The following is a 144,179-nucleotide window of genomic DNA, read 5'->3' as shown; positions in this document are numbered from 1 at the left end:
CAACTCACGAGGCTGAGAAGCGGCTGCAGAGATCTGAGCTGAGTACCAAGCTCATTTTGCATTGTCACTTGCAGCTTTATATGCCTCAAGCCCAGAAAGGTAGGCAGTAAGATTAGTGCTATTAATGTGAACTGTGGGTCTTTAGGGCAATGTTGATGAATTATTGCTTTAAAATGTTCAGATAGCTTTACAGGAAGTAACACAGGATGAAATACACTTAACATTGTGCAAGGACTCATTTTGCAACATGCTGCATAAATCTTCAGAGATTTCCAGGTAAATAGCTCATCTTAGGAAAAACAAAAGTCTTTGGTCTAGTCCTCTCCCCCCCTTGGGGAAAAATTTGCTAAGACTGTTGCCGTTGTCCTGGGCCTCTCCTCTCCCTCCCTCCTTCCTTCCCACTAAAAAACTTAAAATGTACCTCTTCTGCCTCTCCCAAGTGATTCCTCTCCCCAACCCCTGGCTGACACCCTCCCACCCACCCATTACCTCCAAAAGTGGACCATGGACCCTCTGCAGTTCTTAACGATCCCGGCTGACTTAGGCTGTTACCTATGTAACACTTCCAGAATTATGTAGGTGATAATCCTGGAGGAGTAATTTTTACACTAAACAGTATGCTTCCCATTTTATGTTTTTTAGTGGGGAGGGAGGAGGAGGCGAGGGTTGGTGGTGATCTTCTTAGGAAATTTTTAGATTGCCAAGTTGTGGCACACCTGTAAGGGGAGGGGGTTAGATACATGTGGTGATAGGGGGTGGGCATTAGGCTGGGAGTTCCGCAACTTGGGTTTTATTTTTCTAAGTAGCAAGTTATCCAGCCACATGTGGTCAGATAACTTTAGGCCTGTTCTGAAGCAGGCCTAAATGGATCCAGGTAACCTAGCTGGATATACCCGAAATTCAGCTAGGTTAGCCAGATAACTCAACCCCTCTCCGGAACACCCTCAAAATGCTCCTTTTTTATATTTTAATTAATGCTGGTTAACTACTTATCCGGATATAGTTTAGACAGATAAGTGGTTGAATATGACACATTTGCCATTTAGAGGAATACATTTTGAGTTATTCCTCTAAATGGCTTTTGAATACAGACTTCATACTTTTTTCAATGAAAAAATGTGTGCTCGAGTCCCAACTCCATTCAGTCTCCACCCCCACAAAGGCTCGTGTATCCTTAGCTAAATTATGGCTTAGCCAAAAGAATGGGTGGAGATGCCCCTGTATACAGAAAGAGAAAAAATATTAGATTAAATTCATTGCATATGCCCAGCAATCAGTGAGACTGTGAAAAGACATGAACTCTAAAGTAACTTTAATGATCTGTAAATTCAGGCTGTTTTGTTCGGAGTTTGATATTATCCTGCAGTAGGATGGGTCATTATCGAACACTATCTCCTGAATATGCTTTCCTGAGTCCTAATGTATTTTTTACTGTGAAGTGAGTGAACATGCAAAATTAATTTTTAACCACTTGCTCATGAAGGCCAAAGATTTCATTTCTACAGTTTTACTATTATCTGTACATCTTATCATATTCCTTACCCTTGCTGTTTATAGTTATAACATCTGACCAGATTTCATCTTTTTTTTATCTCAAGAAATCATGGTTAAACACAGAGGATTCTTAGATATGAACATAAGAACATAAGAAATTGCCATGCTGGGTCAGACCAAGGGTCCATCAAGCCCAGCTTCCTGTTTCCAACAGAGGCCAAACCAGGCCACAAGAACCTGGCAATTACCCAAACACTAAGAAGATCCCATGCTACTGATGCAATTAATAGCAGTGGTTATTCCCTAAGTAAACTTGGATGAAGATGTGAGGGTGAAGTTTGAGATAGGAAAGGAATGATTAAAATCAATAAGCCTTGGGATCCTTATTTGTCATTTCCTATGTTTCTGGTTAACATATGTATCACCTCACTTCCTACACTTCATAGGGCAAGAGAGAACTTCTGGGTGTTACTGGATAATGAGAAGCACCCAAAAGGGCTCTATTGGGTTCCTCTGACAGAGGAAAAACATTATTTAAGTTCCCTTAAGGCAGTTGTGATTCTCCAATTATTCCGATTACATCTGCTGTGCAGCCTCACTGTAGGCTGTCGAGGACACTTTCCCCTACTAGCAGATGCCTCTGGTGAGCCCCACTATGAACTGTTCTCACTGTCTTAAGAACATAAGAACATAAGAACATAAGAATATGCCATACTGGGTCAGACCAAGGGTCCATCAAGCCAAGCATCCTGTTTCCAACAGTGGCCAATCCAGGCCATAAGAACCTAGCAAGTACCCAAAAACTAAGTCTATTCCATGTTACCGTTGCTAATAATAGCGGTGGTTATTATATAAGTCAACTTAATTAATAGCAGGTAATGGACTTCTCATCCAAGAACTTATCCAATCCTTTTTTAAACACAGCTATACTAACTGCACTAACCACATCCTCTGGCAACAAATTCCAGAGTTTAATTGTGTGTTGAGTGAAAAAGATCTTTCTCCGATTAGTTTTAAATGTGCCACATGCTAACTTCATGGAGTACCCCCTAGTCTTCCTATTATCTGAAAGAGTAAAAAACCGATTCACATCTACCCATTCTAGACCTCGCATGATTTTAAACACCTCTATCATATCCCCCCTCAGCCGTCTCTTCTCCAAGCTGAAAAGTCCTAACCTCTTTAGTCTTTCCTCATAGGGGAGCTGTTCCATTCCCTTTATCATTTTGGTAGCCCTTCTCTGTACCTTCTCCATCGCAATTATATATTTTTTGAGATGCGGCGACCAGAATTGTACACAATATTCAAGGGGGTAGATCTTAAAAAAATACGCGATCGCGTACTTTTGTTCACGCACCAGGCGCGAACAAAAGTACGCTGGATTTTATAAGATACGCGCGTAGCCGCGCGTTTCTTATAAAATCCGGGGTCGGCGCGCGCAAGGGGGTGCACATTTGTGCAACCTGCGCGTGCTGAGCCAAGCGCGCTGCCTGTTCCCTCCGAGGCCGCTCCGATTTTGGAGCGGCCTCGGAGGGAAATTTCCTTCGCCCTCCCTTCCCCTACCTAACCCACCCCCCAGGCCCTATCTAAACCCACCCCCTACCTTTGTCGGCAAAGTTACGCCTGCTGAAAGCAGGCGTAACTTTGCGCGCGCCGGCTGGCAGCCCCGCTCCGTGTTCCGGTCACGGGGGCTGGTCCGGAGGCCTCGACCTGTGTTTTGCCGATTCAAAATGGACCCGACGTCTCAATCATAAATTCAGACGTCGGGTCCATTTTGAATCGGCAAAACACTCCTATGTCAATATCCATCTAAATGCCCCTGAGGAAGCTTTAATAAGCGAAACATCTGCCGTGTTGGGCGTTTTTGTATACCACACATTGAGAGAATGCCAGCTACTTCGTGCCTTCACGTCATTAATGGAGTGAAATATATAAGTCCTTTTGACTAATTTTTAAAGAAAAAGCAAAACACATAAAAAAATATTTTCATATAAAAATAATTAAAGAGTTTTTCAAGTGATGGTGAATGATTAGAGGTCCGGTTGGATTCGGGATTGAATCACAATGTCTGGCTTGCTGACACCGTCACTATAGGCAATATTTTGAATTAAAGTTCAGTTCCCCTTTTTTGTTTACAGGTAATTGAAGTCTCCCATTATTATCGCACTACCAATTTGGTTAGCTTCCCTAATTTCTCTTAGCATTTCACTGTCAGTCTCACCATTTTGACCAGGTGGATGGAAGTATACTCCTATCACTATAGCCTTCCCCGACACACAAGGGATTTCTACCCATAAAGATTCAATTGTGCATTTAGTCTCAAGCAGGTTGTTTATCCTGTTGGACTCTATGACATCCCGGAAATAAAGCACCATACCACCTCCCAGGTGCTCCTCTCTATCATTGAGATATAATTTGTACCCTGGTATAGCACTGTCCCATTGGTTGTCCTCCTTAACCATGTCTCTGATATGCCAATTAAGTCTATGTCATCATTCACTGCTATACATTCTAATTCTCCCATCTTACTTCTTAGACTTCTGGCATTAGCATACAAACATATCAAAGTTTGTTTTTTGTTTGTATTTTCATTCTGCTTTTTAATTGATAGGGATAAGTTCGAATTTTTTAGCTCAAGAGAGTTTTTAGTTACAGGAACTTGGACTACTTTTCTTATTGCAACCTCACTGTCGGGCTTCCCTAATTCTAATGCATCATTAGTATCCTTTGAAGATACCTCTCTCCGAACCATGTGCTGCTGAGTGACTGTCGGCTTTCCCCTTTGTTCTAGTTTAAAAGCTGCTCTATCTCCTTTTTAAAGGTTAGCGCCAGCAGTCTGGTTCCACCCTGGTTAAGGTGGAGCCCATCCTTCGGAAGAGATTCCCCCTTCCCCAAAATGTTCCCCAGTTCCTAACAAAACTGAATCCCTCTTCCTTGCACCATCGTCTCATCCACGCATTGAGACTCCGGAGCTCTGCCTGCCTCTGGTGACCTGTACGTGGAACAGGGAGCATTTCAGAGAATGCTACCCTGGAGGTTCTGGATTTACGTTTTCTACCTAAGAGCCTAAATTTGGCTTCCAGAACCTCCCTCCCACATTTTCCTATATCGTTGGTGCCCACATGTACCACGACAGCCGGCTCTTCCCCAGCACTGTCTAAAATCCCATCTAGGTGATGCGTGAGTCCGCCACCTACGCACTAGGTAGGCATGTTACCAGGCGATCCTCACACCCACCAGCCACCCAGCTGTCTACATTCCTAATAATCGAATCACCAACTATGACGGCCAACCTAACCCTTCCCTCCTGGGCAGTAGGCCTTGGGGAGATATCCTCGGTACGAAAGGATAGTGCATCACCTGGAGAGCAGGTCCTTGCTACAGGATCCTTTCCTGCTACACCAGGTTGATGTTCTCCAATCATGAGACCTTCTTCCTCCAGGGCAGCACCAGGGCTGCCAGTCTGAAGTTGGGACATGGCTACTATGTCCCTGAAGGTCTCATCTATATACCTCTCTATCTGCCTCAGCTCCTCCAGGTCTGCCACTCTAGCCTCCAGAGATCGGACTCGTTCTCTGAGAGCCAGGAGCTCTTTGTATCGCATGCACATGTACAACTTCTCTCCGGTGGGTAAAAATTAATACATGTGACACTCAATGCCTCAAGCCTCGATGTCTCAAGCCTCAGCCTGTCCTGCAGCCTCCACTCCACCAGGGGACTCATGAACGTAGTCTCCAGGCTGGCCAAGCTCTTCTCCTGCCTGCACTACAACTAGACTCCAGTCCTACATAAATCTGTCTGTCTCTTGACTTAGTGCTTCTGCATTGATTATCTCTTGGCTCCCTGCCTTAGCCACCTTTGCCTTGCAGCCTTCTCAGGCCTATTGCTTTGCCTCATTTTCTCTGAACCTTCTGACCTCAGCTTTGTCTTGCTTCTTCTCATGGCCTCTGGACCTTTTGACACTTGCCTTGTGCACTTTGGACCTTCTTGCCTTGTCTTCTGGCCTATATAGGCCTAACCTTGCTCTGTGGTCCAAGGGCCTTCCTGTTCCTGTCTTAGCCTTGAGGCTTATCTAGGCCTTATCTTGTCTTGTCCTCGCGGCCTTCCTGTAACGGTGCCTTTTGGCCTTTATATTCCATGATCTGTGTTGTCCTTGTCTTTCCCTGTTTTTTCCTCTCTTAGTCTGTTCCGGAGTTCCAGTCTTACCTGGACTCTGTTCTGGAGTTCTAGATCCAGTCTTACTTGCACACTGTTCCGGAGTTCCAGCCTTGCCTTCACACTGTTCATGAGTTCCAATCTTACCTGCACTCTGTTCCTGAGTTCCAGTTCCAGCCTTACTTGCACACTTCTGGAGTTCCAGCCTTGCCTTCACAATGTTCATGAATTCTAGTCTTACCTGCACTCTGTTCCTGAGTTCCAGTTCCAGTCTTACTTGCACACTGTTTCGAAGTTCCAGCCTTACCTGTACACTGTTCATGAGTTACATTCTTACCTGCACTCTGTTCCAGAATTACAGTTCTACCTAAACGTCATTCCAATCCAAGCCTTGGCTCCAGGATAACTTGCACTCTATACCAAACTGTCCAAGCTTTGTTCCAGCCTCACCAGACAGTCAAAGCTTTGTTCCAGCTTTACCAGAAAGTCCAAACCTTGCTTCAGCCTTACTAGACTGCACTAGCTTTGCTCCAGCCTCATGTCATCCCACGCCACTCTGGACATGGAGTCCCCCATGCTTCACCTGAACCAGAGCCACAACACCAATATTCTTGAAATAATGCCAAACCACACCAGAACTGATTATTCCAAACATATAATTTGGTTGATAATGATAAGTTGACAAACCCCCCCCCCCACAATTTATTCTGGTGGTATTCATAGAAAACAGTAACAATCATATGCATAGATCAATGCATGCAAGGATGCCCTTGATTGTAAACAACCACTTCAGGCTTTTCCAGGGATCTCTTCTTGACCTCTTGGATTCTCCTTAGTACCTGAATTATCTAGAATACAAGCTGTGTGACTCTTCTTTTCAGAAATGCCAAGTAGCAACTTCCCCTCCTCCTTCTCTCTTCCTTTGACTGAAGTACCCAGGAAGTACTGGGTAAAGCATTCTTGAAAAGATACTGCATCTTTCTCTCTCTTCCACACCTGATCAGAGGAAAGAATCCTGGGTGACCTTTTCTCTTGGTTAAGAACATAAGAACATAAGAAATTGCCATACTGGGTCAGATGAAGGGTCTATCAAGCCCAGCATCCTGTTTCCAACAGTGACTAATCCAAGCTACAAGTACCTGGCAAGTACCCAAACACTAAGTAGATCCCATGCTACTGATGCTAATAATAGCAGTGGCTATTTTCTAAGACAACTTGATTAATAGCAGGTAATGGACTTCTCCTCCAAGAACTTATCCTAAACTCAGCTACACTAACTGCACTAACCACTAGGGATGTGCATTCATTTTTCACGAATTAGACAATGTCAACGATATTGTCTAATTCATCACGGTTTGGTAGCGCCGATATACGAAGCAATTTTTGCCGAAATTTTGGCAAAATTTGTATTTTGTGTTAGTGTGCAGTAATACTAATTAGTGCGCACTGTTTCTCTAGCTAACAAACTTCTCATTAATTGATACTTTTTAATTTTGAAGTAGCATTTTTTTAGTGCACACTACCATTAGTTACAGCGCACTACTACGTTTCTCTAGCTAACAAACTTTCTCTAGCTAACAAACTTCTCATGAATTGATACTTTTTAATTTTGAAGTAGCATTTTTTTAGTGCACACTACCATTAGTTACAGCGCACTACTACAGCGCACTACTACCCCCCTCATCCCCGCCCCCCCTTCTTCCCTGCTCCCCTTCCTTCCTCCACCCTTGCCCTTCCTTCCACTCTCCCCTCTTCCTCTTCCCCTCTCATCCCAACCTTCCCCAACGTCCTTCTACCTTTCCACTACCGCCCATATACTTTGTTGCCTTGTGAATAGTTGCCTTGTGAATAGTTAATTAACCTATTCTCTTTTACTCTTCTTAAGAGTTTATCATATAACCACCAGTCTCAAGTTGAATTAAATGTTATAATGTTTATATATTCTAATTTATTGTAAAGCTAAATAATGTCTACGTTTTCTATCCTAAATCATTGTAAAGCCTGTTGCTACGTTAAGTTACATTGTGAACCGGGGTGATGTTTTTAATGTGCCCCGGTATATAAAAAACTATTAAATAAATAAATAAATAAATAAATAAATACGTACTTAGGGCCAGATTTAATAACATGCGCGTGGGCATAGATTTGTTCGCACAACCCGTCGCGAACAAATCTACGCCCGATTTTATAACATGTGCGTGCTGCTGTGTGCATGTTATAAAATCTAGGGTCAGCATGCGCAGGGGGGTACACAATTGTGCAATCTGCGCGCACCAAGCCGAGCAGCCTGCCTCCGTTCCCTCCAAGGCCGCCCCCCCCCCCCCCCGATAAACTCGGCGGCCATTTTCATTACTGGCGGTCGTTTTCATTACTGGCAGACAGGCAGGTTATGAAAACTGAGGCCGAGTTTACCGGCGTCGGACTTCATAACCGACAGCCGTGGCAGATTGCCTTAGCGAGGAGGTGCTAAGGTCATGCAAGCAACCCTTGTGCCTCTTTTCTAGCATGATCTCCTAATTTACATATTGCATAGTGCCCCCCCTTGTGGACACCATGAGTACGTTAAGAAAGCGAGTGATGAAAAGTCAGCGCTCGCTTTCCGCAAACGTTATTACATCGGCTCCCAAAACACCTCCTAAAACCACACCCATTGAATGAATACTGATTGAGTTTTCCCTCCCTTTAAAGAAAAGCCTACAGCCCAGCCCAGCACAGGGCAGAACAGAGATCATTATCCACTCTCCCTCTCCTTGGAATGGCTTCTGGACCTCTTTCTATCCTCCCCAAGAACATTCTGAGGCTCCACTTTTATATTTCTAAACCATGGGGGTGTACCTAAAATAACTCTTTATTTACATTTGTTTTTTTATTTAGTTATGTAAACCGTTTTGATTAAACACTGTTTGTAAAGACGGTATACAAACACTTTTAAATAAATAAATAAATAAATAAATCTCCACCTCCTATTTTTCTTCTCTTAACATGCGTGCCTCCTCTTGGGGACACATGGTCATATGGTAAAGAACAACAGGTTGTAGGTGATACCTTTTTATTGAACTTAATACATTTGTGACTAGCTTTCTACTGCTTATGAATGTCAGTGATATTAGATACACTCCTCGGTATCTTTCTCTCTCTTCCCTTCAACTTTACAGGCATTTCAATGCCACTTTTTCGGTTCGGTTACACTATGTTAGTAGTTTTACAAATCTACAATTCAGCATAATTTAGTTGAATTACCTAGCATCAGTAGACTGATCCATTGAGGATGGGGATTGATTTATAGTGGTAATGTAACTAAAACAGCAGAAATATGGTAATAGCTGGTCATAGACCAATACATGGGGCATAATTCATAAACACAATATTTATCATTGTTAGGGAATAAAAGGATATACAAGGACACTGTACTTGATATATCTTATTGCTTTGTTTTGTAAACCATTTTAGTATGTTATGATATAAACTGCTCTGGGTCCCTTGGGAAAAGGGCTGTATACAATTGTTAATGTACTGTAATGAAACATACAGAATGCTCTAGCGCAAGAGGTCTCAGATTCTCCACAGAGGTAAACTCAGGAGGAACATCAGAAAATATTTATTCATGGAGAATATGCTGGATGTATGGAACTGTCCCCAAGGAAGGTAGTGGAGACCAAAAAAAACAGTAATAGCATTCCAAAAAAAGCAGGAGATAAGCACAAAAGATTCTCATTGGTTCTGCTGTCATATTTTATATTTCTACATTCCAGGAATTAAGCCTCCATCATCAGGTCAATGCAAAATGAAATTTCCTGACTTTACAAGCAACTTGCAGGTTGTATTTCAAAGGTGGTAAGGTGGTGTTTATTTTTGAAGCTGTAAAAAATTAATACAGTAAAAGGATTGGGGGAGTGGTGGGTTATCTGTTTACAAAGGAGTGAGAAAACTGACAGAAAGAAATAGTAGAATTTAAAGCTATGGAAGAACTATGTCTGTTAATGGTTGAGAAAACACTTTGCCCTTTATTTAGCACTGTGTGCCAGCATTGTCTAACAATCTATCACTTGTATAAATATTAGGGATGCACTGTTTGCGATTCATTTAGTGCATTTTAATTTTTTTAGTGTGCACTAAGAGGGTAATCTTCAAGGCATTTCCACAAGCAAAATGATGCTTTACCAGATGAAATGGCGTTATAAAATTACCTGCATGATCACAATTACCAGTAGTACCATGTCATGTTTTTATCATCATCATCATTATCACTGCCATGTTACTGCAATAATGGTCATAGTAGCCCTCATTACTTATCGGCTTGCATGAACCTTGGAACAATAAGAGAAAGCTTTCCAAAAAAAATAAATAAATAAACTGCTTCATCCAGTGAGGTTGCTAGACTGTCATGAAAGGTTTTACTCAATAGCATTATTCACAAAGGATGAATGTTATTCAGGTCCTGTAGTAGATTTCAGGTGCAACTTTCTTCCTGACATGAGTTGTTTCTACCAACCTTACTCCTCAACTAATATACAGCTTGATAGGGATCTCTGGGGCAAGGGTAAAAATAGATCCAGCAATAGAGGAATGTGATGTGTGATGCTGGCAAGAGCAATGAAAGTTAGAGGAGACAGTCTTGCATAAGGGGGGAGGGGGGAGTCATACAATAGACTGATTATAGTTTATTGTGAGTATAATTTAAAACAGTTTTTTTCAAGGTCATAGGTCTTTATGTTCACCTATATGTTTTTTTATTCTGAACATCAAATACAATTCTGACTCACTATAAATACAGAGGAGTCTAACAAATAAACTGAAATTAAACTTACTTAAGCATCAATTAGTAACTTACATAGGTATTTTCCATTCTGAAAAAGGAGCCTATATCTCAACTTCTTTAGATTGTGTTGTTGTTTCTCAACACATTTCTCCCAACTGACTTTCAGTACCTGCAGCTCTATTTTGGTGGGTGAGACATGAATAATATTAGTCAATATTTCCTCACAGAAATATTGTATTGATTGTTCATGAGAGATTTTCTCTGCAGCAGTTTGTAAGGTTGTCATCAGCATCTACTGTTTCCTTGTCAAGATCTGTGAAAGGTCTTCTGACTCCACAAAACTTTGATTCTTGTTTCATCATGATGATTTTACAAGGGGGTTGGTTTGGGTTAAAATTAACTGCTGCCAGGCATACAATTCTGCATACATTTATTTCTGCAAAAACGCAGCTAACAGAATATCAAAACTTATTGCAATTTTCCAGGGAAAGTTATAAGTGGAAAAAACTTTCTACTTATGACTGGCCATGGAAAGTTGCAATAACTTTTCATATTCTGTTAGTTGGTGTTTTTGTAGACCTATTTGATATAGTCTTTAGCTTATGGGATCTTTTTTGCAAGTGCAGTTGTGTATACTCCAGATCCACTTTGTATTATTCTTTATTTGCACCAAGTCTGTGTTGGAGCTTGCATCGGCCTCGAGCTCGGGACACTCAAGGCTTGGCAATCCTGTTGTGCTGAAGATGGAAGTGAGCGCAACCTAGGGCTCTCCAGGATAGGACAGTAGAATGTGTACCCTTGCAGTGAAGACAGTCCAAGTCTCTAATCCTCCGCCGACCTGCATGCCCATGAAACCACCAATGTAATGGTGGTCTCTGAATGGTCCTCTGACCATTCCAAGCCCTTTTGGACCTGCCACAGGGTGTAGCAGAGGCTGCAGGCTGGACAGAGGTCACGGAAGAAAAAGTTCATAAGCATTGGAGCTTGGAGTGAAGACCGGCACATGGAGTGAAGACCGGCACTTGGAGTGAAGACCGGAACTTGGAGTGAAGACTCTGATGTGGAGCTTGGGATGAAGACAGGAAACAAGAGGGATGAGCAAGACCCTCAGGCACCCTACACAGCATGTGGGGCTGGTCGTGGACCATGAGTAGATCGGGACAGCTCAGGCAGACTCATAGCACAGGTTAGTGGAAACCCCTCAGATCCTCCAGAGTCAGAACTGGGGAATCAGATAAAAGCTTGAAGTATGGAAACTCGGAGTAAAAGCAGGAAATCTCCAGAGGCACAGGTCCCACCTCCTGGTGCATTAGGACCGGGAACATGACGGAACTTGGGACATCAGGACATGAAGCAAGGAACATCAGGACATCAAGGAACATCAGGAACTTGGAAACATCATGGAACATCAGGAACATTAAGGAGACCACAGAGATACAAAGATACAGGATACACGGAAGTCCATGGACGAAATCAGGATGCCAGGAAGGAGCTGGAACAAGGAGTCCTTGAGAGAAGTAGCTCAGGAGGACTAGCTCCTTCCCAAAGCCAGGACTGACTGATGGAGAAGCTCTTTTATAGGGCAGGAAGCAGGCAACTCCTTGGGAGGAGTTCAGATGGGCCATTCCTGGCTGGCCCTTTAAATCCAGGAGAAGGCCATGGGTCCTCCCCTTAGGAAGGAAGGGGCAGGACCCTGGACAGCGACCATGCTGCCGCTGCAATGCTGAGCTGGAGAGGAGACTGAGCAGGCCTCAGGGCAGGCCCGACAAGGGAGTGGCAGCGTCCAAGCCACAAACAGGCTCCAGGAGCAGCTCCTTGGCCACAGGAAAGGTCACAGATGTGGCTTCCATGCCGCGGAAGTAGGTAGCAGCATTGGAAAGGAAGGCTCGGCACGGCTTCAATTTATTTGAACTCTCGGTATCTCTGTAATGTCCGCTGTCACTAGTATCCAATTTTTTTGAACTCTCGGTAACTTAGTAGTGTCCGCTGTCACTAGTATCCAATTTTAATCAGTTATCTGAGTTACCGAGAGTTTAAAAAAAATTGGATACTAGTGACAGTGGACATTACTTCCCTGTACACTAGTATTCCTTAAATGGATGCTTTAAATATCATCGAATTGGAACTTAAAAAGATGGATATATTGGAAAGGAGGGTGAGGTTTTTAATAACCATTGCTGAAATTACATTAACATGCAATTGTTTCAGTTATAAGTCTCAATTCTATTTACAGATCAAAGGCATCCCAATGGGGTCCTCGATGGAGCCGAGTGTTGCATGCTTGTATGTAGCAAATTTTGAACAAAGATTTGTTTATTGTTCTAGATAGTTTCAACAAATTGTAAGTTGGAAGATATATATATAGGATCATCTCACTCATTAGACGACAAAAAAGCCAGCCCCAAGCTCGATATAAGAGCCTACCCTGACTCTTAAAACAGTTGTTATCATTATCCTAAGCACTTCGTTCCTTAGTCTTTTTCTTTCCAGCAATCTTTGCTTCCAAGTTTACCTCCCTTGTTGAATGTAACTTTGTTCTTCCTGTTACCTACGGTTTCGTTACAGTTCTCCCTTTTTGATGTAAACCGACCTGATATGGTCCCTACCATGAAGGTCGGTATAGAAAAGTGTTAAATAAATAAATAAATAAATATTGATGACCTGTTTTTTATCTGGCAAGGTTCTGAAATTGAATTGGAATGTTTTTTGGTGATGTTGAATACGAGCGATAAGAACTTGAAATTTACTCTATCTAGGGATACCCAATTGGTCACCTTTCTAGACACTCGGGTGTACATTCATCAAGAAAAATGAATGACAACAGCTTACAGAAAGGCAACCGATAGGTACACCTTATTAATTACAATAGCTTTCATCCCAAACGACTCAAGGAAAATATCCCTGTGGGACAATTTTTATGCTACAGACGTTATGTACCTCCACAATTGATTTTAAGGTTCAAGCTCAGCAACTGAGTAACAGATTTATAGCCAGAGGTTACACCAAGTCTACTGTTAAAAAATCATATAAAAGGGCATTATATGCCAACAGAGACAATCTCTTATTACAAAATAAAAGGGAAATTCCATCCAGGACAATTTGTACTATATTCCATTCCTCAAGGGTAACTTCTGTTAAAGATATCATCTTAAAACATTGGTATATTTTATCCCCTTTGAATTTTTTTATTCAACAGCTGATCTTTGCTATTAAAAGACGTTAGTCTTTATGGAATAAACTAAAAGGGCAGAGAGAAACTTTGGAAAATGACCAGGGCCGTGGACAGATCCTTTCCGGATATTGTTCCTTGTGCCCACATGTTTTGAGATGTATAGTATTTCAACATCCTAATTTGAATCAGCCATATATATTACCCGAGTTGTTCACATGTAATACCAGTGGCGTGATATATGTTATAAAATGCCCGTGTGACATGCTATACATTGGACAGACAAGTAGACCAGTTAGATTGCATATTATTGAACATCGTAGTCAGGTAAAAGCTTTGAAGGAACATGCTCTGCTAGTGGATCACTGGGTCAAATTTAAACATTCATTGGAAGATATAAAATTCTTTCTTATTAAAAAAATTACACTTGAGGAATGGTGGGGATTTATCTGCTACATTAAGAAAAATTGAACAGCGTTTCATTTTTAATTGGTCTACATCTTCCCCAAAAGGGCTCAATAGGCCTATTGAGTGTAATACTTTTTTGTGAGATTGAAGGGTACGTGCCTGTCAGAGCAGTGCCAGTGGGTTGAAGATTGGTTGATTTATCGCTGCCGACTGGAGTAGGGGAGGAACACATGAGTAATCCTGGTTTAAATTAACAGGCAATCTATTGAGATATTGGGTTCAGATGTAAATGGATACGATAAAATTTATTGATTGGTTCGGTGATATAAGGATAAGGTAGGAACCGATACGTGGTACGCATTATGGATGATGATGTGCGTCAGTTCCGGGTAAACGTCAGTACAAGCGGTGCAATGGTGAAGGAAATAGATATCATAATTTCGTGTTCTTGTGTGTTTGTAGATATTGAATTTAAAGTCCTGAAGAAGTAGACATGTAAGGATGTTATGAATTGCTGTGGAAAGCTATTTGAATACTCAGTTATTTGAATGATGGATTATACTTGAATAATGGATTATTTGGTGAGATCACAGTGTGTGTATATTGGTGAGTTTTGGTCTATGTAGACAGCTTGTTGCGGCGATTTAAGGCATAGGGTGAATTATATTAGTGATTTAATATGTTTTGATTATAGAAAACTATTGGAAGAAATTGATATTTGAAGAAAGTGATGTTTCCGGGTTAGTACCTGAGGAAGCCCTCATGAAAGAGGGTGAAACAAAGATATCTTTGTTGGACTTGACTCATGATTGAAGATTATTTCAAGTATCTGTATTGGAATCAAGATTAATAAGCAGATGAATAATAATACATATTGCAATATTGAAAATTTAGTAAAGTATTAATTAGAAATATTTATAACCATAACTTGGTTGTGATTTTATATGGTATGAATGATGAACGTATGGGCATGTATGAGTTAGATAGATTTTAATTGTCTAGTTAGTTTGTGATACTTTGTGTTTGAATAAAAAATACATAATGAAATTGTAAGATATATAGTTCTTCTGTGTGTGATGCTTATATGATAGATAAAGAAGATCTTTTGAATATTACCCTTTGTGTTGTGATACCGATTTTTTTTAAGTGACAGGCCTCAGTGTAAATGGTTAGAAGATGGCATGCCATAGTTTTTAAATGACAGGCCTCCTTGGTAATTGGAACATGGCATGCCATTGCAGTAAGTGACAGGCCTCATTGGTAATGGTTACAACATGCATTTGCATTCTGCATTCTGCAGCTGTAACTGACAGACCTCATTGGCAAGGGTTGGAACATGGCATGCCGCAGCTGCAAGTGACAGGCCTGAGTGTTAATGGTTGGAAGATGGCATGCCGTAGCTTTTAAAAGACAGCCCTTATTAGTACTGTTTGCAACATGGCATGGCATAGCTGTAAATGACAGACCTCATTGTTAATGGTTGGAACATGGCATGCCATGGCCATGACAATCCTCAGTGCTTAGAGTTGGAGGAAGCCAGGATGATAAAGGATACATTATTTTTAAGTGTTGTTTTTTGTACAAGATTCAGAAGATCTCAGTGGAGTCATGCCCCTGTGGTGTTTATTAAATACTACACAGAGGCCTGATTTCTCTGACCACCCCTGCAATCTTCACCTCAATAACTGTTTGGGGTGAAGCAGGCAGGGAAAGTCAGTGGAGTCATGCCTCAGTGGTGGCATCTTGGGAAAGGAAGCAATAGAGCGTAATGGAGCCTCTGAGGCAGTTTTTGTTAAAAGGAGGCAGAGGAACTCAGCAGATTCATGCCTTTGAAGTAGCATTTGTAAAAAGGAGGCAGAGGATCTCAGTGGAGTCATGCCTTAGTGGTGTTTGGCAAACACTACCCCTGAGGCCTGATTCCACTAATCTCCCCTACCTGCTTCACCTCAACAACTGTTTGGAGATGAAACAGGCAGGCAGGGAAGGTCAGTAGAATCAGGCCTCAGGGAAGGTTGTTCCCAAATACCACCACTCTGACATGACTGCACTAAATTATCCTGCCTGCTTCAAAACAAGCAGTTGTAGAGGAGAAGCAGGGAAGGGAAGAAACAGTTGTTGAGATGAAGCGGGCAGGTGGGATCAGTGGAATCAGACCTTAGGGGTGGTGTTGGCCAAATACCACATCTGAGGCATGGCTCCATTGACCTGCCTGCTTTACCCCAAATAGCACTTGAGGAGAAGCAGGCAAGGAATGACAGGGGAGCCTCAGTGGGGTGTAAATACTACCCCTGAGGCCTGATTCAAATGACCTCCCCTCCCTGCTTCTCCTCAACAACTTTCTGGAGACGATGCAGGCAGGGGAAGCCAGTGGAATCCGGGCTAGAGATGGAGTGTTTACACCTCCACTGAGGTATGAATCCCTTGTCTCCCCTTGGCTGCTTCTCCTCAACTGTTTGTGGTGAAGCATGCAGGGGAAGACAGTGGAGTTATTCCTCAGTGGTGCGTTTGGAAAACACCACACCTGAGGCCTGATTCCATTGACCTCCCCTGCCTGCTTCATCTCCAAACAGCTGTGGAGACGAAGCAGGCAGGGGAGGTCAATGGAATCAGGCCTCAGGAGTGGTGTTTGCCAAATACTACCATAGAGGCACTGGGATTCATCCACAGGAGTGGCGTTTACACCTCCAATGATGTATGACTTCCCTGTCTTCCCTTGCCTGCTTTTCTTCAATAACTGTTAGGGGTGAAGCAGGCAGGGGAAGTCAATGGAGTCAGTGGAGAACGTCAAAGGCAGGTAATGCAGCCTAGAGACAGCAGCCAGCAGGTGGCTTAGTATTATCCTGGACTGGTCCCATTACAGGAACCCAAGTACCAGGGAACAAGGATTGACTGAAGGTGCTTGAGCAGAGAAAGGCCGGAACCGTATGAGTCTAAGTCCAGAACCTTCTAATTGGCAGCAATTAGAAGGTGTAGTGTTACACCTGTCAGTCGCAGACAGCTGTGACCGCTGTTGCTCACCTCTTTCTTCACATCCCCAACTCCATTGGGAAGACTTGCGGCCTCAGCCTGCCATCGCCAGTCTTCCTACTGCTCCCAGGTCTCCCAGGGCGGCACCAATGCCGCCGACCGCCATCTTGCCTTCGGAGTCACTTAGGCGCTCGCACGCGCGCATGGGCCAGTCTTAAGCACATCATGGCGGGAACCTCGGGGGCATCCCTTCTGGATGACGTCAATCCTCCTGCACATTTAAGCTGGCTGACTCTGCCTACCTACGACTTGGCAACGAGTTCCCTCTTGCTAATTCCGCTTCGCTCACTGAAGGACCCTTTGTTCTAGCTTCTTCTTCCATGGCTTGAAACATCCTGGGTATCTGCTCCTCAGGGGCCTCTCCTTTATCTCTGGCTATCAACTCCTCGGAGGACCTATGCCTTGGACTTCTGCCTGCTCCATTCCCCGGGGCTTTCCTGGAACCATCACTACTTCAGCCGTGAGTACTCCGCTCTGTGGACCACTACCTTCTCTACTGAGGACCTCTCTGGTGTACCCCGCTCTGCGGACCATTACCACCTCTACCGAGGATCCTCTCCGGTGTACCCTGCCTATGGACCATTACCATACCTACAGATGACCTCTCCTTTGTACCCCACTTAGTGGAGCATTACCATCTCTACAGAGGACTTCATCAGTGTACCCCACTCTGCAGACCATTACCATCTATTCTGAGGTACCCTCCTTAGGTTTCTCCCATTACACTGACCAGGGGTACCTAAGTGTCTGAGAAACTTTCTCTGGACCCCCCGCTCGACAGGCAGTGCTGCTCTTTCTCTTTAATAAAGACTCTAGACTTGTACTGTGTCTGATGTCAACTGAGACCTCGCCTCCTGACGGTGAGGCTCACGGGGCTCCTCCCCTTGGGCGGTACCATCTCTCACCTTGGCCCAGGGCCCACACACCCACTATTCCTAACATGTAGCAAGCAACGTAAAACTCTGGACACAAAGGAGTTTATAGCATGGTCATCCGTGGCAATGGTCAGGGCACAGAGAAGGCAGGCATGGTCAGGCATAGCAATGGTCAAGGCATGGAGAAGGCAGGCATGGTCAGGTGTAGCAATGGTCAAGGCACAGAGAAGGCAGACATGGTCAGGCATAGCAGAGGTCAGGCTTGGAGAAGGCAGGCAATGGACGGACGTAGCAGAGGTCAGGCTTGGAGAAGGCAGGCAATGGTCTGACGTAGCAGAAGTCGGCACCAGGAGATCAGTCGAAGTACAGATGACATGAACGAAGACACAGGAACTAGAAGACACTCAGGAACAAGGAAAGAGGAAGCACAGAGGCAACGAGTATTTTATTTATTTTTATTTAAAAAATTTTCTATACCGTCGTTTAGTAATATACCATCACAACGGTTTACATTTTGGCACTGAAATAGGTTGGTTAGGTTTCTAAGTTATCCATGGTGTGCCAATATTTTATGGTTACATAGTTCAGTAATAAAATCTAAATGAGAGATGGGTTGGAGTTACTATTTATATGATTTTGGGATAATCAAACAGACACACACCTCCCCTCACCTTTCTACTGTTCAATTCAGGAAACCATGCCCATCCGAAATACTTAGTGACCAGCTCTCCAAGGAACTCATGAACCTAGACCTTTCCAATCCTGACTCAGCTCTATCTTCCTGGCATAAGATCACTGAAACAGTTGCTAACAAATGGTGCCCAATAGTCTCCAAAACAATCAATCCTACAAAAAAAGGTAATCAACCTTGGTTTACCCCTAAACTAAAACAGATGAAACAGGAGCTACGTCACAAGGAAAATATATGGCGAAAAACCCCTAACACAACTACCCTGTCTACGTACAAAGGCTTTCTACATCACTACAGGACCTCTATTCTACTAACAAAAAGGGAATTCTACACCAACAAAATTCATCATCTTCAATACGATGCCCAGGCCCAGTTTGCATATGTTACTCAAATCACGAAATCAACTTCTCCGTCTATCCCAGACGAACAAGCTCTATCTAAGGCGAATGAACTCGCTTCATTTTTTCAACAGCAGATCCTGAACACGCTCGCCCTTCTACCACCTAATACTCTACCTCTCACTTCAGACAAGAATACTCAATCACTCAAGAGAGCCAAATTCGACAGCTTAGAATCAATATCATCCAAAGAGATTGAATCCCTACTAAAAAGACAGAAACCATCTAGCCATCCAGCAGATAACATCCCTTCGAAACTCTTGCTTCTTATTCCAAACACGATCTCAGGACCTCTGACAAGCATCATAAATTGCCTTTTAACCCAAGGGACTTACCCTGACATGCTAAAAACCGCGGCACTCAAACCCCTCCTCAAGAAACACAATCTAGACCCTAATGAACCAGCCAACTTCAGACCCATCTCCAATCTCCCATTTTTAGCCAAACTAACGGAGAAGTTGGTAAACACCCAGCTTTCAGAGTACCTAGAAGATCACAATATCCTTCACCCTTCACAATATGGCTTCCGCAAGGCACGCAGCACAGAAACTCTCCTTATTTCACTTACAGATCATATTTTAATGGGTCTAGACAAAGGCCACTCCTTTTTATTAGTTCTGCTAGACATTTCGGCGGCATTTGACACCGTCAACCACGCCATCCTTCTGGATCGCCTAACAGATATTGGTATCTCCGGTTCAGCCCACAGTTGGTTCAAATCCTTCCTCTGCAACAGATCATTCAAAGTTAAAATCAATAATAAAGAATCACCATTAACAAAATCCACCCTTGGCGTACCACAAGGATCATCCCTATCTCCAACCCTTTTCAATATTTACCTCCTCCCCCTATGCCAATTGCTAACCGACCTTAATTTAATTCATTATCTGTACGCTGACGACGTACAGATTCTAATTCCCATTACAGAATCTATTTCAAAAGCGCTCACCCACTGGAATAACTGCCTTATATCTATCACCAACCTCCTCAATAGACTAAACTTGGTCCTTAATGCCTCGAAGACGGAGCTCCTCCTCATCTCTTCAAACGAAGAAAATATTCCCCTACCATCCCCACACAACGCTTTCATCACCCATAAGCATGTGAGAGACCTAGGGGTACTGCTGGATAATAGACTAAACCTAAAGAAAATGGTCAACACCACATCCAAAGACTGCTTTTATAGACTCCAGGTTCTGAAACGACTCAAACCACTTCTTTTTTTCCAAGACTTTAGGACAGTCCTCCAAGCGCTGCTATTTGCCAAAATAGACTACTGCAGTGCCCTTCTCCTTGGCCTCCCCAAATCGATGATACAAAATGCGGCAGCGAGATTACTGACCAACACCAGCCGTGGAGATCACATTTCACCCATCCTCAGAAAACTACATTGGTTACCAGTAAATTTTAGATTCCTCTACAAATCAATTACCCTAATACACAAATCCATCCATCATCAACTCCAACTCGACCTTGAAATCCCCTTCAAATTACACTCTTCCAACAGTCCAATTAGAGATATTCACAAAGGTACGTTGAATTTCCCCCCTACCAAAGCCTCACGCCTTTCCTTGACCAAAGACCAAGCTTTTTCAATGGCAGGACCAGCTATATGGAACAACATTCCTTCAAGCCTCCGATTAGAACCCTGCCTAATAACGTTCAGAAAAAAACTCAAGATGTGGTTATTTCACCAAGCATTCGATGACCCTCCAGACAATCACTAGTCATATTTTATCTCACCTGGACGTAGAGGATAGAGGTCCACTATCCTTTCGAACAAAGGACAATCACAGGTTATAGCATTTAAGCTCTAACCCAAATTCCTTTTGTATTATGTTATAATTCCTCATGCCTTTCTTTCTTCCAGCTTTTAAGCTTCCCAAGTTTTTTACTCCTTGTTAAATGTAACTTTGCCTTATTCACCTCTCTTGTTAATTACTTTTATTTATTGCTTCAGTTATACCCTTGTTCTATGTAAACCGATCCGATATGGTTATTACTATGAAGGTCGGTATAAAAAAGTGTTAAATAAATAAAATAAATAATCATATATGTGTATACAGTTTCAATTTAATATTTAATAATGGGTAACAAATAATAAAATAGACAATTTTCTGTTTGTTGGTGACTTTCTGCTGTATGTATTGTTAGTCATCGCTCACATTGTGAAATGCTTTTTTGAACCAACAGAGAACCAAGGAGGCCTGTTGCAAAGGCAAAGTTTCAAAGCAAGGCTTGAGCTTTTATATGCTGAAGAATCTGATGTCAGCATCCGGATCCATGGCCAGGTTCCTGCCACAGGCCCTTTAGAAGGTTTACTGCTTTGCAAGTGTGCACCTTGGGAGGGGTGTGGTGCTGCTGGAGGCATCTCTCAGTGAACCCCATGGAGAGGCCCAACGGATAGAGGTATTCTGGCTGGAAGTCCTGGGAAGTGGAGCAGGGCCAGAGGCGCTGGCAGGAGCCCGAGGTCAGAGCCGATGGCCCACTGCCACAAGCGACGGAGAGCTAGAGCCTGGAGGTTGCTTAGAAAGGTGAGAGGCTGCACCGCGGGGCTGCTGCGGGCAGCGAGCATAAAACTTACTAACCTCTCAGGCTATCCCTTGGGATATACTGTAGCTAGCCATATCTTGGAAGAGAACCTCCCTCCCCCTCCCCTCTCTTCTCTGCCTGCTACTACAATTTTCAGGTAATGAAGTGCTTGTGAGATGTTGTTGTGTGACATGTAATTGGATTTCTTTTTCACTGTGTCAGTTCTAGGTATAAACCATCTGCAAGTGGAGCCTCTCTCACAGAGGTGTGTATGACCAAATGTAAGGTATCAGTAAACAATGAGACTCACACTATTACTTGCAGAGAAACTCCTGAAAATCCCTTTCCCAGGGCGTATCTTACGCACGTAACCCATTGAAAATCTACCCCTTTATGTGTTTTGTACCCTTACTGAACTTACTAGCTAACTAATAAGAAAACAAAAGTTAATTCAAATTCCCTGTCTATAGTTATTTAATAAAGGAACATCTTTAAAAAATATATATTTATTTTAATATTATTCTCCATAGAGATATTATTATTGTAACTGAATTAGTAATTCTTAATAATTCCACTTTATAGATAACTAAAACCTTTGTTCAATAATATTGCTCATGAAAATCGGTAAGTCAGTGTTGTCAGTTATGCTCAGGTTTGGGATATACAGAGTTCTTTCAGTTGATGATCTTCGGTTTTCTTTGCAGCAATCACTTAACATCTCTTATAGGGTATGATATGACTTATCAGCTTAGGCCACCATTTTCTCAGTGCCTCTCATGCCTACTGCCATTCCCTGTCTAAAGCTGATTCATTTCCCACATTTCAGCTTTTTCTTAATTAAACTGATCTTCCCTGCTTCTTACCTGAGCAGCACTTTAAATATTACATTAGACTAACCAAAATCACTTTTTCCTCATTCATTCAGTCAGTCACTACTCTGTATTCTGATGTTCCTTTAGTGCGTTATATTCTTTGGAGAATCTCAGTCAGCTTTTGACTTCTGAACAACATACAGCAGTCTGCTCTCAGCTGTGCCAAACATCATTCTCACAATTCTCAACTGTAACAACTGAAAAATCTGTCACGGTATCCCTGCTTGGTGATATCTTAGGGAACTATTTTTCTAATGTATCTTTGAATGTGTATAGTTACATGTCAGCTGTTGCAACATTAACCCGTTTATTCACCAGAGGTGTAAATTGTGTGCTGTTATTTATGCGGATATTTTATAAAATCAAAAAGTATGCAGGTATATTCCAGCTCTGCCACAACCCCACCCCCCAAAATTTCTCTCTGGTATTTGCATAAATGTATGCACCTACTTTTACATTTGTTCAGCCCCCAGGCTATTTTAGTACAGCCATTTACCAACATAAAACCCAGTTTTATGCATGTAAATGTCTTTGAAAATTCACCCAACAATGCCATTGACCATTGTTACTAGTTGTTCAGTATAGGAATAGATACTTCAGCCATAGACATTATGAAGTTAGTTTTTAATTGTCTGTATTGTTTACAATGTGCATCTGCATTTTTATATCAGGTTCAATGAAGCCAATTTTTAAGGGAAATGACCTGCATTGTTTTTCTTTGAAAATCTGAAACTGTAAAGCATGTGTGTTAAACTAATCCACATGCTTTGTAGGGATGTGCTTCATTTTTGGCCCACCGCAGGAAATATCGTATTTCCTGTGGTTCGGGCCTTTGAAATTCGAGGGGACCTGAATTTCGGGTTAGTGCGCACTAACCTGAAACCGAATTTTTACCAAAATTTCGGGAAAATTCATTTGGGTTTCAGGGGTCCCTGAACCAGGACAAATTAGGAAATTTTGTTGAAATTGCCTAATTTGTCCTGAACAAATGCACATCCCTAATTCTTTGCATTATTTGTGTGCATGGTTAAGTGAGAGCAAAATAGTGTATCTACATCTGAAATCAAATGTGCATACACTGATTTACTCCCCTAAACTAAGCACAGCCCTGGGAACATCTCTTTTAACCCAGCTAAAAGAACATGTTTTGTGAAACGCAAAGCATACTTTTAGTCAGGCAAAGGAAAACAATTTTCAGCTGTCATTTTACCTAGGTAAATAATAGTGATTCAGCTAGGAAAATGTTTTAAAAAATTGTCCTCTACATATTTTGGAAACTGATAGGTCCATATTCAAAAACATTTAGTTGGATAACTCAGAAGTTATCTAAATTCTAGCTGGAAAACTTTTTATCCTGCTTAAATTTGCCTAGAAGATATGTCAGGGCATAACTGGGAAGAGCTTAGTTAGCCAGATAAATTATCCTGCTAACTCCAATATTCAGTGTTAGGCAAATAACTTATCAGGCTAACTCTGATCAGCCCATACACTTTTCCTAAAGTTAGCCGCATAAACTTATCTGGCTAACTTTAAAATAGCTGGATTTATCCAGTGGTGTGGCCATTCCATACAGGCTAAATTAACTAGATATGTTCATCAGGCTCACTAGCTGAGTCGTACATTGGCTGTATATGGATCTCTGACCTCGTCATTATAAAGTCCACACTTCCTGGCATTTCTCTCTTCTCTTTTTTGGGTTATCTTAAGAAAGAATAGTTTTGAAATTTTTGAACAATATTCATATATCAGCCCCAAAATATTTTCTCACCATTGTAAACCTGTCAGGTCTTCAGGAAAACTCTATTCCCTGACTCTGTTTCACTTATATCATACATACATTTTCTATGTTGAAGTTTGATTGAATTCATTTAATCTGAGATATTATGTTTCCCTTTGGCTTTGGCTAAAAATTAATATAAATAAAATAGAGAAAGGACACTTATTTTGTATGCATATTGGAAGTCATGGTTTATTAAAAGATGAAGTTAGTCACGTATTAAATAACCTTTGAGTACTTTGCATTGCCCTTTGAATTAAACAGTAAAGCTTTTTTATACTGTGCATGTTCTGTTCCAGTTTTTTTTTTTTTTTTTACAGATTCCCAGAGTAAATAGTGGAGACATCAAAGCCATTCTAAAGTAGTTTGTGGTTTAGGATTACAAGAATTCTGCATTTATTTGCAAATCAAGTAGAAAAACAAAATTAATTGCACATTGTGACTCCCTTTAGGGGTGTGCAGAAGTAAAATCTTTGTTTTTGTTTGTTCATTCATTTCACAGGGCACTTCCATTTGGTTCATTAATTTCAAACAATTATAAAAAAATAATTTATTCATTTTATGCATTCATTCGTTCATTCAGTTACAGTCAAAGTATATGGAAGAAGCACTGTAGCCTATTTTGGGCTCTAAAATTGGGGTTTTCTCATCAATTCTTATAAAACTGGTGGGTAGACATCATCAGGAAGGATGAAGGCATGCCAACACATCAAGACTATGTCAAAAGTGGCATGACTAACCTAAGGCACCATAAAGAGGTTAAAGGATACCAGAGTACCAGACGTTCTCCAAGGAATCATCAGAGGAACAAAGAAGCAGCAAGAGTGTGAAGAACACCCTGAGGCTAAAAAAGGGGAGGCCAGCAACAGCAGCATGAACCTTCAAGAGGCAAAGTGGCAACAAAAGAGGCATCAACATCCTAAGGCACTATGACGGGGGAACAAAGCAGAAAAAGGTGGCAGGAAAAACCCTCAGGAACCGATAATGGGACAAATCAGCACAGAGAGTGGCATCAACCCACCAAGGCACCATAACAGTTGCAAAGCAGCCTCCCAGAGTGGCAAGAACACCACAAGGTATAGAATCGAGGGTAGAACTGCAAGGCAGAGTGACAGAAAGACCCTCAAGGTGCAAAGTCTGGGTATGGAAGCAATGCTGAGTGGAAAGAACACCCCTACGCTGTAGGATAACGGGTATAGCAGCAAAGCAGAGTGGCATGGGAGATGTCTGTCTTTCTGTTGAAACACTTGCCACTTGTGAGTTTTAGTATCACTTTTGTGCCATAAACTTGCATTATATTACCTATTTGAAATTGGTGCTGAGTGGAAGAAAGACTCATTAGATGATAGATAAAGGAGTAGATATTGAAAAGTTAGATGGGTATCTAAGTTAGTAGGATTGACATATCCAGCTAATTTAGATGGGATATTCAGCAGCACAGCAATGTTGCTCAATATCCCCACAAAGATTACAACTTAGATGGATAACTCTTATCTGTCTAAGGCTTATTGCTCTCTATCACATGCGAAAAGTCCCTCCGTTCCCTCCGCTGGGGGTGGAGTCGGGGTGAAGTCGGGGTGGCGAGGGAAGGAGTCGGGGCAGCGAAGGGGCGGACTCGGCGATGTCTTCACTGGCAGCGATAAGGTTAGTAACCTAAACATCAAAATCACAGAACATATAGAAAGACATGGTTTAATGGAACAAAGTCAGCATGGCTTTACCCAGGGCAAGTCTTGCCTCACAAATCTGCTTCACTTTTTTGAAGGAGTTAATAAACATGTGGATAAAGGTGAACCGGTAGATATAGTATACTTGGATTTTCAGAAGGCGTTTGACAAAGTTCCTCATGAGAGGCTTCTAGGAAAAGTAAAAAGTCATGGGATAGGTGGCGATGTCCTTTCGTGGATTGCAAACTGGCTAAAAGACAGGAATCAGAGAGTAGGATTAAATGGGCAATTTTCTCAGTGGAAGGGAGTGGACAGTGGAGTGCCTCAGGGATCTGTATTGGGACCCTTACTGTTCAATATATTTATAAATGATCTGGAAAGAAATACGACGAGTGAGATAATCAAATTTGCAGATGACACAAAATTGTTCAGAGTAGTTAAATCACAAGCAGATTGTGATAAATTGCAGGAAGACCTTGTGAGACTGGAAAATTGGGCATCCAAATGGCAGATGAAATTTAATGTGGATAAGTGCAAGGTGATGCATATAGGGAAAAATAACCCATGCTATAATTACACAATGTTGGGTTCCATATTAGGTGCTACAACCCAAGAAAGAGATCTAGGTGTCATAGTGGACAACACATTGAAATCGTCAGTGCAGTGTGCTGCGGCAGTCAAAAAAGCAAACAGAATGTTGGGAATTATTAGAAAAGGAATGATGAATAAAACGGAAAATGTCATAATGCCTCTGTATCGCTCCATGGTGAGACCGCACCTTGAATACTGTGTACAATTCTGGTCGCCGCATCTCAAAAAAGATATAATTGCGATGGAGAAGGTACAGAGAAAGGCTACCAAAATGATAAAGGGAATGGAACAACTCCCCTATGAGGAAAGACTAAAGAGGTTAGGACTTTTCAGCTTGGAGAAGAGATGACTGAGGGGGGATATGCTAGAGGTGTTTAAATCATGAGAGGTCTAGAACGGGTAGATGTGAATCGATTATTTACTCTTTCGGATAGTAGAAAGACTAGGGGGCACTCCATGAAGTTAGCATGGGGCACATTTAAAACTAATCGGAGAAAGTTCTTTTTTACTCAACGCACAATTAAACTCTGGAATTTGTTGCCAGAGAATGTGGTTCGTGCAGTTAGTATAGCTGTGTTTAAAAAAGGATTGGTTAAGTTCTTGGAGGAGAAGTCCATTACCTGCTATTAAGTTCACTTAGAGAATAGCCACTGCCATTAGCAATGGTTACATGGAATAGACTTAGTTTTTGGGTACTTGCCAGGTTCTTGTGGCCTGGATTGGCCACTGTTGGAAACAGGATGCTGGGCTTGATGGACCCTTGGTCTGACCCAGTATGGCATTTTCTTATGTTCTTATGTTCTTATGTTAACCTTATCGTCGCCAGTAGCGCGCCGAATAGCACCATTTTTCATGGTGGTGCTATTCGGTGCGAAAGCCGGCAGCAAAGACACCGCAGTGGTGCAAAGGCTGCCAGCTTTCACAGGCCCACTGCCTGTTTTCACAGGATTCATCATTCTGCGATAGAATGAAGAATCCAGGCCTAAGTTAGACTTGCTGTTGAGTAGATCTAAGTTAGGCGGATAAGTTATCCATCTAACTGGGTCATTCATCAAGCTGTGTTAAGGCTCTAACTCGCGTTATATCATGCATATTGTATATATAACCACAATATATGTGATATTTTCCATCTTCCCGCCCAAATATCCTCCCCTATTACAATGACCTTCTTTGTATGCAATATGCATGCATGAATAATACAAACACATGCAAAGAAGGTCATTAGTAAGCAATTTGATATAAATATTTCACCACAGCTGACTGAGAAGGTGGTGAACTGCAACAAAATATCAACACCTCCTACGGAAGTGTTAGATGGGTATAGGGAGGCCTAGGAACCTAATTTGGGTCCTGAGGCTTCCACTGCATATTTAAAGTAGCTACAAAAAAAATGCTGCCATATGGGGAAGTTGAGTGGGGGTCAGTGCTGAGCACCATTTCAACCTGGGACTGCTGGTTGAGGAGGCCCAATTCCCCCCAACAATTAAAAATTAGTGGAAATATGAGTGCGGTGATCTTCCCCAAAGTGTAACCCTCCAACCCCAGTCCCCCTCGAAGGCTCAAAATCCACTTCATCCAACCCCCAAAGGCTCAAATACCCAAGCCCCTGCTCCTGGCCCTGCAAAGGGTCAAACCCTCCACCCCCAGCCCCATAGAGTGTTCCCCTTACTTTAAACATATAGAAATAGTAACATATAAATGGCAGCAGAAAAAAGACCAAACGGCCCATCCAGTCTGCCCAGCAAGCTCCTGCACTTATTTTCCCATACTTGTCTGTTTCACCAACCACCAAGTTCAAGGCCCTTGTTGGTAACTTTTGATTTGAATTTCCTGCCACTCCCTGCTGTTGATGCAGAGAGTTTTTTTGGAGCTGCATCAAAGGTAAATCATAAGACTTAATGGTTAAGGGTAGTAACCGCCACATCAAGCAAGTTACCCCGATGCTTGTTTACTCAGACTGGACAGATCAATGCCTTGTTAGATGTCGTCTGAATGTAAATCCTCTTTTCTAAATTTCCTCATGCCGTTGAAGCAGAGAGCAAAACTTAGATTGTAAGCCCTCTGGGGATAGGGAAATAACTACAGTACCTGAATGTAAACCGGTGTGATATCTCGATTGAGATCGAATGTCGGTATATAAAAATAAATAAATAAATAAATACATAAAAACTGTATATGCATTCAAAGTGAAGTATCAGGCTTAATTGGTTTAGGATAGTACTGCCGCAATAAGCAAGCTACCCCCATGCTTATTTGTTAACCCAGACTGTGTAGTTCAGTCCTTCTTGGTTGTTGTCTGAATTAAATCCTCTTTTCCCCATTTCCCCTTGCCATTGAAGCAGAGAGCAATGTTGGAGTTGCATTAACCATGTGAAGGCTTATTGAGTAAGGGTAGTAAACACCAGGTAGTAGCCATCACCATTCCAGCAAGCCACCCCCATGGCTCTTCTCTTCATACCCATCCTCTAGCCTTTATGGATCCCCAGTGTTTATCCCATGCCCCTTTGAAATCCTTCACAGCTTTAGTTTTCACCACTTCCTCTGGAAGGGCATTCCAGGCATCCACCACCCTTTCCATGAAGAAATACTTCCTGACATTGGTTCTAAGTCTTACTCCCTGGAGTTTCAAATCGTGACCCCTAGTTCTACTGATTTTTTTCCAACGAAAAAGGTTTGTTGTTGACTTTGGATCATTAAAACCTTTCAAGTATCTGAAAGTCTGTATCATATCACCCCTGCTCCTCCTCTCCTCCAGGGTATACATATTTAGGTTCTTCAATCTCTCCTCATAAGTCATTTTATGAAGACCATCCACCTTTTAGGTCACCCTTTCTGGACTGCCTCCATCCTGTCTCTGTCCCTTTGGAGAGGCGGTCTCCAGAACTGAAGACATTACTTACCAAGGCCCTGTACAAGGGGATTGTAACTTCCTTTCTTTTACTAGATATTCCTCTTTCTATGCTGCCCAGCATTCTTCTGGTTTAGCTACTGCCTTGTCACATTGTTTCGCCGACTTCAGATCGTTAGACATTATTATCCCAAGGTCTTTCTCCTGTTCCATGCAGATCAGCCCTTCACCCCCCCCCCCCCCCCCCCCATCAAATACAGTTCTTTCAGATTCCACACCCCATATGCATGACTGCACTTCTTGGCATTGAATCTCAGCTGCCATATCTTCGACCACTCTTCCAGCTTCTGTAAATCCCGTCTCATTCTCTCCACTTCTTCCGGCATGTCACCTCTGTTGCAGATCTTAGTATCATCTGCAAAAAGACAAACCTTACCTTCTATCCTGTCTGCAATGTCGTTCACAAAGATATTGAACAGGACCGGTCCAACACCGATCCTTGTGGCACTCCACTTAACACCGCTTTCTCTTCAGAGTAAGTTCCATTAACCATCACACGTTGTCTTCTGTCCGTCAGCCAGTTTGCAATCCAGGCCACCACCTTGGCACTCACTCCTAACCTTTTCATTTTATTCACAAGCCTCCTCTGCGGGACTGTATCAAAAGCTTTACTGAAATCCAACTATAGGACATCGAGCCCTCTTCCGCAATCCAATTCCCTAGTCACTCAATAAAAAAAGTCAATCAGATTTGTCTGACAGGACCTTCTCCTGGTGAATCCATGCTGCTTCTGGTCCAGCAATTCTTCTGACTGTAGATAGTTCACTATTCTTTCTTTCAGCAATGACTCCATTTCTTTTCCCACCACTTTATCCTTGATCCTGCATCAGGGACTAAAGCACGCTTGTACCTGTCCAGGTTGGTGCCATTTTCAAAATGGCACCGACCTGACCTTGCCGAGCTATGTGACTGGGGAAAAGTCCAGGCAGTGGACCCAGTATACATGGGTTTGGATTGCCGTCAAGTTATAGAACCACATGCTGTGCTCTTTGTGTCATGGTGTTCGGCCACATCACAAAAGATTGTGCCATACAGCCACTATGTGTTTTTAGGGGAGGGGCCACACTATCGTGGTGACATAAGAACATAAGAAATTGCCATGCTGGGTCAGACCAAGGGTCCATCAAGTCCAGCATCTTGTTTCCAACAGAGGCCAAACCAGGCCACAAGAACTTGGCAATTAGCCAAACACTAAGAAGATCCCATGCTACTGATGCAATTAATAGCAGTGGCTATTCACTAAGAAAACTTGATTAATAGCAGTTAATGGACTTCTCCTCCAAGAACTTATCCAAACCATTTTTGAATGAAGCTACATTAACTGCACTAACCACATCCTCTGGCAACAAATTCCAGAGCTTTATTGTGCGTTGAGTGAAAAATAATTTTCTCCGATTAGTCTTAAATGTGCTACTTGCTAACTTCATGGAATGCCCCCTAGTCCTTCTCTTATTCAAAAGTGTAAATAACCGATTCACATCTACTCATTCAAGACCTCTCATGATCTTAAAGACCTCTATCATATCCCCCCTCAGCCGTCTCTTCTCCAAGCTGAACAGCCCTAACCCCTTCAGCCTTTCCTCATAGGGGAGCTGTTCCATCCCCTTTATCATTTTGGTTGCCCTTCTCTGAACCTTCTCCATCGCAACTATATCTTTTTTGAGATGCAGCGACCAGAATTGTACACAGAATTCAAGGTGTGGTCTCACCATGGAGCGATATAGAGGCATTATGACATTTTCCGTTTTATTAACCATTCCCTTCCTAATAATTCCTAACATTCTGTTTGCTTTTTTGACTGCTGCAGCACACTGAGCACACTGAGCCGACGATTTTAAAGTATTATCCACTATGATGCCTAGATCTTTTTCCTGAGTGGTAGCTCCTAATATAGAACCTAACATCGTGTAACTACAGCAAGGTTTATTTTTCCCTATATGCAACACTTGCACTCGTCCACATTAAATTTCATCTGCCATTTGGATTCTCAATCTTCCAGTCTTGCAAGGTCCTCCTGCAATGTGTCACAATCCACTTGTGATTTAACTACTCTGAATAATTTTGTATCATCCGCATATTTGATAACCTCACTCGTCGTATTCCTTTCCAGATCATTTATATATATATATTGAAAAGCACTGGTCCAAGTACAGATCCCTGAGGCACTCCACTGTTTACCCTTTTCCAGTGAGAAAATTGACCATTTAATCCTACTCTCTGTTTCCTGTCTTTTAACCAGTTTGTAATCCATGAAAGGACATTGCCTCCTATCCCATGACTTTTTAGTTTTCTTAGAAGCCTCTCATGAGGAACTTTGTCAAACGCCTTCTGAAAATCCAAATACACTACATCTTCCGGTTCACCTTTATCCACATGTTTATTAACCCCTTCAAAAAATGAAGCAGATTTGTTAGGCAAGACTTCCCTTATTATATTGTTGGACACAGTCTCCTCTCTTTATTGATTTTCTGGTGTTGCATTATTTCTCTGGCTCATTCCTTAAACCCCAGGTCTATCTGCATGGTTGGCTAATCAGGTGTTCCAAAGTAATCAGAAGATCCTGCGCAGCCAGCTCATCTTTAATGCATTCCAAGAGTCCTTGTTGGAAAATCGTAATCAGGAAGTAATTTCTCTACTGAAATTATGATTGTCAGAGTGCAGAAGTGCACTGCATACTCTACCACAGACTGGGAGCCTTGCCTAATCTTTAGGAGTTCAGATGCCTTGGAAGCCATGCTACTGGGATCATCAAATAGTTGGCAGAATTCTTGCAGGAACCACATCAGGCTCCCCAAGAGCAGATCATCCCTTTCCCAAAGGGTTGAAACCCAAGGAGTGTGTTGCTACCCAACAAGGAGAGAATACACATCGCTTTGACTCGGTCTGTCAGAAACAAGGGTGCCTGCAATTCAAATTGCTTCTGACATTGTTTGACATTTTATTTGATCTATATCATACCTTGGAGCTGGAGGCAGGTAGAACAACAGAGTAGCAGGCCGCACAAAGGACACCAGACCTGGAGCAGGCTGGGCCGCAATGCCCTGGAGATATTCAGCCATAGTGTTGATCTGATTCTGCTACTGTTGGAGTTAGTGTGCTAATCCAACAATAGCAGAGTCCAGAGGTGATTCTGCTGAGCTCATTGCCTCAGAAAACTGTGAAGGACAGTGGGTGTGTGAGCCCTTAGTGCTGCAACGTAGTTGACGGAGCCTTGAAGGTGAAATCCCCCCCCTTGGTTGCTTAAGATAACTAAAATCAAAGGCACTCCAGGGTCATGGCAGGCAGCAGACTAACATAGTCAGAAGCAGGCCAAGGTCAGGACAGGCAGCTGGCAAGAGTGGTCAGGTTCAGGCAGCAGGAAATCATGTTCAGGTCCAAGAAATAGATCAGATCCAGGTGGCAGGCAATGGTGGTCAAGTCCAAGAAAAAGGTCATAATCCAGAGTCAGGCCAAGGGTGGACAAAGACACACTGAAGACATTGGAAAAAATGGATAGGACAAGACAGGACAAGGAAGGCTGGACAAGGCAAGGCTGGACTAGGCAGGGCCAGAAGAGGCAAAGCTGGATGAGGCAAGACTGGAAAACAAGGATGAAGCAAGGCTGGATGAAGGAAGGCAGGATAAGAATCAGGAACACAAGAACCAGGAACACTAGGCAACACACACTGCAGGACAGGAGACCTGTTGCTGAGATGAAGTAATGATGTGGGGCCCTTTCTTAAATAGGCTGTTTGGCTTGACGTCATTGAAGGGAACCTCTCAGTGTTTCCCACCACGGGGCCATTATAATGTGCACATATATGTGTGTGCGCACCTAAGGAGGTTCCGGGATAGCAGCAGCATGGCATTGGGGTGAGTACAGAGGCTTGTGGGGCCATCACATGAGCCATGTTTCTGACACCTTTTTTTTTATTTTTTTTTTTTAAAGCAAACAGTTAAGGAACTAAAACAAATAAACTTCTTGATGAACCTATTTTCCAACCATAACAATTATTATACAATGCACTGATAAACTAGGTACAGAGCTCAGTTATTACATATCTTTTGCCAGAGCAACAGTAGTTCTCTTTCTGATACTAAATTCTATGGCTGAATGGTTGAATAATGGAAATCTCACTAATACTATCAGGGTGCTAATCACAGAGTTTGGAGACAAAATTCACTGAAAAGGCATTGGTACGCATTGTGTCTAACTCTTGAAATATGAAATGTAATTGTGACCATAACCATACCATAAACAGAACAGAAAATGATAATTGTTGCAACATTCCTCTAACTGAGCTGATGATATAGTGGATAATTGTCCCAGTGAATCTGCTCAGCAGTTAATGAATGTTAAAATCAGTCATTTCCTTTCTGAAGATTACAAATGTTTAATTTATTCTGGTAGAATGCGAAAACACTGCTATGTAAACCCATGCTATATTCTGAGGTCAATATGCAAAGCACATTCAGTGCTATTTAGCCAGAAAAGCGAGAGTTATGCGGCTAAGTAGTGGCTAATGAATATGCACCCATGTTCAGTGGCCGCCGCTTAGTCGTATAAGTCCCTTATATATTTCGCATTAATAGTTTAATGTTCTTGTTCCCAGTTATGTTATCCAAGTTGTTCTCTCCCTGTTCTCTGTAAGACACCTGTTGTCATTGTTTAATATCTGTTGCAATGTAAACCGGAGTGATAAGTAACTCTGTTACCTGAACTTCGGTATAGAAAAAGTTATAAATAAATACATAAATAATAATTATATGTCTAAGATGTATTCACAAGAAAAGAAGGCGGGCACTAGGAAGATCTGGGGCGGAGCACATTAGACATATAACTTATATGACTAACTACTGATATTCAGAGTTAGATATATAAGTGTATGTCTAAGTTTACATAGCCCATAGAGCTTAGCCGGGCAGACTTATCCGGCGAAGTGCGCACATATATGTTTATATTCAGCGGCTTTGCTGTGCTGCTGAATATACATCATAGCTTAGTTGGATAAGTGATATCCAGCTTAGTTACTTAAACAGCCAGCTTTGAATATTGACCCATTTAGAATTTAGAAAATATAAGAATATCCATTTGAAGAATCTATTCAGAAATCTAGTGAGAATGTTACCTTTCAGATGAATAGGTTGAGGCATGTCTGAGGAAAAGTCACCTCTGCCTGAGGCTCAGGTCCAAACCATCAGCACCTCACATCAACAAGGGCCACCAGCGATGACTCGTATATTATGTGGAGGAGTTCCTTTCTGAGCATATGTGTAGTCACACATTCCACTCCTTCCTAGCTACAGAATGAGACCCATAGTATGAGAAATAACAGGCAGCATGCAGGGCATGGGTAGCCAGGCTGTGTTTTTTGCAGCTCTCCCTCCACTTCCCCCTCCTGAACATCCTCATTAGAATCTTTCCAGCCTCTTTCTTATCTCCAGGCTGGGTGAGATAAGGAAAGCATATATTAAGTACTGGGTAGGGATGTGCATTCACCTTTGCTCTCCCTGTCTATGCCCCTGCCCTGCTAATGCTAGCCTTGGATGACTCGCCTGCCTTTTGCCCCTGCTGCAAAACAATAGGGAAACAGGTGGTGGTGGCATATGCTCTCAAAATTTCAATTTCTTCTGCCTTGAGTTGAATTTTACTCCTGGCATCGGGAGGGTGAGGGATTTGTTTTAAAGGGTCGGGGTGGGTTTTAGGGTTGTTTTGGTGTGCCGGTTTTCCCGCCGATTTACGATTTGACGATTTTTTAACAAAAAAAACCATGACGATCAGATTTCCCTCCCCCCCCCCCCCCCCCAGCCAAAATTGATCGTTAAGACGATCGATCACACGATTCACATCCCTAGTGACAGGTCAGCAGCCTGATACCAGGCATCTTCTGCAGTGGCAACCCACCAAAGAGGAAATGGGGTAATGTTCTGTTTCACTGCCCTGGGGAAAGGGGCAGGCAGCATCAAAAGTAATAACAAGGTGCATTGGGAATATTATTGTCTTGAATGACCCTCTCCTGCAGGTAGTGAAGAAATTGCACTTTAAGCATCTGCAGCATGTGTAGCCCCAAATTACAAACTGTCCTCCAGGTCTATATTTAGTAGGTAGTTTATCACCTTATTCGCATACAGGTGCAGCTGGCTAAGGCAGAAAAGAATAAGACGCATTTAATCAATGAGATCTAAATGAGCACAAAAGCATCAGATGCTTAATTCTCTTTGATGGTACACTGGTGGGACCTGGCTGAGGCAGGGACAGGCAGTGGCTCTATCAGGGACTAGGCATTAGGGTGTAGGGGGGCTGTGCTGCACACCCAGGTAATGGGTATCCCTCAAATCTTGTACAATATTTTATCTGCCACAAGAAAGATGCTGGAGGGTTGGCAGCTAGACTAGAGAGGCAGGAGTATTCATGAAGATGCAAATATGATAAAGGTGGTGGAATATGGGGGATAACAGGGGATCCATTAATTTGCACACTTGCTGCATCTTGCAATGAAGGATGTCCTGGAACTAGAGCTCAATGGCCACTGGATTCCAGTCCTGAAAGACATAATAGAGAGGTGCAGGAAAATAGCATGACATTTTCAATGTAGACAGAAAGGTGAGCAGCTTTTCAATGAGAAGCTGAAAGAATTTTGGATACCTCATAAGTAGCTTATTCAAGACATTGGTACCCAGTGGTAGTCCAACTATATGATGGGGCAGAGGTTAGTGGAGCAGCAGTCACCCCTTCATGAGTGGGTGTGTATCACCGTCTGTGGCATCATGATTGGGTAATGATGAGACAACTGATACACTTGAAGCCCTTTAAGGATGCCACAGAAGATCTGAGTTTGGGTGAGGCCATTCTTACAGTAAATATTCTGGGGTTACGGTTAGAAAGTTTCCATGAGAAAGAAGACATGGAATCAGAGGTATTGAAGTTTGTGGACTCCTTGCAGTAGCAGGTGCAAGTGAGACTGAAATCTCTTATGGAAAACAAGACATAAATGCTTGCCACACTTGTGATTCATGAGTGAATTCATTTGTGATTCTGGTTCCAGCATCTCACATACATAAAAAAGATACTGGTATCTAGTGTGCATGAACTGGAGTGTGAGAGGCAGAGAAACAGTGAAGATTTATTACAGAAAAGAGTGATAACCCCAGAGAGTACTGTATGCACAAGCAGTCACTTAGTACGGCCATATTACCTTCACAGAACCACCTCTCCTGACACAGGTTATAGCTAAAGCAGTTGGCAAGAGAAACGCTCACTCCACGCCAGAAAAGGAGACCCCAGCAAAATTTCTGATATGCTATCTAACAAAGCCAATCAAGGACATAGACAAAATAGCAGTCCATGATCTGGCCATACTTGGCCAAGTTGGCTCAGAATTATCTTTCTAACTCACCAAGTGTGCCTAGCAAACTTGCTTTCTCAATGGCATGTGATATCATGTTGCTCTCATTATTCAAGGCTGGTGCTAGAGTTAAAAGAAAAGTTTGTCTTCTTGAAACTCAATCTGCTTTTGCTGGACTATCAAGAATTTCCATGCATGGCAAGATGACCGAAAGTATGTTGGGATGACTTAATGTCAGGATATCTTGCTTACATATCCCATAAGTATGGTGGTCTCTCTGACACTTTACTACTTGCCAAGTGCAAGATGTACCACCTTAGAGGTGTGGCTACAACTATATCTGGTTGCCATGCCACAGTTGTTCCATCTTGGGGGTTCTGGTGCTTATATGTTTGCTATTTTAATCTCAGCTTAGTTCTCCTACCCTACTTCTATCTTTATTATATTGGGCAATTTTGACCCAAAATAAAAATGTGTAAAAATAAAAAAGTTTCTCCTCCCATTCCACCTCTTTTCTGGTTTCTACTTTACTATTTTGTTCTACCCTTCTACAAATTCAGCCTAGTTCTCCCACCCTGCTGCTTTTTTATTGGTTAAATTGGGATATTTTGTCCCCAAAAGAAAAATATAAAAAAAAGAAAATAATATATTCCTTCTCCCACCCCCAAGTCTTTTGTTCTGCTCCTACCCCCACTTTACTATCTAGGCTTATATTGGCCTCTATACTGCTTATAATTCCCCACATTCCATTCCTTGGGGGTATTGATGCCCTTGTGCTGCTTATGATTTCCTGAATTCTACACCTTGAAAATTTGCATGCCTTTGTGCTGTTTACAATTATATGTACACTGCCCCTTGTGGGTTTTGATGCCTTTGTGTAGTTTGGAATGCACTCAACTGTACACCTTGGGGATTTGATGTCTTTTTGCTGTTTGTGATATCTTCACACTACGCTTTGAAGATTTTGATGCCTTTGTGCTATTTGTGCTTTACTGCATGCTACACCTTGAGGATCTTGCTGCCACTCTGCAAATCTGCCATGCCTCTGATCTAGTACCTTGGGGGGGGGGGGTGTCTTTCTATCACTCTATCATTCTCCTGATGAACCACCTTTGATGTATTGTTGCTACCCAGCTTGGCTTCCATATGCCAAACTCCTCATATTGGGGTGTTCCTGTCACTGTTAATGGCTAATTTACACATCTCATGGTGTTTTGAAGTCTTCAGGCATTCTTTCTACAACATTATCCCTCTATCAGTACCTGAGTTTTTTTTCTGCCACCTTTACTGCTTTGTACCTTCATGGTGCCTTATAATTCTTGGTGCCACTTTGCCCCTCTCATGATGTCTTTGGGAGCATGAGTGCCACTGCTAGTGCCATATTTCTCCTTTATGGTGGCTTAGGATACTCATGCCACTTCGGATTCAACATTGCCATAATCTTGGTGCTTCAGACTTCTCTTTCACCTTGATCCATTAGAATTGATTAGAAAACCCCAGTTCTGAAGCTCAGCATAGGTTCCATTGTTTCCCCTTTTATTTTAATGTGAAATGGGAGAATTGAGATACTTTCTGCCACTCTGCCATGCTGCCATATCCCAGACTCTACACCTTAAAGATGTTCATGCAGCTCTGAGGGGTTGCTTTGCACCTCTCATGGTTCCTTGGTGTGCTAATGCCACTTTCTGCTGTTTTGTCATTTTATCATTTCTGTGTGGTTTTTCCTGCCACCTTTTCTACTTCATTTCCTCTTCATTGTGCTGTAGGATATTGATGCCACTTTTGGTGCTACTTTGTCTCTCCTGTTGCTTTTGAGGGTTCATGCCACTATTATTGGTGCCCTCTTTTGAAGACTTAGGATGTTCTTCCATTCTTCCTGCTTCTTTACTCCTTTTATGGTGCCTTGGAGAACTCCTGCCACTTCTGGTGTCCCTTTGCCCCTTTGTGGTGCCTTAGGCTATTCATTTTCCTTTCTTTCACTTCAGACACGACTGCTAAAGGTAACTATGTTTTGAATAAAGAGAATCAGCTATGATTAAAGAATGTTAAATGATCCAACTGCTAGAAACAAATATCAATTTATTAGATAAAAATAATGGCAGTCAAATTTTGAACTCCCTTGGGGATTCCGTGATGTCCAGATGGTAAACACACAAAGGTACTATAATAAGGATTATAAATCAAATGAGACAGATAATCACATTGCAGCATTTGGTTGTGTTGCAGAGCATCTTATCTAAAGAACAACTGCTGCCTTATGCAGAGGGATTATTGCCTCAAAATTCAAATTAGTCACTTGGATAGATATAATATTCAAAATGCGGAAAAAGAAGAAAAGAAAATTTTTAAAATTTAATTTATCAAAATTATTTTAATGTTTGTGATTTTTTTTTTTTTGCTTTAGTGTTTTATAGCTCAAGAATGCAGAACATGATGAGTTTATACAATTAGATTTAGAGTTAACTAAAATCTGCACTCAGATACTTACTTATTTGGTTGGAGTTTGACTAAAAGTCAAACATTTGGCTTCAGAAAAAAAGTGTTTTTTTGTTTTATATTTATAGCTGAATAGCTGGGCTAACAGATGTTGGACTTTTTATGTTTATAGGCTGTGGCTGATTTATTTCATTTTACAACATCATACTGTTGCAAACTATTGTTCCTTGTAACCTGCCTCACAATCTAAACTTTTGCATCAGATGTCAAGCCAGTAGTTGTAGGGTAGATGAGCTACTCATTTATGGAATATATTTCCTTAAGGAAGGTCTTAATAATGCATAACCTTCAAATCTTTTCCATTGGAAAGGAAACTGTAGAACTGGGGTCATCTGGAAATATTTCTTCATAGAGACTGGTGGATGCCTGGAATGCCTTTCTAGAAGAGGTGGTGAGAACAAAGACAGTAAATGAATACAAAAGGGCATTGGATAAACACTGGATCCCTAAAGAATAGAAGTTGTAAATGAAGGAAAAGGTGCATGGGGGTGACCTGCATGGAGCAGCAATTACTTTCATTAGCAGAAGGCAGAGGGATTCTTACCCTTACCCAATTAGCTTTGATGCTTGTGGCACAACTGCAACATTACTCTCTGCTTTGACAGCCAGGGAAAAAGGGAATTGGATTCAGAAGACAGACAATGCTGGGCCAGAACTTTAACCAGTGGCGTAGCCACGGGTGGGCCTGGGTGGGCAGGTGCCCACCCAACTTAGACCCAGGCCCACCCAACTGGCACCGGAACTGCAAGGCTGTCGCGGGATCCCATCCCCGCGACAGCGAACAAGAGAACCCACGCCTCGCGCGCCATCACGGCACACACAGGGAAGCGCTGCTGCGGCCGTATGGCCAACCGGTCTTCCTGTTCGGGGGGAGCGGAAGCGCCGCGTGCAGCTTCCGCTTCCTCCCCCCAATGCAGGAAGATCAGCTGCCTCTCCTGCTGCCACCCGTTCTCCTGCTATCTTCGGGCGTCGGGCCGTACTGCGCGCCGATCTTCCTGCTTGGGGGGGGGGGAGGGAGGAAGCGGACGTTGTGCGCTGCGCTTCCGCTCCCCCCCCCCAGGAAGTTTGGCGTGCAGTACGGCCCGACGCCCGAAGATAGCAGGAGAACGGGTGGCAGCAGGAGAGGCAGCTGATCTTCCTGCATTGGGGGGAGAAAGCGGAAGCTGTGCACGTGCTTGAATGTGTATGTGTGGATGAGAATGGGAGTGTGTGTGGGTGAAAACTGGAGCCTGGGTGTGTATGTGGGTGAGAATGGAAGCTTGAATATGTGGGTGAATGGGAGCTTGAATGTGTGTATGTGTGGTTGAGAATGGGAGCCTGGGTTTGTGGGTGGGTGAGAATGGGAGCTTGAATGTGTGGATAAGAATGGGTGCTTGAATGTGTGTATGTGTGGGTGAGAATAGGACCTTAAATGTGTATATGTATGGATGAGAATGGGAGCTTGAATATGTGTGGGTGAGTCTGGGAGCATGGGTTTGTGGGTGAGAATGGGAGTCTGGGTTTATGTGTGTGGGTGAGAATGGGTGCCTGGATGTGCGTCTGTGTGTGCATAAGAATATAAGCCTGGGGAGGGGTGAGAAAGTGAGAACTTGTATGTGTGTCTGCAGAAAATGTGAGCTTGTGGGGGGGGGGGGGAGAGCATATGAGAGTGACAGCTTGAGTGTGTGAGAGGGAGTCTGTGAGAGAAAGCGTGTATGTGTGTGTGGAAGGGAAGAAGACAGTAATAGAAGAAAGACACTGAAAAGGAATTAGGAAATGAGCTATAAGGGAAAAAGAGACCAGGAACAACTGATTAGAAAAATTCAAAGATCAGACAACAAAGGTAAAAATATATATCTATATTTTGAGATGTTAGCAATTTAAATATAAGCAATACAACCGCTCTCTCAAAATTTATGGACAGGTAGGAGCCGTGTATAAAATCGTAATAATAAGAAGGCTAAAGTACCAAAAATCACCGTGAATTATGTTTGTATCATTAAGTAAACCTCATACTTAGGCGTAGATGTGAATGCTATGCTGCATAATTTGGCATTATTTATCAGTAAAAAAACAACTAGTAGACCTGCATGCCTACAGCCCACCCATGTTAACCTTGTGCCCACCCAAAAAATCAATTCTGGCTACGCCACTGACTTTAACAGTCGCGGTACTGGTATACAGACATTAGGAATACAGCACAAGACTGCTTCTATGGCCAAGTCCAAAAACAAAGCACATTCAAGCAGCATTGTCTAAATTATCGAGAAGGCTGCTTACCCCATAAAAATGTTGCTAACAGTAATTTTGTTATGGGTTTGACAGTTGCTTGGTAAATATTGTTACTCTTTACATAAGGCTTGGGAGTAACCTGCAAGGATGTTGCAGTTATTATTAGGGTTGGGCATTCAGAAAAATTAAATAGGAAATAAGATGAAATTTCCTATTTTGTTTCATGTCATTTTCAAAATGGAACAAGTTAAATTCCAACAAAATTATGCCAGAATCTGATTTCATTTTGAAAAATGTTAAAAAAGAAAAAGTTGCCAATCAGGTTTACCCCTAGAGCTAGGGTCTTGCCTAGGGAACAGGCCCAGACCCAAAGCAGGGGACCCAGCCTATGACCAAGCATGACCTCGGTACCTTGGCCTATACCCAAGCACAATGCTGGGGTCTCGGCCAAGGCCCTGGCTCAATTCCAAGGCCTCAGCCGAGACCCATGCAAAGGCCTAGGCCCAGGAAATTCCCAATCCCTCAATTACCAAAACTAACACTGCATCCTGGCCCGGTCCTGATGCCTGGGCCTTGGCCTGGACCCAGGCCCAACACCAGGGTCGTGAAAAATATTTCCTGATGTTGGTTTTGAGTCAACACCCCTGAAGTTTCATTTTGTGACCCGAGATCTACTGTTTGCTTTCCAATAGAAAAGGTTTAAAGTTCATGCATCATTAAAACTTTTAGGTACCTGAAGGTCTCCTGTACCTGCTCTCTTCCAGGGAATACATCTTTAGTTCCTTTAGCCTCTCCTCATACATTTTCTAATACAGACCCCACACCATTTTGGTTTCTTTTCTCTGGACCGCCTATATCCTGCCTCTATTCTTTTTGAGATACGTTCTCTAGAACTGAACACAGTACTCCAGGTGAGGCCTCCCCAAGGACCTGTACAAGGCAATTTTCACCTCCTTTTATTTACTGGTTATTCCTCTCTCTCTGCAGCCCAGCATCCTTCTGTCTTTAGCTAATGCCATGTCACATCGCTTTGCTGTCTTGAGATTGCCTAAAACTATTACCTCAAGGTCCCTCTCTTGGTCTGTGCATGTTAGTCTTTTACACCCCCCTCCCCCCAATCACACTTTACACAGGTAAGACTTATTGATAATTCAATGGCATATATTATAGCAATTTTCAAAGCACAATTACATGGGTAAGGTGTGAGTGTGCTTTTTTAAAAATATAATTGAGTCCCTACTTTTTCTTACAGAATGAAGTTTAGAAAAAAAAGCATATTGAGGAGGACAAAACTGAAATAGGAAGATATTATCGGTGAGATTGTCATAAATTAGTTGGGGTAGGGGAGGGGGCACACTTATTTTCTCCTCTCTCACACACACACACAATGCTTGCTCTCTCCTCCACATGCAATCACATACACACATACAATGTGCCAAGTGGGAACATCTACCTGAGTGCCTATCTGCTGTTCACTTGATATCACTGCTACTTGCAGTACCTATTTCCTTTCCTGCCCAAACCATCTAACTATGCCTTCTGATGTAAATGTTGCACCTGTTGCGTCGAGATGTGACCATTGGCCAAAACGAGGTTGGTGCTGCCTATGGGGGTGCCCTATAGGCCCTCAACATCGGTAGGTGGATGTAGGTGACGGAAACCCAATGGGACCTTCATCTTTACCAGCCCTCATTGCCCTCAAGTTGAGCCCTTGGGTGCAGGGGCCAGCAAGACTTAGGACTGGGTCTCCTGCAAGTTGGTCTGGAGGAGTGAGGCAAAGGCAGGTCAGATAGTCCAGTGGTCAGGGCTGGTGGCGAGAGTGGAATCCTAGGATGGGCCAGAGGTCGGGGTAGGCAGTGGTCAGCAGAATGAAGAACAGGCGGGTGGTCAGGGCAGGCAGCAGGAGAAAGCAGAGTCTAAAAATGAGCCGAGTCAATACCAGAGAAGCAAGCCAAGGGTCATGGAAGCAGGAACATATGAAGACCCTAGGAAATGCCAACATCGCTCCTCAATGCACCGTACCGGTGACCCTAGAATATCCTGGCAGTTCCTTCAATACATTGGCTCTGATTGACTCCGGAACTGGAGGGAACTTTATCCTTAATGACCTCGTCCAGCAATTACAGCTGGCTGTACAGCCCCTTCTCCCTCCACTCCTAGTTTCCTCTATCCAAGGAACTCCCCTCCCGGGGAGTATTACCACCATCACTAAGCCCTTAGCACTCCACACTGGCCTCCTGCACACTGAGGAAATCTCATTGCTCATAATGGAGAGATCCATTCATCCGATCATCCTGGGATACTCTTCAAATTGCATCATGGAGTCTGTCTTGTTTTACTTCCTGCCTGGCTACAGTCTCACGGCCCTGCATCCCACTCTTGACCACCACTGTGACTATCCCCACACAATATCAGGACTATCTAGTCGTCTTTTCCAAAGAGAAGGCTGAACTCCTCCCCGAACATCGGCCCTTTGATTGTGCCATAAACTTAGTGCCATGCGCCACTCCTCCCAGGGGGTAGGTATTAGGGATGTGAATCGTGTCCTCGATCGTCTTAACGATCGATTTCGGCTGGGAGGGGGAGGGAATCGTATTGTTGCCGTTTGGGGGGGTAAAATATCGTGAAAAATCGTGAAAATCGTTAAAAAATCGAAAAATCGAAAAATCGAAAAACCGGCACATTAAAACCCCCTAAAACCCACCCCCGACCCTTTAAATTAAATCCCCCACCCTCAAATAACTTAAATAACCTGCGGGTCCAGCGGCGGTCCGGAACGGCAGCGGTCCGGAACGGGCTCCTGCTCCTGCATCTTGTCGTCTTCGGCCGGCGCCATTTTCCAAAATGGCGCCGAAAAATGGCGGCGGCCATAGACGAAAAAGATTGGACGGCAGGAGGTCCTTCCGGACCCCCACTGGACTTTTGGCAAGTCTCGTGGGGGTCATGAGGCCCCCCACAAGCTGGCCAAAAGTTCCTGGAGGTCCAGCGGGGGTCAGGGAGTGATTTCCCGCCGCGAATCGTTTTCGTACGGAAAATGGCGCCGGCAGGAGATCGACTGCAGGAGGTCGTTCAGCGAGGCGCCGGAACCCTCGCTGAACGACCTCCTGCAGTCGATCTCCTGCCGGCGCCATTTTCCGTACGAAAACGATTCGCGACGGGAAATCGCTCCCTGACCCCCGCTGGACCTCCAGGAACTTTTGGCCAGCTTGTGGGGGGCCTCCTGACCCCCACGAGACTTGCCAAAAGTCCAGCGGGGGTCCGGAAGGACCTCCTGCCGTCCAATCTTTTTCGTCTATGGCCGCCGCCATTTTCGGCGCCATTTTGGAAAATGGCGCCGGCCGAAGACGACAAGATGCAGGAGCAGGAGCCCGTTCCGGACCGCTGCCGTTCCGGACCGCCGCTGGACCCGCAGGTTATTTAAGTTATTTGGGGGGGGTTCGGGAGGGTGGGGGATTTAATTTAAAGGGTCGGGGGTGGGTTTTAGGGGGGTTTTAGTGTGCCGGCTCACGATTCTAACGATTTATAACGATAAATCGTTAGAATCTGTATTGTATTGTGTTCCATAACGGTTTAAGACGATATTAAAATTATCGGACGATAATTTTAATCGTCCTAAAACGATTCACATCCCTGGTAGGTATACTCCTTGTTGCTTCCGGAAACTCGAGCCATGTCCAACTACATTCAAGAGAATTTAAACCGGGGCTTCATCCGTCCATCTAGTTCCCCTGCCAGTGCTGAGTTCTTTTTTGTGGCAAAGAAAGATGGCATGCCCCAACCCTGTATAGATTACCGTGGTCTCAACGCCATCATGCGACGTGACAGATATCCTCTGCCATTGATTCCTGAACTTCTAGACCGCCTACAAGGAGCCAAGGTTTTCACCAAACTGGATCTTTAGGGTGCGTACAACCTGGTAAGAATATGACCAGGTGATGAGTGGAAAACCGCATTCAACATGAGGGACGGGCACTATGAGTACTTAGTCATGCCATTTGTCTTGTGTAATGCCCCTGCGGTGTTCCAAAACCTCATGAATGAGGTCTTAAGGGAGATGTTGCACACCTCTGTCATAGTATATTTAGACAATATCCTGATTTATTCTAAGGACCTGGACACACACCGCCTACATGTTTGACAAGTACTACAAAAACTGCGAGACAATAGTCTCTATTCCAAACTGGAGAAATGCCAGTTTGAACAAGAATCCTTGCCGTTTCTGGAATACATTATGTCCTCCACAGGGTTCCACATGGATCCAGACAAAGTAGCGCCAATCAGGGATTGGCCTCGACCGATGGGGATCAAGCCCCTCCAACGCTTCCTTGGTTTTGCCAACTTTTATTACCAGTTTATACCACATTACTCCCAGATGGTGGCACCGCTCACTGTCTTACCAAGAAAGGTGCCGAAGCCAAAGATTGGTCCCAAGCGGCGAAAAATACATTCATGTAGCTGAAGAGAGCCTTTATTCGTGACGTATGTCTCCACTATCCAGACCCTCTGCCTGTGTTTGTTGTGGAAGTTGATGCCTCCGACCTTGCGGTAGGAGCGGTCCTAAGCCAAGTATCCAGTGAAGGCAAAACCTTCCCATGCTCCTACTTTTCTCGGAAGTTTTCACCTGCTGAAAAGAATTACGGTATTGGGGACAAGGAGCTGTTGGTCATTAAGCTGGCATTTGAAGAATGGTGCCAGTGGCTGGAAGGGGCCCAACATCCTGTTATTGTCTATATGGATCACAAGAACCTAGAATTTCTGTGCCGAGCTCAACGCCTCAACCCCTGACAAGCTCGGTGGTCCCTGTTTTTTAGTCGGTTCAACTTTCTCCTCTGCTACAGACCAGCCTTTAAGAACGTTTGGGCGGATGTTCTCTCCCGCACTGCAGAGACCAAAGATACCCCCAATCTGCCTCAATATATCCTAGACCCTGCCAAGGTCCTCCTTGCAGTTTCAGAGGTGGTTCTCATGGGCAAGACGGTGGTGCCTGCCCGCTTGCACAAGAGAGTGTTGTCATGGGCTCATGACTTGCTGACAGCAGGTCATCCTGGAATTCTATGGACCTTGGAACTCCTGACCGAGTACTACTGGTGGCCTCAGGTAAAGAAAGACATTCACTTATATATCAGTTCCTGTCCTACTTGCGCTCGACAAAACCCCTGCTCGGCCACCCGTGGGGGCTCCTTCAACCGTTACCCATTCCAACAGAGCCTTGGACCCATCTGTCCACTGACTTCATAGTGGATTTGCCCTGTTTAGACGAGAAAACCGTGATATGGGTCACGGTCAACAGACTTTCAAAGATGGCTCATTTTGTGCCTCTTGCCAAGTTGCCGACCACACCCGAACTCGCGCAACTCTTCACTCAGCACATCTTTCGTCTACACAGGCTCCCCCTCCATATTACTTCAGACAGAGGTTCACAGTTCACTGCCAAATACTGGAAGGCTCTCTGCAAGAGGTTCGGGGTCCAATTAGACTTCACTACGGCCTTTCACCCACAAGGCAATGGCCAGGTAGAAGTACAAACCAAACCTTAAAAGCATTCCTTCGAGCCTTCGTAGGGGACCAACAAAACGACTGGGTTGCTTTACTGCCTTGGGCAGAATTCTCCTATAACCACCATCAACACTCTGCTACCAACAGATCTCCCTTCCACTTGGTCTATGGGAAGCAACCTAGACCTCCCTTGCCCTTGCCTCTGACAGTTCTGTCCCCTGCAGTGCAACTCACAGCACGACAGTTACGTGCCCTTTGGAAATCCACTCTGGAGAAACTACAATAGACTGCCACAACCGCAAAGAGATATGCAGACAGACTATGATGTAGGGGTGTGCATTCGTTTTCGCCGTATTGGCGATCCGCAACATATATTGCCGTATTCGTAGTATTCGTGGGGAAGCGAAACATATCGCAATTCCCCACGAATACACGAATATTCGCCGAATTATACGGCCACCTAAATAAAAATTTAAACAAACCCCCCCACCCTCCTGAACCCCCCCAAGACTTACCAAAACTCCCTGGGGGTCCAGCGGAGGGTCCGAAAACCATCCCCTACACTCACACCCTCTGTGCTGGTTTCATCATGGCGCCGATAGCCTTCGTCGTGCAGGAGGTCGCTCCGGGACCCCCATTGGACCCCCAGGGACTTTTGGCCAGCTTAGGGGGGGCCTCCTGACCCCCAAAAGGCTTTCCAAAAGTCCAGCAGGGGTCCGGGAGTGACCTTCTGCACGTCGGCCATCCGATGCCAATACTCAAAATGGCGCCGATCGCCTTTGCCCTCACTATGTCACAGGTACTGACGGCCGGCCCCTGTGACATAGTGAGGGCAAAGGCGATCGGTACCATTTTGAATACTGGCAGCAGATCGCCTTTGCCCTCATCATGTCACAGGGGCCGACTGTCGGTACCTGTGACATAGTGAGGGCAAAGGCGATTGGCGTCATTTTGAGTACTGGCATTGGACGGCCGGCGTGCAGGAGGTTGCTCCCGGACCCTCGCTGGGCATTTGGCAAGTCTTGTGGGGGTCAAGAGGCCCCCCAAGCTGGCCAAAAGTCCCTGGGGATCCAACAGGTGTCCTGGAATGACCTCCTGCACTTCGGACGTCCGATGCCAGTACTCAAAATGGCGCCAATAGCCTTTGCCCATACTATGTCACAGGGGCTACCGGTGCCATTGGTCAGCCCCTGTCACATGGTAGGAGCACAAGATGGTGCCGATGACCATGTGACAGGGGCTGACCAATGGCACCGGTAGCCCCTGTGACAAAGGCTATCGGCGCCATGATGAAACCGGCACAGAGGGTGTGAGAGTGCAGGGGTGGCTCTCGGACTCCCCGCTGGACCACCAGGGTGTTTTGGTAAGTCTTGGGGGGGTCAGGAGGGTGGGGGGTTGTAGTTAATTTTAATTTTAGCCGGGGCACGAATAGAAATCGCCGTATTAACGCATCGGGGCACCATATGGCCGAATGCAATGTATCTGCTCCCTGCCGAATCTGAATCACGAATGCAACGTATGGCATCCCTCTGCACATCCCTACTACGATGTCCTGCTCCTGTATTTCTCCCTGGGGATAAGGTGTGGCTAAGCACCAAGAACATTCAACTGTGGATTCCCTCCATGTGACTAGCTCCTAGATATATTGGTCCGTTTGCCGTAGTGGAGCGAGTTGGCACAGTTTCCTATCGTCTACGCCTATCCACCCTGAAGATTCACAGTGTCTTCCATGTGTCGCACCTCAAGCCTTTGATCCTGTCGATTTTCCACGACAAACCTCCTGAGCCCACCAAACCGGCAGCTGAACAAGACATCATCTATCAAGTTGAGGAGGTATTGGATGTGCGGTTCCACCATCATAGATGGGAATACCTCCTCTCTTGGGAGGGGTATGGCCCTGAGGAAAATACTTGGGAGCCAGCCTCCAACATCCTAGATAAAACTCTTCTTCGCCAGTTCCATTTGGACTATCCTGTGAAGCCGAAACTCCTGGGAAGGGGGCGTAAGAGTGGGAGTACTGTTGTGGTCCCGGGCCATACCCCGGTCCCTCCTCCTACCTCAGGGCTGGTCCAGGATGTTGCAGCATCGCTGGGGCCTGGTCTGGCCTGCCTGGCTCCTGCCCGCAGCGTACCTCCTCAAGGGAGATGCTGCCAATGTGCTGCAGCTGGCCCTGCCCCCATAGTACGCACGCACAGGGGCTCAGTAATTAAAGGGGCCAGGGCGGAAATGTAGGGCAGCCCTGAGGATGACATCAGACGACCTCAGGATTTAAAACCCTGCAACTAGCTACACTCCTGGCCTTGCAACGAGGTTGACTCCTTGCAGTGTGCTAGTTGCTGTTCCTGCATTGCTCGTCCTTCTGACTTTGGATCATCCACTGGCTTCTGACTTCGGCTCGTCCACTGGCTTCTGACTTCGGCTAGTCTCCTGGTTCCCGCTCGCTGCCTGCCTTGACCTTGGTTATTCTTCACTTTCTGCTGTCAGCCATCTGCCCTATATCCTGGTTGGGTCCTTCTTTTTGCTCTTCATCCGGACTGCTCCGCCCAGGAGGCCTCGCCTCAGTTCAAGCAGCTCGGGTCCTCACGGGCTCCTCCTGGGGGGACCCCGGGCTTCCAGTGGTGAAGTTCCGGTTGGCCACCTGGTTCCAGCTTCTCTTCTCAGCACTCCTGGACTTCTCTTTGGATACTCGCCCTCAGGAGACCATACGTAGATCCAAGTAGCCCGTGTCCTCAAGGGTTCCTCCCGGGGGAATCTCGAGCTTCCAGTGGTGAAAATTCGGCTGATCTCCTGGCTTGGACTGCCTCCCGGCTACAACCTCCACGGTGGGCCTTCCCACGGTGTGCCATAATCAGTTCTAGCCGGCTCAAGGGTCCACAAATCCAACAGACACTATTGTACAAACACAGAATGCATTCCAGTAGGGAATTGGGTAGAATTGAAGATGATGCAGAGATTACATGATATTCCAGTAGACAGGAAAAGTGGGCCCTCTAGATGAACCTTGTGCAAGGTCTACTGTTACTCAGGAGATGTAACCTATCATTAAAGTCATCCATTGTACCTGAAGCATGGAAGTCAGCCAATGTAACCCTGATATTTAAAAAGGACTCTAGTGGTGATCCAGGAAACTATAGACCGGTGAGCCTGAATTCAGTACTGGAAAAAATTGTGGAAACTGTTATAAAGAATATAATTACAAAACATTTAGATAGAGATTGTTTAATGGGATACAGCCAGCTTGGTTTTACCCAAGGAAAGTCTTGCCTCACAAATCTACATTTTTTTGAAGAGGTGAATAAACATGTGGACAAAGGTGATTGGTAGATGTGGTGTATTTGGATTTTCAGAAGGTGTTCGACAAAGTACCTCATGAGAGGCTTCTAGGAAAACTAAAAAGTCATGGGATAGGAGGTGATGTCTTTTTGTGGATTGCAAACTGGTTAAATGACAGGAAACAAAGAGTAGGATTAAATGGTCTGTTTTCACAGTGCAAAAAGTGTAAACAGTGGAGTGCCTCAGGGATCTGTACTTGGACTGGTGCTTTTTTATACATTTGTAAATGATCTGGAAATGGGTACAACATGTGATGTGATCATATCTGTAGATAACTCAAAATTATGCAGAGTAGTTAAATTTCAAGCAGATTGTGATAAATTATAGGAGTATCATATGAGACTGGAAGATTGGACTTCCAAATGGCAGATGAAATTTAATGTGGACAAGTAAGTACAAGATGATGCATATTGGAAAAATAACCCTTGCTGTAGTTACACAATGTTAGGTTCTATTTTAGGAGTTACCACCCAAGAAAGAGATCTAGGCATCATAGTGCATAATACATTGAAATCATCAGCTCAGTGTGCTGTGGTGGTCATAAAAGCAAACAGAGTATTAGGAATTATTAAGAAGGGAATGGCAAATAAAATGGTGGATGTCATAATGCCTCTATGTCACTCCATGGTGAGACTGCACCTTGAATACTGTTTGCAATTCTGGTTACCACATCTCAAAGAAGATATAGTTGCACTGGAGAAAGTGAAGAGAAGGGTGACCAAATTGAGAAGGGGCATGGATCAGCTCCCCTATGAGGAAAGGCTAAGGGAGTTACAGTTGTTCAGTTTGGAGAAAAGATGCCTGAGGGGGAATATGATAAAGGTCTACAAAATCATGAAAGGAATAGAACAGGTTAATGTAAATCAGTTATTTATGCTCTCAGATTATAGAAAGACTAATGGGCATGCCATAAAGTTAGCAATTAGCTCATTTAAAACAAATAAAAGAAAATTATTTTTCACTCAGTGCATAAGTTGAGCACTGGAATTCATTGCCAGAGGATTTGGTTAAGGCAGTTAGTGTAAATGGGTTTAAAAAAATGTTTGGATAAGTACCTAGAGGAAGAATCCATAAACTGCTATTAATTAATAAGAAATAGTTGCTTGAGATCTGTTTAATGTTTGGGTACTTGCCAGGTACTTGTAACTTGGATTGGCCACAGTTGGAAACAGGATACTGGGCTTGATGGACTCTTGGTCTGACCCAGTATGGCATGTTCTTATGTTCTTATGTTCTATTCTTATGTGAACAGTATTTCACATGATGCCATAGAGAACTTGCTCATCCTTACTATGCTGCAAATTATAAAACATGGAACACATTGTCAATCAAAATATTATTTTTCCTTTGCTTTTTCAGCACGCTTTTTCAGCTTTCCACCAAATGTGCTGTGATTGGTGCTGTCAAAATACAGAAAAGACAAGCTGATAATGCCTGTCTCAAACAAAATTAACATAAAAAAGTATATTTTGCTACTGTATGTTAATAGTTTCCTAAAATGCTTTACTGAAGCACCCATGTTAATTTGGTGTGAGACTATTATTTTAATTTTCTATTTATGTTTCCAAAATATTCCAAAAACAAGGCTTGAAAATGAAAAGTAGAAGTGCATGATACAGAAATAAACTGGCAAGGAAATTAAATAAACAAAAAGGGAATTTAAAAAATATATCATGTCATCACCTCTCAGGTCCACAACAAAGCAAGAGATCTAAATCAGAACACACAAGAAGAAGGAAAGCAAGCAAACCAAAATACAATATTATGGTTGTTCAAACAACACACTTATTAATGTATATGCTTCATACAAACCCATTACATAGCCCTATATGTTCTTCCTCCATCATAATCTGAAACACTAATACAAATCAAATAGTTACTCCTGCTTTCGTTCCTTAAAGACATTCTTTAGCTGCTGAGGTTCAAAGGAAAAAATGTGTTCCCTGAAACTTAATAATACACTTGGCAGGAAATTGCATAAAAGAATTCTGTACCTAACAACATTACTTCATGGCCCTGACCCAAAAAAGCTTTATGCTTACTCTGGGTAGATTTACACAAATCAGAGAACACTCTTACGTTTTTACCATAAAAAGGTATATCCTTATGAAGGGAAAAAAGCCCCAACAGTTCAATCTGTTTTGGAGTCAAGAACACAAGTCACAAACAGACTTTTTCCTCCTTGAACTCACTAGCACAGCTGAAATGTCCAGACTGCTGTAGAGATCAAGTTGCCCTGTGTCCGTTTCCCGAACCCGTGGCTGTGCGCTGATTTGGAAAACGGATGCCGATAAATTCAGCGTCCGTTTTCCTAACTGGTGGACGGCCGCTGACAGCTGACCGCTCGTGGCCTCCTTAACAACGTGACCCACTAATTTAAATATTGCATGGTGCCCCCAGAAGAGGTGCCTGGGGGCGTGGTAGGAAAGTGGGCGCTGAATACTCAGCACCCACTTTCAGCGTTCTTTTTTTTGCATCGGCCCTTTAGTGAATCTTATCAACAGGCAGTAGAGCCTCAGGAGTTAAGATAAGAACTTCCAGCATATATCTGTTAAATATAACAGCTAATTTGGCTAGATATGAACTAGGAGGAATTAGTAAAAAGTGAATTCTTTTTTCTGGTGGTAGTTTCCAAAATCTTCACATTTCAAAGGGCCAGGTTATCTTAATAAGAACAATAGAAGTCATTTGAAGGTCAAAGACATTTTACTCAAACCCCACCAGTCTGATAGCATGGTCCTTAAGGGTTTCACTTTTTCCAGTAGTTTGTACTTTGTTTCCTTGGTTAAAAAAAAAAAATCAACAACATAACTGTTTGATACAACCTGTAATAAATGATTCTATCTGGGAGATCGTCAACCAGATTTCTTCTAAAGTCATCATCAGTGGTGCCACTACCATTGACGTTTCTACATGTTGAACAGCACGGGGGACAGGAACTTGGGCAAATTGACATTGCCTCGCTCACACACTTAGAAACCAATTTCACTGGCATAATTTCCCTAACAGATACTAGCTGGGAGGCTGGGGGAAAAAAGCTGTAAATCGAGCTACAAACCTTCTACATCTGCTGCAAGCACACCACTCTTTGCACGTCTGCTCAGTTGATTTATATGCAATGGAGAATTAGAACTCCTAGGGGAGAATCTGATCCCTTCCACTGCCCCAGCAGGTATAACCACAATCCATGCCACCCTATCCCCAACGGATAAACCTTTTTCAGGGTTCATGCAAGATGCTTATCTGCAGTCCTTGCGAGTGCACAGTTTTGGGTTCAGATATGGAAAGGAATACCAAGTTGTGATAGTTTTAAAGCCTCGCAACTTCTTTTTCTAGTGCATAGCTCTCATTCTTTGTTTATCTGAGGCACTCTCTCCATCTTGGTCTTTTAGCAGGAGGAAGAATAAATATAATCAGTAAACGTAGTTGATAGATTCAGTCTTTCATGGAATATGATAATTTAACAATTTGCAATGTAACATTTTAAATTACGGGTATCTACATGTGCAGTAGCAGCAGCAGGTCTTGCATATCCCAGTGTTATTGTTTCTTACACTTCAAACATATTCAGCAAACAAAGCTGTCACTTTGCCTAATTTAATTACTTAGCCTGGCATACAAGGAAACTGTTTGGCAATGATTTTGTCTGGGCCTTCTGCTATTACAGGGCTAGCACCCTCCTCTGCCATGACTCCTTGTTTAATTAATTCCAGATGCTTGCAAATTAGTCAGTCTGAGACTACAACACTACTCTGTTGTCACTGAAGCCTTTATTCATGGCAAAGAGGATCAAACTGAATATGGAAACCAGATGCCACATGCATTTTGCCTAGCTCTCTATGCAAGTCCTAGATCCCCTCTCCACAATCTCAGGTCAAGTATCATAAATGCAGTTCAAAAAATCCCCAGGCAGGGATGAATCCCCAGGCTGTACTGTGAGCATACGTCAAGCAGAAAAGGTCACATGTAAAAAGTGGTACAGATCTCAGCAGAGTGACCCCTCACACTGGTTCAACACAGGCAAGGGTCAGCAGCACTAGCCAACAGAGAACAGAGTCCAAGGCTGTAGTTCAAGGGATGCTGCCAGCCAAATACCATCCTCAAGCCGCTAGCAGGTTCAGTCCAGATTGGGGCAGATTGGGGGCATCATGAAGGTATTAGTGCCTGCATCAGGGAGGAATCAGATCCCAGCAGAAATGCTAACTTTGTTGAACCAACATTCCCTGGAGTTCCAGCCCTTGAGGTCCTTATAAATCAATGGCTCAGTTCGATTGGGTTTTGTTGTTTTTTTCATGCTTAAGTACCTGTTGGGATTTTGGTGGCTTTTTAAAGAGATGGGCCCCAATGTCATCTGGGGCCAGAAGTGGGCTGCTATCTGTCTGGGCAGCAGGCACTAATTCAGTGAGATGAGCAGTGCACAGTACTGCACAGAAACTGAAGCACAGCAGACTGCTAGTGTTTTGTGGAGCCTGTCAGCTGTCTCAGTACTACTGCACAACACAATTGCTGATGGGGGATGTGTGGAAAGTGGTATTGGATTCAGATGACAACCAACACAGGCCCTAAATTTTACAGTCTAGGAAACTGATATGCAGAGCCATAGCCTTGCAATTTGGCACCTATGACCAAGTGAAAAGCTGCGCTCTCACCCATTATGCAAAACATGACACTATGATTTAGGAGAGCCCAAGGCTGGTACAAGGGTGCCCTACACAGCCCACCGAAACGGGCGGAACAAATGGGCTGGTCACGGACTACCCTGTCCCTGTAGCGTGCCCTACACAACCTGAGAATGCTGGTCACGGACCACGCGGAGAACGGGACAAGCGCAAGAAGGGAATCCAGCTGAGATGAGATTCCAATGATGAAGCCATATGTCATCTGGAGAACCATAGGAACTGGAAGGTCAAGATGACTTGGAAACACAGGAAGCGAATCCAGATGAGATGAGACTCCAATGACGAAGCAAGGTGTCCTCTGGAGAACCAGAGGAGCTGGAGTGTCAGGAGGACTCGAAATGGTGAAGGAGGGTGAAACCTCGGAAACATCAGGAAGAGTGGAACATCAGGAAGCCTGGACTAGGAACCTCACGACACAAAGACATGGAACATCAGGAAGCCACGAACACAGGAAGCAGATGAGACATGGAGCTCCAACGAAGAATGAAGACCTGACGGAACTCTGGAAGACGAGACTTCCAGGAGCAAGTAACTCCAATGCAAGGCAAAGCTGAAGTGGAGAAGCAGCCTTTAAATAGGGATGGCACAGGAAACCAGGAGAGCTGACTTCCAGTGGGGCCAGGTGGACCTCACCTACGCTGACCCTTTAAGAAGGGGAAGAGACGTGGACCTGCCCCTTAGGAAGGGGGCAGGATCTTGGAGAGTGGCCATGCTGCTGCTGAAGACGCTGAAGACAGGAGAAGCTGGGCCTGCGCGCAGGCAGGTCCCGACATCAGCAGTGGCTCCTGCCACTGCTAGAGGACTCGAAGGGCGGCTCCAGCCACCAGGAGAGACCGGGGACTGCGGCCTCCCCAGCCGCGGAATGGCAAAGATGTTGGCGGCTCTGCCGCAAAGTCACTGAAGTCCGCGGCTCCTGCTGCGGTGAAGAGGAGTCTGAGGGGCGGCCTCCGGGCTGCGAGAGGCAAGCAGAGTCCATGGCTCCTGCTGCGGTGAACACCCGCGTCGGCGGCGTCCATCTGCAGCAAGAAATGAGCAGCATGGGAGGTGAGAGGCCTGCTTGTGGGGAATAGCTCCGCGGGCAGGATCATAACAGTACCCCCTCCTCAAAGACCCCTCCTCAAGCCTCATTTCAACAGCTAGAGGGAACAAGGTATCATTCCATACTGAACAGAGGGAGATCAAGGGTCCAAAAATGGAAGCTGGTAATTCCGGGGACTGAAATGAAACAAAAGCAAGAAACTGCAGAAACACAAGAAAAGGCAAACCACAAGATGCCACATAAGAAGGCGAAGAAAGGCAAAAAAGCCATACAAGAAGGCAAAAGGCAAAAAAGCCACACAAACGAGCAAAAAGACAAAAAACAGCACAAATGAGCAAAATGGCAAAAAACAGCACAAACGAGCAAAATGGCAAAAAACAGCACAAACATGCAAAAGGGGCAAAACAGCACAAAAAGGCAAAGGACAAAAAACAGCACAAAGAAGCAAAACAGCACAAAGAAGCAAAACAGCAAAAGAAGCAAAACAGCACCAATGAGCCAAAAAGACAAAAAACAGCACAAAAGAGCAAAAAGGCAAAAAAATAGCACAAATGAGACAAAGGCAAATAACAAAACAGCACAAAGGAGCAAAACAGCACAGACAAACGAAAACAGCACAAACAAGACAGGAAAACAGCACAAAAACACACAAGAAGCACAAGAAACCGCAAGAAACCACAAGAAACTTCAGGAAAGACCTGGGAGGGACCCAGGGTAGGACAAACCAGAACCAGCAAACCAGGTGGGGTTCAAGTGCCTCCTGCAGGTCGTAAAATCCCAAGCTGGAAAAAAGTTGGAAAAATGTCTGGAAGCAGGTGCCTCCTGCAGGTCATAGAATCCAGACAGCTGGTGCCTCCTGCAGGTCGTGAGAAAAATCCTGAACCAAAAAATTTTTTTTAGGTTTAAATACAAGTCCAGGAACAAAGACGAAGACTCTGAAGCAAAACTCCAGAGACAAGGCAAGTCCATCACAGGAACACGATCACCCAACACATGGCCTTGAATTCTGTTATGTTAGGGAACGCTAGGAGAGCGATCCCAACTTGAGAGGAATGTGTGCCCTTGGACCTTGGCACGATCCCAGACGAATCCAAGACAGCAACGAGGGTTTGCGAGGCATGTCTCAGCATGGGAGAAGACAAGTCTGACCCTCTGCCGGACCTGCATGCTTCTGGAAGCCAACAATATGTGTTGGTAGATGAACAGTCTACCTTCATTCTGTTGCCACTCTTCTAAAAGGTTGTCATAAGAGAAACTACAGGTACTTCAAAATTGTTCAAACCATAAGGTTGCAAAGGAGCTTGAACTGTAAATAGGTAAGCAAGATTCCTCCATGGTCCCTGAAGCAGACAAGCAGACAAAACACGGCCGATGTTGGGAAGGTGGCTTCGATCTCACAGAAGCGGCAGGAGTTCATTCAGAACCGATAAGTATTTACAAAAAGGGGCGAGAATGCTAAAGAAGGTCGAGCTGATCGCCAGGGGGAGGACACTTACTTGAAATGAAAAACACGGTTTATTGATGAAAAAATAAGCAAATAAAAGAGCTGAAGAATAAAGTTGGTAGCTATTAATTGAGGGAATCACAGAGTGGTTTCCTCACATATAGCAACCGCACATTACCACGAATCGGGGAGTTTCCTTGATAGTTGGTTGTTAATGTTGATAGTGGAAGTAAACAGAGGTTTGGTTGGTGATTTGAAGAGAATACTGGCAGGCTGATGTCACTGCAGGAGTAGGTGACATCAGCCTGCCAGTACTGTGACGTCAGCTTTGATCCATCTCCATCCAGTCAGATGGATTCTGGACCAGTGCATAACCCACTGGTCCAGAATCCATCTGTCTTGATTAAGGAAAATGAAATTATCAGGTAAGTAGTAATTTCTCCATTTTTCAGATTTAATGACCAGAATTGCACACAGTACTCTAGGAGCAGTCTCACTGTGGAGATATACAGAGGTATTTTTGACATTCTCAGTTTTATTCTCCATTCCTTTCCTAATAATTCCTAACATCCTGTTTGCTTTTATGTCCGCCGTTGCTCACTAAGATGAGAATTTCAAAGTATTTTCCACAATGCCACCCAGATTTTATTCCTGGGTGATAACTACTAATATGGAATATAATATTGTGTAACTAAAATTTGTATTACTTTTCCCTAAGTGTATCACTACATTTGCCCACATTAAATTTCATCTACCATTTGAATGCCCAGTCTTGCAAGGTCCTCCTGCAATTTCAAACATTCTGCCTGTGATTTAAGAACTTGGAATAATTTTGTGTTGTTTGCAAATTTGATTGTCACACTCATCATTCCATTTTCCTGGTCATTTATTTTATTTAAAAGCACCTGGCCTAGTAAAAATCACTTAGCCACTTCACTGTTTACTTTTCTCCACTGTGAAAACTGACCATTTAGTTTTACTCTCTGTTTCATATCATTTAACCTGTTTGCAATCCTCAATAGGACATTGGCGCGTATCCCATGATTTTTTAATTTTCTCAGGAGTATTTCAAGGGGCATTTTGTCAAATCAGCATTTAGGGAGGAAGGACAAATCATTGACAATGTCCATAAAGTTCACAGGAAGTTTATTGCAGTGAAATTAGGCAAAACTTGTAGTGTGTCAGCATGTAGTCAAAGATTCATATGCAAGGGTCAGCACTACATGTTTTGCCTAATTTCACTGCAATAATCTTCCTGTGAACTTTATGGACATTGTCAAAGGTTTATGTCCTTGTTCACTACCTGCTGATTGATTTCTTGATGGTTGGATTCCTCGCCTGCCCTTGCTGCTTTGTGCATTTTGCCAAATGCTATCTGAAAATGCAAATACACTACATCTACCAGGCTCACCATTATCCACATGTTTATTAACCCTTTCAAAGAAAGGTAGCAGATTGGTGAGTGAAAATTTCCCTTGTGTAAAGGCATACTTGTTGAGTCACATTAAAACATGTCTTCCTATATATTCTGAGATTTGGTTCTTTAGAACAGTTTTTATGATTTTTTTTTGTGGCACTAAGACAGACTTAGCAATCTATAGTTTCCTGGATCAACCCAGAGCCCTTTTTAAAACTTGGTGCAGGGTCAGACTTGCGTTTTGTGCTCATAGGCAGGGTTGGAGAGTGAAGGGTGGGAGATACTGGAGATTAGCACATAGAGGAATTCCTTTTCCTCCCACCACCTGCAAAGTGCTAGAATGCCATAACACTCCTTAACATCCTCTTCAGTAAACACCGAAGGAAAGAAATCATTTAGTCTTTCAACTAAGGCCTTATCTTCCCTAAGTTTACCCTTAACTCCTCAATCATCTAATGGTTCAACTGATTCCCTCACAGGCTTCCTGCTTCAAGTATATATATATATATTTTAATTATTATGAGTTTTTGCTTCTATGACTAGCTTTTTTTCAAATTCTCCTTTTTGCCTCACTCATCAATGATTATATTTTTTCCTATTTTCTTTAGATGGATATTTTTTCCATGTTTTGAAAGATCATTTGGGTTAAATATCCTCTTTCCCATCACCTTTTAATTATGCTGGCAGTTGTTTGGCCTTTCTTCTATCTTTTTTAATGCATGGAATACATTTAGTCCAGGCTTCCAGAATGGTATTTTTAAACAATGTCAACACTTGTTGTGAATTCTTAACCTTTGTAGCTGCATCTTTCATCTTTTTTTCTAAGTATTTTCCTCATTTTATCAAGCTATCCCTTTTGAAAGTTAAATGTTAGAGCAGTAGATTTACTTAATGCCTTCCCTCCAGTAATTATGTCAAATGTCATCTTGTTATGCTCTCTGTTGCCAAATGGCTCCACTACCATTATCTCTTGCACCAAATCCTGTGTTCCACTAAGAACTAGGTCTAAGGTACCCCCCTCTCGTATCAGTTCCCAGAACAGCTGCTCAATAAAACAGTCATTTATTTCATCTAGAAACTTTACTTCCATAGCATGTCCTGATGGTGACATTTACTCAGTCAATATGCTAGTAATTGAAATCTCCCATTATTATTGTGCTGCCAAATTTGCTAGCTTCCCTAATTTCTGTTAGAATTTCATCTCTCTTTTTATTTTGGAACAGGAGAAAGTAGTATGCTTCCACCAATATACTATTTTCCATCACATATAGAATTTCTGCCCATAAAGAATCTATTGTGCATTTAGTCTCCTACAGGATCTTTATCCTGTTGGACTCTATGCCATCCTTATCATAAAGTGTCCCATTGGTTATCCTCCTTCTATCAGGTCTCTGAGATGCCAATTATGTCTATCTCATTATTCAGTACTAAATATTCTAACTCTTCCATCTTCCATTTTTAGATTTATGGCATTAGCATAAATAAAGGCATTTCAAGGTACAACTGTTTTTTGTATATATACTTTCCTAGCAGTTAATATGGCTAACTTGGAATCTTATAACTCAATTTGTTCTTTACTTATAGGCACATGAGATACTTTTGTTTTTATTGGAACCTCTCTGTCATAATGCTGTAACTCCTGTTTCTTTAGTATACTTCAAAAATACCCCCTTCTGAACCATGAGTTGCTGAGCCACTGTTGGTTTTTCCCCTCTTTCTAGTATAAAGGCTGCTTTATTTCTTTTTTAAAGGTTAGCACCAGCAGCCTTGTTTCATCTTGGTTCAGGTGGAGCCCATCCTTTTGAAATAGGTTACATCTTCCCTAAAATATTGCCCAGTTCTTAACAAAGTTAAAGCCCTCTTCACTGCATCAGTGTCATACATGCATTGGGACTCCAGAGATCCACCTGCCTCTGGGATCCTGTGCATGGAACAGGAAGAATTTCAGAGCATTCTACCCTGGAATTTCTGGATTTCAACTTTCTATCTAAGAGCCTAAATTTGGCTTCCAAAATCTCCCTCCCACATTTTCTTATGTAATTGGTACTATAGGTACTATGATAGCCGGCTCCTCCCAGCACTGTCTAAAATACTATCTAGGTGATGCAAAAGGTCTGCCACATTCACACCAGGCAGGTAAGTTGCCAAGTGATCCTCATGTCCATCAACAACTCATCTATCTACATTCTAAATAATCGAATCACCAACTATGATAGCCAACCTAGCCCTTCCCTCCTGGGCACAAGCTCTTGGAGACCCATTCTTGATGAAAAAAGACAAATCTTCACTGGGAGATCAGGTCCTAGCTACAGGATCATGTTCTGCTATATCAAGATTAAGTTCTCCCTTTAGGTGATCTTTCTTCTCTAAGGCAGCACAAGAGCTGCCAAACTGAAGTTGGGACTTGGCTTCTATGTTCTGAAAGTCTCTATATATCTCTTTGTCTACATTAGCTTCTCCAGTTCTGCCACTCTAGCTTCCAGAAATCAGACTTATTCTCTGAAAGCCAGGACCAGTTTACATTAGGCAATACATAAAACCTATCATCAACTGGTAGATAATCATACATGTTGTACTTGGTCAAAAAGACTAGAAAGCCCCCCCCCCCCATCCCCAATCTTGCTACTGGGCTGCTGCCTGCATCTTAATACTATTGAGTTCTTAATTAATTTTGGTTGATAAGAGAGTAGGAATGAATAAATTATAGTCCTTAAAATATTTTAAGTATGCAATAATGTAAACACGAATCAACCAACCTCAAACCCTCTCTCACTAATTCCTGCTGAATATTTATCATACTATTACCATTCACAACTGTCATATTTATTCATTTGATTACCTATGTACCGTTTCATAGTCTTATTTTTTCACTTGCTATTCTAATGTATCAATAGGCTGAAATGTAAATATTGTGCTGTTCAATTTCTCCCAATCCATCCCAAGTTTATTTTCCTTGTTTTTTGTAACTTTCCCTCTCCCTTTTTCTGATTCACTGTATTTAAAGTTCAAGGTTCTTATTGAAAATATTATTTTTTACGTTACGTTATGTTTTACACTCCTTGTTATTTGTAAACCGGGTTGATGTGATGCCTATCATGAAACTCGGTATAACAAAAACAATAAATAAATAAATAAATAAATAAATAAATAAATAAATGTATAAGGTGCATTTAATGTTAATTTGGCAATGACCTGTAGCCGGTTCACCGTTTCATTTCTTTATCCTAGACTAAATGTACTACATGTCTGGGTTCATGTCTGGACAGGGACGAAGACTTCTCTTCCAGGTCCCTGGCATTGTCTACCACTATCACTGTGACTACTTCACACTCTATATCAAATAGTTTTAGGAGGTGCCAGATAGTGAAAAATAAGAGCAGGGAAGCCAGAATTACCACCACAGGAAAAAAACAGGAATCACAAAAGTGTCCATCCATTCCCCAGTAAGTCTACACTTGGATAAAACTCAATGAAAACACTGTAGTTGGTGTTCAAATAATAGGGATGTGCAGGCAAAAAGTTTTCGTTGAGTACTTGATACGTATTCGTGGGGGGTCAATTCCGTTTCATGCGGAAGTATGGAGAATTCAATAAGTTGTCGATCTGTAAATACGCTACTACTAAATTAACTACAACCCCCCACCCTCCTGACCCCCCCAAGACTTACCAAAACTCCCTGGTGGTCCAGCGGTGGGGTCCGGGAACTCACTCACACCCTCGGTGCTAGTTTCATCATGGCGCCGATAGCCTTTGTCACAGGGGCTACCGGTGCCATTGGTCAGCCCCTGTCACATGGTCATTGGCGCCATCTTGTGCTCCTACCATGTGACAGGGGCTGACCAATGGCACCGGTAGCCCCTGTGACATAGTATGGGCAAAGGCTATCGGAGCCATTTTGAGTCCTGGCGTCGGATGGCAGGTCGCTCCAGGACCCCCGTTGGACCCACAGGGACTTTTGGCCAGCTTGGGGGGGCCTCCTGATCCCCACAAGACTTGCCAAAAGTCCAGCGGGGGTCCGGGAGTGACCTCCTTGCACGCTGGCCGTCCGATTCCAATACTCAAAATGGCGCCGATCGCCTTTGCCCTCACTATGACGGCGATCGGCGCCATTTTGAGTATTTGCATCGGACGGCGATTTTGAATCTCAAAATGGCGCCGATCGCCTTTGCCCTCACTATGACGGCAGGACTCAAAATGGCGCTGATGGCCTTTGCCCATACTATGTCACAGGGGCTACTGGTGCCATTGGTCAGCCCCTGTCACATGGTAGGAGCACAAGATGGCACCGATGGCCATGTGACAGGGGCTGACCAATGGCACCGGTAGCCCCTGTGACAAAGGCTATCGGCGCCATGATGAAACTAGCACCGAGGGTGTGAGTGAGTTCCCGGACCCCACCACTGGACCACCAGGGAGTTTTGGTAAGTCTTGGGGAGGTCAGGAGGGTGGGGGGTTTAAATTTGTATTTAGGCCGAATAAAACAGAAATCTGTTTAATACGTGGGGAGTCGCGATGCGTTTCGCCTCCCCACGTATTTAACAGATAGCAAAAAATAAGTTGCAGATTACAAATACGTGGAAAACGGATGCAGATCTCTATCAAATAAAAGATAGTCTTAGAGGATCCAGATCAGGATGAGAAAAATAAGGATCAGCATACATCCCAAGATCAATAAAAACAAATTGTTTTTCTGACCATCCTTAATCTGCTCACTTCCCTTCTTGCTTTTGTATCTTCATCCTGATTGAAAATATCCTCACAGTGAGAGTGGGATAACGAGAGTATAGTTCCAGTTCTGGCATGAACTAGGCTGAAAGAAGTAAAATATTCCCAAGCAAAAATATCCAGAAAACAGATTCAAAAAAGTTAAACTCTTCAACTGTAATTTATCAAAAATAAAAGTCTTTTGAATTAGTGGCCCAAAAGGCTGTATCCTTCTCTTCACTCAATCTATTATCTGGTCAAATGGATCAAAAGATCTCTGATTCCAATCCTTTGGGATACCAGGGGTATGCTCTTCCCTTCAGACACTGGTCAATCAAAATCCAAAAATCTTGTCAAACTGGAAATCTCAGCTCTCCATCTATCTTGCTCTGAGATCTTAAGGAAATCTCTTGTCTTCAATTCTCTCTTTCTATTGAAACCCTGGGGAGATTTCCGTTTCTTACCAAGTTGCTTTTGAGATCCTGGAGGAATATTTAACTATGACTCTTATCTCTTCCTCTGTCATCTTCCCACTAACCCTCTGAGGCACTGGGCATGCTCCATAAGACTTTATACCTCAATAAACCAATTCCCCAGAAAGGTGGTGTTATAGCAATGGGAGGAATCAATGTCAAAACCCGTCCTACTGCCCTAGATAGAAAAATCATATAGGGATAATGTTAGTGACTGGCAAAGCCCCATCACAGACCTATAATGTGACAATAATTAATCTATTTATAAGGGCTGGGTCACTCACTTGATTGATTTTTGGTGTAAAAATGTCTATTGTCTTCTTATATGGGATAAGAATCTATAAATCAAATAATGTGTTTATAGGTGGGTGGGAGGGAAAGAAAGATACACAAAAAATTATCTACCTTTCCTTTCTTTTAGTCAGGCACACCCACTAAAAAAAGATCTATCTTTCCTTTAGTCAGAAACACACTGTTAGGGTTGTGGACCCTTGGGCCGGCTGAGACTGCAGGTGTTGAACTGTGGGGACCCACAGTGGGCGTCGCAGCTGGGAGGTGGCGCTGAAGAGAGGTTCCGAAGAAGGCTTCACCAGTGGAAACCCGCGGTCTTCCCAGGAGCAGCCCGTAGGGACCCAAGCCTCTTAGACTTAGGTGTGACCCTATGCGACCAAGGATCAAGGAGGTGGCTGAAGAGATGGTCGATGAGCGGTCAGGCCCCGGAGACCAGAAGAGTCTTCACCCTTGGAGGCCAGCGGCTCCCCTGGGAGGAGCCCATGAGAGCCCGAGCCGCTGGGACTTAGGAGAATCCTCCAGGCAAGCGAGAACTGGATATCTGAAGATGACGAGGGAGCTGAAGTCAGAGTCAATGGATGAAGCAGGGTCAGAAGCCAGAAGAAGTCTGAAGCCAAAACCAGGGGCAGAAGCTGAAGTCGGAGTCAGTGGACGAAGCAGGATCAGAAGTCAGAAGTCAGAAGTCCGAAGTCAAGACAGACAGGAGTCCTGGAACATCAACTAGCAACTCCGAAGAGCGAACCTCGTTGCAAGGCACCGAAGGAGTCACACTGCAGGGCTTATGTAGGCCTGCAGCATCTGACGTCATCGGGGGCAGTGCCTGTCATTTTCCCGCGCTGGCCCTTTAAGTCCTGAGCCCCTGAGCACGCTCGCGCCTAGGGGACGGGGCCAGACGCGAGGAATTGCCAGCGTCTCCCTCGCGGAGGGAGTGACGTGGCTGAGGCCAGGACAGGCCTTGTCGGCATCGCGGCAGCCCGGGCCGGCCTTGTGGTGAGTAGAGGACAGGCATAATGGCTTCTTCACTTTTACTATTATGTCAAAAGACAAGCATTTAGGCCCACCTGATGGCTGGAGGGGTCCATGTCTGTAACTCAGGCATTCTAGTTATCATTCATGCTGTAAGGCTTGGTATTCCCTTCCTTACTACAACACTGCATACACCAGAACATGCACTGTGTGTGCACACATTTAGCACACACTGACTTATGACACAAGCAAGCCTGGCTTCCACTCGTGCCGATAGATGCCTCAGATATGTGAATGCATATTATGGGGAGGAATTTCCATCATGTTTTGTTACAGAATATTCCTCCCTGACCTGACACAGTTTATTCATTGAGTTGGGGGGGGGGGGGGGGGGGTTTGCTATGGTACTTTGCCAGATGAGTTCATATCTGCCTGTAGTGTACACCTCCCCTGCCCCTGATAGCTCAGCCTCTCCTACCCAGTACCTGGACCAGCATTTGTACTGTTTGGAAAAGCTTCAGTTGCCAGAGAGGATGTATTCTTTTTTTTTTTTTTGGGGGGGGGGGGGGGGGGGGAATTAGATTATGTCCACTTAATTTGGGGATGCTTTGATAGAGGGAACGGGGAGAGCCAATGGTGCCCTCATGGCAGCTACTATCAGGATCTACTGATAAATGGGTTGGGGGAGGGCTCTGTGTCAGCATGTTGATGATAGCTGGGGGCAGTGGGTGGTATGAGGCCTGCCACCACCACTATTACAGGTTCTCCTTTTCAAGTCAGAGGCCTACTTCACCACTCATGTTTACAACATATCCAGTTAACTAGATATAGAGCCAGCCACACAAGACCCATTCACCTGAGGTTTACTCTGCCATATATACATGATGGCAGATTAGGCCTACAAAACATATGCAGCTACTTGCATATGGTTTGGGGGAAAAGAATAGGTTGCAATTTTCTCCAGCTGATTATAGGGAACAGGTTTGGCTACTAACTGGAGTGAAATCACTTGGCCACTACGCAGCTTCATGACAATACACCTCTGTCTACTTGAAGCCTTCTCTAACAGCCTTCTGCCATGTGACAATTGAGGATTAGCCAGGGAGTTGTGTAGGAAAGAGATTCCCCATAGCCCAAGAGCAGACAGCAATGAGGCTTGCAATTGGCTGGGAGCAGGCAGACTTCAACAGATTAGCTCCCACCCCTGTACTGGCTTGGGTTATGGATCTGAATATACCTGTTAGCTAAGGATGATCTCAAAGAGGTGGCAAAGATGTCTGTCCCGGCTGTTCAATTAAGCAGTGTTCCATTTGGGTCAAAATAATGGGGCAAGGGGCTCCTCCTCCTGTCTGTTGATGATATTTGTTCCTTCTCGCTAACTTCATCTTGAGCTGTGCCTTAGCAGTGGGCCACCTGCTCTCCGGTCCACCTTACTCCATTGCGCCGGAATATGGCCTGGGCAATTGTGTGCCGTATCTGAACTTTGGCTGCCCTGGAAGTCTTCATGGCACGGTTCCTGAATAGTATGCTGTAGTTATTGAGGACCCCAGCAATAAGCATCTCGTTGTCCTCAATGTTGAACTTTAAGGCCCTTAGATGAGGGCGCCATGCTGCCTGGCTGCCAGATTATGTGGATGCCACTTCCACTTCCTGAGAGGTGTCACTATCATCGCTCTTGCTTCTACTCCCTACTCCCAGCCCTTAACCCCTCTTCCACCTGTCCATCCAACTCCCCTTCCCTCTGCGCTCTCTGTCTATCCCTACCCTGCCTTCCTCCTTCCACTGTACTCGCCTGCCTCTCCCCTTCCCCCTCCCGCCTCCTATTCCTTCCCTCTTCCCTTTCTCTAGTCCTGTCCCTGACCTACTTTTACTCCTACCACTCCTGCCCACCTTTTCCTCCTCCTCTCCTCTTCTCACACCTCTCATGTTCCATTCTCGCAACCACCACTCCTCTTCCACATACCACAACCACCATCACTCCTCCACACCACCACCACCACCACTCCTCCACACCTCCCCCACTCTTCTTCCAACACACAAAGACAGACAAACTTGCCAAACTAACAAAAACTTTCACACACAGATAAAGATAAGAGACAAATGTAATTTTCTGCTTTGTTCCCCTCTCATGATTCCTTGGGCTGTTCATGCCACTGTTGGTGTTTCTTTGTGCCTCTTTTGGTGTACTGGGGTCTTTATGTCACCACTGTTGGTGCCCATTGCCCCTTTTTGGGGGCCTCGGGGTGTTCTTGACAATCTCAGTGCTACTTTGCTCCTCTCATGTTGCCTTGGATTATGTTTTGAGCTACTTTGCCTTATCACTGTGCCTTGGAGTATTCATGCCATTCTTGGTGCTTCTTGGAATTTTCTTCCCTCTGATACTGATATCTGGCTGTAAGTTTCACTGAAGTTGAATAGAAAACTCCAATTTTGGAGTCCAAAATAGAATATATTGCTTCCCTCATTGGCTTTAATGAAAAACAAATTATAGAAATGAACACAATTTGTTTTTCTTTTGAAATGAATGAAATTAATTATGGAAGCAAATAAAACAAATTAATGAGCTAAAATTAAATTTTGGGGTAACAATATCAAAATAAACAATAATGTTTAGAATAAAATTCATTCTCGGAGACCTCAAAGGCACCCAAATAAACTATTTCATTATATAATGTTTTAATTACAATACCAATAAGACTATAGCATACAGACATTAAAATATTTTCAATCATTTAGGGCTCTTAATACAGGAAAATAAATTTAGGTAATTGCTCTTTTTGCTTTTACTGCAATCTCCAGAGCTGATATACAGGCAGAAAGTGAGACAGAGATAATTCTTAGAATATTATATATTTGGTGCTTTCCTACCTTTCATTTTTATGCCTGTCATGGAGCAACAGTTAGGATATTGATTAGTAAGGCAGAGATGCCAACCATAACATGGCTGCCAATGATTAAGAATGCTGAGACCCTTTGGAGACAACTGTAACATGGCTGCTTCAGTTTTCAGAACACATTGCTCTAACAACCAATGGTGAAGAAGCAGGATATTTCAAGCCAGGACAGGCTGTTTGGGAGGAATTCAGTTAGTAAGAGAGAGAGAGAGAAAGAGAGAAGAGCAGACAGGCTGGCACTGCCTGAGCTGAAAGAGATCAACTACTCTCATCAGTGAGTCTCATGCTTAGGCTGGGCAGTTAGGATGAACAGAGAGTGTAAAAGGAGCTGCAGAAGGAACCTCTGAGCCCCTATAGTGCTTTACAGAAGATCTGGGATAAAGGCTCCTGTAGCAGAGATTAGAATGCTATCCAATAGTCCTTGGGAGCATTTAGTACTTTCTTGACATACACACAGGAGGATAAACTTTGGGCACCATACTCCCTCTGAGTTCTATGCTGCTATTTCACTAATGTGACATTCATTCACTATTACTTAAAAGATAGTGATTCACCTGAATCAACTGTTAGCCTATGGATTACGAATACATCTAGTTCTGTGCTGTTTATAGCTAATCTTTGACTCCCCAGCCCCAACACCATATCCTAAGGATGGAAGGGGGCTCTTCTTTTGCTCATTCTAGTTGAACCAGCACTGTGCTTCAGTATTGTCTGTCAATCTCAGAACGTCAAAAGGAACTTCATGTTAACTCCTGTAGTTAAGGAACATTATTATTAGAGATGTGAATCGTGTCCTCGATCGTCTTAACGATCGATTTCGGCTGGGAGGGGGAGGGAATCGTATTGTTGCCGTTTGGGGGGGGTAAAATATCGTGATATATCGTTAAAATCGTTAAAACCCGCTAAAACCCACCCCCGACCCTTTAAATTAAATCCCCCACCCTCCCGAACCCCCCCCAAATGACTTAAATTACCTGGTGGTCCAGCGGCGGTCCGGAACGGCAGCGGTCCGGAACGGGCTCCTGCTACTGAATCTTGTTGTCTTCGGCCGGCGCCATTTTCCAAAATGGCGCCGAAAAATGGCGGCGGCCATAGACCAACAGGATTTGACAGCAGGAGGTCCTTCCGGACCCCCGCTGGACTTTTGGCAAGTCTTGTGGGGGTCAGGAGGCCCCCCCCAAGCTGGCCAAAAGTTCCTGGAGGTCCAGCGGGGGTCAGGGAGCGATTTCCCGCCGCAAATCGTTTTCCGTACGGAAAATGGCGCCGGCAGGAGATCGACTGCAGGAGGTCGTTCAGCGAGGCGCCGGAACCCTCGCTGAACGACCTCCTGCAGTCGATCTCCTGCCGGCGCCATTTTCCGTACAGAAAACGATTCGCGGCGGGAAATCGCTCCCTGACCCCCGCTGGACCTCCAGGAACTTTTGGCCAGCTTGGGGGGGCCTCCTGACCCCCACAAGACTTGCCAAAAGTCCAGCGGGGGTCCGGAAGGACCTCCTGCCGTCGAATCCTGTTGGTCTATGGCCGCCGCCATTTTTCGGCGCCATTTTGGAAAATGGCGCCGGCCGAAGACAACAAGATTCAGTAGCAGGAGCCCGTTCCGGACCGCTGCCGTTCCGGACCCCCAGGTAATTTAAGTCATTTGGGGGGGGGGGGTTCGGGAGGGTGGGGGATTGAAGGAGGTAGGATTTGGCAAGGAAATGTTTAAGTTATTTGGGGGGGGTTCGGGAGGGTGGGGGATTTAATTTAAAGGGTCGGGGGTGGGTTTTAGCGGGTTTTAGTGTGCCGGCTCACGATTCTAACGATTTATAACGATAAATCGTTAGAATCTCTATTGTATTGTGTTCCATAACGGTTTAAGACGATATTAAAATTATCGGACGATAATTTTAATCGTCCTAAAACGATTCACATCCCTAATTATTATATCTTTTGCAGTTTGCATACTTCTCAAACATAGGTGACGTATAAAGGATTGGAGTACACACTGGACCTTTCCTCTGAAACTTATCCACTGCAAATTATGGGGCTGATTTTAAAAGCCCTACGCTCGTAAATCCAGAGGGAACGGGGGAAGGCAGCGCTGCTCGGTGCGGGCTCGGCGCGCGCAAGGTGCACAATTGTGCACGCGCATGTTATAAAATCGGGCGTACATGTGTGGACGCCGGTAGTGTGCGCACATATGTGCCCGCGCACTTGTCTTAAAATCTACCCCATGTCTTCACCAGTAGCACTTGTCTCTATTTTTCTCCAGTTGTTTGGAAGATCAGAAGAAAAACAGGAGATCAGCCTTGTGAGCTTGCATTTATTTGCAGAGACTTCAGTCTTACAGACATCGTTGACAATTGCTCTTTTGTAGCATTTCTCAGCAGCATTGAGTCATTTTAGCTTCTATCCTTGTTCAGTTCAGCAATTTGCTTGAGTGGCTGCCATTTTGGCCTATATCTACCTAGAGTCTTAGTCTTATCATTATGAGGACAATTTTGAAATAGCCTGTACAGGGCTAAAGTCTGCAGGTCCTCCCTAACTGCAGACTTTATCACAAATTCTCAAAATCGACATATGCATAAGTCCACTATGAAATTTGGCTGTTTTCCCTGCTACAGGCACAGACATACATGCACAAAGTTGTGCATGTTCCTGACGTCCAGCATTTTTGTCTTAATAGAATGGGAAAAGTTATAATATTTTACCCCTTCTGCTTTAAGTTAAGGAAACCTTTTGGAGTTCCAGATTTTTTTTTTTTTTGGGGGGGGGGGGGGGGACGTCCTAAACTATTATGTTAACTTTATAGGAGGGACTGGGCTCAGTTACTATTTTTTTAAGACATCAGAAGGGGCAGGGAGGACAGGGAGGGGAGCTCTGATGCTCAGCAGCCACTATGCTTTTTTTTTTTTTCTTGGATTACCTTACACAGCTAGTTTTGAATACCAGTACTAGCTGAGTAAGTTTAAGCTTTCTTCTACCCTGACCCTTTTTTTATCTGGTTCTGTTTTAGCTGGGTAATGACTTACCTGGCTGAGCCATTCAACAAGGGTAGATATTTAAAACTAGAGATCTGTCTAAATCCCAGATTTAGCTGGACAAACCGTTTTGAATATGGACATCAATCATTTTTTTTAATTAAAATTTAAGGGAGGGGGAGGTCTGAATATTAATTGGGGGTAGGGGAACAAAACCGAACACTGAAGGACTTAGGGAAGTGGTTCACAAATTTGTCCCAGAAGATAGCCAGCCAATCAAGGTTCTGGGGTATCTACAACAAATACATTTATGCAGGCGAAGGTGCGGGGCTTCCTCGGGGTTTCTGAGCATGTGCTGGCTGTCAGGCCGCATGCCGATTTTATTTAAAGTTTCTGCAGTTATTATGACTGCTGCTGCGCAAGGAGTATAGAGGGAAGGAGAGAGTGAGCGAGAGAGAGGGAGAGAGAGAAGGGAACAGGGAGAGGCCTTTTGTTGAGCAGGCTGGAAAAGGGGAAGTCAGAGAAGGGATTGCTTCTGGGCAGTTAGAGAGCAGACTGCTGTTGTTGCTGGGCAGAGGTTTAGTGGGGGGAGATGGGGCTGTTTGAGTTGAGGGAGAGAGAATTGCTGCCGGCCAGAGGGGAGGAAGAGAGAGTGCTGCTGCTGCTATTGGGAAGGGCTTGTTGGAGAGAGGAGGCTTCTGTTGCTGAACAGATGGGAGAGAGAGAGAGGAGCTGCTTGTGGTGGGGGAATGGGATATGCTGCTGGGCAGGGGGAAGGAGGAGGAGAGGAAAGTGCTAAGCAAGGGGTGGGTTGGAGAGAAAGGAGGGATGCGCCCGGACAAAGATTAGATGAGAAGAAAGAGGGGCAAGGAGTGGATAGAGATGAAAAGGGAGTTCAGGGCAAGCACTTGGGGGAGGGAAGAAGGGGATACAGGGCATAATGTGGGGTAGGCAGGGTACAGAGTAGAGGGAAAGAGAAAAGATGACATTGGGTAAGGGATGGAGGAGGAAGAGAAAGAGAGAGAGAGATGCTGGGCAGGAGGGGAGAGAGAGAGGTGTGTTTTCCTGAAGCAGCCACCACCAGAGGGACCGCTGTTCCTTCAATGTCAAAGGAGATGATACTGTGTCGAAGAAACCACTGGTAAGTCAGAGGGTGGGGGTTACGGAAGAGAGTGCAATGCTTGTCTTCCTGAGGCCCTACTGCTCTATGCCTAGTCCAGATGATTCCTTCCCTCCTCCCGTTCTGGCATGTGCCTTCTCCTCACTGACGCCTCCTACTTTAGCTATGCTCGCTTCTACCCGCTGGCCAGATAGTCTCCTACCTTCTCTCTGATGCTTTTACACGCCCAACCAACCATTATCTAGCATTCATCTTGAACAGATATGTCATGCCCAGCTGCTCCTCTCTTGCACAATCTTAACACTATAATGAGAACAAAGACAGACAGCAACAAACAGCAAACACACTCACATTTGAACTCAGAAAGAAATACTAAAGCGTAGGGGAAGATGACATGGAAAACAGTGAAAGCACAAGACACTGCTTTCAAAAATGAGTTACTAAAGCAGAAATCTAATCTATCTCCTCTCAGACTACTTCACATCTAAGTGTGGCGTTCACCATCTGCCCTGCAGCACTGACAAGGGGTGGTAAAATGCAGTGGAGAGAGAAAAAGAGAGAGGGAGTGAGAAAAGGTGCAGCGCTATTGTACATGCATTATTTAGTGCAGATGCTTTACTCACCATGTGCAGATGCTTATTTATTTATTTAACACATTTCAAAACCATGCTATCCCTTTTTCTAGGTGGCTTACAACACAACATTCATTAAAAAAAAAAAAAAAAAAAAAAAAGAAACATACATAGACAATACCAGGCCTTCAGAAGATGGGCAAAAGTGCCCCTTGACAGGCAGGGAACTCTCTAATTAAATAAAGGATTCAAAACAGATGAACCATACTGCTGAACAATGTTATAAAACAGAGGGGGCCAGTGAATTGTAAAATACAATTGCATATCATGTGCATTACACATTTTCATTAATGACCTCACTTATATGAATACATGTTAAAATTCTGCAGAAATAGCCCTGTTAGAGTTGTAGGGAACAACAGCATCCTCTACAGATATCTGGGGTCCCAGTCCTCTCCTCCAATACAACTTGGACAAATCTTGGGTAAGAGAAGGGGGTCCTCTATAATAGTTGCCGCTTCCATCAGCATCAGTCAGGCATTGAACATTTCTTTGAATATAAATCATCTTGAGCTACCAATGAAAAGATGTGAGTTAAATCTAAATAAATAAATAAATTGTACAGCAGGGTGAAAGTATCCAACATGCAGAAGATCGTATTTTCTGAATAAGGGCCTATTCAAATTGTGTCTGCCCTTTTTATGACTGAAGGGATATGGGTTCAAATTAAGGGCACATAAGGAAGTGTGTGCCCAAATTTGGCTCCTCATCCACAAGATGAAACTTTCCCTTGTGTCTTGCTCCATATCTAGGGCTAAATCGTTTCTTGCAAACCTTATTACAATTTCATGACCACATTCTCTGCATGTCTGTGAATTGTTTGTTATTTTTCCTTTAAAGGTTCTGTTTTGTAAACTTTTTTCTCATTGAACAGAACGGGAGAAAAGCCTTAAAGATGAATTTTAAAAGCCTGGCACGTGCACCAAAGCTGGGAGATATGCACACAAGTTGGGCTTGGGCGCGACGAGCAGTTTTTATATTGCTGCCGAGACATGCATGTAAATGCCGCTAACGCACACAAAGAAAAACATATCCAAAAAGGGGCAGGATGTGGGCATGGTCTGGGTGGGCTATGGGTGTTCTGTGATTCAAACTTGAAATCTGTGCTTACATATGTACACGCACTGGTGCACACCGGGGTCTCCTGCCGCGTAACGTTACTTCTGCTATGGATGACGTGTAAATGATAAACAAAACAAAATTGACTGGTCAGCGGGGTTTTAAGGGTCGTGGCTAACGGGGGAAGGGAGGTTATTAAACTAGGGGTGTTTGGAAGTCCTATCTCTTAACTGGGTGAACTGGGGACAAACTGGGAAAAATAGCAATGGCATTAGTTTGCACCCCTCATAAAATGTCCCCACTTATACGGTAGAAGTGGGATTTGCGCGTACATGCACACGTCTATTTAAAACTAAGCGCGCATGTACGTGTGTCCAAGCTATTTTATAACATGCGCACGTTTACGCCCATATGTTCTAAAATGGCTGTGTCCCTGGGTGCAGGCTAACAAATGTGTGGAGATGTGCGCCCGCACGCCTGTTTAAAAGTTACCGTCCCTATGATTCAGGTCAAAGTTGCAGTCCTTCCCCTTGACTTCAGATCAGGAAGTAGAAAAATAGGCTGTTTTTGGAGTCCTGCCCATGCTTTGCAGTAACATCAGCAGATGGGATACGCTCAGTAATTTCTACTCTTTTGCTTGATGTTTTTAAGGGAAATGGTAGCACCTTTGCAGCATTATTCGAAAAGAAAAATTTGAATATTTTCCTTAGAAAATATTCCTGAACATCTCTGTGTATCATTGTTTGCATACGTTGGGATTTCACAGAATGAAGCCCAACATAAACAAAAAATATTTGATGATAGCAGAGTAAAACGGATTCATTTGCAAGTTTTTTTTGCACTTTTTTTTTTAAAAACTACTTTTTTAAAATAAGTTCAAAGCCTTTGAGTACATGAAACTTCATGTGTTATTCATAGACATGATTATTTTGGATAGAACAGTTAGTAAATATGCACAGTTGGAAATGGGTGACAGAGTTCAATAGAGAATCTTTTATATATACAACAAGCTACACTGCATTGACAGTAATGATAATGATCAGAAATCTAAACAGCCCTGAGCAATGGAACTTACAAGCTTTTGCTGTGTAATTATGAGAAAAATATAGTAAAAACCTATCATTTTCCTATTAGCCTTCACATATATTTATTTATTTATTTATTTATTTATTTATTTTATTTAACAGCTTTTAATATACCGGCGTTCCTGGGGCACATCACACCGGTTCACAATCACACCGGGCACATCACACCGGTTCACAATATTTTATTTTAGAGAAATGTAGGAAGACTTCATGAATTGTATTTGCCTGTAACTAAAAAAATGTGTTAAATGCTGAACTTTCAGTCTGCATCAGTTTTAAAAGTAATACTACTTTTCTCCTGCAGTACTTGTAACTTCCTTGACCTAACTTAAAAAATCAATGCATACATAGTGCAGAATGATAGATTGGTTTGGATGGTCACAACACTTTTTCAGGCACCTCCAAACATGACCTTTCTAGTCCAATTGAAATAACTTTATAATGGAATGGGCACCTGTTATGAGTACTAAGTTAACAATTTTATCAGACTGCATATTTGATGGATGAAAAAGTATCCATTTAGATTATTATCATATTTTATTAGTGTTGTGACCAAGAATAGATATTGCAAATGATTCAGCGCAGATTGAGAGAAGCAGCTCGATATATACTGTTATTAATATCGAGCGCGAAAGTCAACAAGTGACAGCTTTAATGACGTAATTCAAATGAAAATATCTTTTCAATAGGCACAACTTTCTATTTTCTGAAATTGAAATTAATCAACTAATTTTCCCCTTTTGTCCTTTTTAAGACCATTGCTCAAGTAGTTCTCCTGCTGTCAATTTTTGTGCCTTTCCTTTTCAAATGGAAATGGCTCTTGCTTGAAGTACATGCCGTTGTAATCATGGATTATTTCTTTCAGAAGTCAGTATTGACTGGTCAGTCAAGTTAGTCTGATAGACATCTCTGTGATGTTGCTCCTTGATGAAGAATACCAGATGATGATGATGGGCCTGTACAAAAAGGCTGCCTGTGAGTAGTGCATAAAAGGATGATCAGAAGTTATAGAGTTTCAGCTGCTTCCCGAAGCTATTTAGCAATGTTGTCAACAAGGATCCCCAATTTATTTTGCAAAAGAGAGCAAACAAAGCCCATCCAGAAGGGAACCCTGGGAGAACATAAAGTTTATTATCCAAGGACCGTATTTCTAAAGGAGTTCTACCACTGAAGTATTAAGAAAGTCTCTGTAAGAGGAGTGACAAAAAGTGGTGGTCATCTGATCCATGATACCCAAGACCTACTGGGCTCATTATTTTGAATATTGAAAATGCAGAGAGTGGCATCTCCAGGAAGCTGCACATTCAAAGAGAGAAGTAAACATGACAGAAGAAGCTACCACAGATTCATAATCACAACCACTTCTGGAGAAGTTTTATGCTTGTAATTTGGGTGGGTTGTGATGTCTTGTGGGGACCCTAATGTTATATCTATTAGGGATGTGCAGAGGGACGCCATACGTTGCATTCGTAATTCGGATTCGTCGGGGAGCAGATTCGTTGCATTCAGCCGTATGGCAGCCCGATGCGTTAATACGGCGATTTCTATTCGTGTCCCAGCTAAAATTAAAATTACCTACAACCCCCACCCTCCTGACCCCCCCCCAAGACTTACCAAAACACCCTGGTGGTCCAGGAACCATCCCCTGCACTCTCACACCCTCAATGCCGGTTTCATCATGGCGCCGATAGCCTTTGTCACAGGGGCTACCGGTGCCATTGGTCGGCCCATGTCACATGGTCATCGGTGCCATCTTCTGCTCCTACCATGTGGCAGGGGCCGACCAATGGCACCGGTAGCCCCTGTGACATAGTATGGGCAAAGGCTATCGGTGCCATTTTGAGTACTGGCATCGGTCGGCCGGAGTGCAGAAGGTCACTCCGGGACCCCCATTGGACACCCAGGGACTTTTGGCCAGCTTGGGGGGGCCTCCTGACCCCCACAAGACTTGCCAAAAGTCCAGCAGGGATCCAGGAGCGACCTCCTGCATGCTGGCCATCCGATACCAGTACTCAAAATGGCGCCGATCACCTTTGCCCTCACAATGTCACAGGTACCGACGGTCGGCCCCTGTGACATAGTGAGGGCAAAGGCGATCTGCTGCCAGTATTCATAAGGTACACCCCTTTTTGGTATCATATGCCATACCAATACGATATTGGAAAATGAGGCCCTTTGTGTTTGAAATACTGTACAAATTCATCACAGCAGTAGTACAATTTGTTAGCTTTTTTACAGTTCTAAATAATAGGGATGTGAATCGTGTCCTCGATCGTCTTAACGATCGATTTCGGCTGGAAGGGGGAGGGAATCGTATTGTTGCCGTTTGGGGGGGTAAAATATCGTGAAAAATCGTGAAAAATCGTGAAAAATCTAAAAATCTAAAAATCGCAAAACCGGCACATTAAAACCCCCTAAAACCCACCCCTGACCCTTTAAATTAAATCCCCCACCCTCCCGAACCCCCCCCCCAAATGAGTTAAATAACCTGCGGGTCCAGCGGCGGTCCGGAACGGCAGCGGTCCGGAACGGGCTCCTGCTCCTGAATCTTGTTGTCTTCAGCCGGCGCCATTTTCCAAAATGGCGCCGAAAAATGGCGGCGGCCATAGACGAACACGATTGGACGGCAGGAGGTCCTTCCGGACCCCCGCTGGACTTTTGGCAAGTCTCGTGGGGGTCAGGAGGCCCCCCCCAAGCTGGCCAAAAGTTCCTGGAGGTCCAGCGGGGGTCAGGGAGCGATTTCCCGCCGCGAATCGTTTTCGTACGGAAAATGGCGCCGGCAGGAGATCGACTGCAGGAGGTCGTTCAGCGAGAGTTCCGGCGCCTCGCTGAACGACCTCCTGCAGTCGATCTCCTGCCGGCGCCATTTTCCGTACGAAAACGATTCGCGGCGGGAAATCGCTCCCTGACCCCCACTGGACCTCCAGGAACTTTTGGCCAGCTTGTGGGGGGCCTCCTGACCCCTACGAGACTTGCCAAAAGTCCAGCGGGGGTCCGGAAGGACCTCCTGCCATCCAATCGTGTTCGTCTATGGCCGCCGCCATTTTTCGGCGCCATTTTGGAAAATGGCGCCGGCTGAAGACAACAAGATTCAGGAGCAGGAGCCCGTTCCGGACCGCTGCCGTTCCGGACCGCCGCTGGACCCGCAGGTTATTTAACTCATTTGGGGGGGGTTCGGGAGGGTGGGGGATTTAATTTAAAGGGTCGGGGGTGGGTTTTAGGGGGTTTTAGTGTGCCGGCTCACGATTCTAACGATTTATAATGATAAATCGTTAGAATCTCTATTGTATTGTGTTCCATAACGGTTTAAGACGATATTAAAATTATCGGACGATAATTTTAATCGTCCTAAAACGATTCACATCCCTACTAAATAACAATTTGCTTTTGAATCCAGTAGCATGGATCTTTTTTGAGTGAAATTGTTGTTTTCACCCTTAATCATTCTTCCATATTTGGACCTAGATTCATCATTTTGCTATAAATGTCACATGAATAGTGCCTGTGATAAGAGGAAGGGAGGGAGAGAGAAATAGAGACTCTTCTATTAGTTAAGTATTTATACCACTGTAGGAGGGTCAACTAGTAACTCAAGGTGAGGTTTGGAGGGCATTTTTACATGCACAGTCAGAGGTACAAACAGCACAGTACACATAAGTGAAGATTTGATGTGATTTGGAGTGAGGAAAGGGACACAAAGATAAGATTTGTATAAGGTACTCTTGCCCTAGCTTGATGCACTCTCTACTTAGTTACTATCTGTGGTATAAATAGTTGACTAATGTGTGTGCCACCCCAGAGGTTCCCTCTCTCTCTCAAAACGGGATTTGCAATAATTATCGCAAATCCCGGTTTGGGCATAATGCCAGAAAAAAATGTGTGTTACGCTATCATATGCAAAGTTAAACACCCTTCATTTTCATAAACTTCTCCCCTTTTACTAAATTTTCAAAATTTGATATGCATCTCACAATGTGTTATTTATCGTATGTGTGATTTGGAGTGTTCTATACTTTTCAAGATTTGACACGGATTTTTGTTTCCCCAAATGTTTTCCTATTTCTTAATTCATTTTTATAGATTTTCAAGTCCATCATGTACCAAGGAAAGTGGTTACATTCTTTATTGCTGCTTACACTGAAATTTCTCAGTGAAGTTAAAGTGTCTATGACTTTTTGATTAGCCATAATCCATTGTGAACAGCACTGTCAAGATTTTTTGGATCTACATTTTCTAATTCCTTTCAAAATACATTTTTCAACTTGTCAACATCAACACGACCCTGCATCTCTAAAGTTAGTTGCTTTTTTCTTTAGATGATTGAGTATAGCAAACATAGCATTATGATCTGACCAGGGAATAGTATTAATACTAATTAAAGCTGGGCACATTTTAGACATCTTCTGGTTACTAAATACCAGATCTAAATTATACCCAGCTCTCTGGGTAGCCCTAGAGATAACTTGCTCTAAATCCAGAGCTCCCATAGTCGAGAAATGTTTCACAAACTATGGAGAGGGGAAGTTTGTCAATCTTCAGGTTAAAATCAACAGCTACCAGAGTTTGTGAAATATTAAGAACTCCACATGCAAAAAATTTCATCAGAGGGAGCATTTTTTTTATTTTAATTTATTTTTTTATTTTTATAATTGTGATACAGAGAGACAAAAAAAGCCACTATATAGAATCAGGTAATCAAAAACAGTCATCATATGGCTATATAGTTACAGCAGCAATATACTTCAGTATAAGAGTACTTGACACATTCTCCTAATCACTTCGATTTCAATGAAGAAGCAGAAAGAATGCATGCATACACATAGATAACAAGACACCCAATGATCCTACAACACCACTTAACATCCAAAAAAACCAAATAACGAAAACCAAATATACAAACATAAAATTAATAGAACATCATCAATGTACAATAATCAGTGTCACTGAGTAACAAATCCCCATATTTGTAAGTGCAATGTAATAGAATCAGTTAATAAATTAAAAAAAGCATGCAAGCTTGTTTATAATCTCTGAACTAAGTACGATGCATAAAAATCACATCTAAGCATTCTACATGCATCAAGTCTGGCATAAGATTTAACCATAAGGGTCTAGTGGAGGGTTCTGGTTGGATCCAAAATTGAAAGATACAAAAAAAGGCCACCAACATGGCCACAAGAACAAACCTCATATATCCTTTAGAAATGTGCAGTGAAAATAAGGAGGATCCCATAAAAATAAATCGACTATCATACGTGAGCTGAGTCCCTGTAATTTTATGAATTAAAGAAAAAATATTTTCCAAAAAGGGAAATATCTTAGGGTAGATTTTAAAACATACACATGTGCGTCCATGTGTGTGCGGTTCCCAGTGTGAGCACATGGTTGTGCCGATTTTATAACATGCACACGGGTGGCGCACCCAAGGGGGGGTGAATTTTTGCAAAGTCTGTGCGGTGACGCAATTGGGCCTTCCCCAGTTCCCTAACCCACTGCCTAACCTTCCTTTCCCTTCTCTTTCCCTTTCCTCCCAACCCCCGAAACCTAACTAACCTTGCCTGTATTTTTTTATTTTACTACCTGCTGGTCCTTGGGAGCAGAAGTAATTTATGTGTGTTGTCCGGCTGTTGGCATGCGCTTTCCTGGGACAGCAGCTAATGGCCACTGTACCGGCCAGCCTCCATCCCGCCCAGAACACTTCCCGTCCTGCCCCTTTCTCATGGTCCAGCACTTGTGCATGTATTGCCACTTACGCGTGTGGCCGGGCTTTTTTGAAAATGCACGCAGCGCGCTCAGGGCCCGGCCACACACATAAGTGGTGATTTTTACGCACGTGGCCAATTTAAAATTCGGCCACTATGGAATAACAGTAATTTGTAAAGTAAGGATCCTCTGTCTATCTTACAGAGAGGGCAGAGGTCCAAGGAAGAGATTCCAAATTTAAATGCCTTAACATCATCTTTATAACTATGATGAAGAAGGTTGAAGTTCATCTCTTGATATTTTGCATCCAAAGATATCTTAGTGCACTGATGAATGCATTGTTCCATATCCTGAATAGATATTGCCAGGCAAGTGGTTTGCGACCAATAAGTCGAAAGATCTGTCATAGATGAAGATGATATCTGGAACAAACAGGGGTAGATTTTCAAAGGGTTATGTGCACAATATACGCGCATAACCCCGAAAACCTACCCCTGCGCGCGCTGAGCCTATTTTGCATAGGCTCAGCGGCGCGCACAAGCCCCAGGACGTGCGTATGTCCTGGGGCTTTTAAAAAGGGGTAGGAAGAGGGTGGGCCGGGGGCAGGGCGGTGGTCCGGGGGTGGTCCGGAGTCTTCCGGCACAGCGGCTGTGCCAGGGGATGGCACACCAGCAGCTGGCCAGCGCGCACAAGATACGCCTGCAAGAGGCAGGGATAAAAAATAAAATAAGGTAGGGGGGATTTAGGTAGGGCTGGGGGGTGGGTTAGATAGGGGAAGGGAGGGGAAGGTGGGGGGGGAGCGAAAGAAAAGTTCCCTCCAAGGCCTCTCTGATTTTGGAGCGGCCTTGGAGGGAATGGGGAAAGCCATCGGGGCTCCCCTAGGGCTTGGCGCATGCAAGGTGCACAAGTGTGCACCCTCTAGCGTGCGCCGACCCTGGATTTTATAACATACGCGCGAGTAGGATTAAAAATCTTCCCCATTGAGTTTATACCACCAAGACAACTTATTCTCTCCCTTGCCCATAGAACATAAGGATGCCACCAGGGAAGTTGGAGAGAACAGTCAAGGAAAACCTTTTTGTGATTTCTGTATATTATGTCACGCTTGCAATAATGCAGAAAACTGTGTACAAGACAGATGTTATTTATCACACATTTGTTGAAACAAAGTCATTGATCCTTAAAACTATAAAGGGAGAATATATTAATTATACCTTTCAAATACTATTCTTTAAATACTCCCCCAACTAACCAGAGGAAAACTGAGAATTCCCCAGTAAAGGTAGAACCCCTGATATACCTGCCAGCTCCCTCCAATATTTACATAAATATCTCCAGGCCAATTGAATAGGCTTAAACAGACAACAGTGTTGCAATAGATCTGGTAGATTATCATCAGGCATATGAATCCATGTTAATAGGGATGTGGGAGACACTTTATCTGCCTCTAAATTTGGGGTACAAAATTATACTTCAATGTAACCCATTCCCACAGAAAACAAAGCTGACATGCAGCATTGTAGAATCTTACATCTGGAAGATTAAGAGAACCTAGCTGTTTAGGACGTAAAAGTTTTGCATAATCAACTCGGGCTCACTTCCCTTTCCACAAAAAATGTACTAGCATAGATTTCAAAGATGCCAGATCTTTATTCGATATCCAACAAGGCACCATCTGCATTCTACAGAGAAATGTAGGAGCAATACCATTTTATACAGGGCACATCTACTCAGTAATGTGATTGGTAATTCTGTCTATGCTTGTAAGTGCTTCTGTATTTCAACCAATAATGTTTAATATTAAGTTGGTATAGAAGAAATGGATTCCGTGGAACCCTGATCCCTAAATATTTAATTTAGTTTGAAGCCCAGCTCAAAGGAAATTCCCCTTGCCATGCAGTGTAAAGTGAATCCTGACTAGCAATAGCCTCAAATTTAGTAAACTTAATCCTTAAACCTGCAAACTCACCAAACATTTTAAAGAAATCTAGGACATGTGGTAGAGACATTTGTGGGTTACTCAGAAACAATTGCATGTCATCTGCAAACTGACAAATATGAAATTATGATTACCCCAACTTTAAACCTCTAATGATTGTAGATGTCATAATATTAAGCGCAAGAGATTCCACTGACAGTAAATACAATAAAGGGGAAAGGAGACACTCCTGTCTAGTGCCACAATATAAGGGAAAGGGTTGTGAAAGTGTGACATTTACTCTAAGCCTAGCCTGTGGTGCAATATATAATAATTTAATCCAATTTATAAAGGACTCCATCATTTCAAATTGTTCCAGTAACCAAAACATATAGCTCCATTGCACTTTAGCAAACACTTTTTCAGTGTCAAAACTCACTACCATTCCTTCTTGATTTTCAGGGCATGAAACACAGAAGGCCACCAATAATTTTAAAATATTACAGACTCCATGTCGTCCTTTGACAAATCCCGCTTGATCTTTAGCAACTAAGAAGGGTAAAACTACACTCAGCCATTTGGCCAAGATGGATGCCAAAATCTTTATGTTAATATTAATTAAATAAATTGGTCTATAAGAACCAGGAGAAGTAGAATCCTTCCCAGGGTTAAAAAAAAAAAAATAAGAGAATGATTAGCACCTACAGAAAAAATCCCTTTCTCCAAGCAGTAAACATACATATCTATTAAAGGTATTGAAACAGAGGAAGATAGTAATTTATAAAATTACTATCTAATCCCAGTAATTTATAAAATTACCATCTAATCCCAGGGCTGTAGCTAATTTCAAAGACTTAATAGTGTCTTCTATCTCTAGAAGAGGAAGAGGGGCATTTAGTCTCTGAAGTTGTTCAGCAGACAGAGTTGTCAAGGAAAGGCCCTCAAAAAAGGCCGATCATACCTCTTCTAAACTAGGACAAGCCGAATACAAATTCTTGTAAAAATCTAATAAGGTATCTGTTAGATGTGCAGTGGTTAATACAATATTACCATTTACATTGTTCAGGGCGCAAATAAACTGATTAGATTTAGTGCCATGTATTAAACGTGGTAATAGCTTACTAGTTTTATTCCCATCTCTAAATAATATACAATTATTTCTCCTTTCATTACTTCCTTTTCAGCCTCCCATAAGAGATCCAAAGAAGTATCAGGAGAAACAATATTCTCTAAATAATCCTGCTACATACTGGTCAAACATATTTTAAACTCTTGATCAAAATTTAGTGAGGGATTAATTTGTCATTTAAATGCTCTAGATGTGGGAAGATATCGGGGCATGGTCTGACAAAGTAGCTACTTCAATATCTGCATGTTGTATCATAGGGAATAAAGAGTTAAATATCAAAAAATAATCCAGACAGGAGTAACAATTATGAACATCTGAAAAGAACAAAAAATCTCGTTCCATCAGATATCTATAGATGCAATTCTCATATCAGGAAAGGGAGGCTTGGCATCAATAAGAGGATCAGCAGCAACATTGAAACCTCCCCAAACAAGATCATATGCTCAGGAAATTGATTCAATATTGTAACCAACTCAGCAAAGAAAGAATGGGTGTAGGCATTAGGAGCATACACATTACAAAGTACCAACTTCTTAATAACACATTCTTAATAACACATTGAAATCGTCGGTTCAGTGTGCTGCGGCAGTCAAAAAAGCAAACAGAATGTTGGGAATTATTAGAAAGGGAATGGTGAATAAAACGGAAAATGTCATAATGCCTCTGTATCGCTCCATGGTGAGACCACACCTTGAATAATGTGTACAGTTCTGGTCGCCGCATCTCAAAAAAGATATAATTGCGATGGAGAAGGTACAGAGAAGGGCTACCAAAATGATAAGGGGAATGGAACAGCTTCCCTACGAGGAAAGACTAAAGAGGTTAGGACTTTTCAGCTTGGAGAAGAGACGACTGAGGGGGGATATGATAGAGGTGTTTAAAATCATGAGAGGTCTAGAATGGGTAGATGTGAATCGGTTATTTACTCTTTCGGATAATAGAAAGACTAGGGGGCACTCCATGAAGTTAGCATGGGGCACATTTAAAACTAATCGGAGAAAGTTCTTTTTTACTCAATGCACAATTAAACTCTGGAATTTGTTACCAGGGGATGTGGTCAGTGCAGTTAGTATAGCTGTGTTTAAAAAAGGATTGGATAAGTTCTTGGAGGAGAAGTCCATTACCTGCTATTAAGTTCACTTAGAGAATAGCCACTGTCATTAGCAACAGTAACATGGAATAGACTTAGTTTTTGGGTACTTGCCAGGTTCTTATGACCTGGATTTGCCACTGTTGGAAACAGGATGCTGGGCTTGATGGACCCTTGGTCTGACCCAGTATGGCATTTTCTTATGTTCTTATGTTCTTATGAAAAACTTTCTTCTGGATCTACAATTTGCTTTATCATCTGAAATGGAATGTCTTTATGGATAAGAAGGGCTACTTCCTTCTGTCATCTATTAAAAGGTGAAAAATAAATATGTCCCACTCACTGTGATTTAAGCTTCTTATGTTCAATAGCAGTTAAATAAATGTGTCTCCTGCAGAAAGGCAATGTGTGCTTTAGCCTTATGAAAAACAGTTAACAACTTTTTTCTCTTAATGGGAGAATGAATGCCATCCACATTAGGAGAAAAAATAATATCACCCATTAGAGATAAAACAAAATTTGCTAAAAACAAAATACAATATCTTAATTCACCCAGACATCCCCCAACATAGATTTCCCGGCAAGCACTGGCTGGTCTAAGGGGGAAAAGCTCCAATTTCTACATAATTCAAGCCACTAACAGCAAACGTCACTCTAAGATTTTGCAAAAATGCATAAACACCCCATTCATACCACAAACATAGACACAAGACAAACTGAAACACTAACAAAAATGGAAAACCCAAAGCGCCAAGGATCCACATCTTCATTATCAAAATCTACAGTGAACATGAATTCTATAGGATCTACCATATTATAAAAATATAAAATGGAATAAAGTAAATAAACGTCCCTGCTATTGGTCAACAAGAATATAAAAAAAAGGGGAAATAAAAATAAAACACAGCTCCAGCCAATTGAAAAACAAACAGTATAACTGTGTAACTCCCAAATATGCCAGCTTTCTGGATTCAGAATACCATAATATAGTTATAAGATCAAACAAAAGAAAGGTTGGAACATGTGTCCAAAACTAAGGGGTAGATTTTATAAAAGTATGCCCGCACGTACTTTTGTTCATGCACCAGGCGTGAACAAAAGTACGCCGGATTTTAATAGATATGCGCTTAGCCGCGCGTATCCTTTAAAATCCGGGGTCAGCGTGCGCAAGGCTGCCCGAAATCGGCAGCCTGCGCGTGCCGAGCCGCGCAGCCTGCCTCCGTTCCCTCCAAGGCCGCTCCGAAATCAGAGCGGCCTCGGAGGAAACTTTCCTTCTACCCCCCGCACCTTCCCCTCCCTTCCCCTCCCTAACCCCCCCCCCCCCAGCCCTATCTACCCCCCCCTACCTTTGTTATAAAAGTTACGCCTGCCACCTGGCACGCGATTCCCCAGCCCGGGAGCTGTTTCAGAGGCCTCGGCCATGCCCCTGGAACGCCCCCGGATGATGCGCCGCCGCAACACGCCCCCCCCCCCCCCCCCCCCATGCCCCTGACACCCTCCCCCCCCCCCCCCCCCAGGAAAGCCCTGGGACTTACGCGTGTCCCGGGGCTTGCCCACGCCGCCGAGCCTATGCAAAATAGGCTCGGCGCGCGCAGGGTGGGTTTGGGGTAGGTTTTTGGGGGCTACGTGCGTAACCTATGCATGTTACCCATTGAAAATCTACCCCTAAATTGCCAAAATTATCACAGTGACTGAACTATAAGTCCAAATGTATTGCACTTTGTGCAGTGCAGGAAAACTTTCAGGAAAACAAAATGCATCAGTGGCTGCTCAGTCCAGTGCATAGTCCAAATATATATCTATATATATATATATATATATATATATAAGAAAGCCATTTCAAATAAAATAATAATTCTAGCATTAGACATACTAGTGATCCCAACTCCAAGGAAGAAAGGCATCCAGAAAAAAAAATATATTTAGTCAGAATATCTGTTATTCAGAAATAAACTGTTCATGCAGACTAGAGTCTAAATATAGATTTATTTGAGTGGGAGGCCCTCTAGTAAGATTAAAGTAAAAGCAGGCATATTTCCAGCATGCTGCAGTACACTAAACTAATGACTGAGATCCCCAAAGAAAATTAGTTCAAAAAGAAAAACACCTGCAAAAGCACACTTCCAGATAGCAGACGTTCCTGAGTAAAAGTCATAAAGAGTTCAAGTAATGCAATGCTTGTTCTTTAGTGTGAAGCACAATATTTTTACCATCCTCAAACATCCAAATTTTTGCGGGAAATTAAAAGGAAAATTTAATACCTTTACGATATAAGACCATACAGATGGGTGCCATTTTGTGACGATCCTCCAAGGCTTTCGCTGAGAAATTGCCAAGGAATAATAACTTCACACCATCCCGTTCCAAGGAATTATTTTGTTTCTTGTAGGCTCTCATAATCTTAACCTTATCTGCATAATTCAAAATATGGGCAATGATAGGCCTGGGCCTCAAATCCTCTTCTCTGTGCATCCCTACTTGATGGGCCCATTCCATCACAGCAGGCTCCATTTCGAGTGAAAGTCCCAAGGACTCAGGTAGCCATGTTTAAAAAACTATAGAAGATATTGCTCCTTAACAGATTCTGAAAGACTAATAACACAAATATTATTCCTTTGCACTTGATTTTCTTGATCCTAAGTTCTTTCAAGTAATGCAATATTCTCTTTTTTAAGGTCAGTCAGCTGCATTCTTAGTTGGTCTGCCGCTATGTCATGAGCTGTTATTCAGTTATCCAACTCTGAGATCTTTATAGCTTGGCCACTCACTCTCACTGCCTTTCTTCCATCACTGATTATAGTCTATTTATTTATTTAATAGATCAGTCATTGCAGCAGTAACATTTTTAGATATATCTCGAACAATATCATCTTTCAAGTCTGCTAGTGATTGTTTTGGGGCAGTCGCCATCTTTGTCCTAGCTAGTACTGTTTTTTTGGAGTCTTTCCCTTTAAGTCTTTTAGTACGGGAGGCTCGTGGAGACATTCCAAGCTTTCCAGAGTATTATACAGCTACTTATGCTGAAGCTGTATTAAAAATTACCCCATTCAATTCACCAAAAAATGCAATAGGTGCAGGAAAGAGGCAGGCCCTCATGGAGCTCTCCGTGATGTGACCGCTCAGCTAGATGGCATAACTGGAAGTCCACAGAGAGGACATTTTAAGTGCTAAAGATCTGGGTTGGCAATAAACCAGGCAAAGATTAAATAGAGCAGAAGTTTCTACTAATAGTTCAAATGGGGCAGATATGTTACCTTTATAGAGCTCTAATTTTAACAGCATTTTAATATGCTCTCCACCCTCTTTTTTTTCCCCTGTCTTGGTTGAGAAAAAAAGGAATATTCTCCTGAGGAATATTGGTTTGTTACTAACAGATCAAACTTTGTTGGCCATGTTTCTGTTAAACAAATGCAGTCAAGTTTTATATCCTGTATTAAATAAAAAATCAGAGTGGTAGGCAGGCCAGCGATAGCTGGCGGAGGCTGCAGGTCTTCCCCACAGAGTCAAAGCTGCAAAGAAGGAGGTGAGCAACAGCAGTTGCAGCCATCTGCGACTGACGGTCTTAACATCATGGTTCTATAGAGCTGAGTAATCAGAGAGAGGGTTAACATAAGAACATATGAACATAAGAAATTGCCATGCTGGGTCAGACCAAGGGTCCATCAAGCCCAGCATCCTGTTTCCAACAGAGGCCAAGCCAGGCCACAAGAACCTGACAATTACCCAAACACTAAGAATATCCCAAGCTACTGATGCAATTAATGGCAGTGGCTATTCCCTAAATAAACTTGTTTAATAGCTGTTATTGGACTTCTCCTCCAAGAACCCAACCAAACCTTTTTTAAACCCAGCTACACTAACTGCACTAACCACATCCTCTGGCCACAAATTCCAGAACTTTATTGTGCGTTGAGTGAAAAATAATTTTCTCTGATTAGTCATAAATGTGCTACTTGATAACTTAATGGAATGCTGCCTAGTCCTTCTATTATTTGAAAGTGTATATAACTAGAGATGTGAATCGTGTGATCGATCGTCTTAACAATCGATTTCGGCTGGGAGGGGGAGGGAATCGGATCGTCGCAGTTTGGGTTTTTTAAATATCGTGTAAATCGTGTAAATCGAAAACCGGCACACTAAAACATCCCTAAAACCCACCCCGACCCTTTAAAATAAATCCCCCACCCTCCCGAACCCCCCCAAAATGCCTTAAATTACCTGGGGTCCAGTGGGGGGGGAGGGCGGGAAAACCGGCACACTAAAACAACCCTAAAACCCACGCCGACCCTTTAAAATAAATCCCCCACCCTCCCAAACCCCCCCAAAATGCCTTAAATTACCTGGGGTCCAGAGGAAGGGTCCCGGTGTGATCTTTTACTCTCGGACCTCCGTGCATTGTAGAAATGGCGCCGGCGCTACCTTTGACCTGTCATATGACAGGTCAAAGGTAGCACCGGCGCCATTTTGTTTTTTTGTCCCCCGACTTCAGGAGCGTAGGAGATCGCTCCCGGACTGTGCACTACAAAGCTTTACATGTTGCAGTAAAGAATAGGATGCATCAAGCAGGGTCAGTTCAGCTAAGCAAGATTATATATGTCCAAAAGTGTCAGCACCTGTATGGATTCAAAGGAAGAGGGTGTAGGAAAAATAAAATCCAAAGAATAGTTGCATAATACTTTCATTGTAATGCCTTTATTGTCAAATCTGAGTCATCACTTATAAATCAGGACAATATATCAAGTACACATTTGAAAACATATTCTTCAAAACAAGCAAAGAGAACTATCTGTCTACATAGAAACAGCCAATTCAGAGAAAAGGCAAGGACAAATTCATTCTTCTTGAATGTAATTTTCATTCATCATATCTTTTCTTCTTTAATAGTCAATAATGAGACAGATTTAAGGATTAGACAAAAATAGAAAAAAAAAGTGTAAAAAGCCTACATGACATTTTGCTTGAAAATGTTTAAATGGTACTCTTCTGTACAAAGCAGTAATTTCCTGCAGATATGGGAGAATAAAAAAATTCTAACAAAAAAAAAGTACAAGAAAACCCATGAAAAAATATACTTTGAAACATTTGCTCAATATATAAATTTAGTCTTTGAAGTACCAGGTCTGGGGCTACCAGGTATATAAACCATGAAATTGCATGGGGCAGCATATCTGAGGAGAGGAGATGACAGCAGCAGAAAAGAGGGAGAGGTCCAGTGAGCCCACCTGCAGAGTCCATCCTGCCAGCAGCCAAAGAATGGAAGGAGAGAAAGAGATCCCAGCACAGCTGCAAGCAGATGCCATTCTGCTGATTGCAGAAGAAAGGAAATCTAGAGCAAGGCTCCAGCTGAGCTGTTGATGGAGTCCATCCTGCCAGAGGTCAAAAAAAGGAAAGCAAGGCCTGGTATTGTAACCCCCTTCAGTATGAGTGAAAGAGTCAGTATGTATTTGCAGGGCTGGTGAAAGCACTAGGCAAATTAGGTGGCCACCTAGAGTGCCACAGATTGAAGGTGGTGAGAAAGAGCAGGAGGCAGCATGGTAGTGGTAGTGCTGGGGCAGCATTGAGTTGTCCACATGTGGATGACATCATGAGTGCTGTCATAAGGGCCAGATGTAAAGAGAAAGATGGGAGGGGGGAGGGACACACAACATGATGACTTGTCTAGGGCAGTTGAGCACCTTGCATCCACTCTTTGTGTTTGTGTGTGAGAGGGAATATGTATGTGTAAGAAAGGGAGTGTGTATGTGATCAAGAGAGGATGTGTGAGTGATAGAGAGGGAGCATGAGTGTGTGTGTATGTATGTATGTGCATGCGTGTATGTGTGTATGTGAGAGGGAGAATGTATGAGTGAGAGTGTATGTGTAGGAAACAAAGGGAGTGTGTATGTTAGTTTATGTAAATGAGAAAGGTAGTGTGTGTGTGAGAGCGAATGAACATACATATTACAGAATTGTGTTCACATAAGAGAAAAAGGAGAAACTTTATGCACACTTCTCTCCTGCCCCATTAATCCATGACAATCTCAGGGTTACTGTAAATCAAAAGATCCCAAGTATGGAGAGCAGTTGATATTTTTTTCCTTATTAATTTTAATTATTAGGTGCTATTTGATGTATCTGCTGTTTTGAAATATGTTATTTTTTATTGGAATCTTTATTCATCAGCTAATTTTAAATAGTCATTCTTTATGGAAGAAATTTTCAAGAGCTATGCAGGAATTGCACATGTAAAATTAACATATACATTCATAAGTAGAAATATTCACATATATACTATTGTATAAACCTATATGCAATATACAGTGCCACACATAAATGTTAATGGGGAAAAAAGGGGTAGTTTAGGAATGGTCTAAGACAGGGTTCAGAAGTATGAGTGTAAGTTGCTATTTTGTAAATGGCATAGTTTAGTTCAGTTTATTAAATTGTTATATCACCTTTCCAAATAAAATGAAGATGATTAATAAAATTAGCATAAAATAAAAAATATAATAAAATCATCTCGACAGTATAAAACAATCAACAAATCATCATAAAGACTGCAAACATACAAACCGTAAAACTTCAATACATCAGGAAATAACATACAGGACAATATGAAATAAAATGAAACAATATATACTATAAATCAATAAAAAACAATAAAATAACAAGAGCAAAATTCATATTAAAATCATAGGAAACCAAATGAACTTTAGAGCTTCTATGAAAATTCCTGATAAAAGAACCAAGACTTAGTGCAATGGGTTTATCAAATTTCCCCATAATTGCATTCTTTTCGGATATCTAAAGAGTTCCATAACCAAGGGAACTAATAGCTGAAGGCAACCTGTTTTGTACCTTTTAATGTGATTTTGGTAAGATCTGGAGTTTCTATTAAATTTTGTTGTCATGAACACAATAAATGAGTAGGATGATACAGAGATAAATGCCCAGCCAAATACGGAGGGAAGGGGGGGATGCTCTGTGCATGGCCTTAAAGACTAGAGAAATGCTCTTAAAATGAATCCTGTAATCAAAAAGGGAGCCAATGATGCTCCACTAAGCAAGGAGTAATGTGATCTTACTTTTTTTAAAACTTAAAAAGGACTTTTATTGCAACTGAATTCTGTATAATTTGCAATCTGCATACAGTGGTTCCTGACAATCCCACCCATAATTCATTACCATAATCTAATCAATTGAGTATAACTGCATCAGTGATAATGATGCATCTTTAGAAACATTCAAAGTTGCCTAACATATCATAAAAATAAAATGAGGAGAGCACCAGAGATACATACCACAGTCTGATCAATCATATCCCTAGAATTATCAAAATGCTATATTTATAGCAGAAATAGCACCTGCGATAAAAAAGGGGCGTGATAAGGGTAATTACCCTACTCCTGCATTGCATAGGTAATTTCTGCAAGAAGTGATAAAGTTATCGCATCTGTACTATTTTTCGCTTCACGCACTGATTACTTCACTGCAGGTGGAGGGGGCGTTACCAGGGAAAAGGGTTTTATTGCACATAACTTTTGAGGAGGGAGAGAGAGAGAAAGAGATGTCAATTTACTATTTATACCACTATAAGATGCGGCACTTTTAACTTGATGTGGAGTTTGGGGTTGGGGTATGTTTGAGGGGGCAGTTTTACATACTCAGTAGGAGGTACGAACAGCAAAGTTGACATCACTGAAGATTTTCTGCTATATGAATTGATGAAAGGTATAAGAGGAGTTCATTTGTACAATGCACTCTCTACCTTCAGGTAGAGACTCCACCTTCAGGTAGAGAGTGCATTGTACAAGTCAACTTCTCTTGTACCTCTTAGGGCTTCACCAAGGGAGTAGGCCAAATAACCAAAGCATGAGTCCCAGCCTTCAAACAAACATGAGTCCAGCAACTCAGCTGTGGTCTACATCTGTGCGCAATGCCAGGGTCTTGGCCTAGGCCCTGGCCCAATACCAGGGCCTAGGCCAAGACCTGAGCAAAGGCCCAATCCCAGGAGATTTCCCAATGACTTCCCCTCCATACTTACCAAATGCAATGTAACATCCTAGCTAGGTCCTGAAGCTGGGGCCTTAGTTCGTACTCAGGTCCAATGCCTAGGCCTGACATGAAGGCTGGGTCCCAATGCCTGGGCAGCAGTCTAGGCCAGAGCCCCAAACCATGACTGATGCTGCAATCTGGCCTGGAGGCCAGGTCCCAATGCATAGGCTTCGGCCTAGGCCAGGGCCTGGGTCCAGGTCCAATGCTGTGGTCTGGCCTGGAGGCTGGGTCCTGATGCCAGGGCCTCAGGCTAGACCAGGGCCCAGGCCAAGCCTGATGTCACAGTCCAGCCTGATTGCTGGGTCCTGGACACCAAGACCTCAGCCCAGACCCAGCCTTGATGATGGGTCATGGCACAGAGGCCAGGTCCTGACATCTGAGCCTCAAGCCCACGGTCATGCCCAAGCCCAAAGCCCTAGCCTTTGAGCTCTTATTCATTGTCTTATTTTCTCAGGTCTTCTTAGCAAATTGATGCAATTCGCTGGGACTGGTGCGCCAGAGTAAATTAACTCTGATGCAACCTCCCCAGTGGAGAGCACCATTTTGATATATGGCAGTTGAATTAGCTGCCATATATCTAAATGGCACTTTCTGCTGGGGAGGCTGGACCAGAGTTACTTAATTCTGGTACATTTCAAGCAGACAGCATCATGTGGCAAGGAAGACCCAATGAAAGAAAACAACAAAGAGGAGTTCTGGGGCCTGGGCTCTGGGCCTGAGCCTGATCATGCACCTAACCTGGTCTTGACCCTGGGCCGAGCCCCAGACATCAGGACCCAGACTTCAGGCCAGACCCCAGCATTGGACCTGAGTCTAGACAATGGATCTGGGATCAGGACCCAACCTCTGGGTCAGGTTGTGGTATCAGGGCCTTAGTCTGGACCCTGGCCTATACTGAGGCACAGGCATCACAACCTGGCCTCCAGGCCAGGTTCCAGCATCTGGCCTGTTGTCTGGGCCTAGGCTCCAGTTTTTGGATTCGGCCTAGGGCCGTGCCGCTGTATTGGGCCAGGGTGCAGGCCTTGGTGAAGATCTCGCCTGAGGCTCTGTCATCGGGACCCTGCCTTCAGGCTAGGCTGTGACATCGGGCCTGGGTCCTGGCCCTGGCCTAGGTTGAAGCCCAGGCATCTGGACCTGGCTGGGCTAGGCCCCTACATCTGGCCTGAGTTCATGCCTAGGCCCTAGTGTTGTAACCTGGCCTAGGTCCAGGCTGCAGTGTCAGTTCTGGATTTGTGCCCTGGTCTGGGTCAAGGCCCAGGTATCAGGTTCAGGTCTCCAAGCCTGGGCCTTGCATTGGATCTATGCTTAGGATGTGGTGACCTACTGTGGCCAGGCTTATGCAAGGACAAGGCTTTGGGACCAGCTGGTACCAACACCTAGGCCTGGGATGAAGCTTCAACCTTGCATAGGCTTAGGCCATGGGAGGTCGCCTTCATCTCAGCCTAGGTCGTACACAATTCCAAAGCTTGGGCCGGGGCCTAGGCATTATTTGCAGATCTTCTCCAGATTGGGTAGGTGGGAGCCGGGTAGGATCCAGGCCCTGGCATTTTTCCAGGTGGGAGGTATGGGTGCTTGGCATGAGAGGCCCATTTTCTTTTTTTTTTTTTTCCAATTTTGTTTTGCATTTTTTCTTTTTAAATTTTTATTTCATTTTTTTAAACTAAAGAAAGAAACTAAATATTACACAAAACAAAATTTGTGGAAGAAAAGTCTGCCAAAAATGAAACAAAAAATGATATTAAATTTTACTTCCTTCCCACCCCTAATATATTATACTATTCATAAAAGAAAAATTATACTAATAATGAGTCCAGCTTCAAAACTGTCTGTGATTGTTGTGTTCCGCACCCGCGGCCGTCCATGGGCGCAGCCCCCTACCTCGTTCCCTGACCGGACCCTCGACTGCGGCGAGGCTGACTGCCCTGCGCTGGGCTCGGCACCCCCGCGTGGTGCCGCAGGTCCCCAGGCTGGCCGCCGGGACCAGAGCCGTCCCTGCTCCTCCCTCGTGGCCGCCACTGCTCTCCTCCACGGCCTGGATCCAAGATGGCCACCGCCATCCTTAAGCTTGAGGCCGCGCCTCTTCGCTAGATTTAAAGGGACCTCGTCCCTTTAATTGGCCACAGCTGATTCCTATCCACAGGGTCAGAGGAAGTATAAAAGGAGACTTCCTCCAACCATTCCTTGACTTTTCAACATCTTCAATCGCTGTCTAGTCTGCTTGCTTCGGTGAGTTCCTTGAGCTTGGCTTCTGGTTCCTGCTTCGTCTTGGTGTCCCTGGTTCCTGACTTTGGATTGGCTTACGGTGATTCTCTGGTTCCTGACTTCGGATTGGCTTACGGTGACTCTTTGGTTCCTGACTTCGGATTGGCAAGTGGTGATTCTCTGGCGTACGACTTGGACTGGTGAGCGACGACCCTCTGGCACCCGACCTAGGACTTCTTCAAGACTACCATCTCCAAGGGCCCACCTAAGTCCCAGCGACCCGGGTCCCTATTGGCTCTTCAGTCAGCCCCTGCACCATCATCTGACTTCTCAAAGGTCCACTTATGTCCCAGCAGCCCGGGTCCCTATGGGCTCCTCCTGGGGGGACCGCGGGCTTCCAGGGTGAAGCTCCAGTCAGCCCTTGCACTGTACGTTTGCTGCTTGACCTCTCAAAGGTCCACCTAAGTCCCAGCGGCCCGGGTCCCTACGGGCTCCTCCCGGGGGGACCGCGGGCTTCCAGGGGTGAAGACACATCTCCATTCCTCGATGTCACGACTCTTCGTCCACCTCCACCATCACACCTGTCTACAGTATCGAGGATCCACCGGTCACATCTTCGGTTCCTGCCTAGCCACCCAACAGGAGAACCTTCGGGTCTTCCCCCAAGGTATTCCATCCTCCCGTCGGCCCAAGGGTCCTCAAGCCTGAGCATAACAGAGATACACCATTTTTGAACATAAGGGAGTCCGCAGAAATTGAAACAAGTTTTTTAAAAAATCTGTGTAGCAGGATTTTCACAGATTTTTAAAGGCACACATCTCTGCACCTCAAAGTATATGCATACTAATGTACATTTGTAAAAGTAAGCAAGTACTTTTACTTTTATGTACATATGTAGGTTATTTATTTTAAACATTTATATTTCACCAATTCACAAATCTTGATGGAGTACAATATACACATATATTAAAATAATCAAGATACACTTTTAGATTTTACCACAATGGCTACCAGCACTGCATACTGGCTAGTTGACTAGAGGTGGGCATTGCAATGAGACTCACAGATCTTTTGCAAATGGTAAGGCTAAAGAAAGAATAACCAGTTATTCCTAGTATGTGTATTCAATTTTGAATAGATTTTCCCTCATCTCAGATCTTGTCATTAATCATAACCTTCAGATTGTGTTATTACAGAGACCTGGCTAAAGCTTGATCTCAATTTCTGTCTGGCATAGGCTTGTCTGTCCAATTATAAATTTTTTAGTCATAAAAGGATAGGTAGTTGAAACTTTTCATGAGTTTCTTCACATCACAAAATTACCTCTCCCTTCTCAGTCTTCTATTGAATATTATTTTTACAACTTGATCATCATCTTAAATTGACTGCTTTTAATTTATCAGCTCCCAGCTGTTACTGTTACTGCTTTCTATGACCTTATTGGAATCATTGCTGAGTGCTCTATTAAAAGTTCTCAATTACTAGGGGATTTCATTTTCCATGCCGATCAGTCTAGTAAACCGAGAGAATCCAGGTTTTTCCTCAGCTGTGACTGATTTAGAATTAAGTCAATAGGTTCAATGTGCTACTCATAAAGGGGCCATATCCTTAGTCTTATTTTTACAATTCCAGATGTTTTACTATTAGATCAATTAGAAACTGTCACCTAATTAGTTTGGACAGATCGTCTTCTTGTACTTTTCTCACTAAGTTGTAAGACTACTCGCTCTGATCCTGTTAAAGTTTCCAATAAGGAAGACCAAAGATCTTGACATTGAAGCTCTTGCCCACAATATTAATTTTCCAGACAATTTTGCAGATGTGCCTTTATATGGTCAAAACATACTCTGGAACAAAAACATAAGGAAGCCTATAATAAGTTGGCTCCAACTTTATGAGCTACTTAGGCTCATAAAGCAATAGGCAGTGCTTGGTATCATTCCTGTCTTTACACTTTAAAACAAAAATAGTGTTGATGAAATCAGCTGAGATGGAGCGTGTACTTAGAAATATTATCAAATAATATTTGAAATCAAAAAAGCTAAGACACCTTTTTTTTGTTTTGTTTTAGTAAAGTTTATAGCTGGTATAAATGTCTTTTTAGTCTCCTGTCACAGTTTTCAGGGTTGCATCCATCCTCAAACTCCTTGGGGACTATTATGATGGAGGATTTTGCATTGACATTTACTAACAAAATTAAGGCTATTCAAACTGATCTAGACCTCATCTCACAGGAGAGCCCTCGGATGTGTCAAACTCAAGTTGCATGATAGTCCCTTGCAGTCAATTCTCTACTTTCAATACAATTTCAGCTAACAGCTTGCCAATGTTATTGAAACAGAAGAATGTCTCCTTCTCACATCAAGATTCTTTATCTTTTAAGTTATTCAAAGATTGGTCTTTAGAACTGTCTTCTTTCCTAACTAGTATAATAAACTCTAGCCTTATATAATGCTTAGCTTAAAGCTGCCAGAATATGCCTGATCCTCAAAAAGCATAGTTTGGACCCTACTATAGCAAATAACTAGAGATCCATTTCCTTTATCTAAAATCATTGAGATAGTTGTATTTAATCATCTTTTAGTATTCCCCCAAAAAGATCTTACTTTACCATCCCAGGCAATCCAGGCATCAAAAGGGTTTTAGCACTGAACCAGCACTGATGGCACTGTTCTCAGAAATTAGTCTCAACCTCAGTAAAGAGAAAATAGTATTATTGGTCTTTCTAGATATGACAGCAACTTTTGATACCATTGATCACTAACTGCTAGTTGCCTATCTTATATGCATTGGGATCTGTGAATCTGTGATTGACTGGTTCAAGTCTTTTCTAACTCATGGAAGCTTTCAAGTAGATTGGCAATCCAAATTATCCAAGCCAGGTTCCATTGCTTGTGGAATACCAATAGATTTATGTTTTTACCAACTCTGTTTAACCTTTATCTCACCTAATTAGCTACTCTAATATAAAGCCTTGGCTTTAGTTCTTATATTTACACCAGTGATATTTAGATAGTAGCCACCTTTAATACAAAGCCCTTAGTATCCATAACAGATTTCATTGAATGCCCAAATAATTCAGTTGGCTTTTATTTTGAAAGTTAACCCATCCAAATCGAAGGCGATATAGTTCTTTAGGAACATGGATCCTGAGACTTTCCTGCCCGAAGAATTGGGAGGCATGATGATTTAGGTGAAAGAGAGCACACCTACTTTGAGAGTGAAGCTGGACTCAAAACTCCGTTTTGAAGGTCATATTTCTAATTTGGTCAAGAGATCTTATTATCTATGGTTGATTACATGGCTTAAACCATTCTTGGAGTGGCATGATCTAAAATAATTAATGCATTCACAGATTTTATGTTGCTTAGCTTACTGTAAATCACTTTTTCCACAGGTTTTTGGCCAATTCGATCCACAGGCTTCAAATCATTCAAAATATCACAGCAAGGGTCATTTTGGGGAAAACAAAATATGACTACATCATCCCTCTATTGCATGAGCTTTACTGGTTGCCTACTGCATACAGTGTAAAATTGGTTGTTCAACTTGTAAAGCATTTCAGTGGGGAACTCCCTCTAGCCTGTCAAATGTTTTGGTTCCTTGTCATCCCTTGAGAACACTGCATTCCTCCCAGTTAGAATTACTAAGGATCCCATCCCCCAAGGAAATTTGCTTGGAACATACAAGGGAAATTCGATTTTCCTACCTAGGACCTTGTTTTTGGAACTCTCTATCACTTTTTCTGAGGGAGGAAAGAGTTCAGTAGGTTCAGAAAAGCCTGCAGACCTTGCTCTATTCCAGAGTTTTTGATTCTTATTTATTTTCTTTATTTGAATAGTTATCCTTTTCTGTCGGGTTTTAGATTTTAGTTTATAAGTTTCATTTCTATTTAGTTTTGTTTTAATATGCATTTTTTATTGATATTAATGCTTTAGTATTTATTGGTTTGTAATTATTATATTTTATTTAATTTTAATGATATAACTTTTCTTTATTATTTATCCTAGCAAAAAGTGCCTGGTATGGCTTGGGTAGTCTGGACATAGCAACCTGTGTGTGTGTATGCATGTGACTGTAGGTACCAGTACTTCTGCATATGCATGTGTGTGTATGTGTGCCAATTGGTATGTGCCTGTTTGTGGAGGGGGTCTTTTGCCTGTGTGTTTGTGGGCCTTTGTCCATGTGTGTGTGTGTGTGTGTGTGTGTTTGAGTGCCTTTGCCTGTGTGTGTGTGGGGATCCTGTGCCTGTGTGTATATTTGTATGTGTTAGGAGGGCCTATGTGTGTGGGTGCTTGTGTATGCATGTGCGTCTGCCTGTGCCTGCATATATGTATTTGTCTGCCTGTGCTTGCCTACCTATGTGCCTGTACCTGCCTATGTCTGTACCTGTGCCTGCTTATGCATGTGCCTGTGTGTGTATGTATGTGTATGCATATCTGTGTATAAGCCTGTGTGCATATGCAAGCCAGTGTGTGCGTGTGGGCAAACCTTGCGTGCTTGTGCATGCTTCTGTGTATTTGTGCAAGCATGTGTGTGTGCTTGTGTGACCTTGTGTGCACCTAAGAAAGCTTGTGTGTGCCTGTGTGTGTGTGTGCCTGTGTGTGTGTGTGCCTGTGTGTGTTTGCCTGTGTCTATGCCTGCTTCTCCCTGTGTGTAGGAGCTTAAAAGACAGGGCTTTATAGAGAGTATATTAATGAACAGCATTGCCTGAGTTATCTGGGCAATAATAGCCTAAGTGTATGCTTCTATGTGTGAGCGCCTGTTCGTGTTTGCCTCTGTGTGTGAATGTGGGTGCCTCTGCCTGTGTGAATCAGGATGTGTGTGCATGTGTGCGATGTGTGTGCATGTTTGTGCATCTGCCTGTGTGTATGCTTGTGTGTGCCTGTGCCTGTGTGACTGTGTATCTGCCTATGTGTTTATGTCTGTGTGTCTGCCTATGCCTGTGTATGTATCTCTGCCTGTGTATGTATCTCTGCCTGGGTGTGTCTGTGTGTGTGTCTGCTTGAGTGTGTGTGCGTGTGTAGTTGCCTGCATATGTATGTGTGCCTATGTGCATGTGTGTGTGTGTGCGTGTATGTGTACTTGAATGTATGTGTGTTCCTTTGTGCCTGTGTTCAAATGTGCCTGACTGTGTGCCTCAGCCTTTTGGGTGTGTGTGCCTGTGTGTGCACAACAGGGATTTGTGGACACAGCATATTGTTTCCACACAGTATGCCTTCCACTGTTCCAGGCACAACCTACTGACCACAGGCAGACACGACAGTGTGATTGACCAATTGACTGGCCAACACAAGCCTTTTAAATAGAGAGATATTGCCTTGATTGTTTATAAAGAAAGATGATTTATCTAATACATTAAAAATATCATTATATGGCCTAAGGCTAAAAGCAAAGGTGAGGAATCTATGCAAGGGGCTTCCAAGGGAAGAGCTTGCCTGAAGAATGCAAGGTCTCTTTTCAGAAGTTGGGGTGAGCACATAGCATCCATAGATACCCTAAAAGACTAGGAAGTGCAATGCCAAGGCAGGTGCTGGATTAGCTGTAAGCCAAGGAAATGTGCAAGAATGATTGTATACAAATGCTAGAAGTCTAAAAAAATAAGAAGGAAGAGTTAGAATGTATAGTACTGAATGAAGAGATAGATATAATAGGAATCTCATAGACCTGGTAGAAGGAACATAACCAATGGGACACTGTGATACCAGGGTACAAATGATATCAAAATAATAGGATAGATCAAATTGGTGGAGGGGTGGCACTATATACTAATGAGGGCATTGAGTCAAACAGGATAAACATTCTGCAGGAAACAAAACGCAATGTTGATTCCTTATAGAGAGAAATAACAGGTAAAAAGGGGAATAATATAGCAGTGGGGATGTATTACCATCTACCTAGCTAGAATGAACAAATAGACAATGAAATGCTAAAAGAAATTAGGGAAGCTAATCAAATCAGCTGCACAGTAATAATGGGTAATTTCAGTTACACCAATATTGATTGGATGAATGTCACATCAGGGCATTCTAGAAAGATAAAGTTCCTAGATGAAATAAATGACTGCTTCATGGAGCAACTGGTACAAGAACCAACAAGAAGAGAAACTATTTTAGATCTAGTCATTAGTGGAACACAGGATTTGCTGCAAGAGGTAACAGTATTGGACCCACTTGCCAATAGTGATCATAACAGAGAGAACTTGAAAAGAAGCTTGCCGTGGAAGCAAAAACTCATAATGGAAACTTTTTCAGATATATACAAGGTAAAAAGCCTGCAATGAAGTCAGTTGTACCATTAGATGATCAAGGGTTAAAAGGAGCACTTAGGGATGTCAAAGCATTAGCAGAGAGACTAAATGCATTCTTTGATTTGGTATTCACTGAGGAAGATATAAGAGAAATACACATAACAGAAATGATATTCAAAGGTGATGATTCAGAGGAAATTAAACAAATATCAGTGAATCTCAAAGATGTACTAGGACAAACTGAAAAGCTAAACAGTAGCAAATCACCTGAACCAGATGGTATATATCCCAGAGTGATGAAAGAACTGAGAAATGAAATTGTGGTCATTATATTGGAAATTTCTAACATTGTCTATGGTACCTGAAAACTGGAGGGTTGCCAATATAATGCCAGTTTTTAAAAAGGAATCAAGGGGTGATCCAGGAAACTACAGAACAATGAGTCTGATGTCTGTGCCAGGCAAAATGGTAGAAACATTCATAAAGAACAACATTGCTGAACACATAGATAGGCATAGTTTAATGGGACAAAACAAACATGGATTTAGTCAAGGGAAGTCTTGCCTCACCAATTTGCTACATTTTTTGAAGCATAAACAAACATGTGGATAAAAGTAAGCTAGCTGATACAGTGTATCAAGATTTCCAGAAAGCATTTGACAAAATCCCTCATTTCTTAAGAAATTAAAATGTCATGGAATAGGGACAGTGTCCTATTGTAGAGTGCCAACTGGTTAAAAGATAGAAAACTGAAAGTAAGGCTAAATGTTATATTTTCCCAATGGAGAAAGGTGAATAGTGGAATGTCCCAGAGATCTGTTCTGGGACCACTACTTTTTAATATATTTAAAAAATGATCTGGAAATGAGAACAAATGAGGTGATCAAATTTGCGAATGACACCAACTTATTCAAAGGTGTTAAATCATAAGAGAATTGTGAGAAATTGCTAGAAGACCTTGCAAAACTGGGAGGCTGGACAAGCAAATGGTAAATGAAATTTAATGTGGACAAGTGCAAAGTGATGCACTTAGGGAACAGTAGTGCAAGTTATAGCTACACACTGCAAGGTTCCACATTAGGAGTCACCATCCAGGAAAAGGATCTAGACATCATTGTTGCTAATGCGTTGAAATCTTCTGCTCAGTGTGCAGAAGCAGCCAAGAAAGCAAATAGAATGCTAGAGATTATTAGGAAAGAAATGGAGAATAAAACAGAGAAAATCATAATACCTATGTATTGTTCCATGGTGTGACCTCATCTTGAATATTGCATGCAGTTCTGGGTCACCCCATTTCAAAATGATATAACAGAATTAGAAAAGGTTCAAGAAGGGCAACCAAAATGATAAAGGGGATGAAATGATTCCTTTATGATGAAAGACTAAAGTGGTTAGATTTCTTCAGCTTGGAGAAGAGATGACTGAGGGGAGAAATGAAAGAGGTCTATAAAATAATGAGTGGAGTGGAATAAGTAAACGTTAATCAGTTGTTTACTTTTTCAAAGAGTACAAAGACTCGAGGATACACAGTGAAGTTACTAGGTAATACATTTCAAAATAATAAGAGAAAATATTTTCTACTCAATGCATAATTAAGCACTGGAATTCATTGCCAGATGATGTGGTGAAAGCTATTGGTGTAGCTGTGATTAATAAAGTTTTGGACAAGTTCCTGGAAGAAAAGTCTAAAAAAACATTGCTAAGGAGGAGTTACAGAAATCCACTGCTTATTCCTGAACAGCTCTAACTTCTTTAGTCTTTCCTCATAGGGGAGCTGTTACACCCCTTTATCATTTTGGTTGCCCTTCTCTGTACCTTCTCTACCGGTGACCAGAACTGTACACAGAAAAAAAAAAGTAGCCAGAAGCTAGAAATAAGCTAGGAGCAGTGTATACCTAAGTAAAAAGGTTGAAAACTTAAGCACTCACCTCAGAAACGTGTTAAGGTAGTGAGATTTGGTTTGATTAGGTACCAACAATTGTTAAACAAGAGAGCAGTGAGTCACTCTGGCTAACTAACTGAAGTTACTAACTGAAGAGCTCCTGTCTCTCAGAGAACGAGTCCAACCCCTGGAGACTAGAGTGGCAGACCTGGAGGAGCTAAGGCAGACAGAGAGATATATAGACGAGACCTTCAGGGACATAGTAACCAAGTCCCAACTTCAGACTGGCAGCCCTGGTGCTGCCTTGGAGGAAGAAGGTCTCATGATCGGAGAGCATCAACCTGGTGCAGCAGGAAAGGATTCTGCAGCAAGGACCTGCTCTCCAGGTGGTGCATTGTCCTTTCACACCAAGAATGTGTCTCCAAGGCCTACTGCCAAGGAGGGAAGGGTTAGGTTGGCTGTCATAGTTGGAGATTCGATTATTAGGAATGTAGACAGCTGGGTGGCTGGTGGGCGTGAGGATCGCCTGGTAACATGCCTACCTTGTGCGAAGGTGGCAGACCTTATGTGTCACCTAGATAAGATTTTAGACAATGCTGGGGAGGAGCCGGCTGTCATGGAACATGTGGGCACCAACGACATAGGAAAATGTGGGAGGGAGGTTCTGCAAGCCAAATGTAGGCTCCTAGGTAGAAAGCTTAAATCCAGATCCTCCAGGGTAGCATTCTCTGAAATGTTCCCTGTTCCACACGCAGGTCCCTAGAGGCAGGCAGAGCTCCAGAGTCTCAATGTGTGGATGAGACGATGGTGCAAGGAAGAGGGATTCAGTTATGTAAGGAACTGGGGAACCTTTTGGGGAAGAGGGAGTCTCTTCCGAAGGGATGGGCTCCACCTTAACCAGGGTGGAACCAGACTGCTGGTGCTAACCTTTAAAAAGGAAATAGAGCACTTTTTAAACTAGAACAAATGGGAATGCCGACAGTCGCTCAACAGCACATGGATCTGAGGGAGGTATCTTTAAAGGATACTAATGATGCATTAGAATTAGGGCATCCCGACAGTGAGGTTCCAATAATAAGAAAAGTAGTCCAAGTATCTGTAAGTAAAAACTCACCTGAGCTAAAAAATTCGAACTTATCCCTATCAATTAAAAAGCAGAATGAAAATACAAACAAAAAACAAACTTTGAAATGTTTGTATGCTAATGCCAGAAGTCTAAGAAGTAAGATAGGAGAATTAGAATGTATAGCAGTGAATGATGACATAGACTTAATTGGCATCTCAGAGGTATGGCAGAAGGAGGATAACCAATGGGACAGTGCTATAATGGGGTACAAATTATATCACAATGACAGAGATGAGCACCCAGGAGGCAGTGTGGCGCCTTATGTCTGGGATAGCATAGAGTCCAACAAGATAAACATCCTACATGAGACTAAATGCACAATCAAATCTTTATGGGTAGAAAGAAATCCCTTGTGTGTTGGGGAAGACTATAGTGATAGGAGTATACTACCATCCATCTGGTCAAGATTGTGAGACGGACAATGAAATGCTAAGAGAAATTAGGGAAGCTAACCAAATTGGTAGTGCAGTAATAATGGGAGATTTCAATTACCCCATTATTGACTGGGTAAATGTATCATGGGGACATGCTAGAGAGATAAAGTTCCTGGATGGAATAAATGACAGCTTTATGGAACAATTGGTTCAGGAACCAACGAGAGAGGGAACAATTTTAGACCCAATTCTCAGTGGAGCACAGGATTTGGTGAGAGAAGTAATGGTGGTGGGGTCGCTTGGCAATAGTGATCATAATATGATCAAATCTGAATTAATGACTGGAAGGGGGACAGTAAGCAAATCCACGGCTTTCATGCTAAACTTTCAAAAGGGAAACTGAGAAAATGAGAAAAATAGAAAAAAACTGAAAGGAGCAGATACAAGTGTAAAAGTTATGCAAGAGGCGTGGTCATTATTAAAAAATATCATCCGAGAAGGACAGTCCACATGTATTCTACACATTAAGAAAGGTGGAAAGATAAAGTATAAATTAAAAAAAAAAAAAGAAAGAAATGTGGAAAGAAGGCAAAATGATCACAGGCATGGTTAATAGGGATGTGAATCATTTTTTGCCGATTTAAAAAAATCGTCCGATATTTTTTAAATCGTCAAAAATCATTAGAGTGTGCGATACAATAGAAATTTTCCCGATTTATTGTGAAAAATCGTTACTCCCATTAGTGTCCACAAACGGGAGTTATTTGTGGGGAGGGCGGGAAAACCGGCACGCCAAAACAACTCCTAAACCCACCCCGACCATATAAAACTAATCCCTTACCTTCTCCCACCCTCCCGTACCCCCCAAAATGTTTTACGAGTACCTGGTGGTCCAGTGGAGGCGCAGGGACCGATCTCCCGCTCTCGGGCCATCGGCGCCATTTTGGCTGCCACTCAAAAATGGCACCGATGGCCCGATAAAAAAAAACCCCACCCGACCCTTTAAAAATGACCCCTTAGCTTCCCCCACCCTCCTGATCCCCCCAAAACATTTTAAAATTACCTGGTGGTAGGAGCACTGTATGGCACTGGATGGCTGGCGCCCTACTGGCGCCCTACTGGCGCCGGCCATCCAGTGCTCCTACCATGTGACAGGGGCCGGCCAATGGCACGGATACCCTGTCACATGGTAAGGGCAAAGGGCCATCGGCGCCATCTTTATGAGTGGCAGCCGATGGCCCGAGAACGGGAGATCGCTCCCGGGACCACCACTGGACCACCAGGTAATTTTAAAATGTTTTGGGGGGATCGGGAGGGTGGGGGAAGCTAAGGGGTCATTTTTAAAGGGTCGGGTGGGTTTTTTTTTATCGGGCCATCGGCGCCATTTTTGAGTGGCAGCCAAAATGGCGCCGATGGCCCGAGAGCGGGAGATCGGTCCCTGTGCCCCCAATGGACCACCAGATACTCGTAAAAAGTTTTGGGTGGGTTCGGGAGGGTAGGGGAAGGTAAGGGGTCAATTTTAAAGGGTCGGGCCTCACTAAAAAAAAATTAACGATGTGAATCGGAACCAATTCTGATTCACATCTCCACCGATCAGATTTTTTTCTCCCTCCAGCCGAACCCGATCGTTAAGACGATCGGGCACACGATTCACATCCCTAATGGTTAAGAGGGGAGGTGAAAGAAGCTATTTTAGCCTAAAGATCTTCATTCAAAAATTGGAAGAAGGATCCAACAGAAGAAAATTGGATAATGCATAAGCATTGGCAAGTTAAATGTAAGACATTGATAAGACAGGTTAAGAGAGAATTTGAAAAGAAGTTGGCCATAGAGGCAAAACTCACAGTAAAAACTTTTTTAAATATATCCGAAGCAGAAAGCCTTTGAGGGAGTCAGTTGGACCGTTAGATGATCAAGAGGTTACAGGGGCAATTAGAGAAGATAAGGCCATTGCGGAAAGATTAAATGATTTTTTTGCTTCAGTGTTTACTGAAGAGGATGTTGGGGAGATACCCGTATTAGAGAAGGTTTCATGGTTGATGATTGAGATGGACTGAACCAAATCATGGTGAACCTAGAAGATGTGGTAGGCCTGATTGAGAAACTGAAGAGTAGTGAATCAGATGGTATACACCCCAGGGTTCTGATGAAACTCAAAAATGAAATTTCAGACCTATTAGTAAAAATGCGTAACCTATCATTAAAATCATCAATTGTACCTGAAGACTGGAGGGTGGCTAATGTAACCCCAATATTTAAAAAAGGGCTCCAGGGGTGATCCGGGAAACTACAGATCAATTAGCCTGACTTCAGTGCCAGGAAAAATAGTGGAAAGTGTTCTAAATATCAAAATCACAGAACATATAGAAAGACATGGTTTAAAGGAACAAAATCAGCATGGCTTTACCCAATGCTGGTCTTGCCTCACAAATCTGCTTAACTTTTTTGAAGGAGTTAATAAACATGTAGTTAAAGGTGAACCATAGTATATTTGGATTTTCAGAAACTGTTTGACAAAGTTCCTCATGAGAAAAAAGTAATGCGATGTCCTTTCATGGATTACAAACTGGCTAAAAGACAGGAAACAAAGAGTATGATTAAATGAACAATTTTCTCAGTGGAAGGGAGTGGGCAGCGGAGTGCCTCGGGGATCTGTATTGGGACCCGTACTTTTCAATATATTTATAAATGATCTGGAAATAAATACGACGAGTGAGGTAATCAAATTTATAGACGATACAAAATTGTTCAGAGTAGTTAAATCACAAGCAGATTGTGATAAATTGCAGGAAGACCTTCTGAGACTGGAAAATTGGGCATCCAAATGGCAGATGAAATTTAATATACAGAGAAGGGTGACCAAAATGATAAAGGGAATGGAACAGCTCCCGTATGAGGAAAGACTAATGAGGTTAGGAATTTTCAGCTTGGAGAAGAGACGGCTGAGGGGGAATAGGATAGAGGTGTTTAAAATCATGAGAGGTCTAGAACAGGTTAATGTGAATCTGTTATTTACTCTTTCGGATAATAGAAAGACTAGGGGGCACTCCTTGAAGTTAGCATGTGGCACATTTAAAACTAATCGGAGAAAGTTCTTTTTCACTCAAGGCACAATTAAACTCTGGAATTTGTTGCCAGAGGATGTGGTTAGTGCAGTTAGTGTAGCTGTGTTTAAAAAAGGATTGGATAAGTTCTTGGAGGAGAAGTCCATTACCTGCTATTACTTAAGTTGACTTAGAGAATAGCCACTGCTATTATTAGCAACAGTAGCATGGGATAGGCTTAGTTTTGGTTACTTGCCAGGTTCTTATGGCCTGGATTGGCCACTTTTGGAAACAGGATGCTGGGCTTGATGGACTCTTGGTCTGACCCAGAATGGCATTTCTTATGTTCTTATGCGGTCTAGCTATGGAGCGATACAGAGGCATTATGACAATTTCTGTTGTATTCACCATTCCCTTCCTAATAATTCCTAACATTCTGTTTGCTTTTTTGACTGCCGCAGTACACTGAGCCGACATAACTTAAATAAACGAATTGTAGCCAACAGTCATTGCTTTATTGCAACCCAAATATCATTTTTTGGAAAACAAGAGATGTCATAGTTTTGCAGGTAGGCACTATTTTGTACAAAGGCATTCTGCCGCAAGTTGTTATCATTTAACCCTATCTCCAAAATTCGGCTGCTATAGAGGCAAACAAGTAATACATAGGTGCCTCATCCCCAGATGGCAAAGCCTAGGCATAATTTGTAATCATGTCAGTTGTTATTCAGTCCAAAAAGAAACACATAACATATTTCTACTATCAGTGTAACAGAGTAGGTGAAAGCTGACCAGAGCTAAGTGCAAACCAAAAGGTCTGTTCATCTCAAATCTCCTTCAGGACAGATAAAGGTCAGAGACCTCCATACATCACAGGTTGTCTGATGGCCAAAAGAAAGTCTCATAGAGTGCTCCCCTATCTTTCCTTTCAGGCCGAGCAAAGAATTTCTGAGATGCCTCATATGAATAAAGCACATCTGGAAGCTATTCAGGCTAACAGACAAAATGTAGACTCTTATAGTTTATTATTCAGCTGCTGTCTCACTTCTTGTTGTTGACAAACTTCTAATATGAGGAGGGCTATTTAGTGGGTGCATAGTCCCAGGTGTCCAGGAGCTAGGCCTTTCCTCCCATACAAAGGCAGCTGGTGTCTTCCTGAAAAAGCCAGTGGCATTAGTTAGCTATTCACACATTGATTACTAGTCCCTTCCTTGGTATATCAGATAGAGATGTGAATCGGAACTGAAATCGGATCCTATTCTGGTTCCGATTCACATCTCTAATATCAGACATCTGAAGTGAAAGTTAGAAGCATGGCATACATAAGACAGGGCTTCGTAGTTTCAGTGGCTCCACCTACGAGCAGGCCTGGCATGACATGGTATGCATATCATGCATTTGCATGGAGCTTCATGCTTAGGGGGGGTGGCGACAGCAGCAGACACAGTGGTTACTCGATCAGCTGGTGACTCGGAGCACTGTGAGCAGCCAAGAGTGGAGACAGTCATGGTCGCGGATGGTGCATACAGTGAAAGATTTATTTGGGGGAAAAGGGGGATCTGTGCCCTGGCAATATCTAAAAATAAATTTGCTTATCTGGGCTGCAGCTGGCAAGAGATGAAGCCACAGCTTAACAAGAAGGCTCTGTCAGTGGCAGAGAGAGGAATGGAGGTGCACGACCCATCCAGACACAGCCGGCTTTTTAAAAAAAATTCAGCTCCATCCTGTTCTGCACTGGCGTCAGGCTCACCTGACCCCAGTGACCTCACAGACATCAATGACTGAAGCCTGAAAATGGTAGGGGCTGCACCAGCAGGTGAGAAAGTGAGAGGTATGACTAACCTGAGTGGGGTCCAGCCAGAACAAAGCAGGAGGAGCAGCAGAAGTTTCAGTGTGGGGAGGAGCTGTTCAGATGAGGAACACAGCTGCCCTGGGTGAGCATGTGTGGGGCTGGAGGCCATCGCAACAATGAGGAGGAAGGGGGCTTGGGGCAGGAAGAAAATTGGGCAGGGCACTGAGTGGAGGGGCACTGGGCACAGAACAAACTGGGCAGGACATTGAGCTGGGAGAGGAAGGGGTCTTGGGGCTGGAAACAAACTGGGCAGGGCATTGAGCAGAAGGAGGGGGCAAGGAAAAAACTAGGTGTTGAGCCTGGGATGGGGGAGCTAAGCTGGGAGTCGAGGTAGGGGAAGAAGAGTGAATTGGGTTTGAGCCTGGGGAGTAGACTTGAATGGAAGGGAGGATTGTGGGGTTTTTCAAGCAGGGCTGGATTTAAAATTATGGTGCCCATAGGTGGAGACCCAGGTGTGGGAGATTTTGCCCCCAGAAATCAGATGGTAGCAGGGGGAGTTCCAGTTTATAGGTACCTTCAGAACTTGGTGCCTAATGCACATGCCTATGACTAAATCCGGCTCTGCTTTCAAGCCTGATGTAATTTTATAGTAATCTTGGGGGAATTCTGCACCTTTGAGTAGTAATTCAAATGTAATACAAAAAAATGATTTATTACTCAAAGGGAATGATTGCATTGTGCTTTTATCAAAGTCTGTAGAATTTTAAAATTCTGATTGTGCAGTGAATGTAGTGAAGACTGGCTGTTTGGCTGTGAGAATGTAACATTTATAATTTGTGGTCAACTATTCAGTATTTGGTGATGGTCTCTTTGTGTTCTGCAAATGTGATTCAGTCAAGCTGATGTATTTTGCTAGTGTGTAGGGATCTGTAGCAGTCTTGTTCATTGTGTTTTCACAGTAGGAGATGTAGTTTTGTTTTTCAGCTCTGTATAATCTTTGCAGTGCTGCCCTTTCATAGGTATATTTGTTTCTGTGTGAATCCTATGAGTTAGTATTGCTCTGGTATGGCAGGTTTGAGGTTTGCTAAATATATTGTCTTGAGGATTTTATCTTATTTTTGCAGGATTATGTATTATTTCACAATGTGCCTGATAGTGGAGGGAGTTTGTGTTAGGGGTGTGCATTTGTTTGCAATGTATTGGTAATCCGCAACGTATAGGGCCATATTCGTTGTATTCGTGGGGAAGCAAAACGTATCGCGATTCCCACGAATACAATGAATGTTCACTGAATTATTCGGCTGTCTAAAGGAGCGAATTTAAACAAATCCCCCACCCTCCTGACCCCCCCAAGACTTACCAAAACTCTCTGGTGGTCCAGCGGGGGGGGGGGGGGGGTGTCCGGGAGCCATCTCCTGCACTCATGTCGGCTGCCGGTATTCAAAATGGCGCCGATAGCCTTTGACCTTACCATGTCACAGTGGCTACTGGTGCCATTGGTCGGCCCCTGTCACATGGTAGGAGCACAAGATGGCGCCAGTGAAGATTCATTGTATTCATGGGAATCGCGATACGTTTCGCTTCCCCACAAATACAACAAATATGGCCCTATACGTTGCGAATATGGCCCCGTGTGCGTAAGATTTAAAATCTGCCCCATACTATTTTTACAAATATTTATTTAAACAATGCATGCATCTCAAAACCAACGGCGATAGAGGATGTCAGTTCCGGTAAAAAATAATTGGTATTCACGATAACTTGAAGAGATGAGGGACATTTTTTTAAATCTGTTGAGAATCGCCGTTATGAATAATAATACATATATATATATCGAGTGACGGATTTGTGTTTGTGAAGTGACTTTCTATTTTGTACGACGAGATTAGAAGAAGCATTATTTAAAAAATAGCTTTGGATTAGTCCCTTATGAGAGTGGGTAAAATGGAGATATCTTTGTTGGACCATAAAGAGAGAGAGGATCACATTATCATGTGATGTGATGATATAATGAAGCTTTGAGGATATGAAAATATGAACAAAATCCAAATAAAGAGTATGGAATATAATAGAAGAGTGATCTTAAAAAGTGGATAAAATAAATATGTAAAAAATATTTATAAGTGTTTTCAAAATGTTTTAATTTTTAATTTTTAATTTTCAGTAAATTACTACCAAAATGTAACAGAATTTGACTGATATAAGAATACAAGGAAAACAAATACACTCTCTTTATAAACCCATTTTTAAGAAAAACATATACGATCCATAATGCAGTCCTACTCCTTCAAGTAAACCGAAAGGTGATGATATATAATCATAAGCGATACAAAGGCATTGAAAGATTAACTCTCATCATTACACCACTATCTTGCTATCGTATCTGATTTTAATTTAAGAAATTGTGTCTTCTTAACTGGGTTACCCTAGCAAGATCTGGATACATCCAGATTTGTTGGCCGTGAAATTTTTTTAATCTATTACGTAAAAACATAGGCAAAATAGTATCTCTTTCAGAGGAAAAAACAAAGGTAACAAACAGCGTTGCTCTTATTGGTATATCAGTATCAGTAGTTATTTCCAAAATATTTATGTGTCAATAAATGTTGAAGGGTGTTATATGTTTTTAAATGGTATGAATGTAGTATGTGTGAGATAGTTAGATTTTAATTGTCTAGATAGGTTTTGAGATGCATGTATTGTTTAAATAAATATTTGTAAAAATAGTATTGAAAATTATATATTTTCTCTTGTGTGTACTTACAGTTTGATGTATGGCTGCCAATAGTTGTGCTGGAGGAGTTCTTGATGCTCCAGGATTCCCTGCCACGTGGGAATCATGTGCCCATTTCAACATCCCAGCAGACTTCCCTGCTGGGATGGGTATAGCTGAAATCAGAAGGATTCTTATTGAGTCTATGTTATGCCGAGGTGCTTCAATGGTATTTTCAACTAGAAAAGAGCGAGATAGGGCAGCAGCCCGAGACTTCTTTTCAGCAAGGTGATAACAGAGCTCGAAGTCAAAACAAGCAAAGAAGAGAGACTAGTGTGCTTGCCATGGGTTTAGAATAAAGTTCTTGTAGTTGGTGTACATGATGATCATGTTTTGAGAACCCTCTAGGAGATGCCGCCACTCCACCAGAGCGAGTTTGACTGCTAAAATTTCCTTTTGTCCGATAGTATAGTTTCTCTCTGCCTGAGAGAATTTCTGAGAGAAGAAAGAGCAGGGAAGGAGCACAAAGGGCTGGGAAGTGTCTGGGAATCTGAGACATGCCTCAGGTGTGAAAGCCTGCTTAAGCTTCTGAAAAGACTCAAGGGGCGGATTTTAAAAGGGTTACGCATGTAATATAAACGCGTAATCCTTTAAAACCCCTCCTGCACATGCTAAGCCTATTTTGCATAGGTCCAGTGATGAGCGCAAGCCCCGAGACGCACGTATGTCCCGGGGCTGGAAAAAGGGGGCAGGGAGTGGGCGAAGTGGGGTGGTATGGGGGCAAGGTGGGGCCAGAGCCTCCAGGCAAAGCGTCTATTTGCTGCTGTGCCCGGGATCGTGGGCTGGCCGTTGGCCGGCCTGCGCAACCTACGCCTGCCTGGAGTCAGGCGCAACTTCTAAGTTAAAGGTAAAGGGGGGTTTACGTAGGGCTGGGGGGCAGGGTAGGTAGGGGAAGGGAGAGGAAGGTGGGGGGGCATATGGAAAGTTTCCCTCCGAGGCCGCTCCGATTTCGGAGCGGCCTCGGAGGGAACGGAGGAAGGCTGCGCGGCTCGGCACACGCAAGTTGCACAAGTGTGCACCCCCTTGCACGCGCCGACCCCAGATTTTATAACATGTGCGGCTGTGCGCGCATGTTATAAAATTGGGCGTAGATCTTAAAATCCGGCCCCCAAGTGTTTCTGGAGGCCAGTTTCTGGTATTTGTCCCTTTTCAGATTAGGGCTGTAAGTGGAGTGGCCAAAGTAGAGTATCCATGAATAAATTGACAGTAATAATTAGCAGATATGAGGAACCTCTGAAGTGCTTGCAGATTGACTAGTCTAGGATCACCTTTGGTTTGCAGGATCTATTTTTATCCCAGTACTGGAGATGATGTATTCCAAAGAAGGCAGACTTTTTTGTTGGAACACACATTTTGTCAGCTCAGCATACAATTGGTTTTCACGTAAGCAATGAGGTACCCATTTCACTTGAATCCTATGGGTAGAAAGAGAGTAAGAGAAGATGAGGATATCATCAAGGTCTACCATTAGTAGATGAATACAAGAAGTCTCGGAAGATTTCATTCACCATTTCTTGGAAACTGGCTGGGGCATTGCATTGCCCAAAGAGCATGACCAGATATTCGTAATGACCATCCCGTTTATTAAAGGAGGTCTTCCATCCATCTCTGTCCTTGATCCATATGAGGTTGTATGCACACCTGCGATCCAACTTGATGAAAATGCAAACTCCCTGTAGGCGATTAAATAGTTAGGAAACTAATGGCAAGGGGTAGCAATCTTTCTTCATAATCACATTCAAGCCTCTGTAATCAATACAGGGTCATAATGTTACAATGAAGAACCCTGCACTGTTTGGTGAGGAGGACAGATAAATGAAGCTTCAAGCAAGGTTCCCTTGGATATAGTCGCTCATTACTTTAATATCTGGTCCCAAGAGTAGGTACACCTTGCCCTGTAGAGAGTCCTTGCTTAGAAAGAGCTCAGTTTCACAGTTGTAGGAGAGGTGCAAGGGTAAGGTTTTTGCCCATTGTTTGGGAGCACATCTAATTATTATGCATATTGTAGCAGTAAATTAGTCTGGGCAGTAGCCATGGTAATAGAGCTCAGAGGAACAAGTGTGATGATACAAGAGGTAAAGCAAGATCAAGATGATACCTTTGGGCCAACTTAAGTTTAGACCGATCATGGATTGGTGCTTTTGCAGCCATGGAAGGCCCATAACAATGGGGTTGACTGCTTGAGGTAGAACGTAAAGCATAATAGGCTCAGAATGAAGTATTCTGGTGTGGAAGAAGAGTGGGAAAGTGCGTTGAGTAATACTCCCAGGAAGGGATTCACTGTAGACTGAGGAGACAACAAGCATGTGTCTCAAAGGTGTATAAAATTTCCTCTGGCCCCAGAGTCCAGGAAGGCAATGGCGGTAAAGCGAGGGTCACCTTGGGTGATAGCTACAGGGAGTAAATATTGGGGAGCTGAGGATGTCTGACCTAGAGTAATCACCCCAATTAACCCTAGGTAGGAGAGTTTTCCTAGCCTCTCTGGGCAGTGGGACACCTGGTGCCTTGGACCGGTACAATACAAGCACAAATGATGTAATCTACAACTGTCTCTCTCTTGAGCTGTCAGTCAACTGTGGCCCAACTGCATGGGGTTCTCCTGGATCTTGGATTCAGAGGCCAAGGATCTAATGGAGAGTGAGGTCCTTGAAACTAAGATGCTAATGGGGTGGCGCGTCACGTCTTGCACTCCCAGATCTTCTCCTGAACTCTCCGGTCAATGTGCCTAGCCAGGGACGTGGGCAGCTTCTGAGCTGCAAGCTCATCCTTAATGCAACTGGCAAGAACTTGTAGAAAATGGTTCTTAGACTAGGCTGACCCCAAAACAACTTGGAAACAAGTGTCTTGAACTCAATAGTGTATTCTGTGAGGGTATGGGTGTCTGATAGATCTAGAACATTTCAGAGGCTCTGGCAGTATCCGTTCTTGACTTATTGAAGACAAGACTCAAGAAAGAAAGTTGCCAAATCTTGTAATATGGGGTCCTCTCATTCCCACAGTGGAGACACCCAAGATAACACAGCACCTCCCAAGAGAGAAAGGATATACATAATCTTTGATCATTTGGAAGCATAGCGCCCTGTACACTGAAGTGCAACCAGTTCTGGTTTATGAAGCCATGACACTGTTAAGAACATAAGAACAAGAAATTGCCATTAGAGATGTGAATCGTGTGATCGATCGTCTTAACGATCAATTTCGGCTTGGGGGGGGAGGGAATCGGATCGTCGCGGTTTTGTTTTTTTAAATATCGTGTAAATCGGGGGAGGGCAGGAAAACCGGCACACTAAAACATCCCTAAAACTCACCCCGACCCTTTAAAATAAATCCCACACCCTCCCGAACCCCCCCAAAATGTCTTAAATTACCTGGGGTCCAGTGGGGGGGTCCCATTGTGATCTTCCACTCTCGGGCAACGGGTGCGTTGATAGAAATGGCGCCGGCGCTACCTTTGCCCTATCATATGACAGGGCAAAGGTAGCGCCGGCGCCATTTTGCTTCTGTCCCCCGACGTCACGAGCGTAGGAGATCGCTCCCGGACCCCCGCTGGACCCCCAGGGACTTTTGGCCAGCTTGGGGGGCCTCCTGACCCCCACAAGACTTGCCAAAAGTCCAGCGGGGGTCAGGGAATGACCTCCTGCACTCGAATTGTGTTGCCGTACGGCCGGCGCCATTTTGCAGCACACTGAGCCAATGATTTTAAAGTATTATCCACTATGATGCCTAGAACTTTTTCCCTGGTGGTCCCCACCGCTGGACCACCAGGGAGTTTTGGTAAGTCTTGGGGGGGTCAGGAGGGTGGGGGGTTGTAGTTAATTTAGTAGTAGCATATTTACAGATCGACAACTTATTGAATTCTCCATACTTCCGCATGAAATGGAATTGACCCCCCACGAATACGGATCTCGTACGCAATGAAAACTTTTTGCCTGCACATCCCTATAAATGGTGATAAGGGTTTAATATTAGTTGTTTTATTTAATTATTTTAGTTCTATTCTATTTTACTATTTTATAGTATAAAATGTTTTATGATTAGATTTTATGATGAGTTAATTGAATTGTATTTATGTTTTTAGTGAATTGTTGTTTAGTGAACTGTTATGAAATTGTGTATTGTTAACTGATTTGATATCTTTTGAGGAAGGTGACATAGTATGGGCAAAGGCTATCGGCGCCATTTTGAGTCCTGGCGTCGGACGGCAGGTCGCTCCGGGACCCCCGTTGGACCCACAGGGACTTTTGGCCAGTTTGGGGGGGCCTCCTGACCCCCACAAGACTTGCCAAAAGTCCAGCGGGGGTCCGGGAGCGACCTCCTTGCACGCCAGCCATCCGATGCCAATACTCAAAATGGCGCCGATTGCCTTTGCCCTCACTATGACGGTGATCGGCACCATTTTGAGTATTGGCATCCGATGGCGATTTTGACTCTCAAAATGGCGCCGATCGCCTTTGCCCTCACTATGTGTGTCATAGTGAGGGCAAAGGCGATCGGCGCCATTTTGAGTATTGGCATCGGACGGCCGGTGTGCAAGGAGGTTGCTCCCGGACCCCCGCTGGACTTTTGGCAAGTCTTGTGGGGGTCAGGAGGCCCCCCCCAAGCTGGCCAAAAGTCCCTAGGGGTCCAACGGGGGTCCCAGAGCGACCTGCCGTCTGATGCCAGGACTCAAAATGGTGCCGATAGCCTTTGCCCATACTATGTCACAGGGACTACCGGTGCCATTGGTCAGCCCCTGTCACATGGTAGGAGCACAAGATGGCGCCGGTGACCATGTGACAGGGGCTGACTAATGGCACCGGTAGCCCCTGTGACACAGGCTATCGGCGCCATGATGAAACCAGCACCGAGGGTGTGAGAGTGCAAGGAATGGCTCCCGGACTCCCCGCTGGACCACCAGGGAGTTTTGGTAAGCCTTGGGGGGGTCAGGAGGGTGGGGGGTTTAAATTTTTATTTAGGAGGCCGAATAAAACAGAAATCTGTTTAATATGTGGGGAGTCGCGATGCGTTTCGCCTCCCCACGTATTTAACAGATAGCAAAAAATAAGTTGCGGATTACAAATCCATGGAAAACGGATGCACATCCCTACTACGGGCTCCTCCCGGGGGAGTACCAGCTTCCAGGGTGAAGAGCATCTACGTCCCACCTGTACATCTGCCTCCCGGCCTGCTATTCATTAGAGACATTGACCATCTATTCCCAGTCTCCAGCAGGTCGGCCCAAGTGTCCACTAAACTGAGACTCCCACAACAATATGTGCGTTGATATAAAATGGCCCTGTCCATTCATATGAGCCAGCATATGCGTGTATATGTATCCCCGAGTGTCTATTTAAAAGTTAATGGCTTAGTTCTTAATATTGTGTATTGCACCCTTTTGCATAAATGACAGCTTGCAGTCTTTTGTGATAACTAAGATTGTGACCTTTCATTGTCTCATGTAGTAAAGTTGCTCATTCCTCTTGGCAGAAAGCCTCCAGATCCTGTAAATTCATTGGTTGTCTAGCATGAGCAGCGTGTTGAGTTCTCCCCAAAGTGGATCAATGATGTTGAGGTCAGGTAACTTAGACGGCCACTCCAGAACCTTCACTTTCTTCTGCTACAGCCACTGAAGGGTCAACATGACCTTATGTTTCAGATCACTGTCATGTTGGAAAGTCCAAGTGTGCCCCATGCGCAGCTTCCTGGCTGATGAATACAAATAATCACCATCCCTGAAGCCATTTGCAAACCTATTGCAGAGATCATCAATTGCTCGCTATCTCAAGGAATAGTCCCTGACCAGTTCAAAATAGCCATCCTCAAACCCCTATTGAAAAAACCACATCTATCTCCAGACGACCCGGCCAACTTCCGTCCCATAGCAAACCTACCGTTCATTTCCAAAATTTTGGAAAAAATAGTAAACAAGCAACTCTCTGAATTCTTGGAAAACAACAAATTGCTATCCACATCGCAATTCGGCTTCCGCAAAGCCCGAAATACGGAATCCCTACTGATCTCATTGACAGACTCCACCCTTCTGTTTCTCAACAATGAACAACCATGCCTGCTCATCCTCCTGGACCTATTGGCGGCATTTGATACGGTGAACCACGCCATTCTCATCGACCAACTATCGGACATCGGCATCAAATGCATCGCTCTCAACTGGTTCAAGTCCTTCCTTCAAAATAGATATTACAAGGTCAAAATCAACAACAGTGAGTCACACCCCATCAGTGCCACCCTGGGAGTCCCACAAGGTTCCTCTATATCCCCAACTTTATTCAACATATACCTATTACCGCTTTGCCAACTCATCACTAATCTAAACCTTACCCACTACATATATGCAGATGATGTTCAGATTTTATTACCTATCACTGAATCCCTCTCCAAAACCTTGGAATACTAGAACTCCTGTCTTCAATCCATAAACAACCTTCTAAAAGCCCTTCACCTGATCCTGAATACCAAGAAGACGGAGACCCTCCTCATTACCCAAGAAGTAAAATTCCCATTGTCCAACACACACCCGGCCAACCCACCAGGATTCTCCGCCCAAGTCAGAAACCTAGGAGTCATCATGGACAGCCAACTGACCTGCAAAAGCTTCATCAACTCCACCACCAAGGACTGCTTTTTTAAACTTCAAGTCTTAAAACATCTGAGACCTCTACTCCACTTCCAGGACTTCAGAACAGTTCTCCAAGCCATCATATTTTCAAAGTTAGACTATTGCAACTCTCTCATCGCCGGTCTCCCAGCTAATACCATCAAACCATTACAGATGCTTCAAAACGCTTCAGCAAGGATTCTGACAAAGACCAACAAAAGAGACCACATAACACCCATCTTGCAGAACCTGCACTGGCTCCCAATCAAATTCAGAATCTCCTACAAAGTTCTAACGATCATCCATAAAGCCATCCACAATATCTCCCCCCTGGATCTTAAGTTCCCATTTCGACCTCACATGCCATCCAGACCAGTGAGATCAGCTTACAGAGACACCCTGCTGGCCCACCCCATTAAATCCACTTTAAGGAAGAGAGCTCTCTCCACGTCGGGACCGTTGCAATGGAACTCCCTCACTCCGAAGCTTAGACTAGAACAATGCCCAAACACCTTCAAGAAAAAATTAAAGACTTGGTTGTTTAGCGAAGCCTTTGCCCAACTCAGATGACCTTTCGGGCTCATGTCAGGCAGCGTTGTTAGCTGAACCACATCACTAGCAAGCCGCCTCTAAGGACCGACATGCCATCAAATGTTTTCCAGCTTTAATACTCTAACCAAATGTTCCACTTGTTATCCCCATTTGTTGGTTCCAAGTTGTGATATCCCTGTTCTATGTAATGCATCCCTGTGCAAAGGTTATTGTTAAAATGTAAACCGAGGTGATTTGTAACTTGTTTACAAGAATATCGGTATATAAAAATGCCAAATAAATAAATAATCCTGCAATATGTCCTGATAGGATGCTGCATCCATGCTGCCATCAGTTTTGACAAACTTCCCTGTGCTGCCGAGGCTCACACATCCCCAAAACAGCAGAGATCCACCTCCATGCTTTATGGTAGGGATGTGTGCTTCTCTTCATAGGCCTTATTGAGCCTTCTCCAAACATAACACTTATGGTTGTGACCATAAAGTTCACTTTTGCTCTCATCACTCCAAATTATTTTGTTCCAGAAGTTTTGAGGCTCCTGAAAGTGCTGTTTGGAGTATTGTAAGTGGGCTGTTTTGTAGCATTGGTACAGCAATGTTTATTTTCTGGCAACTCTACCCTGTATCAAGTATCTAAGGACTGCTTTCACAAGTGTTGAAAAGAATAAAACCGCTCTTCCATTTTCAGGACTTTAGAACTATACTACAAGCAATAATCTTCGCAAAATTAGATTATTGCAATGCCATCCTCCTGGGCCTTCCATTTTCATACACCAAACCCCTACAGATGATACAAAACACGGCTGCAAGAATTCTCACAAACTCCAAAAGAAGAGACCACATTTCACCCATCTTAAAAAATCTTCACTGGCTACCCATCCACTTCAGAATCATCTACAAGTCCATCACCATCATATACAAGTCCATCCATCACCTAACAGCTCTGGATCTTCAATATCCGTTTAGCCTACAATTCTCTCAAAGACCAACCAGAGAAGCCTACAGAGGATCCCTCCAGGTACCGAACACAAAATCCACCAGGCATACAACTTCAAGAGACCGGGCTTTCTCGACTGCCGGACCTTCACTTTGGAACTCCATCCCTGCGAATCTGCGCCAAGAACCTTGTCTACCAACGTTCCGAAAAAGATTGAAGACTTGGTTATTTAAACAAGCCTTCCCTGACAACACTTAACCACCTCCATTTCCTCCAAAATAATGTAGCCACCTGGCACTGTAAATAAATATTAACCTATGTTAACCTATACTGCTATTTTTTCCTTCTCCCAGTTCTATTACCTTGTTTCAATGTAACTGCAACCCTTATGCACCAGTTAAAGTTTTATTGTTCTATGCACCCCCTGTTCTAATGTAAACCGGCATGATGTGATCTGCTCATGAATGCCGGTATAGAAGAAACCTAAATAAATAAAAAAACCCAGCAAAGTCATTGGAGCCCTGGATGAAATGCGCAAGGGTTTCTCAAGAGCTAAGAAACTCATTGACTGTTTATACATAGACAGTAATTACAATCAGAAAAGGCATAGGTGTGGATACCTACCCTTCATTCCCATCTCATCCTGTGTGCGTCAACTTGAGAGTATATTATAAACCCAAACATTCAAGGGTATGCAAACTTTTGAACAGGACCATTTTTATTATTTCCTTTATTGCTATGTTTTGTTTAATGATTGTGCTATTCTGTGATGCATAATAGTTTAATTTCAAACACATTAAAAGTAACAGATGTGCTTTGTCTGATCATTCATGTTTTCTTAAAAAGTTATACATCTTACAAATTCTGCCAGAGGTATGTAAACTTATGATCACAACTGTACCTGACTGTTCTTTAGTGAAGTTAAAAATTACTATTCTTTTTTTGGTATTTGTTTCTTTGTTTAAATCATTCAACTGGAAATTCTATCAATAATACATCTTTTTGTCCGTCACTTTAATGAATTCTGTTTGAATAATTTTTGTTTAAACTTTATGGGGTGATTTTAAGAGGCCCGCGCGCGCTGGTGCGCCTATTTTGCATAGGCCACCGGCGCGCGTAAAGCCCTGGGACGAGCGTAAGTCCCGGGGCTTTCGAAAAGGGGCGGGAGGGGGAGTGTCTGGGGCGTTCCCGAAACGACGCAGCGTTTCGGGGGCGTGCCGCGGCATTTTGGGGGCGGGCCCCGGGGCGTGGTGCCAGCCCGGGGGCGTGGTCGAGGCCTCCGGACCAGCCCCGGGACCGGAGGACGGAGCGGAGCTGCTGGCCGACAAAGGTAGGGGGGGGGTTTAGATAGGGCCGGGGGGGTGGGTTAGGGAGGGGAAGGGAGGGGAAGGTGGGGGGAGGGTGAAGGAAAATTCTCTCCGAGGCCGCTCCGAAATTGGAGCGGCCTCGGAGGGAACAGGCAGTGCGCGCTGGGCTTGGCGCGCGCAGGTTGCACAAATGTTCACCCCCTTGCGTGCGCCGACCCCGGATTTTATAAGATACGCGCGGCTGAATATTCTTTAGCTCCCACTGTGTCAAGTTGGATCCTGAAAGAGTGAACTCATTTTCATTTGAGAAACAAACAGAGCTTTATTTATGCACAAGTTAAACAGGATGGACATAAATCTGCTATGTACCAATTAATAGTGCTGTAGCTATACAGGTGCTGGAAGAGCACAGCTGAAGGTGCTTCAACCCCTTCCTTCCCCTCCCCCATGCTCCTTCTCCCCTTCTTCCCACCGGTAGACCATTAGTTTAAATAATTTCAAGCTGCTCCGAGTCTTTTCATGGGAGGAACTGTACCAGAATGAAATGGAGAAAGCATGGAGAGAGTTTATGCATACTCTCCTTCTAGGCCATGCCTCCCACCAGAAGGGGGTGAGGTCACCATTGGGCCTGGAAGCAGAGCATGTGCAGACTTTCTCTCATTCTTACATACCTTTGCCATTTTATTCTGGTGCAGTTCTTGCCATGATAAAACTTAGGGTAGCTTGCAATTATTTACATTAAAAGTCTGCTGGCAGAGGGGAAGGAGTGGGGGTGTTCTGGACCACTGGAAAGCAGAAATCAAAAGGCCAATCTGGACTGAGCTGGGCCCTTTCCCCCTCAAAGAAGTGCTGGATCAGCCAGGTGATGGAAGAAGACCCAGGTCCAGAAGGAATGCCGAGTAGAGGGATGTGGAGGAATGCAGAGGAAGGAAATGCTAGGAATGGGGAGGAGTAGTGATAAATATTGGGGGAAAGAGGTTGGTGGAGAGAAGAAGATGCCTAAGAAGCAGAATAAAAATCAAATTAATTAATTAATTGATTGATTGATTGATTAATTAATTAAAATACATGAATAAATTAAAGGAAAGGGGGAAGGAATAGGAGATATGCTGGGAAAGTAGGTGGAGGATAGATGCAAAGAAGTGGGGATTGAAAGGAGAGAGATGCTGGAACTGTGGGACAGAGATGCTAGAATTTGGAGGGGAAGAGGACAGAAATGCTGGGAAAAGGAGGAAGACGAGATGGGAGATGTTGCAGGGGAAGAGAGAAGGGAGATAAATGCTGGGAAAGGTACTGGAAATAGAGGGGAGAGAGAGGGAAGGATACTGGAAGGGAGAGATAGAAGGAGATACTGAACAGGGGTCTGTGATTAAGCAAGTGTTGCACCCCTTGGTCACAGATGGCTGCAACCTCTTTTGCTCACCTCTCTTTTGCCTGCTCCAGTGATTTCAAGGAGTCTTTCGGCCTTAGCCTGCAAATGCCACTCTCTTCAGTGTCCCCAGGATGGCGTGAGTGATCTCGGATAGGGATGTGAATCGTTTTTCAACGATTAAAATTATCGTCCGATAATGTTTATATCGTCTTAAATCATTATAGAACACGATACAATAGAAATTCTAACGATTTATCGTTAAAAATCGTTAAATCGTGTTAGTGCGCACTAACTCGAGTTAGTGCGCACTAACTCCCCGTTAGTGCGCACTAACTCGATTTAGTGCGCACTAACTGAAAATGATACAAATAAACACTTTCCAGGTCACTGAAGGTCAGTTAGGAATGAATATGTGTTCCTATTGGCTGGCTGCCCTCTTATCTATTGATGTTACCAAGGTTACCACTGAGGTGATGGTTGGGGGGATGGGAAATGGAACTGGAAACTAACGAACACCAACAGAAAATGAAACAAAGTGTTCACACTTCCCAGGTCAGTAAAGGTCACTTAGGAATGAATATGTATGTATGTATTCCTATTGGCTGGCTGTGCTCTTATCTATTGATGTTACCAATATGGTTGGGGGGATGTGAAATGGAAACAGTTGGAAGCTTGACAAAAAAAGTAATGTAATGATCAGCACTCACGTGACTAGAACTTGTTTGTTTATTATTTTTGTTAGCAGGCACCTGAAATGCTAGTGCATGTTGAATTTGCCAATCACTGTGCATTTTAGAAAGGTGGTCCTGGCTGGAACTGTACACAGTTCAAATATATGTAATTGATTGTTGGTAAGTGTATTTTTTAAGTAGCCACACTGGCACCAGTATGTTTACTTTTCCTCCTACTTAACTCACTAGCTCAGCTTTGTAAGAAGGGCTTCTCTGCTTGTGTGTTGTTTTTGTTTGGTGTGAGGAGAGCAGAAACATCAGATCTTTATTCAATCTACTACAGTCATCTCTTACAGTGCCCTATCCCTATTAATACCAGGAGTGTTGTGATCTTCCTGCACACAGTGCCCTAACCCTGATACCAGTCTGAGACAACTCCCTCCCTGCATTACTAGTGAGAGGCTGGCTTCACAGACAGGGGGGAGCTGCCTGACCCTCACTCCTGACTTCCCCCATGTCCCAGCTAGTGAATGGTGTGTGGGTGAGGGGGGGGGGAGGATGGTGAAGTCTGAGACAGCTCCCTCCCTGCATTACTAGTGAGAGGCTGGCTTCACAGACAGGGGGGAGCTGCCTGACCCTCACTCCTGACTTCCCCCATGTCCCAGCTAGTGAATGGTGTGTGGGTGAGGGGGGGGGAGGATGGTGAAGTCTGAGACAGCTCCCTCCCTGCATTACTAGTGAGAGGCTGGCTTCACAGACAGGGGGGAGCTGCCTGACCCTCACTCCTGACTTCCCCCATGTCCCAGCTAGTGAATGGTGTGTGGGTGAGGGGGGGGGGAGGATGGTGAAGTCTGAGACAGCTCCCTCCCTGCATTACTAGTGAGAGGCTGGCTTCGCAGACAGGGGGGAGCTGCCTGACCCTCACTCCTGACTTCCCCCATGTCCCAGCTAGTGAATGGTGTGTGGGTGAGGGGGGGGGGGAGGATGGTGAAGTCTGAGACAGCTCCCTCCCTGCATTACTAGTGAGAGGCTGGCTTCACAGACAGGGGGGAGCTGCCTGACCCTCACTCCTGACTTCCCCCATGTCCCAGCTAGTGAATGGTGTGTGGGTGAGGGGGGGGGGGGAGGATGGTGAAGTCTGAGACAGCTCCCTCCCTGCATTACTAGTGAGAGGCTGGCTTCACAGACAGGGGGGAGCTGCCTGACCCTCACTCCTGACTTCCCCCATGTCCCAGCTAGTGAATGGTGTGTGGGTGAGGGGGGGGGGGGGGAGGATGGTGAAGTCTGAGACAGCTCCCTCCCTGCATTACTAGTGAGAGGCTGGCTTCACAGACAGGGGGGAGCTGCCTGACCCTCACTCCTGACTTCCCCCATGTCCCAGCTAGTGAATGGTGTGTGGGTGAGGGGGGGGGAGGATGGTGAAGTCTGAGACAGCTCCCTCCCTGCATTACTAGTGAGAGGCTGGCTTCACAGACAGGGGGGAGCTGCCTGACCCTCACTCCTGACTTCCCCCATGTCCCAGCTAGTGAATGGTGTGTGGGTGAGGGGGGGGGGGGGAGGATGGTGAAGTCTGAGACAGCTCCCTCCCTGCATTACTAGTGAGAGGCTGGCTTCACAGACAGGGGGGAGCTGCCTGACCCTCACTCCTGACTTCCCCCATGTCCCAGCTAGTGAATGGTGTGTGGGTGAGGGGGGGGGGGAGGATGGTGAAGTCTGAGACAGCTTCCTCCCTGCATTACTAGTGAGAGGCTGGCTTCACAGACAGGGGGGAGCTGCCTGACCCTCACTCCTGACTTCCCCCATGTCCCAGCTAGTGAATGGTGTGTGGGTGAGGGGGGGGGGGGGAGGATGGTGAAGTCTGAGACAGCTCCCTCCCTGCATTACTAGTGAGAGGCTGGCTTCACAGACAGGGGGGAGCTGCCTGACCCTCACTCCTGACTTCCCCCATGTCCCAGCTAGTGAATGGTGTGTGGGTGAGGGGGGGGGGGGGGAGGATGGTGAAGTCTGAGACAGCTCCCTCCTGCATTACTAGTGAGAGGCTGGCTTCACAGACAGGGGGGAGCTGCCTGACCCTCACTCCTGACTTCCCCCATGTCCCAGCTAGTGAATGGTGTGTGGGTGAGGGGGGGGGGGGGGGGGGAGGATGGTGAAGTCTGAGACAGCTCCCTCCCTGCATTACTAGTGAGAGGCTGGCTTCACAGACAGGGGGAGCTGCCTGACCCTCACTCCTGACTTCCCCCATGTCCCAGCTAGTGAATGGTGTGTGGGTGAGGGGGGGGGGAGGATGGTGAAGTCTGAGACAGCTCCCTCCCTGCATTACTAGTGAGAGGCTGGCTTCACAGACAGGGGGGAGCTGCCTGACCCTCACTCCTCCGGGGTATTGTGATCTTCCTGCACACAGTGCCCTATCCCTGATACCAGGGGTGTTGTGATCTTCCTGCATGCAGTGCCCTATCCCTATTAATACCAGGAGTGTTGTGATCTTCCTGCATGCAGTGCCCTATCCCTATTAATACCAGGAGTGTTGTGATCTTCCTGCATGCAGTGCCCTATCCCTGATATCGGGATGTGTGCAAGAAGATCACAACACCCCCGGTATCAGGAATAGGGCACTGTGTGCAGGAAGATCACAACACCCCCAGTATCAGGAATAGGGCACTGTGTGCAGGAAGATCACAACACCCCTGGTATTAGGGATAGGGCACTGTGTGCAGGAAGATCACAACACTCCTGGTATTAATAGGGATAGGGCACTGTGTGCAGGAAGATCACAATACCCCTGGTATCAGGGTTAGGGCACAAGTTCTAGTCACATTGACTGATCACATTACTTGTTTTGTCAAGCTACCAACTGTTTCCATTTCCCATCCCCCATATACTGTCAGTAGGAAACTTGGTAACATGAATAAATAAGAGGGCAGCCAATAGGAATACATATTCATTCCTAAACTGACCTTAACTGACCTGAAAAGTGTCAAATTGTATCATTTTCAGTTAGTGCGCACTAACTCCCAGTTAGTGCGCACTAATCGGAAAAAACGATTTTTAACGATTTTTTAACTAAAAAATCGTGCCTAAGACGATTTTCTTGCCCTGCCACACGATTTCTATCGTTAAGACGATATGGAAAACGATTCACATCCCTAATCTCGGATGCCATCTTGATGATGGAGTTACCTAGGGCACGCGTGCACGCATCAGCCTCTCTCTTATTCCCATCAAGGCGGGAACCTCTGGGGTATTCCCACCTGTGACGTCACCCACCAAGAGGTATTTAAACCCTATGCTTCCTGACATCCAGCGAGTTAGCAAGGACTTCCGTCTTGTCTGATTCCTCTGCTACGGATATCTTCTCTTCACTTGGCAGTACTCGTTCCTGACTAATGATATTGGATTTAAGGTACCTGCTCCTCGGGGGCCTATTGTGCTCTGGCTATCCGCTCCTCAGAGGGCCATCTCATCTGCAGGAATCTACTACTTCTGTCTGTGAGTACCATCATCTACCACCTTGGTGACAAGACCTCCGGCGTATCCCGTACCTCAGGCCACTACCGAGTGCTCTCTGTTACCTGCCTCATCTCTACTAAGTGACTGCTTTCGTTTTCTCTGCTCCTCTGCTATGAGTGCTTCTCTCTCATCTCCACCTGATTCATGGCATAACCCGCACTGCGGGCCACTACCAGATCACATCTAAGAAGCATCTCCACTCCAGAGGAGCTGCTTTGGCATACCCTGCTCTGCGGACTGCTACCAGGAGGACCAGCTTCCCACCACTTCACTCCGGACTGAGTCTATGCCCACCTAGTGGGATACCTACGTTCCTGCTTAATAAAATATATTACTGTTGTCTGTCTATTGAGGCTAGAGTGTGTTGTAGTGAGTCCACACAGGGCTCCTCCCTGTGGGTGGAGCCAACTCTCACTATGACCCAGGGGTCCACAACCACAGCAAACAATAACAGGAAGCAAATGTGAGGGAGGTGGAGAGATAAAAGGGGCAATGATGCAGATAACAGAAAGGTGAAAGAGAGAGAGGAGGGATGAAATCTATCAGTGGAGGGTGAGAAAGAGATAGGCAGAGCAGAGAAAACTGGAGAAAATAAGAGAAGTGAAAGATCAATGTCAGGAAGATGTAGGGAAAGAAGTGAAGAAGGAAGGGAGAGAAGGAAACAGAAACAGACCCTAAAAAATGAATTAGACGAGGATAACAAGAGCAAAGCTGGAAAAAGAGACTGGGGCCAATATGATTAGAAAAATAAAATTACCAAATAGCAAAAGTAGAATAAAGCCCTTCATTTTCACTTTAATGTTGGAATAGGTGAGCTTTGTGACTGTGCATTTCTAATTTTTATGCTTTGCTCAATAATGGAAAAAATGCATTTCTGTTTATTTATTTTGCTTTATGCTGGGTCAGACCAAAGGTCCATCAAGCTCAGTATCTGGTTTCCATCTGTGGCCAATCTAGGACACAAATAAATGGCAGGATCCCAAAGGGTAGATAGAATTCAAGCTGCTTATCTTAGGGATAAGGAGTGGATTCCCCCAAGTCCACCTTAATAATTGTTTATGTATTTTTCCTCTAGGAACTTGTCCAAAACGTTTTTTAAACCCAGCTACATTAACAGCTTTCACCATGTCCTCTGGCAATGAATTCCAGAGCTTAATTAAGTATTAAGTAAAAATATATTTACTTCTATTTGTTTTAACTTCATTGCATGTCCCATAGTCTTTGTACTTTTTGAAAAAGTAAACAACTGATTTGTGTTCACCCATTCTATTCCACCCATTATTTTATAAACCCCCATCTTATTTCCTCTTAGCCATCTCTTCTCCTAGCTGAACAGCCCTAATCTCTTTAGCCTTTCCTCATAAGAGAATCATTTCATCTCTTTTATCATTTTGGTTGCCCTTCTCTGAACCTTTTCTTTTCCTGCTATATTTTTTTTGAGATACAATGACTAGAACTGCACACAATACTCAAGATGTAGTCACACCATGGAATGATATTCTTTGTTTTATTCTCCATTCCTTTCTTAATAATTCCTGGCATTCTATTTGCTTTCTTGGCTGCTGCTGCACACAGAGCAGAGGATTTCAACATATTATTCACAATGTTACTAGATCTTTTTTTCTGAATGGTGACTCCTAATTTGGAACCTTGCATTGTAAACCTATATTTTAGATGTCTCTTCCCTATGTGCATCACTTTGCACTTGTTCACATTAAATGACATCTTCAATTTGTGTGCCCAGTTTTTCCAATCTTGCAAGATCCTCTTGTGAATTAACAACTTTGAATAATTTTGTGCCATCTGCAAAATTTGTTCAGCTCACTCATTGTTCCCATTTCCAAGTCATTTATAAATATGTTAAAAAGCAGTAGTCCCAGAACAGATCCATGGGGCACTCCACTATTCACCTTTGTCCGAGAAAATCGACCATTTAGCCCTGCTCTTGGTTTTCTATCTTTTAACCAGTTCACAATCCACTATAGGACATTGTCTCTTATCCCATGGCTTTTTAACTTCCTCAGAAGTCTCTCATGAGGGACTTTGTCAAATGCTTTCTGAAAATCCAGATACACTATATCAACTGGCTCACTTTTATCCACGTTTATTTATTTGTATTTCAGCATTGCAGTGTATGCTTCTTGGAGTTCCCAGTTTGGTTTTCATCTGAATATTTTACATTTATAATCCCTTTTTCTGTATTTGGTTGTTTTTTTCTGTACATGTGACCATGGTGAGGGATTCTGCTAGCGTATAGTTTCTATGACAGGATCTATTGCAATACATCTTGTGTTTTCCCCTTAGAAGGCATATTGGTGTTCTAGAGACTGCTGTAATATTTGCAGAGCTACCTTTTTCAAGTACTGGTAGTTAGTACTATTTTTGGTATGATAGGTTTACTAGATATACTCTAGATTCAATATTCTAGGAAAGATCTCATCAAAGGCCTATACAGTGGCATGATCACTTCCTTTTTTTCTGCTGGTTATACCTTGTCATATTGATTCCAGCATCTCTCTGAATCTAGCCCCCGCCTTCTCACTCTGTTTCACCACCTATATTTCTTTCTTTTGGGGGGGAGGCTGAGATGCAAGGATTTATATTTGGGGGGACAGTTATTGATTATAGAAGGAAGGGAATAGGGCTAGGTGTCTGGAGAGAGGAAAGGGGGTGTTGATGGTGGCTGGGTGGATGGGGCAGAGATGTTGATGGTGATGGTGGTCTGGGTGGAGGAAGGGAAGACAGTAAGGGGGGATGTTGGTGGTGGTGGTAGCCTGGGGAAGGAGAAACACGCTTTTTCATTTAGCCATAGGTGCCAAATTTCCTAATTACAGCTCTGCTTATTTAGGCACTTACTTCCCTCTGGAGGTTTACAGATCTCCCAATTATGGTTCCTCTCCCTCTTGATTATCAGCCACCTGGTTGCCGAAAGCAACTCTAATTCCCAGCAAACCCTTTAGAAATCCTAAGGGTCAATCTGATTCCTCAGGGGAGGTGTTCACAGTAAACCAGCCATTTCCATATAGAGGATCGTGTAGTCTGGCATGCTGTTCTTTACAATGTCTAGGCATGGCTCAAGGAACAACTTATCAGCCTGTTCAGCCCCTGCCCCCCCCCCCCCCCCCCCCCAATATTCAAGGCCCATTACAATTTTTTTGTCCTTTGCATACGGGTGTCTCAACTTTAGTTTCATGCTCATGCTCCACCCTTGGGCCTAGAGGCCCTGTAAATCAAAGGTCTAGCCCTATCTCCTTGCCTAAATTTTACTTTACAATAAATAACTGTAGTTCTCTAGCTTTCTACTTTATTCTGTCTATAATATTGGTTCTTCTGAACATTTTACCATTTCTGATGGTTTAAATACAGGCATATACAGAGTTTAAGTTATTTCTCAAATGTGCAGCATAGACAAGCAATGAAAATGTCTGTAATAATTAAAAGACCATGTATCATTTGTTATTATGTTCTTCTGGGGCAGGCAGCCTTATGAGGATTAGAATCCTGCAAATCTAGAGGACAAATGCAATAGAGGAGCAAACTGGAAAATGCACTTGAATGCTTTAAGCTAGCTACCAGGTAAGATAAAACTGGCATACAAATTTACCCTTTTCCCTTAGCAAGATAGACTTTTTTTGAACTCATGTATGAGCTTTGAAAATCTTTGTCTTGGTTACTTTCCAAATGCTGATAACTTAAACGATTAGGGCATAACTGAAATATCTAAAAATAAATCACTGTCAAGTTTTGTGTGGGAACAGTTTGCATAAGACAATGAAGAACACTTTCCCTAGGGACAAATTGAAAAATTACATTAGTTAAAAAGAAACACGGAATCTAATTACAATGAAGAAGTGGTGCATTGGAAGTATATGGAATAAATATTCTGACTCACAAAAATTATGTGAACTTTAAACAGTAGGATAAACATGCAATTTATTAACAATAACAAGTGAATATTTTTTTTTATTCGAACTTTGCATATTGTAAATTATTGGATGATGAAGTGGCCTTATTAAAAGGTAAACACATTCACTGGAATAGAGAATATTCAGTACAGAATGAAGAGGTAGCTTTGCCATTCTACCAGTAGGTTAGAGCCTGATACAGAAATTCCAGTTCTGTGTTTGCACTGGAAGGAGTTCTACATTTTGCACTGAAGAGGGATGCAGTAGGAACTCTCCTCTATGTTAGAGGGAAGGAAGGAAGAAATCTGCAGCTTGCAGCTCCCTCTTGGAGAAAGGAAGAGAGATGGCCTGGTCTGTAAGAGAAAGGTTATTAAATAATGAGCTTTGTTTACAGAGAATGGAAGGAGGTTCAGATTAAAGCAAAGATCTATTTTAAACTCTTATTTATAGTTTTCAAAATTAACCATAAACAAGAAATACTGCTTGACAACAAATAAGATAATTAACCCAGAAATACATAAGAGGAAAAAAAAAAGGAATACAACAAAGTTAAGGTCTATTCAAGTTCCTAATAAGAATGTGGAGGACAAGAGACACTTCACAAGAAGAAGACACGAGAATAAATTACAGTTCACAGAGATTTATATTTAAGTCTCAGGTTCTGGGTTAATGAGGGTAACCTTACTATTTTACTATCCAAAAAAGCCTTAAGCTTTTTATATTAATTACCAGATAATTGAATTACACATTTTGCTGGATATCTCAGAGAGAAGGATTCCCAAGACTAAACAGTGCCTTCATATATTGAAGGAATGCCGTTCTCCTAACCTGGGTTTCTTTACATACATCTGGAAAATCCAACCTTTTTTTCTCATAAAAATAAACTTTTGGTTAGCAAAAAATGAATGCATAATTAATTTTTATCAGTTTCAGATATCCAGGATACTGGTAATGTACTACAATCTTGAATAATATCAGAAGATTTTTCCCCCAAATTAGTTAAATTTAAAGTATCAAACCCATCCATCCTCGGGAAATCACTTCATTACCAGTTTCAAGTTTTTAAAAATGCAAATAGAGAATGAAGAGAATCCTCAGCTATACATAAGCCTTCTTTCATATATCTTATGAATAACTCATGAGGAGAGAAAAGAGAAGAACTGGAAAATTCAGTACAGAAATTTCAAGAATCTGAGTCTATTTAAAAAAAACAAAAAACAAACAAACATCTAATTTCCTATGAATCAACAAATTGCTCTTATTGAAAGTCACTTAAAATTCCAATAGTTGATGGAGGAAGTTGGTCAGACATTGCCTCTCGAGAGAGAGGAGGCAAGAGGACAGCAATGGGCTCCTGTTTGAGTCTAGGGAGTACAGGGAGCTGAGGGAACACCATACCTGCTACTTTAACCCCGCTGACATCATCAATCAGGGACTGGACTCCCAATAAAGCCAGAAGGGCTGCAGAGTCCCAGACAGAGGAAGTCGGTGAGACATGCCTCTCAAGAGAGAGAGGAGGGCAGGAGGACAGTGACAGGGCTCCTGTTTGAGTCTAGGGAGCCCAGGGAGCTGAGGGAACACCATACCTGCTACTTTAACCCCGCTGACATCATCAATCATGGACTGGACTCCCGATAAATCCGGAAGGGCTGCAGAGACCCAGATGGAGGAAGTCGCTGAGACACGCCTCTCAGAGGGAGGAGGGCAGGAGGGACAGCAATGGGGCTCCTGTTTGAGTCTAGGAGCCAGGGAGCTGAGGGAATACCATACCTGCTACTTTAACCCCGCTGACATCATCAATAGGGGACTAGACTCCCGATAAAGCTGGAAGGGCTGCAGCGCACAGCTGCGGCATGCTGACAAAGCCGTGCGCCAAAGGGGCATACCCCTTCTAAATTTTTCTATTTCTTTTCCTCCTTAATAATTTATGGGTAGGAAAAGAAAAACAACGTTTTTAACTTCATCACCGGGAGTTCTAGCAACCAGAGGACCCATGGACTCCCATGTGGTAAGGCGGGTAAATCAATTTGCGAGAAATTCCATACCAGATATTTCCTTCTCATCAGGACCCCCAGAGAGTCCAGCCCAGATGCAGTCACCTCTAACACCGATGGAGACCTTGAGATCGAACCCTCAAAGTATGGTACAAGGGAATGGGGGGACAGTAAATACTGTACAGCCTGGCAATGTACTGGGAGGATACAAGATAGTTCGGATGCACAGATTTCACAAGAAGTGTTTATAGATGGTAATATGAATTCAGAACTATTGGATCCTCAAAATATCACTTTAGGTGATATTTGGAGGGTACTCATTGACGTAAAGAATACTTTATCAAATTCTAGTTTACAATTTAAAAAAGATATAGTTGAGATTAATAATAAGATAGAAAGACATGAGATTCGGATAAATCAAATTGATGAAAATGTTAAGGTAATAAATACTCAAATAACATTTTTACAAGCATCTAACAATTCTTTTGTTAAAGACAGCTTAATAATACATCATCATTTAGAACTGTTAGAAAATGAAAATCGTGTTAGGAATTTAAGGTTCTTAATTTACCAGTATCCAGACTGTTATCTGCTTTTGAACTACTTAAGAAATATTTGATAGAAATTTTGTCTATTTCCACAGTAGATGATAAAAGTATTTATAAAATATACTATATACCTAAGTCAAGGATTCAAACTCAAGTTGGTGTGGAAGAATTAGACATTGTGCAACGCAATTCCCCAAATTTGACTTCCTTTTTAGAGGCCTCAGTGAATGATATTCCCACTAGAGCTACTTTGTTAGTCTCATTTTGTAGAGAACAGGATAAGAATTTAATATAACAGAAATTCTTTAGAAATAAAGATTTTCTTTTTTGTGGACGTAAGTCCAAGGGTTTCTGGATGTTGCCCGTAGCACTCAGTTATAGAGGAAGCAATTCTTGGCATTGACGCCAAGGGTTATATCTCTTGGTGTGCTCTTTTACTTAAAATTCCCATCAAATGCCTAATTATCTTACACAAAAATAAATTTATATTTTAAGAACCCTCCCATCTAGAGGTATTCTTGACTGATAAAGAACAGGGTGAGGTAAAAGACTGCAAAAAAATATAATATTCTCTCTTTCAGTATAAGTTATACTAATGTTTATAAATAACCTAGGTTATTTTTTCTTTTGGATATCCTCCCATTATTGGGGACTATATATCTGATGTACTAATAATATTTTTTAGATGTATGTTCTTTTTCTGTTTCTAGTACTTAAGATAAATTTCTAGATTTTTTGCAAATGTAAAAAATTTGTTGAAAATCTGAATAAAAAATAAATAATAATAAAAAAAAAATTCCTGTAGTTGAGAGTTTGAAAATTCAAGAGAATGATTCTTTTCTCCATGGTCAATGGTGATGATTTGCCACCATTGTCAATTGATATTTAACAACCTCAATAAAGAAGAAAAATCCTCTAGTCTCTTACTCGCAGTTTTCTCAAGAGTGGTAATGGCTTGCAAGATGTCCTCTAATTGTATGTGAGAAGGTTTCCCTCCATAAAATTCTGAAACAGCTAATGATGAATCTGCAGAGCCTAACCTCTTAACAGGCACCTGGAGGGGGGGGGGGGGGGGGGGGGCATGACAACACCTAATGAAGAAAGAGAGTCCATTATCGGAATCCAGAACAACTGAGGGGTAACGGTCATTGAATCTAAGGGGTGGTATCGAGCCAGGGCACAGCAACCACTGTCTCTCAGGTGGTGTCTGCAATGAGTGCCAAACTCGATTGAAGCTGCTCCATCATACCAACCAATTAGGGAATAGTAAGCCGAGAAAAAACAACAGAAGGTAAGGAGGAATGAAGCCAACTTTTCCTCTTAACCATTTCTAGGCAATAGAGCAGCAAACTTTAGAAAGAGCAAATCTCCAAAAATTCTCCTGAGGGGTGGGCCCCTTTGGCACATGGTTTCACTGCATTGGTGAAGAAGCAACAATGTGGTGGATGCCACAAGGAAGTCTTTTTCAAATCTTTAATAATGGAGACGTAAAATATCATATACAGGTGCCCTGCATTGGTGGCAGTGCACCACAGGGTGCCTCCTTATGATGACAAATATGAGTCCTCCCTCCAATGTCAGCCACGGTATTTCAGGAGCCATCTCAGTATTATAGGGTAAATTGGAAGGCAAGATGGTGAGTCTTCCATCTCAACTGCCTATAGCAAGGATGCCTCCTTAGGATGTCAAACATTGGTCTTCTTCTGTTGTCAGCAGCAGGACCTCAGGAGCTAGGTGGTGATCTGGGGCAAATTGGAGAGACAAGATGGCGAGTCCTCCATCTCAAACTGCCTACAGCTGTTAGGGGAGCACTGGAGAATAGGGATGTGCAGCAGGGGATGGATTCGTCCATTCGGTATTCATATTTGTCGGGACCCAAATCTGTTGCATCCATTCTTCGGGGGACCCCGATCTGTTCATTAGTTACATATGTATTCGTTTCCCAAAAAAAATCCCCATCTCAACCCTTTAAATTTAATTAACTACAACCCCCCCCACCCCCTGACCCCCCCCAAGACTTGCCAAAAGTCCCTGGTGGTCCAGTGGGGGTCCTGGAGTATTCTCCTGCACTCAGGCCATTGGCTGATGGTATTCAAAATGGCACCGATAGACTTTGCCCCTTACTATGTCACAGGGGCTACTGATGCCATTGGTCAGCCATGTCACATGGTAGGAGCAATGGATGGCCTGTGCCATCTGTGCTCCTATCATGTGACAGGGGCTGACCAATGGCACCGGTAGCCCTGTGACATAGTAAGGGCAAAGGCTATCGGCAGGTGTGACAGGATGGAAAGAGGTCAAGGACAGGTGATGGTACTGGAACAAGAGCAAGACATAGGTACTTGGAGACCTCAGATGAGATGGTAGGCACTTGGAGACTCAGACAAGAAGTAGGCACTTGGAGTCTTGGATGAGACAAGGCACTTGGAGACTAGACAAGGATTTAGGATGCTCAGAGATGTAGCCTAGGATTCAGAATACTCAGAGACTTAGATGAGGACTCAGGATACTCAGAGGCTTAGACGAGGATTCAGGATACAGGTACTAGTATGGGTTGAATACTGCACGCAGTGCACCCTGCACAGCCGCCCATGGCTGGTCGTGGACCACACCTGAAGCGAAGCAGAATCCAAGCGAGGAAGTGAAGACTTGGATCCGGAGACATTTCAAAGATTCAGGAGAGGCCTGCACTGAGGTGCGCCCTACACAGCCGCCAATGGCTGGTCATGGACTATGCTGAAGCGGAGCAGGTTCTGGCTTGAGTCTAGGTCATGGACAGAAGCAGCCATAAGGTACTCTGAAGATCAGGAACAGGATTCAAGACTCGGAACTCGCATTCAGCAATGGACTTCGGCATTAACAACAGGAGCCTTCCGGAGACTTGTGCTGCAGACGTGAAGGTAGGCCTTTTGCCATGAAGCGCCCTACACAGCCCCCCATGGGCTGGTCACAGACATGACACTGGCACGCCAGGAAAGATGAACAAGTAGGAACTTGGAAGCAGGGTGAAGAGCTGGAGATGAGGACATCAGGATCAGGTCTGGAACCAGGACATCAGGAACATCTGGAGACAGGAACATCTGGAGACAGGAACATCTTGGAGAGAACATAGGATCCAATGAGAGACCAGGAACCATGAACAAAGACAAGGGAGCTCCCATGAAGAACAAATGACCTTGAAGAAGCAATGGACCTCAGAAGCCTCCTGGACCGAAGAGCTGTAACAGCCGAAGATCCAGGAGCGACTGGCTCCTTGCGAAGGCAATGAGGGACTGACTAGGAGCCCTTTTCTAGGGCTGAAGAGAAGACAACCTGGAGATATCATCAGGTGGGGCTGTGGGGCTTTTCCCACCGCGGGCCCTTTAAATAACAGAAAGAGGTGCGACCGCGCCCCTAGAGGAAGGCTAGGACCTTGACAGTGGCGGCAGCATCCACACCACGAAGATCAGGCTAGATACGGCACTAGGCCACAAAATCAGGCCCTGACATCAGCGGCTCCATGCCGTGAAGATGGAGTAGGCCAGAGGCAGCTGCCTGCCGCGTGGAGATACAGAGGTGGCAGCTCTGCCTGCCGCGAGTGTGGCAGTATTAGTGGCAGCCTCTAGGCTGTGCGATGGCAGTGGCGGCGGTGGCACTCGGGCTGCGAGGGAAGGACATTGGTGGCGATGTCAACGGCGGCTCTGCCCACCATGAGGGACAGGCGGCGGCACTCAGGCCGCGACTCTGGTAGTGTTGGTGGTGGCCTCTGGCCACAGAAGTGAGAGGCTGCTTGTGGCTAGGCCCGCAAGCAGCCTCATAACACAGCAGGGCACCTACTTAAGATGGCAAGCACGGGTCCTCTCTCCGACGTCATCCACATGACCTCGGGAGCCATCTCAGTGTTCTGGGGCAAATTGGAGAGGCAAGATAGTGAGTCCTCCATCTCCAGATTAAAGCAAAGATCTTTAAGAGGATTGTAGGAGTATCTTGAGAGTCTATGGGCCTCATTTTCTAAAGTATCGCAGGCCTGCGATACTTTAGGAAATGAGGGGCGGGGGGCCAAAACCGGGGGTGGGCCTGCGCTAGCCGGCAGCGATTGCACTGTCGCACGCAAAAATGTCCCTTTTCGCGTGCGATACCAAAATGGGGGTGGAGTCGACCCCAGAAGAGGAGGAGTCAGGGCGTCACCGGGGCTGACTCTGCGAAGACGCCGCGGACGACGAAAAGGTAGGTCCCTTTTCACGTCCATGTTCACGCCCAATAGCTACACCTCCTATGGTGGCGCTATTGGGTGTGAAACCGGCAGCAATCGCACTGCGACGGTGCGATCCCTGCCGGCTAGCGCAGGCCCGCTCCCCGGGTTGACACCCCGCCCCTCATTACCTAAAATATCGCAGGCCTGCGATACTTTAGAAAATGAGGCCCAATGAGTCTTAAAGTTGAAGAGGAAGCTTATCAAAGGGGTAATTTTCAAAGCCAGTTGCGCACATAAAACTCAGTTTTATGCACAATAAATGACTGTTCCAAATTGATGTCAAAACAAGAACAATGCAGTAAAGAATATAATAATAGACTAAAAAAAACCCTCCTTCACCAAACCATATAAAATTTAAATGACACAAAGATCATTTCCTCAAAAAGTAACAAAAAGGAGGAAAAGACTTCAGTCTCTGCTCAGTGCTACTGTTTTCAAAGTCATGTAGCAGACAAATCAATTTTTGTAAACATTGGACAAAAAAGTTAAAACCCTTATTGAATTCAATTCATATGCAATATTTAATATATTTTATGTATTTTTTCTTTTCAAAAATAAAATGGACAAACCTTTTAACAGGCCAGTGCTGGCTCTGTAATCCAAATGAGTCTGTATAGTAAAAAAGTTCAATAAAGAGATACTTATCTCAAACTTCTGCTCGGTCTTCTTTCTTTAGTATCCTCCAAGCATATATTCAGTATTGCTAATAGATTAAAATATTTGAGTTTGTCATCTACAAGAAAAAAAAAAAAAAGCAGACAGAATTCAATATTGGCCACCATTTCGCCCAAGCCTGCATGAGGGCTTATAAGACTGTTGGTTATCCCATCCCCTTTAACATAGTTACAAGCTATCATTAATTTTACAAGATGTTAAGCTTTTCCTCTGTTTTTTGCCACTTTCTTGTGGGAAATGATCTTTGTGTCATTTAAGTTGTAAAGGGTTTGGTGAACAATTTGTGTGTATGTGTGTCTGTTCTAAAATTGAAAAGCTCAATGTGCATAAAAGTGTGTGAATAACCTGGTTACATGCATACTTTTATGAAAACTAATGAGTGGCATTCTTGAGGACAAAGTTGGAGCACGGCTGCAACTTACAACACATGGGTAAAATTTTATAATGTGTGCGCACATGGATGTGCCAATTTTATAACATGTGCGTGCCAGCATGAGCATGTTATAAAATCCGTGGGCTGCGTGCACATGTGCACTGGATTTTATAATCCTGTGCACGTATGTACGGGTGGTTGTGCGCAAGGTGAGGGGACTTTCACAATTTCTGCATGGTGACGCATTCGGGCCTTTCCCAGTTCCCTCCCAGTCTGCTCCAATTAAGGAGAGGACTGGGAGGGAAGTTACCTACCCCCTTACCTAACCTTCCTCTCTCTTCTCTTCTCTTCCCACCCCCTAAACCCTACCTCTCTGAGTTTTTTTTTTTGTTTCATCACTTACTTCAGCTCCCAAACTGAAGTAAGTTGCACGCGCCGGCCAGCTGCCGGCACGTGGATCTTTGGGACAGCAATCAATGGCGCTGTCCAGGCCCGCCCCTGCCCCACCCCTCTCTACCTAGACCCCGCCTCCCGGCTCCCCTCTTTGAAGTTGTGCATGTACCAGGGTTACGTGCATGGCTGGGCTTCTTTAAAAATTCGCGCCCGGCACGCACAAGGTCAGGCCACGCGTGTAAACCCACGGATTTATGCGCATAGGGCTTTTAAAATTTACCCGAGACATTTGCTTTCAAAAAGAGCTGCATAAGTTAACCCACACAAGTTATGCCCTGTTCGAATCAGGTAAAACTTTGAGTGAAATAACTTGTGTATGTACTTGGCCAACTAATCAAGGATATTCAAAGGGAATTTATGCTTGTACGATAGCTTTAAAAATACTCAATAAAAGGTAGATTTTAAGAGTCACGCATGGGCGAACGTGTGCGCGTGTTTGCCGGCATCCGCACATAGACGCTGTGATTTTAAAACATACGTGTGCATGTTTTAAATTCAGCTATTTGCATATACGTGTGCCCAATTCATATTGACGCGCACACGTGTGCGAAAATGCCACCTTGCTCGTGTAAGAAGAGGGGGCTTTACTATACACACATGCTGACACTAGAACCCATTTTCTCAGTTCGTTCCCAATTGTCTAGTTAACCAATCAGCCCTCCTACTCCCCCCCAATTACTTTGCCTACATTTTACCCTGTTAGGCCAGACCCCTAAACCTCGCTAAGTAACCTTTTTATTTTTTGACTTACACGTCATCCATAGCAGAAAGTAAATGTATTCCATAGGGGACCCCACCGCACGCTTGTGCATGTAGATAGGTAAGCAAAAACATCATGCCTCAGCCCCGGCCCACCCGTGCCTCGCCAATGCCCTGTCTAAACCCCGCCCATGCCCTGCCCCTTTTTCTGAAAATTGTTTTGTGCATGTAACAGGAAAAAATGTGCGTAGTCGTGGACCTTTTAAAATCTGCGTGGCATGCACACATCCGAGACAACGAGCATATCTCCCTTTTTTTGGCACATGCAAGGCCTTTTAAAATCACCAGTTAGGATTGCGTGGCCAATATTCAGAAAAGTCTAGAATTGACAAATGCATTAATGTAAAGAATTGCAAGATAAGTTATCTTGGATATTCAGCTGGGTAAAATGTCCTGCAGAATTCCACTGAATAACGTTATCTGGCTATATGTTTCAATACAGCTGTTTAGATTTCAAATTTTCTGTGTAATGTGTACCCAGATAATTTTAGTCTTAACCTGGCCATTTTTCAAAGGGGTGAATTTTCAAACATTTACAAGCTAAAATTGACATATACATGTGTAAGTATCTTTTACTCATCCGCATGCTATTTTATAAACATCTAAATTATGTGTGAATTTTTGGTCTTGCACAAACTTTACATGGAAAAAAAGGGTGATCTGAGGCATTCCAGGGTGAAAATAAGAGATAAAAACCATAAGATATGCCATATACTGGGTCAGACCAAGGGTCCATCAAGCCAGCATCCTGTTTCCAACAGTAGCCAATCCAGACTACAAGTACCCTGGCGAGTACCCAAACATTAACTAGATCCCATGCTACTAATGCTGGCTACAAGCAGTGGCTATTCCCTGTTGATTAATAGCAGTTTATGGACTTCTCCAGAAACTTCGTCCAAATCTTTCTTAAACCCAGCTATAATAGCCACCTTAACCACATCATCTGGCAATGAATACCAGAGCTTAATTGTGAGTTAAGTGAAAAATAATTGTTTCCAATTTTTTAAAAATGTCCTACTTGCTAACTTCATGGAGTGCCCCCTCGTCCTTATATTAACTGAAAAAGTAAATAACTGATTCACATTTACCCATTCATGTTCTGTCATGATTTTGTAGACCACTATCATTTAATTATTTATTTATTTATTTTTAATTTTATATACTGGTGTTCCTGTATAGAATACATATTGCACCGGTTTACTATCATATCCTCCCTCAGCCGTTTCTTCTCTAATTTGCACAAGCCTAACCTCTTTAGCCTTTTCTCATAGGGGAGCCATTCGAGGCCCTTTATCATTTGATCGCCCTTCTCTGCACTTTCTCCAGAGCAACTAAATCTTTTTTGAGATGCAGTGATCGGAATTGCACACAGTATTCAAGGTACAATCTAACCATGGAACAATACAAGAGACATTTTGACATCCTCCATTTATTTGCTATTCCCTTCCTAATAATTCCTAACATTTTGTTTGCTTTTCTTGAATGCTACAACACACTGAGCTGACAATTTCAATTGTAATATCAACTATGACTTCCAGACCTTTTTTCTGGGTGGTAACACCTAAAATGGAAAATAACATCATGTAAGCTACAGTATGGGTTACTTTTCCCTATACGCATCACCTTGCACTTCTCTACATTATATTTCATGTATCATATGGATGCACATTCTTCTAGTCTTGCAGGGTCCTCCTGCAATTTATCACAATCCGCTTGTGATTTAACTATGCTGAATAATTTTGGTGTCATCTGCAAATTTGATCACCTCAATCATTGTACCTTTTTCCCAGATGATTATAAATATATTGAAAAGCACTAATCCAAGTACAGATCCCTGAGGAACTCCACTGTTTACCTTTTCCTACTGTAAAAACAGACCATTAATCCCACTCTCTGTTTCCTTCTTTAACCAGTTTGCAATCCACAAAAAGACATCTCCTCCTATCCTATCAAACTTTAATTTCTTAGAAGCCTCTCATTAGGGACTTAGGGCTGGATTTTCTAAGTTCACAGAACTTAGAAAATCCAGTGTAACGGGGGGCGGGGGGGTGGCGAAACGGGGGGGCAGTCCGGCGCTAGCTGGCAGTGATCGCACCGCCGCGGTGCGATCGCTGCCGGCGTTGCATTGAATAACTACACCAATAAAAGGTGTAGTTATTTGGCGTGAAATAGGCAGCAAAAAGGCTCCTTACCTTTTCGCTATCCGCGCCTCCTCACAGAGTCTGCCCCGGTGACACCCCGACTCGCTCTCATTCCGGGGCCGACTCCGCCCCGATGTAGGTAGCGCAGGCGTGCATAGCCTTAGAAAATAAGGCCTTTTGTCAAGCGGCTTTCTGAAAATTCAAATCTATCACATCTACCGTTCACCTTTATCCACATGCTTATTAACCCCTTCAAAAAAAGTAGCAGATTTGTGAGGAAAGACTTCCCTTGGATAAATCCATGCTGGTAATTTCCTATTAATCATGCATATTTGTATGTTCTGTGATTTTTTTCTTTATGAGTTTTCATGATTTTACCTGGCTCTGAAGTCAGGCTCACCGGTCTGTTATTTATTTAAAAGAAATTAATATACCGCTATTCAATACATCACAGTGGTTTACAATAAAACCATATATTATAAAATTACATAACAGTTAAAACAAAGAATACAAATGATACATCTTCAAAAAAATACGAAAATAAAACATCTATTACAAAATTTATACATTACTATTCATTATAGAACAGCACCTTCCACTGCAAACTCTTCTTTAGATAGCCGGGTCTGAAGCCCCTTTCAAAAATGTTTACATCCTACCAGATGTCTTAGACATTGTGGTAGGGTATTCCAGAGCACTGGACCTGCTTTAGAAAAAGCTCTTTCTCTCACATCCCCTATGTGTGCCAGCCTCACTGTTTGAACTTCTAACAAACCCTTATTTGCAATCTCAAAGTACTGAATGGAGTGTAAATATGTAATCTAGAACCCTACCCATGGAGTATTTGTATTATTTTTCAATTTATGAATTAGTATGAGTGTCTTATATTTGATTCTAGCTCTAATTGGGAGCCAGTGTAAGTCAGCAAGAATGGAAGTGATATGATCATATTTTTTTGTACCTGAAAGCAATCTTGCAGCAGAATTCTGTAGTCACTGGAGAGAACACAAGGTTGAGGAGGGTATACCCAAAAGAAATGAATTAAAATAGTCTATTCCAGAAAAAAAAATAAAAAAATGTAAAACTGTTCTAAGTCTTCCATGTGTAAAAGAGGTTTTAAATGTTTCAACATCTGTAGTTTCATTCAACGAGTAATATTTACGGTATTAATATGGGTTTTCATGGAAAAATTAGTTTCCAGTACAATCCCCAAATCACAAACTGTGGTTTTTTACTGATAGTGGAATGCTTCCCAAATTCAAATCTAATGTCTGCTATATTTTTGCCTGGGATAACATAATAATTTCTGTCTTTTGAATATTTATGACAGACGGATGTGGAATATCCATTGGTCAATAGCACTTAGATATATCTTTAGATATTTCAGTGTGTCCGTTATATAATCTTTTATTGGGTATGTAAAACTGGATGTCATCAGTATAAATAAAAAAGTTAAGGCCTAAACCAGCTAGAAGTCTGCATAATGGAAAGAGATATAGAACAACATTTCAGATAGGGCTAATCCTTGTGGTAAACCAGTTTTAATGATCTGTACTGAGGAAATGTTTCATTAATTATACTTGGAATTGTTTTTTCACACAGGTAAGAACTAAACCATTTAAGGACTATATCTGAAATCCCTAATTCCTCTAAGTGGGCAATTCATATGTTGTGATCTATGGTGTCAAAGGCAGAGGATCCCTCTTTTACATATAGGGTTACATTTGCCACTTTCTAGTCTTAGGTACAACAGATGATTTTAATGATTAGTTACAAATTACTTGTAATAAGTCTGAAATTTCATTTTCTATTTTCTTTCAGAAACCTGGGATACATACCATCTGCTCAGGTGATTTGCTACTCTTCAGTTTATCAATCTTACCTACTACATCT

The sequence above is a fragment of the Rhinatrema bivittatum genome, chromosome 1 (assembly GCF_901001135.1).
Source record: "Rhinatrema bivittatum chromosome 1, aRhiBiv1.1, whole genome shotgun sequence".
Classification (NCBI taxonomy): Eukaryota; Metazoa; Chordata; class Amphibia; order Gymnophiona; family Rhinatrematidae; genus Rhinatrema; species Rhinatrema bivittatum.
Note: the sequence above shows the minus strand (reverse complement) of the source record.